This window comes from Melanotaenia boesemani, chromosome 14 (genome assembly GCF_017639745.1).
Source record: "Melanotaenia boesemani isolate fMelBoe1 chromosome 14, fMelBoe1.pri, whole genome shotgun sequence".
NCBI lineage: Eukaryota > Metazoa > Chordata > Actinopteri > Atheriniformes > Melanotaeniidae > Melanotaenia > Melanotaenia boesemani.
The window spans coordinates 23,767,127-23,911,305 of NC_055695.1; the positions used below are offsets into that span (position 1 = coordinate 23,767,127).

Below are 144,179 nucleotides of genomic sequence, written 5' to 3' on the forward strand. Positions count from 1 at the left end.
CCAGCTCAGCACTCAAAAGTAACATTTACTCAGGGGACTGAGAACATACTGTGGAACCCTACAGCTACACAGCCAGCTTGTCAAAGCTGTCTTTGTGCTACCGGTTGTCAGGCCTTGTAGACTGAGGACACCACCAGGATACAAGCGGCATTGCAAGGACACAGCTGGTGAAAACAATGCTTCTGTAAAACACTGCTCATTTTGAAAATCCACATTTTTTGGATATCATCTTTAAATGAATAAATAAATAAAAGTAAATCACTTCATTAGAAATACAAAAATATTTTAAAACATTTATAATACGAAAAGCAGTAAGAAGACTAACAAAGAAGGGGGAATTATTGTAGTCTGGAGTGTCCACCACTTTAATACAGAAATGTAAAGATTCAGCTCAACACATATTAGTTTACTTTTCATACAATGACTCAAAATAACCTGCTAAACAACAAATGTAAAACATATTACAGTTAAAACATCTATACAGGCAAATGTACAAAATATAAAACACATATATACACTTTTTTTAATATATTATTATATAAAGATTTGTGTTTTTTTACCTTTAAAACTGGAAGCCAAACAGCTTGAAGAGGGAGTGTTTCGCAAAAATTGAAAACTGCTGAATATCACACTGACATCATTCTTTAAGGCTAGGTAGTTTTTACATACAGTTGTTGGATCCCGTGTATTCAATTTTCCAATTGCTTAAACAAATTACCATGATTAAAAAAAGGAAAAAAAAAAAAACACACTTGCTGCTAAAAACATTAAGTGCTATTGATATTACTGGATTATATAGGATCTAGAAGCCACCTTGCTCTAGATAAAATGTAAAAAAAAAAAATAAGCATAGATACTGTATGGAGTGATATTCAACTTCATACGCAGTGGAGTGTTTAAAGATTGTGCACATTTTCGGTAAAATATTTACAAAAATGATGCCATTTCGCTGCTTCACGGTTGGCATATACAACCCTGGGTTCAATTTCTTTTGGATTAGTCACAACTGTGTGCTGGAGACATGTTGAACGGGCCAGCTGAGCACATGATTGAACGCATACATGTTTTTGTTTAGTTTTTTTTTGTTTGTTTTTTTTATTTCTTTTAAATGATGCGATGCATGTACGAATCCACAGAAGATGCAACGTGGGAAAATTGTTCTGTCAAAAAGTGAAATCCTTCAAATGGAAGATAAAAAAAAAGAAGAAAAAAAAACAGTAAAGATTATAGATTCCCACCCCCCTTCGAAATAAAAATACAAATAGAAAATGTCTGTGCTCAAGTCACTCTTTCCTCAAGCTGGTAATGCTTCCATGTCCTGTCTGTGGCCATGCACCACATAAAAAAAAAAAAAAAAAATCATTTATATTTATTATTTTTTTTTACAACAGCAGCAGCATGAGTAGTAGGAGTGAGAGCAGGGAGCTGTTGGCTGCTATTGCAGCCAGCGTCTGTGACGTTCCTCGGTTGTAAACACGAGGAGTCCTTGGAGAATTCTGCTTCAGTTTACTAGGTGGCAGTGCCTTTAAATCCTCCAGGGCGCCGTAGGCCGCCATAGAGAACTCGGGATCTCCTGTCGTCAGTAAGTCAAACACACAGGACTGAAAGTACACGTCTTCCACCTGCAGAGTCTCTCTACACTTGGCCGTGGCTCTCTCCACTGTGTAGATCTGGTGGGGAGGCCGCAGTGGACCCAACTCCGTGTTGGTGCCTTGAAGGCGGGGCTGCTGGCTCTGGCGGCTCAGCGTGTGCTCTTTGATGAGCTCGTTGCGCGGGCAGCCGTGCAAGCACAGCTGCAGACCGCCGCTGTCCTCAGAAAAGTCCAGTGTGTCTTCTGGCATGCGAATGGCAAAGGTCAGATAGCTGCCCACACGTCGGATGATGATGGAGGTGCCAATGTAACGGGCCTGTATCTTCACCTGCCGCCCCACTCCGGAGCCGCCTCGCTCTGCGACGGTCAGGCTGCCGCTCTCGCCACCGCTCCGAGTCCCATCTTGAAAGGCCTGGGGCAGATCTTCCGTGGTGGCCTGGTACACCTTCTGATCTGTACATCCATGATACGACTTGAAGATTACGGTGATCTGAAACAGGGAAAAAGTAAAACTAGTTTAGAAGAAAAGATTTAAAGTGTTAGATTTACCCTACATCTAGCATTTTGTCAAAAAGGTAAGAAAAAAAAAAACAAAAAAAAAAACAACTAAAAATAATACATATTATAGCCACCAGGTGGCAGTAAGTAACAAATATTAACAGGTTGGGTCAGTTATATTGGTGAATCACACTGGTGTTTTTACAAAATGTAGATGCTATTTTCTGTCAGATATCAAATAAATTTATTCACAACTAAATTAGTTTAATAAAATGATCCCAAAAATCATCTACGTTTGCAATCCAAAACAAAAAATCATTGCCAAACATAAACACAACATATGATAATCTCCACCACTCTGCTTATACTGCTGTCATTTAGTCATAAATTCTGATTTACACTTCAGCAGAGCTTTGACAAATATGAGTTACCCTCCTTTTTTATCCTCCATATTTTGACAAAGCAGTGCCTGTGGTTACGTTTATACTTAAAGGGGAATACTGTATTTGATGGATGATTTCCGGTCTGAAGTCTGGCAGTAGAAAACAACTCCAAAAGTGGGATGTGGGCATGTGGGTGTTTAGCACGGATACACCTTTGCTACAAATCTTCAGTGGGCTGCATAACCAGATCTTTAAACCAGGTTTAAAACAATCAGTGATGTTTCTTTATAAAGAGAACGCAGCTTTTCACTGTTAAATCAAAGAAGAAAATAAAGAAGCAGCTTGATAAAGTAAACAGTGACTAAATATGCAACTTTCACTACTAAACAGATGTACAAAAAGGTTTCAAAAACAAAAAAAATAAACACAAAAACAGCCTACTTAATTAACAGAATCAAAAACTCTTTGTTGCTGGCCAATTATTCCTTTATTTTTCCAAATTATTCCATATTTACACAAAACGCTGAGAGTTAATTATTTGACCAGAGGGGTGAAAAAACATTCCAGCTCATGGCGGTGGAGGAAAATGTTCGAGTGAGCGTTAATCACTACCATATGACCACCCATGTGTTAAAGGTAAAGCACTCAAGCATGTCTGTGATTCAACACCACTGAAGGACTCCCCTCCTCTTTTCTTTTCCTCTCACAGATCTGAAGGAGCTCCAAGACACGAGGAATGCTGGAGACTAGAGAGGCACCATGGAATGACGATTAACTTCACATGTTTGATACTTTAAGGCGGCGCTTGAGCTAGCGAGCTAGCATGGAAAAAGCAGACTGCTTGTGTAGGCCGTTAGTTTCAAACTTACTGTCATGTGAGGGGTAGTTTCTGATCTGGACATGTGTGTCTGTGCCCATTTATGTATTAAAAGGCAAATGATAAGAGAAAGGAAGGTGACGCTGCAAACAGCTCAGAGGTAGAGAGTTACACTCGTCCTTACCTTGCTTGTTGCTGTTGCGCTGGAGCCTAGGACAACAGGTACATTGGTCACCTGCACCGACAGGAAGCGATTATCAATCAGAGGCCACGCCCCTTCCACTTTGCAGGTCTGAAACTCATCTCTGAAAGTCCGTAGGTGCGGGTCTCCGAATAATCCACAATGGGCGTACTTTTTCTGTTGGCCACCCGAGCCCGATACCAGAACCCGGTTCTCGTAATCGCAGAGCTCCGACACCGCTGGTCGAGACGTGCTGGGAACCTTGGCGGAGGAGGTGGGCCCATCGCTGGAGCAGTTGTGCTGAGAGAATAACTCCTTAATGCGAAAGACGGCTGAGTGGTAGACCAGGTCACCCCTGCAGCTCCGTGCCTGTCGCCGGGTGCACAGAGCATAGGCCCTCAGGGCAATGCAGTAGTCCACGTCTAGAGCCACATCCTCCTGGAGACCACTCGCTGGTGAGGTAGAAGTCACATACTCTGCATTGCAGCGCTGGATTCGACACTGCTGGCAGTGAGCTGGAGAACAAAAAGGATCAAGATGATCATGAACATTTGAATTGCAGCATTATGTTGCGATCACTTTGAAAACATTTGCCAAAAGAAAAATGACATTTTTCTAACATATTACCACCACTTTAAAAAGCGATGGATATCTAACAACATCAGCATTAATATTAGCATTAATGTATAGCGCTGCATGAAGAGGCAAATAACTTTTCCACTATCAAGTTTAGCACAATCAGGAGAGCATTAAAACCCAAACGTGTTAGCTCACAAGACCCCGATCACACACTGTGCTCCAGAATGAGTCAAAACTAATTTTGCTCATGCAGCCCTCACAGAAACAGCTTCACTAACTAATGTTAGATTGCCTGAGGGTGTTGAATGTGGTTTGGCTGTTGGTGAGATCATTGAAATCCATAACGTTACAATACATGTCAATGTAAGGCCAACGTATTGGGGCTGCTAACTCAAAGAGGATCCCAAGAAGAATATCAGTCACAATTGTTCAGGATGCCAACTGGAAGCTGGAAGGCAGCAGGGCAAAGAAGCCCAGCATGTGATTTTCAGCCTGAATTCTGGGATTCAGGTCAAGTAATTTCCCACAAATGGGTTATTTATTACAAAAGCAAATACAAAGAAGTTTAACTACTACTTTGAGAAATAAAGTGTGGATATTCATCATATTTATTTACATTTTATAGCAACTTTTGGATTTGATGTTTCTGTCTGTGCTGCCTGGGATACGACCTCCTGCTGTAAGGTAGAAATATTTCCATTTAAGATCAGGATGAGCCAGAATCTCCAAACACATAAATCACTTTTACTGCAAGACTGGGACCAAGTGCTCTCTAAATATTGCAACAGAATAATCTTCTGTTTACTCCAAAGTGCCATCTTATCTCCTAACAGCTTGGACAAAAACAACAAGATAAACATGGGAGATTTCAAGTCAGTGCACGTGAATATTTTCACAGTATTTCTTCCCATTCACACAAGTCTGGTGCAGTGAGAGAGCAGCAGATGATTAATCCATCTCACAGTCAGTGCACTTAAACACAAGCTCGGATGAATCTGAGATGGAGTGTGAGAGGTCAAGTTAGATGCATCCATCCTCTGAATTCCAGCCTTGTCTGCCCAGATTGACACTTACTGACAATCACTGTCTGCACAACAATCAACAACCACACATCTCCCTAAAGGGTCTTTACGTTCCACCACTTTAACAGCTACTAACAGTTGTGAAGAGGACGCTGTGGACAAGCTAAATGACCACACATCTAAATCAGTATATTTTAGATTAGTACATGTCAGTTAGATTAAGAGACAAAGAAAAAGTATTTGGTTTTTATTTCAAGGGTGCAAGCTAACATGAACTAAATACTCGTGCTTGGTGGTGGACGTCATATGGGGTTTTCAAGTGTTAATTATTTACTGTTCAGGTATACTGATGGCTTATATATAAGGCCAATATTTTTATTCATCTGATATTATACAGGGATTTTACAGAGTAAAAGTAGAAACAAAACTACTAAACTCAAACTTTCAGTTTATTTCAAAACTTAGAGTTTTTTTAATAAGTCAATAGAAACAGGTAATAAAAACTTTCCTACTTTGTGAAATAATCATTTACAGATGATGTAAAGTACTCAGTTAATGACAATCAAGTTAAAATGGGTTCATTTGCCAATCAGTTAAGACTATCACTATTCAATTTCTCCAGCAAAGATCATACAATACTAAAAAGAAGCAGCACTTCAATTACTTTTTATTTATAATATAACAAAATATTAGCTACAGACAAGTATATTCTTAACAAGTTTGGTACAGAATCTTAAACATTTCCACCACTTCAATTCATTCTAAGCCTTAAACAGTCTCAGTTTTTACAGTTTGCAGTTATACGGATATTTTCATGTCATACTGTAATGACTGAATTCTTATTTAAAATACATATATGCAAGTAATAGATAGATATAATGTATGCAAGAAGGGAAACGTGCACCAGCCAACTGCATTATAATAAAATGTGGTTGGAAGATTTAAAATATAAGGAGATAAGAATAACAAGAAGAAACCCTACCCTGGTTCTATCTTTTCTTTTCTTTTATATATATATATATATATATATATATATATATATATATATATATATATATATATATATATATATATATATATAAACTTTTTAGGGGGTATTCTTAATAAACATATAGTCAAAAAATTGCAAACTAAATTGTTTCGGGATTTCTTGCAGATTCGTCACATCGTCAGCTAAATACAAAACTTGTAAAAATAAAAATAAAAAAAATGAATACATATGTTTATCGTCACATAAAATAAGACAACATGGAAAATAAAACATTAATACTAATAAAAGCTTGACAGTCTAATCTCAAAAGTATCTCGGAATTTAGTGCAGATCCCCGATCTCAGGCTGAGATTAAGGAGCAGTTAACACGTTCAGAGGCCAAAAACTTGGACCCCCATGCATGGTGGCTAACAAAGTTAATAATGAATAGATGCAATGCCTTGGTCCTCTTAGCTCCCGCATCAACTACAACAGCAGAAGCTGGGTGGAAAAGTTACAACTACCAAGTAGCCGATTAGCGGTGGATGGTTGGTTTAAATAAAAGAAAATACACGCAAAAACTCAGTGGTTTTGTCCTAAGGTTAACTGCGGGTGCTGAATGCCAGTTGCTAGTGAGCTATGCTAGCTGTGGAAGCTAAGCCGTTATGTGCACATAAGTTGGTAAATGATTAACTACACCCATGCGTGTATGTGGTCGAAACGTAATAATTGTTAGCGGTTAGTGGCACACTGTTTAGCGTTGATGTGTGGTGTGACAAAAGTGGTAATTTTAATCTAAGAGAGGTCCGTAAAGTGCGTTCACTCGCGCAGCTCGGCTAGCAGGGATACAGGCGTTGCAATGCAGGCTGGAGGCTGGGATACCGAAGCAACAGGACATTAGTTACTTTGTCCCAGGGGAGGACGGGAAACTTTTGAAAACAGCTACTTTCCCCTTCATGTTAACTCTAAAAACATTTCAGACTTCGGGGAAGATATGCTTAAAATCTACAGTTAACTTTCAAAGCACACAACAGTAGGTTGGAAAAAAGAGTTAACTTTTCTATCTCCAACTCCATTCCGGTGAATGCGAGACACAGCTACGCACTGCATGCAGGACGGGAGTGGGGGAGCACGGATTTAAAAAGCACCACTTACCTGGTCGAAACAGCAGAGAAAGTAAAACCATCGTGAATGTGACACAGTCCCAAAGCTGCCGCTTAGCCGTGATTTGAGGTCCGCTTCTCCCCATACCAATCCATTCAGTTAGAATGGAGTTCCTCGACTGCTTCTCATTGACGCTGCGGCTGCGGGAAATCAGACAAAAATTCGTCTTTCTTCCCAAGCGCTGTCATTCAAAAGGGGCCCCTGTCTTCAGGGCGGCTCTACGAGGGAGGGGTCTAAAGTATAGACGGGGCCCAGAGGTGATTGCTGGCCAATGAAAGACTAATTATTCGCTAACCACTTGATATTTACATGTAGTGGCAATTACTGGAGATGAGGACAGTGGAGAAGTGAACAAAAGTGGGGCGGGTTGTGAAATCATGATTGCCCTGAATATAACAAGGAATCACAGTGTGGTAGTTATAATAGTTATACAACTGCATGTTTTCTTTACAAATCCCACACATCTGACCTAATATCAGTGTTATTTATTCAGAAGTTGTACTTTTTCACATCCAGAATGAAGACTTTGTGTGCAGCAGGCTTAAATATCCTATTTGGCTCCCCCTCCCCCATAAAGAACAAATGTTTGTGTGTTTTCAGCATCAAGCAGGATTTTGCCACCTGTTGTTTTCTCACTTGGGTCTCAGTGCTTAAATAATAGGCTTTTGATTGACAATTGTGAGTGCAAATGACCAGGCATAGCTCTTTTAGTTTATGTAGAAATTTTTATTCTATTTTATTTTGTGGTAATTATCCTGTCACTAAGGAATGAGAGAGTAAGAGAGTAAAAAAAAAAAAAACTGTTAAACCACCAGTTATTGTTGCATGTTTTTTTTTAAGTTTTGTTTTCCCAGGAAAAATAATATATTGTTTGCTTATATTTCTTCCAAAACTAAAAAAAAAAAAAAAAAAAAATCTGCATTTTTTTCTCTCTGCAAATCTCAGTGCACTACTAAATTTTCCATTACATTTTCAGTTAGCAACTGGTATGTTACTCTTTTTCCCTTTGTGGCCAAGTTTCCATCTCTCTCACTCCTTCAACGACACTGTCTTTCATTTGCACAGCTGCTGCGAGGCTGGACCATCTGCAAGGAACATAGACTCACCAGATTTCAGCCTTCTGGCTGAGACATGCTCTGATGTTTTTCTACCACACAAGTGAAGAATTTGAATGCACCAAATGATTACTGAATTAAATACTCATATTAAGTGAATCAATAATCCAAGTTTGTGTTTTTTTTTTTTTTTTTTTAATTAAAAGTTAAAGCTTTGTTTTGCTGCAGCTGAACCTTTTGGGTTGTGGGGGCCCCTCTGCACCTTCCTCCTGATTTTATGAGAGTGAACCCAGACAGTTATGGGATCACTGGTTTTTCTGTACACATGTAGACTTCTCTAGCTGTACAATTGTGCAATTCAGGTGGCCTGTCAGTCCGGTGAAAGGTCTTCACGGGCCTTCGTTGGAGTTGGGCTGATATGTATACATACACAGTGCAAGTAAAAATTCTGAACAAACCTACCCATATATGTTTATACTTATAGTAGACAGGAGGGGGATGAAGACAGCTCAGCCCAAGTGGAACATTGGGATTGTTCTGAGCTGCCAGAAGGGCCTCTGTCACACTGGATCCACTGTGCCAAGTTTATCCCCCCAGAGGGATCTACCTTTCTCTGTTTGTTCAGCTAATTTTGGAGGCTTGCTTAGCTGATCTGTTCTACGGCTGTTGCTTTATGGTCGTATTTTAAACTCCCTACCCCAGCAGGTTGCACATCATATACCCCCATGATAGCTTGGACACAGATTTCTAGCACAAGGTGGGAGTGTAAGAGTAAAATGGTGTTTCTGTGGTTTATTTAGCAGCATTTTGAAATGAACTTCAGATTTTTATTCTCACCTGTTACAACGTGAGTCTTCAAATGCAAGATGTGGCATTTCCTGGAAAAGAAAACAGTGAATTGTTTTACTCGATAGTATAAAAGATGAAGTCTTTGCTTTAGTAATAATGATAATTACACACTGGTTGTGTGTTATGTAAAAACAAAAATGAAAGGCAACAAAATCAAAGCTTTGGTTTTACTCAATAAGCTGTTGTCTACCAAGTGATCTGAGGTTCCGCACTGTGCTGCTGATGGCCACTGAAGCAAACAGTTAATTGATCCAGGTGGATGGTAAGGATGAATTCAGCACATGAAAGAAACTCAGAGAGCGCCTGTCAGACTTGATGGGTGGAGAAAGAACTCTTTCTTCTTTTCTTTTCTTATGAGCCTATTGCATTGCATGCCCCAGCACATATGTACTCACTGTTAAGTCTAAAACAAGTTGGAAAGAAGCGAGTGGACATCAAGGGCGTACATGGGGTAAAAAACCAGAGAAAGTAACCTGCTCACAGTAGTACACTTGTTCTAGTAAAATAAAAGGAAATGTAATTTTAAAGGTGCAGCTTCTTTAAGAAAAATGAAAATGTAGCTGCAAGTTTTGGGAAAACAGAGATATTTCAAACAGAACAAAGCTACGTTGTTTTGAAAAAAAAGAGAATGTAGAGCAAAGTAAAAGAAACTGAGGGAGAAAGAATGGGAGAATAGGGGGAAGGGAGGAGGAAGAAGGGGAGAAAAGGAGGGAGGGAGGGATTGGGTTTCCTCTGACAGTGTGTCTGGGCAGCTCCACATGTTCCTCATTAAGGTCCTCACACTGTGGGACCAGCTCCACACCAGGATGCTTGTTTTTGTTATTAGGCCCAACTTGCTGTGGTCTCATGGAAGCCCAAAAACACAGCCAGCTCAGGACCATCTCCACAAGCCGCTGTCCTCAGACCAAATAAAAATGCCTCTCACATATCTACAGCTCAGCATTGTAAATCCACCATGCATTACATGAAACTGGAAAACTTCTAACCTCACATGCGTGCACATGTATTCACATTTTTGACCTTTAAAACACTTAATTGCACAACCCTGAACCATCTGTTGGCTTTGGCTATTAGCAGACACAGTAAACAATATTTCTCACACAAGTTTGCTTTTTTTTTGGAAATGAATGTTTACAAAATAATATAAAAGTACATGGGCAGGAAATTGAGAAAGCTTCATGCCTATGACTTTTGTTTCATTTCATGCCCATCCAGATTTGTCAACTGAGACATGTATCATGTTTTTTCTAGAGGCTGATAACATCAGAGATTGGAATCAGAAGCAGCACGCGCCCTCTGTAGCCTCTGTAAGCACCAAGCAGCTGCAACATAAGAGACACACTTATTGAATTTTACACAGGAACCAGAACAAATTGACTGCTTTTTTTTTTTTTTTTTTTAGTTAGTTTAGTTTGTTTGTTTGTTTGTTTGTTTGTTTTTTAGGGTCTCTATCTGTATATATAGTGCAGCTGAAACAGAGAATGAAACAGAGATGTACAAAGCGAGCGGGCCTGGTTGAGGCCGCTTGCTGTCAGAGGGGATCTGTTATCTCTGCAAAGATAAGAGGAAACTGTGGTGTGAGTGTATATGAGGCAGAGCTGATAGCATCTCCACTCAAGGATCCCACTTACGGCAACCTGATTGATAGCTGACAGCACACACTTGGGGGGGCTTTTGGAGTGTTTTTGTAGGAGCCCCTCAGTAGGTATCCATGCAAGCATCTGTTTACTGTGTTTCTTTGGATCCTTTGTTTCAGAGTAAACAGGAATTCTCACACATGCATGTCATCTGTGTAGAGAGAGTGCTGGCCGAGGACCTGCACTGCTCTAAAACAGGATCTCAAAAGAGGGAAAGATTTTCATGAATAATTTGAAATTTTATCTGATTGTATCTGCATAACTCTAACACACCTTCACCACACAGAACTAAATCTATCTCTTTTTTTTCTTCCTTCTTTTACTCACAACAAACGTTGACACAGCCCAAAGCCCCATGCTCATGAATAGACAGCCAACTGACAGGTAACCCTAGCTCTGGGATCACAGGGTCATCCCAGCCTGATGAGGGATGATGAGTAAAATAAATGGAGAGTAGCACACAGAGGGACTTCTGACGTCCTCAACCCAACGGGAGAGAGTTCAGGGCCATTTGACCTCTGATCCATGCACTGCCTGCATGTTTGTATGTGTGGTGTTTTTAGTGTTAAACCTCCCCCAACCATGAATTCTTATATATTTTTCTGCTAATTTTTCCCTGTCTAGATCTGTCCTCTTTTTAAACAAGAGTTAAAAAAAAACACTTGAAGTTGGCTTCAGTTAGATTCATGATTTTGTTTGAACATGCTTTGTCTCCCTCTTGTCTGCTCTCGTCACTCTCCAAAATCTAAATGCTGACATGCCTCCACACACATTAACTCAGCACTTATCTTAAATCTCTCAAAAATAGATGTAGGTAAGGCATTAAATATGCTTAATTCTATTCAGAAATTGTGTTTTATATAGTTAATATTCTTTATGTAAAAAGACCTAACAGTCTTTACAAAGATGCTAAATGTGAAATTTCACAAATCATCTTTCATGGAAGTTGAGTTTGCAGTTGAGTAAAGAAAGATCTGTGGATACTTTGTGCAAAAGAAGTCACGCCAATAAAATTCAGCTCAGGTTTGTTAAATGCCTTGTCAAATCTTTTGCCTGATGTAGGGGTATTCTTGTGAAGCTTACACCACATTTATGTCAAAGCCCTCACTTAACCCACAACAGTTGGTAGCCTATTGTTGCTGTGCAGCCCCTCCTCCAATGACAACTGTCCTGAACCAGGAATAGATTGAAAGACAATAACCAAGAAAGGTGCAAATTTAACCATTTTTATCCAAGAAGGTCTCCCTTTTCTTTAACTGTTTCAAGGCAGTGCAACAAAATGCTTCAGAGCTGTTACATTAATACACTAAGTGCAGCTTTGTAAGGTGAGGAAGAGTTTGTGGGAAATCGATATGGCCATTTTCATTGAGTTTCAGCAGATGTTTCCGACATTCACAATACACAAGTCGCTCATGGTAATGTTATTTGGGATCATGCATGTTGTAGACTCAACCCAAAATCAACTCTTAGGTTAAAAAAGTTGAATCAAAACTCCATTAGGCTGCAAAAGATGATTGTTTTACTCACTTTCAGTGGATTTATCAGGCAAGAACTGTGAAAGGCATTTCAAATGAAAAAAATTATTGCATATTCAAGTCTTAATTAGCAGCTTCAGGTGCAGATAGATCGGAGGATGCTATGAGTTGTGCAATAGAGGAGAGCAAAGAGGAAAAAGAACTTACCTTGGAGGAGTATGCTTGTAGTGAATTCTGTTATGTGAATTGGGGCACTTCTCTGACAGGAGTTTGAAATGGCACACAGCGCTACCCTCACTCCCCCTACAACTTCAGCTGGCCAACTAAGGACCCGGGCAGCCACAGGGACAGATAGCTATTGGAATCAAGGCACATGACAACAGCTGTCTGTTTCACTATTCGGCACTTTGATTAGAGCAGGATGGTACTGAGTGATGTGGCCTAATTCCTACATATCTGGGTAGGGCACTTCTGAGAAGAGAAAAAAAAAAGCAAAAGGATTGAATGGAAAAAAGATTGAAGCACAATCACGTGCTTGAGAACATACACTTGCAAACACACCCATATTGATATTACAGTTGGAATAGCTGTAGTCAAAGATTAGCATTAGCTTGAAACCCTATGTCAGACTTGGAAAGTTTCCTTAGACTCTGAAGACCATCAAACACACAAAGAAATAAACAAGTGCAGCCAAACACTGACCCTGCTGTAAGCTGAGTATGTTTGCAGCATGAATACAGCTGATTATCATCCCTAACAACCCCATACAACTCTCTTCATTTACACAAATTCTTTATGTGCTTTGGCTTTATTTTTGGTGTTCAAACACCTGAGACATTGCAGTTTATGCTTAGTAACAATCACCATAACAGAATGGAGCCACAGCTTAATCTACATCCAACTCTTTCATGTGGCATCACCACTAAAACATGATATGAGCAGAATTCACAAACAAAAGGGGTCTTGCCTTGTAATGTGTGTTTAGTTATCAGTTAGCTGCTGCAAACAGGCCAAGGAGACGTAAATGTGATTTGCCAGACTGACTCAACTTGCTCGCTTCAGGATAAAAGCATGAGTTCCCAGTGATTTATAGATGTGGAGCAGTCAGCCACAAGGCCTCAGGCTGAAGCAGACAGAGAGAGAGCGAGCAAAACAACAGTACTTAATTCAAGTCTGACAAATATTCTGCAGGAAATCCATACAGACGGCTCCATCAAATCTTGCAGACCCCCTGGTTCTTCCACAGTTGTAAATCGCGACTTGTAAACTCACAAATTCCACATTAACAAAGCTGAAAGAAGAGGAAAACATTATCTGCTTTACTTCGCTTCATGCGATCATGCTCAGTGCTGTTTCTGCTTTGCCCAGACAGCACAGAGAATGACTTCCATGGGAAATGCGCTTTGGAAACAGATGTGAATTTTCCAATAAAAGTGAATCTTAATCCTGCATGCATTTTTTAAAGTTGTGAAATTGCAAAATACCTCATTGTCTGCATATGACTCTTTCTGCACTGTTCTCTCCTCCCTCCCAGAGCCATCTCTGTCCAATCTTTTTTGGCTAGCAGCTGTTCACGCAGACAGCTGCAGTGGCCATTCATTGTAGTTGAGAGGCAATTAAAAAATCAAGCCAATGTTGTGTTTGACTTGATCCATTGCTATTTCTACATGTAATCCCCTCTCTCATGCTTCTCCTCTCTTTTCTGTGCACACACATGCCAACTCTTTTTCAGGCATACATACACAAAAGCTCATGAACAGCCCCACCAAGGATCTCACTGGCCAATCACGTCATGAAAACAACGTGATCAATCAAGATTTGCTTTTCAAGTTGTTGTTTTTTTTTTTTTTCTAAAGATGCAATCCCCAAATTGCAGTGACATGGCAACATTGGATTTGAGGCATTATTGAGGCCAGAGCCAAGAGGAGCCATGTAATCCCCAAGACTTACTGGTCCACAAATTTTTTCCATAACTTCTTCAGTGGAGGCATGCGGCCACACAAAGTCTGGCTGGCGTCATAGTGGCATTCAGTGGAGGGTTAAATTGAGCTGAGGCCATGCCTTGTGCCATGAGCATTGATTGCATTCTTATATGTCCATGCACACGCTAACACATTTATTCATACAAGAGTTTGCATGCCCAGTTGTGCTTCTCTCTCCCAAACATACACACATACACACTTTGCATATCTCCAGTTGTTGCCACATCTCACAGCACACAGCAGGTGTGAGGTGGAGCGGCATAGAACTGGCCTGTTTGGCGAGGCTGGGTAATATGCAGTCCTTAGAACAGCTTTTCTATTGTTTCAAAGGTGTGTGTTCTTTTGGAGTTGCTTTGGAAACTTTAATGGGATTAAGCTTTTGGCCACACACTTTGCTTCTAACACTGCATAAACACATAGTCATTTAGGGAATATGATTCAATTAGATTTGCCATATTTGGCAGATCTCAATTGATAAAATTAAACTTTTGTGGTATTTTTGCAAACAGAATAATTCCTCATTCCTTTAGCCAGAAACCATCATGGTACAAACTTGGCTTCAGTAAAAGACGTTGGTCAGCCACAGTTTCATGATGGCTTTGTAGCTCTAACTTGTTATAATGTGTAATAAGTCAAGCAGAGGCAGAAAGTAGTAGGATGAACTCGTAAATTTTGAGTTTGGTGTCATTCAAAAGGGCAACTTCTACACCAAAAAATTTGCACAGCAAACACAAATTCATTGACATAATTTGAATGATCAAATATTTAATGTGCTGCTACAGTAGCTTTCCATAAACCACTAAGCTGCTAAAAAAAATACAAACACGGTTATTTAGTTTATTTTGTATCTTTCATCACATGAAAATTCAAACTTAACCACAATCAAAGACAATAGATAGAAGTAATGGGATAAGCAAAAGAGTAAAAAATACAATTCAAATAAAAAAACAGAGCAAAGAAAGATGTTATAAATGATTATTTTTTATTAATAATTATATTAGCATTATTTATTATAAGTTACAAAGATCAATTTAATAACAAATATCAGTTAATTTTGAACTAGATAACAACATATCTAAAAAAACCATAAAAAACAACAAAAAAAAACATCTATAAAGGGTCACAAAAGAATCAGTTAGAGAAAATATATCATGTAATGAGATTAACTGCCAACAAAAGAGCATTTTAGAGACTCAGAGTCTCTCAAAAGTAAAGATGGTCAGAAGATTCAAGATCTGGAAATCATGATCTTTTAACTATGGGAAATAATACTCTTACACATAAAATTGCTAAATATATTTGAATATTCAATAAAGCTACAGTTCAAAATATTATATAAAAAGATTCAGAAAATCTCTGGCTCTAGAGACATGGCTGAGAATCAATTTTGGATGCTTGTTATCTTCAGGTCTTTGGGCAGCACTTCATTAAAAACAGACATGATTCTGTCAGTCATCACATTCTGTTCTCTTTTTTTTTAATAACTGTGGTAGTAGAACTAGAAGTAAAATGCAGAACTCAACTAAAATCTCAGCCTTTACCCAACATTCTCACAAGCTTCAAGTTCAGTTTGCAGCAGCTCATTACAGAAAGCAGGATTACAATAACTGAAGGCATCGTCATTACACTTAGATGTAATTCTGTGTACAGCTAGAGGACCTGTGTCTAATAACCTAATGAGGCCTCGTCTGAGGCCTAATTGAGTTAAAAATGCTGAGGAACTCAGAGATTTACCAATAGTCCAAAACGTAGTATGTTAGTTTCTTATGTAGCTGCTTCAAATAAACAACCCACTGTCTAATTTTTTAAACAAAATGTAGCTATAATACAAAGCAGTGCTTGTTTATCCTCTGCTGTCGCTGTGTCTCTGTGTATTATTCTTGGCAGATGCCACCACTCGGTCAGTGCAGAGCATAATTGACCCTTGCCAAACAGATGAGCCACATAATTTATTTGTAATGGTGCAAAGACAGACCCACCATTATGTACATTGAATGGAAATCTTTAACCAGCTTTAGACTGAATAGTTTTTTCTTTTTTTTTTTTTTTTTCAAGGGCACAAATCCTTTTCTGGGGAGATGGGAAGTATGGACCATATGATGCAGTGATTTCTGACTTCCTTTTGAGTCTTGTCTAACGATTGTTAGGAATAAAGGGGTCATCATCTGTCCAGCCCCATCCTCCACCCCGCCTTATGCCCTGAGTACTTCCTGTCTACCACATGTGTGCTGCAGCATCCAGACATCTATGAGACTTTACACTGTCTCCTGTCAGTGGAAGAGTGAGGAATCTCTCAGTCCTATAATTAATTGTCCTAATGTTATTCTGTCAAAGTGAATTTTTGGCTGCAACTAAACATGTAGTTTGTGATGCTTGAAGCTTCACCCAATTTTCTCATTCATCGTCCTTTGTTTTCTCCCCTTCTTCTTCCTTTTCCTCCTCAACCTCTCCACTCCTCTACTCTTCATTTCCACTTGCCTTTGTTCTCCTCTTCCTCCTTCTGCATCAGACAGAGCATTGCAGAGTAATAGCGAGCAGCTAGAAGCGCTTTTGTAATTGCTTGGGCTCATGTGCTGTGGAAAGCCAGGGTAGGGGCCAGCAGCATCAAAGCCTGAATGATCATTCCTCAACCTCCCTCGACTGACAGAGAGGAGGAAGGAGAGGGGGTGGGGGGGTTAAATACAGATGGACAAACAAACCAAGGGAAGTCAAAACTGAAGCAGATGTGGTGATAGCTGTAGAAAGACTAACACAGAGAGTGGCAGGATCAGAAAGAAAAATAGAGAAAAGGTTTCACTTCTTTTTGTCCTCCTTTGCTCCAACACCTGTTAATATTCAGCACCATGAAGCAGGGATTAAAGTAAAAGTAGAAAAAAAGTGATGCAGAGATGACATCATAGATTATTAAGGTGGGGGTAGGTCTAATATGTGCCTGGTTTGGCTTGGTCGGTAAGAAAAAGCAGGAAACTGAGGCAGGAGCAATTTGAGAAGCTGAGGCCTCAGTCTGCAGCTGTGCACTCACTTTTCCTCTTCAGCTACACAGCTGCAGGATGACAATACTGCAAGTATTTACCCATGACCTCTCCTCTACTTCTCAATCCAGTGAATGATTATTTGACACATATGTCAAAGGAATAAGAATTCTGAATATTCCTAAAGTTTGTATTGAGAGGAAAAAAATCATCCCATTGCTGTGCTTACACAAAGAAATCAAAGATCATAATAAGGTGTCATTTATTGTACGACAATTTTGTATGTATGTTTTGTTTGGCATCGTTTGTCAGGGTGGTTTGAGTCGGAGGAGCAGCGTACTTCTTATTCATATCATGTATTTCTCAGAGGAGATGTTCTAACCTGGAAAACATGCAGTCATCCTGGCAGATGTTATTCAGAGTACTGAGATCAGTACAGTAAAACAATGAGTTGAATATTTATATGTCTTAGAGGTTCTCTGAAGTAACACTACACCAATGAACTACTTATCATCATGCATATGAAGATGTGTGTGCTACAATGTGCATAGATAATTGATCCCTATTATTTATTTTTGTTTGTTTTTGCCAGATTGTGAACCGTTTTCCCCTCTAAAAGTGCTGCTTGCAGAATCACAGTGCTGCATTCATCTTGGCAGACGCCTCAATTACATCCCACTGACACCTTTAAAGTCTATGAGCTGCTCAGGAATGTTCTGGTGGGACAACAGCCAAGCATCCCGGTACAGCACCACCAGCTCCTTGTGCTCCACTGAGACAGAGAGAAGGTGGGGGTTGATGATCATCAGTAGGTTTGCAGGCCAAACCAGAAGAGAGGAGGAGGCGGGCCGGGTCCCCCCGGGTGGCGTGCTGGCCCTTGGCCTGTGGGGGTGGGGGGTGTCCCTGCGCTCCTGGGCCCGGGCCCTCTGCCCCGTCTGTCCCGGGCGGCCGGTGCCCGGGGGGGTCGGGGACTGCTGGCCTCGGCCTGCCGGGGCCGGTGCCCTGTGTCCGCGGGGCGGCTCCTGCTGGGGTCTCCTGCTGCTGCCTTCCTGGGCGGGAGAGTGGTCGTCTCTGTGGACCGGTCGGGATCTGTAGCCTACGGGGGGGCTGGTGGCCTGGGTCTCGGGACCGCTGGCCTGACTCTGGCCTCTGTTCAAGTGAGGTGGCATCTGCATGATCACTCTGCATGGTCACTCCTTCCTGAATGTCTCCACACAGTCTTTGCGTCGCCATGTGGCCGAGTTCTCCAGCATATCCACACAGGTTTCTCTGCGCGTGTTCTTGAATACAGCAGTTTCACTTATATCTATTATCATTTTTTTTTTTTTATTATTTCTGTTCTTATTATTATTATTATTACTACTACTATTATTATTATTACTATTATTGTGATTATTATTATTGTTACTATTATCAACTAGTTGTGTAATGACCTACTGGCTAGGATGATCTTAGCTATATATGTTGTAAGTAGTATGGATTACATGGTTTTCTGTATAATGTTTTAAGTCCCCACCCGCACTCCCCACACCCTTTCTGTCCCTCTCTCTCCCCTCCCTCTTCTCTCTACTTTCTTTTCTATCTCTCTCTCTCTGTCCCCTCCGGTCGAGTCCAGCATTAAGAGTCTGATTTAATAAAGTTTTTCATGTCATCAAGAGGGACTTTATACATGTAGTATAAATCCCTGCTTGATAGAGTAAAATTGCCCAGCACCAGACAGCAGCCAGACAATCATTCTGTTTGCAACAATGCTGGACAAGACAGGCTAAAAAAAAAAAAAAAAAAAAAAAAAAAAAAAAAAAAAAAAGAAGAGAGGAGGAGGTGGAGAAGAGTGGGGATAATATGTGGCACCACTCTGAGAGCTGAGCCCTCCGCCACGGCACTTTTGTTGCCAGATCACAACCAGATGTGCCAAGTGTGTCCAAACAGGAATGACTGTGTGAAGGCAATTTTCAGCAATTTGTCAGATTTTAGAGCAGGCCCCTCAGCCCATCCCCCACTCTTCCTTATGACTCCAGAAAACCAAATACAAACGTTAGAGGAGCACCGCAATCATTTCAGACAGGCTCCCACGAAGCCTCTTCGCACACTTTGCCTCTAGCACATTTGTGATGAGAGATATACAGTTTAATGCCTGAACATAGAGGGGCAAGACAGAGCCTGTAGTATTGACAAATAACCACCCACCTTACTTTCATGCATCAGCATTACTGAATCTACTGATCAAACATTAGAGTGCATTCATGTATTGCTTACTTGCAGAGCAAAAATCTCTGACAACATTCACATACTCTGAATCCATCATCACCCTCTCTGGATAACCAAAACAAAGAGGAGAAAAACAGAAAAAAGGCTGTTAATCTTCCTGTAGACACCCCATAAATAACAGATTCCCTTTCAAGGTTATGCAAGCAGTTTAGGCCATCTTTTCTCTTCGTTCACCCTTCGTCTTCCTGCCTACCCTGTAAGGGCCTCTCTTACAGGAAATTGAGGGCAGTGTCCTGTCTTTACAACAACCATGAAATGTGTCATCTCAAGAGACTAGGTTATGGAGTGATGGGGGGGACTCTATCCAAAGACTGATTTCACTTTTCATTCACTTTATCCATCTTAATCTGCACAAACATCACAAACCCCAGATTTCACCTGCAGCACAAAAACCCAGCCGTCAGCCCCTTGGGGTCCTGCTCTGTTGTTTTGCCCCTTTCACCATCATCAGATGCTCTTGCACGCCCCTGCGTGTGAACAGGACAATCTGCTGATGGAGTTAATGCACACACAATTATATTTTACCGCAAGAGGTACGACACAAAGATTGAATTCCAGACTAATTTGCAAATGATGAACATCACACAAGTGTGGGTTCAGTTTATAGCCAAGCCACATGACACTGGTAATATCTTACTTTTTTATGAAGGTAAGTTTGCTGTCTGTGAGTTTTTTTTGTTTTTTTGTTGTTTTTTTTTATAATAAATCCCACCCACCTGGTTCTCTCCATCTCCTTGAGTCACACTTTTGGAAGGCAACAAGTCTGTGCCCTGGGACCAATGAAAGGGACAATTGTGGGAGGGTTTGCATAACGATTCTGTCAGTCATGTGTCTTGTTACTCCCTACAAGAGCTCAAATTCACCACTAATGCCTGTTTTAATTTGTTGCCTCATTGCCCTGGAATCCAGCATAAATCAAGTTTGGTGTTGTGGCTTACTTAACCACTGGCAAAAAAAAAGGAATATCAAATTAAATCATTCAGCATCTCAGACAGAGCTACACTATCTATATACTGCGTGTTTTGTACTCCTCTTTTTAAATCTGAGCTAAAATCTTCTGTTTTGGTATTTCACCAATAAATTGCGAGAAAATTCAGCCAATTAAGAGTTTGTCTTTTGATCAAAAGTAAGCTTGCGACAGGAAAAGACATGTTGGAGCTGAAGACTGTTACAACACAGTAAGTTCCAGCCAATAAAACTTTAAAGTTGTGGGTTTTCCCTTCTCGGGGTGTGTGATACCATTACAGCTGAAAGATGGACAGCAGCTTTGGAGTTTCCTCCCAGGAATCTGTGTGGGCGTAAGAGTGGCTGCACATGAGTATACAGTGTGGCACACTTTTTCTTTTCTTTGTGAGAAAGAGGTGCTGTTTTTCTTTATTATTTTATGTTCAACTGTAGTTGTCCAAGGCAAACAGTTGATCCAGTTTTTATGAGTGCGTGCATGTCTTTGCATGTTTTTTTTCATTGTGTCATTAAAGTATTCTTTTTCTTTGACTTTGAGCAACAGGAAGACTTTCTGCTAGTGCGTGCAGACCAGATGCAAATATATAGAGTATCTACAAGATACTCTATATTACTAGTCTGAGTATTATCATGTAAGTCTTATATATGTCGGTGCTGCTGTCACGCATTTGTATAGGATTCTATCAACATGTTTGTCAATTATGTTGGCATTTGCAACACATAATTGCATAAGAGCAGTTTGCTGGCTGGTGTATAAGAGTATGTTCAGGCAATGTGCATCAGTCTTGACAATGTGTGTTTGTGTATACAAAGCTGTAGCAGCTGCCGGACACCACCTGTGGCTTAGCCTTTCCGTAGGCCTGTTGTGGCACCAAATAGTCCCTCTGGGCCCATGGGGACTCAGGCTTTGGATGTCAGAGATGGTGGGGCAAAGCCTGAGTCTTTTCAGAATGGGCAGATCTGTATGTGTTGTGTTGGCCTCATTCCTCAGTCACTTTTTTTTCCCCTTGTCATCTAATTTAAAAGAAATTCTTTACAGCGATCGGATCAGAGTAGTTTTTATTCTCTCCTTTCTTCATACCTCTCTCTGTTTTTGCCAGTTTAACAGGATTGTTCCTCATTCAGCAGGCTGGCTGACAGATGTCCATCAGCTCTGCTGTTTGCTCCCAACCCAACACAGCTCCAGGCCCCACGGTGAGAGAAGGAAACTGGCTATAACAGCTATTAAACGGGGCCCCATTAATGAACAAACAGTATTGTGGCTGTCTGGATGTTTATGGCGTGTTAAAAAAAAAAAAAAAACTCACATTTTCCACACATTTTTTACCATAATTATGAGGATTGTTATAATGATAATCCTTCTATCAGCAGTCAGAAAATGTTGATTGTCATAGTTTGTTCCAGATGACTTCTAATAACTCTCCCGACGTTGAATCATGTTTGGTTTTTCAAACAACACGCTGCTGAGCAGGAACTTTCTCAACACAAATATATTTAATAATGGCAATAGTGATTTTCTGTCCCCTAATCTGAGGAAAAAAAAAATCCAACTCCTTATCTTTCGTCTCTCCTAATCTCCTTAACCCAATTTTCAGCTGAGCAGCAGATAGTTACAGCCCATAACCTCTAGGTTTGATTACTAATAACATGTAATCTGGGAAGAGAAGAGAAGAGAAGAGAAGAGAAGAGAAGAGAAGAGAAGAGAAGAGAAGAGAAGAGAAAGTGAATTACCAACATTTGCAGAAGAATTCTTTTTCTCCCCTATCTGTGTTTTCCACCACAATAGCTTAGACTGTCTCCGTTTAGCAAAAGGCAAGAATTAAAGCTTAGATAAGATAAACAGCTTAGTTAAAAAAAATCCATCCATCCATTAGTGACATTTGTTATGTGCAATATTGAAAAAAGAACAATATAAAAATAGCTGATTGTCTTATTTTTTCTTATTTAATTGACATATAATATGTGCATAATTGATTAAATAAAGAAAGTAACAGAACATAAATACAAACAATAAAATCATATGTTAATGATTATTTTTTCATTCTTTTCTTTTCTGCTACATCAACATTTGTCATTTTTCCAAAGCTGAAGTGGCAGACAGGTTGGAGAGTGTATGTGTTAGTAATTTGGAAACTTAGTTGTGGGGGTTACTGGTGTCATATCCCACAATGCACTGCTGAATTCCTTTAACATGTGGTGAGTCAGGAAAGGGGTGGTTGACCTATGCCTTCCCACAAGCCCCTTGGGAACAGATTTGTGAGGTTGCTCCAGAAATGTAGGATCAGTGCACAAACTGCTGTGCTAGTTTGTGACTGGAATTGTAATCATCTTTTTTCTTCCTCTTCTTCTCAGTGCTCCTTGGTTATTCTTTCTCTTCTCCTTTCTATCTTTCATTAACCACCAAACTGTTTCTTATTTGTGCCTTTTATTTATTTATTTTGACGTGTCTCGTGTCTGTTTTAGTCCTCTTAGTATTCAGCACAATACTGGCTCCGCAGATGCAATCCATTATGTGAGGTGGAAGTGGGAGAAAGTACAGGAAGCTGAAGGTGAAATGTGTTGCTCTTTGCTCTGTTTCCTGTATGAACACATTTTCTATTCTCTGTGGCTTTCTAAAAGTATGACTTGGATTTTGTTCTCTTGTTCTTTTTTGAAGAAATTTAAAATAGAGGCTTAAACCTAAATATTGTGCTTTCAACAAGAAATTATTAATTTTTTTTCCAGGAATAAGGAATTGATTAAACATCCAGTGAATATAATAAACTTATATTATATTCCCAACAAAACATAAACAATGAATGAGATGTTTTCATGTAAATTATTAGTTCATTTTAAATTTGATGACAGCAGTGTATCTCAAAAAGGTTTGAACAGGGGCAACAAAAGGTAGAAAAAAAGTCATTGGCTCAAATAAAAATCAACTGCAGGAGCAATTAAGTTAATAAATAGTGGTGAATTTGGCACCTGGTCGGTAACAGGACTGGGTATCAAAGGAGTATTTAATACTGACCAGATGTCAAGATGAGCAGAGGTTCACCAACTTTGATAATCTGCCTATTAAATATATGGAACAATTTCAGAAAAATATGTTTCAACTTAAAACTGTAAAGACTGATGATTCCACCGTCTATCGTGTAAAATATGAAAAGATTTAGAGAATTAAGATGAATCTCTATACACGGGGCCAGAGTCAAAGGTTAAAACTGATTAACATCAGGAATGATTGTCTACAGGAAATCACTGCATGAACTCAGGAACAATTCCCAAAATCATTCATGCTGCTGCCATTAAATTAAAAATTTCTAATATTTTACAGTAAAAACGTTGTATTTTAATACAAAATAAAAACATTAAAATATATTTCGCTGACAAATTACAATTTAAATGTTACTAATTAAACTGGTAAAGTAATTGATCTATGCTTTATTTTGACCAATAGCAATTGCTTCTTACATGTTGGAATCAACATATTATGGCTTCCATGTGTAAACTGTTCTCAGATATCTAATGTGAAAGACATTCTATCTTCAAGAAGAACTTATAGATAATAGCCATATAAGGTTAATGATGATTTCTACTGAATGAAAAACAGAACAACAAAAAATAATCAGCTTGTGATACTTCCATGTGTCCAGCTTCACCATCCTTTATCATGGAGTGGACTGATAAAGTCTGGGATCAGGCAGTATCGGAAGAAATGTTGGATTAAAGATGAGTCAGCTGGTTCACCTCTCTGTCATGCATAGACAGTCTATTTGATGGACTGTTGTGACACTTTTCATTCATGGTCCCAAGAGAATGAATACTATTGACTTTAGACACTGTTATTTTCATCTGCACTGAATGACTCCCGACTATTTAGCTTTCAACCCACCAAAGTGATGACAGCTGTCAACATCAGCAAGCACTTTTAGTTTATATAGTGCTAATTAACAAATGGTATCCTAAACAGCAATGTGTGTGGTAGTACTGCTTTACAACAACATTCAACACAACTAGTCCAAGAGAATAAAATACACATATAGCTAACAACAGCAGCTGTACAGTTAGTAACACAACACTTAGAAAGAAGTGACATTTTTTGATTTTATGAGAATAAACCTCACACAAACAAAGCTTGTCAGCCATGATAATAAATTAAACTTACATCACAGCTCAGTCATTTGGCCACATGTCCAAAGAATAGAGGAGCAACCAACTGTTGTAAATCTGTGCATGTGCAATGTATCCTTGCCACCAAAGCAACATCAGCAGAGTTTCTAGATATCTCTAAAACTTTGCTGTTTATGGAACATCATTTTCTTAAAATTCATTGCTTTGTGTTGTTGTTTCTGATTGTTTCTGATTGTTTCTGCTGTCTGCTTGTATCACCAAAATCTGTTCAAATTCCTGGTGGAATTACAGAGTTGATATTCTCTTTATAAAGTATGAAAAGTCTTGACACATGTGAGCAATTCATGGGTCCATGTTGTATGAAATGGAGAAGTAAGATTTACCAGTTTAAGCAACAATTTATTTAAAGAATTTAGGTAGCACCTGTAGGGGTTCAGCCTGATTGTTGGGGTGGTCCGTGTCCCCACAGGCCACCCCTTTGACCCCAACTTAGCTGTGCTTAAGTAAAAATATACACACGCTGCCTCACTACTGTTTCTGCATTGAGATTTACCATTCCATGTACATAATCATTTCTCACTGCATTCAGGTTTTTCTTTGTTTTTCCCAGGTAAATTCTGCTTTTACGTTGCTGTGAAACCAAAATTCTAGCTAATCTAGAGTCAGATCTCACTGCCTCCTCATGGGTACACTGGTTCTGCAGGATTTAAATGTTCCCTCTTCAGGCATCAGAAGTCTCACTTCTCATTTACTCTGAATAGGAAAACATTGCACGTCTCTTTAACATCTGCTAGAAAAGCGAAACAACAGATTTTTTTCTAACAGTGAGAGTTAAGAAATTATTAATCATTTGAAACTGCAGTCATGTTGTTTGGGTATATGAGTTTTCCATAATTGAGAATTAACACATCGAATCTCTGTGACACATACCTTACTGGTTTACAGTGATTTAATGACCTTATATTCTATAAATGCCATTGCCACTGATCACATAATGTATAACTTTAAATGTAGAGATACTTCTTTTTATATCCCAAAACATGCTTGTATGTAATCATAACCCTGTCCCTGAACTTAAGGTATGTCCTCTGTCTTATATCATACACCATAACTTTCTTTTAGCCTTACATTTCCCTTTCTAAAAGTTTTGATTTTTTTGTACAAGTAATGACACACAGACTGCAAAAATCATGACCTGTCTAGTGGATTTTAAAACAAATACATGATATGTCCTGTTATGCTTTCCCAGCTGCAGTAATTTCAGTAAAAGTGATTGTTGCTCAGCACTGATAACACCTCCATGTAGTTGAATAAAAAGCTGAGACTAACTTGACTGGAGCTCCCACTGCAGCACACTTCCAGCTACACATTCAGTTATACTCCATCAGGTGCCTTAATAAAGAGTAGTGAATCCATAATTAGTAGAAGCCTTTATCAAATGGAACTGGTAACAGATTCAAAGGTTTCATGGATGTCACTGAGCCCTTGAGACATAAGGAGAGGGGTTTAGGTCAAGGTCACAAGAAGCATATGTCCCCACAGCTTTACTGTGGCAGTGAAAAGAACTGTATTTCTGGTGATGTGCAGTGCTTCATCATTTGCCTGATTGTGCTGGGGGAACATCTGGAGGGGCTGTAACTACTAGGGGGGGACACTTTTGGAAGAAGTAGACAACTGTGAAAGGGTGAATATTTGTTATTTTTGTATTTTAATATTTGTGTCTGGCTCTGGAGGGAATTCTTAAACACTTTGGGTGAGTTTATTGAAGGTAAATGAGGAAGCATTCAGGTGTGCACATGTCATCTTGGAATAAGATCATGCATTTGTTAGTTTCAGCCATCATCTTTTAATTTAGTCTGAGGCCTTTTAGATGGATTGCATTGAAATATATCCTGTCAGTGGGGGTTTTGGCTTCCTATTGAGCAAAATTGGTAAGCAATGACAACCAAAAATTGTTTGCATAAAATTCATTGTATGCAGCTAAAAGCATGCCAGGTAGAAATGTTACTTTGCATTGCCTGTGTGTCTATTTTAAGTACAGGAAAATAACAATTTGTCCTGCAATTGCTGAAATACGCCTCTCTGTGCCTCCCCCCATCCCACAGAGAGAGCTTCCTATTTGTGTGGTTAGATTTCCAGCTATGAGAAAAGTGTGTCCTACAGAGAGAATGAGAAAGTGGTTGAGTGAAGGGAAGTTGGGTCCATGGATGGCTTGTAAGCCATGTGTTACACATTAAAAGGCTAATTACAGCTCTAAAAGCCCGGTGTTTACCACTGACAAAAGCCTTGTTAGGTATATTTTACTGTCTCCCCTGAAATTATTCAGTCCTGACAAGCTCAATTGACATTATCATAATTACGAATGTGATTGCTGCTTAATCGCTCCAACCTTTGTTTCATCGTTTTAAGTGTCTGCAACGGAAGTCAATAATGCCCAACTGCTCCTCTCTGACCATTCATCAGAGAACAGGATGCAGGATACAGGATAGCTGTCTTCCTCTAATGGCATTCGTGAAAAGGAAAACTAACGGTCAGCTAGCACATGCACTTGTATTGATGCATTCATTATTTCTTATGGACAGAAAGGGAATCACAGGTAGTGAATGAGTGGCTGGTTGTTGCCTTTGCAGTTAAATCTGAAATAGCGCTGCAGTGTGTTTGCAGGAAGTGGATAAAGGCATGTTGTGAACTCTGCCCCGGCCGGGTGTGTTATTGCATAGGTATAGAGTAACTCAGCTGCCGCTGACCCCGTGGCCACCTCTCCCCTCCAATCACACATGGTTGCCAACAGCCATGACTCCAGTTGATCTTCACCTGTCAAAGCAAAGCTCTGACTAAAGACTTGCAGCTTGTGGAGGGGAAAGCAAAACCAGGAGAGGAGTAGAAGAATGTGCAATGTGAATAGCTAGGATGAGATTGAAAATAGATGTATGCATTCTTTTTAAAAGCTAAGAAATGGTTAGAAAAGAGGTGATTTTCCAATATTATTTCAATCTTAGAACACATTTTTAATCAGCTTACACAGCTTCAAGCCTATTTCAGACCTTGTTGATATGGCACTCATGGTTACAAGAAGAAGTGAAGTTTAACATTCATTCAATACCGGCAACAAAGAAGCTGAATGCATTGCTGGTATCTGAGAAAAAAGAATGGCACTTAAACACACCCCAAATGCCTTGTCCAACTGCTGGCTAACATATACCACATGAGTAAGAGGGCATTACTAACAGAAAATGGCAGTATTGTATTGAGGATACTCTAAAAAGTAGTAGCACTTGCTTAGCCTATTGGTTAAGAAAGAAGATCAGATGAGGCAAAAATGAGAAATAAGGTGAACCTGGACATTCAACAAGCTGAATCAGCTAAGAATGCGAAAGATCTACTGTCAGCAAACACTTCCAAAAGGAAAATATTAGATTTTTAGACATTTTACTGCCAATATTTGCTTTGACAAATACCTGCAATTCATATGACTGCTTGTGCCACACCAATTGAATCCTTTCATTGAGAGATGTTTGATTTGCATTAGCAGTAACTTAACAGAGCTCCGATGTTAGTACAGGCGAGTGAACACTAAACACTGATGCTGAAATCAGTGTGATGATGCTAAAAGCAGTTTCCCATGAGTCCCTCATGCTTGTGGCTATTTGGATTTCAGTGGAAATGGTGGCTGCAACCACCAGCAGTTCATTATACAATATGTATATAGAGGCAATTACAATGTAAATACATTCAAGAACTGTTAATAGAATAGATTCAGATAAAAAGGTGGGGGTTAGTAGAAAACCTAAGCATTACAATTTGAAAGTGGGATCTTGTGAATTAAAAAGAGGCCTCAACTCGCTCGCTCAGTGTCTTTAGCAGTTTGAAAAGAAGAGAAATGTGATAAGTCCTAATCAGTCAATCAGCAGGCAGCAGGACGTTGGCATTGTTTTTCATTTCTTCAGTTTGTTTTTTCCTGGGATTTTTCTTCTCTTGACAAGAGGTGCAGCGAGCATACCAGCAGCTGAAAGAGGAGCCACATTCCTTCAGCACAGATTCTCCCATCTCTCTTTTGTTCAGTTTGTTTGAGGGGCTTTCCTCACCTTGAACTCTTTTGTGTATAAGCAAATTTAACCAGATTTAGACAGAGTGAGGTTTAGTAACTAGCAATTCTCTGGTGCAAATGCAGCACTTGAGATGCGATCCATATTATCAGAGAGAGCCTTTTGCTGGATCAGTGAGTTCCTTGATTTGTTTCAGTTCATTTGTGGCATGTGGTCACATTCTGTTGTCCTAATGTCAGGCCAGTATTAGCATGTGGGCTATTTTATTGGCTTTTCACAATTACCCGTGTCATGTGGTTTCTGTTAGAGTGAAAGTACAATGAAAACTCTCAGTGTTTATGGGATGAACAATTCTCAGAAACCCTAATTGAAGTTGTCCTACGAAAAGAGAAACCTCCTAGTAAAGAGCTGCAAAATCCTTGGTTCTGCTTGACTAACAACTGCTCCCCCCCTGATCCAACCCTTGGAAAGTTGGGAGTCAAACATTCCAGGCTGCAGAGACTTCTTAGCAAACTTTTGAGAATTAAAAGACAAATTTAGCCCCAGGTTTCTTTCAATGGGAGTTCTATTTGTTTTACATTTGGGTTAGGAAAATAACAGTGTGTCTTTACCTCATTGTGGGTCAGGGTCGGGGAAATGTGGGGGTAGGGACTGGAGGTGGTGCATTCATCCACAGGTTATTGTTACACTAAAAGGCTGCATGGGGATGGTAACAGTGAAGCAGTAGGGTGAACAGACTCTCTTCTACCCTGTGGAGAGAAATCCTCAGAATTCCTCCTTTTCTATTAAGCTGCGGGGGTGAATGTGGAAACTGAGGCTACCTGTTGCATGGAACAGCTCAGGCATTATGCTTGCTGTTGGCCTGCCCCCCTCAGGGGAAGGAGAGTACAATCTGCTGCTGGAGAATTGGCCTTGGAGTCTAAAAGCACATCTGGTACATGTTGTGTGGACCTTTTTCTTGAAAGTGCAGATGGTCTTGAATTCTACTAAAGCTTCTTCTTGAAAAACATGGAGTAAAAAGAAAAACAAGAAGAAAAGATCTACGGAAACATTTCCTGAAAGCGTTTCTGGACATTTAGAACCTGCATGAAAGTGAGCACAGATACAGCTGCTTAAGTAAACCCTCCAGAAGTAGCACAATCACACTGAACAGTTGTTCTTAAAAGAGGTTATGTAATGAGACTCACAGAGGTGAGGTTTGTGCAAAAGCTGCAAACTGTGGCCTGGCTTGTGTTATTGTTGGCCATGTTCTTCAGAGCCAGTTTTCAGAAACAGATCTGAGTACAGCCTAGTCATTCCTTTCTCAGTCACATTCTTACTCTCGTGTCTATGTAAAACATTTCAAACAACCAATGTTTCAATGCAAAATGAAAATAAAAGATTTCCAATTGGGTTCAAGGATTTAAATAGATAAAAGTGAAACAGAGCATGGATGCAAACACAAAAAGTTTAGATTTCATCTCAATATCCTGCCACATCAGTAATGAGTGGCTATTGACTCACTAGATAAAATACTAGAATATTTTGCCAGCTAGTCATATCTTTCCAGTGAGTCAGTCATTTAGCCTGTTAACCATGCCATCAACCAACAAACAGACCACATAAGAAAGAGAAGACTAATACAAGATGTTTCCTCCACTTGCTCAATACTGTTGTCTCTACTATTCCTGTGAAGTAGAATGAACACTGTTTTCTCTTTGGCAACCAGCATCGCAGGTGATGTCAGATGCTGATCATAAAGGACTGGAGTGACACTGCTGCAGGGGCTCATGCTCATGCTTTCCTGTATTCTCTGGCGGTAGAGGTGCATTTGTGACAGGGGTCCAAAAGAATTCATGATTGCCTTTTTTCCCAACAATGTTTTGTCATTTCATATCTTCTAGTAGTTATTTGATAACACCAAAAGCAGTTTTTCTGTGGTCTTTATATATCTGCTTAGGGCTCAAATGAGTGTCTTAAGTTTTGTGAAAACCATGTAATCATGTCTGTTTCCAAAAAGGTTCACAGGGAAATTCAAACTCAATATGATGATTTAAAAATATTTAAATCTCTATTCAATTGCAAAAGAACATAAAATCATGAGAAAAGTTAAAACTGGTAAAGAAATCTTTTTGATTTCAAATTCACTTTGATGTGTATAATATGATGCGTAAGGTCAGATGCATGTTAGCCACTGTGTTGCATTACATCTCTTTTTTTTATTTAGAAAAGAAATGTTTTCTTTTGCAAATAGACCTGAAAGTTCCCAGACTAGAAAATTGGAAGAATAGGTGGGACTCAAAGACTACAAGCAAAGATTCAAACTGAGATTTGCTGCATCAAGTGCTCTCAGCCTCTGCACACCGGGTACTCGATGAACTGGTTGAACCACCAGTAACCTCTCCCTTCAACAACATTCAGTAACCATTTGGGAAATAAGGAGCAAGATTGTTGTGGTTTTAGAAGTGAAACTTTGTCCTGTTCTTGTTGGAGTTCTCATCTGCTAAACAGTGTTTTCAGTGGGTGACAGTTCTGGACTTTTGAGGGGAAGTTTAGCATCTGGACTATTTTAACACTGAAATATACAACTGTACTAAAAGAATAACACAGTTTAAAATGCATCAAATATTTAACGAAAAAGTGCAAAAAAAAAAAAAAAATAAAATCATGCTGTGCTCATCGACACACTCCCATGTCATCACTGCAGCTGGATCTTGAGTTGTGTGAGTCAGAACGATCCCTCTCCTCTTTAGCAAAGAGGGTGTAATAATTAGATTTTGAAAATGAATTTCAAACTTTGATTTATCAAACCACAGGATGGATTAAGTCGGTCCTGAGGGGTGAGGGATCTTTAAATCGTGTTTGTGAATGTTTTGTACTTGAATTGTAGAGCTTCAGCTTGCAAACTGTGTTACTGATAATGACTTTCAGGTGTGTTGCTGAGCCCATGCAGGGATTTCCACCACAGAGTCACACGTGTTCTTAATGCTGGACTGACAGAGGGATGGAAGATCACAGACAGGACGTTTTTCTGTCTTGTTCTTCCAAGAATCTTCAGTTTTATTAAATTTCTTAGTTATAGCATGTACAACATTTGTTCTTTTTTTTCCTAAATTCTGAAATACTCAACCTCTGTGTGATTTTCTTTTTATTTCCAATTATGTTTGTAGCCTGTTGCCAATTAGCATATTTAATTGTGAGGCATTATACAATGTCTTCATTTTCAAGTTTTTCTACACCTCTCTAAATTTAAAACGCTGAATTCCTCAATTACAAAATTATCATTTTTTTACTTTTTGGAAAGCATTTTTTAACATTTATTTTTTATGTAAATTGCTTTTGTACTATTCTCAGTAAAAGCAAATGTTTAAGATTAGTTATTAATTCTTCTTTTTTTTTTAAACAATGCTCTCACTGTTTTGGAAGTTGGTTTTGTATTCCTGGGAGGACTTGAAACTTCTGCTATAAAGATACACTGCCACATCTCTTTAAACTCTTTGCAGCTGTTTCATTAATCTCATTGACGCTATTTATAAATAGTACTGTTCCATTTCTGTTCATTGCACCTGGTTCTGATAGTCTCATGCCATTTATTAGCAGTTATGATACACACATACAAAAGAATATGGCAACATTCCCACAGTAAACATCCAAATAAAAACTGACAGAGAGAACACTTGATTATTGTAAACATGTCCAAATATGTTCTATGTCACTTAATTTAAAACAAAACTGAGCACACCTTGAATGTCTATTATCATCCCTTCTGCTTATTTCAGTAGATCAAAGCTGAACCAAGATATGTGCAGCTAATAGGTAACAATGTTGCTCCCTTGGTCTTTGCTGTATGTTGCACATCAAAAAGCTTAACGCGACCCAACAGGATTTTTAAAACAACATCTTCTTTGCATAATTATCAGACACCTTAATACAAAAATGTTGTGCAAGCTTAAACATTGCCAACACATGAAAACATAAATAAAACTTTTGTCTCCGTTCATTGTGTCTTACTCAACACTGAGCCCAAACTATTTACATAACTTGTAGATAAACATGGCTTTGCTGCACCACAGTGGACACACAGTGGACAAACTGTCTACAGACATCTGGCTTTTTTTTTTTTTTTTTTTTAAACTTGTCTTGTCCAGCATCGTTGCAAACAGAATGATTGTCTGGCTGCTGTCTGGTGCTGGGCAATTTTACTCTATCAAGCAGGGATTTATACTACATGTATAAAGTCCCTCTTGATGACATGAAAAACTTTATTAAATCAGACTCTTAATGCTGGACTCGACCGGAGGGGACAGAGAGAGAGAGAGATAGAAAAGAAAGTAGAGAGAAGAGGGAGGGGAGAGAGAGGGACAGAAAGGGTGTGGGGAGTGCGGGTGGGGACTTAAAACATTATACAGAAAACCATGTAATCCATACTACTTGCAACATATATAGCTAAGATCATCCTGGCCAGTAGGTCATTACACAACTAGTTGATAATAGTAACAATAATAATAATCACAATAATAGTAATAATAATAATAGTAGTAGTAATAATAATAAGAGTAAGAGTAATAATAATAATAAGAACAGAAATAAAAAAAAAAAAGAAAAAAAAATATGATAATAGATATAAGTGAAACTGCTGTATTCAAGAACACGCGCAGAGAAACCTGTGTGGATATGCTGGAGAACTCGGCCACATGGCGACGCAAAGACTGTGTGGAGACGTTCAGGAAGGAGTGACCATGCAGAGTGATCATGCAGATGCCACCTCACTTGAACAGAGGCCAGAGTCAGGCCAGCGGTCCCGAGACCCAGGCCACCAGCCCCCCCGTAGGCTACAGATCCCGACCGGTCCACAGAGACGACCACTCGCCCGCCCAGGAAGGCAGCAGCAGGAGACCCCAGCAGGAGCAGCCCCGCGGACACAGGGCACCGGCCCCGGCAGGCCGAGGCCAGCAGTCCCCGACCCCCCCGGGCACCGGCCGCCCGGGACAGACGGGGCAGAGGGCCCGGGCCCAGGAGCGCAGGGACACCCCCCACCCCCACAGGCCAAGGGCCAGCACGCCACCCGGGGGGACCCGGCCCGCCCAGACGGCCACCGCCAGAGGCCAGCCCCACACCCCAGCGCCCAGCCGCACACCCCGAGAACCAGTCCTGCCCCCCCCCAGACCAACACACACAAACACACACACTCTCCTTCCACTCCTCCATTCATCCTCCCACACATACACCATCCAACCCTTACATACTCTGTCCTCCCACACACACACACCATCCTTCCACCATCCATCCTTCCACACACACACCATCCTTCCACCATCCATCCTCCCACACACTCACCATCCTTCCACCATACACTCTCCCACACCTACCCCATCCTCCCACACACACATCATCCCTCCACCACTCATCCTCCCACACATACACCATCCTCCACCTTCACACCTCCCACACACACACACACACCATCCTTCCACTACCCATCCTCCCACACATACATCATTCTCCTACACATACACCGTCCTCCCTCTCCTACACCAAACATCCACCTTCACGTACCCCATCCTCCCACACACACACACACCACCCCTCCATCACCCACTCTCCCAAACATACACCACTCCCCCACACACACACCATCCTCCCTCCCATACACCATCCATCCTCCTGTACACACACCATTCTTCCACCATCCATCCTCCCACACACTCCCCCTCCCTGCACCATACATTCTCCCACACATACCCCATCCTCCCCCACATACATCATCCCTCCACCATTCATCCTCCCACACCCACACCACCCCCCCTCCCACACACCACACATCCACCTCCACACACCCCACCCTCCCACACACACACACCATCCCTCCACCACCCATCCCCCCACACACACACCACTCTCCCCCCCCCCCCCCCCCCCCCCCCCCCCCCACATACACACACACACACAAACAAACACCATCCCCCCACCACCATCCTCCCGCCACCCCACGCCGCGGGGGGACAGCCCCAGCCAGGAGGCGAGGAGACACGAGCCAGGCCCCCACCCCCCCCACCCCGCCCCAGTCCCCCACTCCCCACCCCCAAAACAGCACCTTCCCCCCAGGGCCAGCAGCCAAACCCCCCGGGACAGCCCGCCCACGCCCCGGGCCAACGCGACAGGCCACCCGGCCCGCCCCGCCCCCGGGCCATCCATGGAGACAGGGGCGCTTGAAGACCCCATCGCCCCTCCCTCCCCCACTAGTGAGGGAATATATTATGTGCTGTTTGCAATTAAAAAAAGAGGGTTAAAATTGGGGGGCAGTAACTGCATTGAGGAGGGGGTGGGGCCACCTGAGCAGTCCCACCCACCTGACCTCGCATGTTCCACCCCCCAAAACGTGTTTGTATGTTGCAAATGTTATTTGTGCTCAGTGACTAAGTGGAATTAAAAGCTGGGAGGCATGCTGCCGCTCGGCGAAGCAACGGGGCCACTATGATGACCCCCCCCTGCCCCGCCCAGCGCAACAAGCACACCCCCCACGGCCCTACCTGTGTATGTAGTGAAGAGTGGGGAGGGGAGGGGTCAGGAGATGTAGGTCCAGAGGGGGGTAAGCCTCCCCCCTGGAAGACGACCCGCCAGTGGCTTAGGGCGCCCCCGTCCCCCGCCGGCCCCGAAGGGCGTCACAGGCCCAGAGCAGGCACCCCAACCCAGGCACGCCACGAACCCCCCCAGGGGCCAGCCACCAGCCCAAGGGGCCACTTTCCTCTTTCTGAGTGGGAGGGGGGCGAGGCGAAGGAAGGGAACCCCAGGCCCCCGCCCCCAACACCCAGCCAGGGCGCCCCCCAGAGGACACGTCCTAACCCCCTGCAAACGCACACACTCCCTTTTTTTTTTTTTTTTTTTTTTTTTTTTTTTTTTTTCTCCCCAGCCACTCACACACACTCTCACACACCTCTATATACCAACACCTCAATACGTGCACATACCTCCACACACACACGTCACGCACATACCTATAAACACACACACCGGTGCCCACATACACACACACTCTCATACCCCTCCATACACATACACCACTACACACACACTCACATACATACCTGCATATACACACAAGCACCTCCATACATACTCACGCCTCCACCCACTCCTTCACTCCTCCACACACACCTCGACCTCCTCTACAGACATCTGGCTTATTGGTGAAGGCTATGATGATGTCCATAATAGTTGTCTAGATGAGAGGTTTGGAAATCAATTCCCCAGGAGAACCATTGGAGAGCAAAGATGGACTCCCTCCTGCTGCTCTGGTCCCAGACTGAAGCCCCTGTGTGGAATGCAATCTGCTTACCATCTGCAGGCCTCAATGGCTCTGTTTGATATTCAAACAAACACCTGTCAAAAGCCCATGTCTCATCTCGCACAGCTCTTGGAAATTGGCAAAACTCTTCCTTACACCAAAAGCAGAGAGGAAGAGGGGCAAATGTGGGTTTGTCTTATTTCAACCATCTGTGCATGTGTTAAATATAGATTTTTATGGCAGGCTCAAAGGACTAATTCAACTTTCCACTAAAATGTCAAAGAATAATAGGCCATTGAAGGTGATCCATTCAAAAAGGTGTTTGCACGATAGATTATTTCAAATTTGAGCAGTTTTTTATTCCTAGCGTTAGCTTGTGCTGCTGATTGACCTTTGAGTGTGAAGTTACAGTGTAATGATGCCAAAAACTTTAGAGGATGTTCTTAGATGGAGGAATAACCTTTATGGAAAATCTGTCCATGTCCTCCTTTTACTCCTTCTACACCCTGCTGTTTTCCACATCTCCTCTTTCTGCCTTTCTTCCTCACTCATATTGAGATGAAGGGTCTGCTATAGAATGATGGTGCTGCTTGGCAGCAATCCAGCCTCACATCTGCCTGACTGCTGTTCCTCTTTCCACCCCCACCCAATGGCCCCTAAAAGTATTGGTTCAGTTGTGAGCCCATTGCAGGGTCTGTCTCAAGGTCTGTAGATGTGTTTCTCAGAGCAGCAATGATGGACTCTTGCAGAGATCTCTAGTGTGAGTGACTAATGGCGCGGAGACATCTCTGAAGGCATTGAAGAATGGATTTATCCAGTGTCATTTATCACACTGCCTGTCAGTGCCAATATAAAAGCCTGATGGAAAGCACACGTTCACCTTTGAGTGGAACTGACTCAGTCGCTCCACAAAAGCTAGAGAGAAAATCTGCAGTGAATTACAAGATAAAGTATGACGGTAACATCTAAGAGAGAAAGATTTGTATCCCTTTTAATATTGAAAATAAATTAAGATCACAAGAACACATTGAAGCTGACAAAGCATACATTCCTGGGAAATTTTGAGAAGAGTCCAATGAGTTGAAGGTGAGTTTGAAGTCTTCTGGCTTTACATAGAGACAAAAGCTTTGTTAGCACTCACTTACAAGGCGAATTTGAAGCCATCTTTTGAATGGACAGAGAATGTAAATCAGATGCAAATCAGACACGTTTAGTTTGAATGGCTGGACGTAGATAAGCTTTGCTGCTTACTGTCATCACAGTAAACATAGGTTACACAGCTTAATTGATTAATTCAAAAGAAGGAAATAGTTGTAAATTACCACCTATCATAATTTTAAAAGCTATTTTCCTTGATCTAGTTGGATAACTTTTTGAAGTTAAAATTTAGAAGAGAAACTTAGGAGTTAGGTAAAGCCAGCAGCACTGCAATGAGATTCCAAACACACTTAAACTTCTGAGTCATTTTGATTGCACACTGACATTTGCTAAGCACATTCCTGGGCCCGTCATTGCTAAGCAGCTTCCCAGGGCTGAGAAACCACACTTCACAATTTTGTGTTTGACAGCTATGTTTTACTTAATGGTACCCCATCACTTGCCAGCAACTGGATATCAACACATTGGCTGTTTTTAAAAGAAAGAAAGAAAGAAAGAAAGAAAGAAAGAAAGAAAGAAAGAAAGAAAGAAAGAAAGAAAGAAAGAAAGGGACAGAGCAAAAGATAAGACAAGCATCAGCATTAGAATGGCTTTTAATGGTTGACGAGAGATCAGAGAAGAGACAGGATGCAAGATGGATGCTGAATTTCATTGTTCTGTGGTTGTCTTGGCTCAGTGTGATGGCTAGGAACTCTTTGTAGCTGCTCCCTCGAGCTGTTTGACAGTTGCTATATGTGTGATCTGCTGCAGATTGTGGAACACTTTCAACTGCAGGTTGACATCCAGGCAGTGGTGATGTATCAGTTGGTGGACTCTGGTGTGCTTTGTGTCCACACTCTTCTGCCAGTTCTTTAACCCGTGATGGGGCAAGGTTGAAGGTGTGCTTGGCACGCCTCGAGATTGAGACTCGGGAAAGAACACAGGCACAGGCCAGACAGGCTGAGCTGGAAATCAGAAAGCTGAAGATTGAAGCCAATAAGGCTGTGAAGCTGCAACAGCTTAAGCTAGATACTCAGGCTCAAGCTCCGCCCACCTCTGCTGGTGGCCCTGCAACTTCTCCCTCTTCTTCTGCCACTGCCTTTGATGTGAGTAAGTGCATTATCTTGATGCCTGCTTTTCATGAATCTGAGGTCAATTTATATTTTGCACCATTTAAAGATATTGCTGTTGCTCTTTGACCCAAGCAAAGCCTTGCAGCAAAGACCTTGGTTCTGGTAAAGACGATGGCCTGATCCATGTTTTGATCCATTCATTTTTGATGGCTTTGTTTCCCTGACTGGTGAATCTGCTGACCAGCAGCCGGTTTGCATCTTATGAGATACTGGGGGATCCCAGTCTGTTATTCTTGCCAGTGCTTTGCCCTTCTCAAAACACTTAGCTTGTGGTTTCAACCTGGTACATGGTATCGCAATGAGATATGTTCCCAGACCTGTACATCGTGTTTATCGTGTACATCGTCACTGGTTTCTTTCCTGCTGCTGTTTGTCCGGATCTGCCCATAAAGGCATCGCCGTGTTAATGGGAATGATGTTGCTGGTGGTTTAGTGGGTCCAAATTTAGAAATGTTGGATGTCCCAATAGCCAGTAAAACATCACACTCTTCCTCCCAGAGCCTCAAGCTGTATCCAGCTTGTGTGATCACGAGCACACAATCACTAAAAGAAACCCTGATATTTCTCTTTCCAATTCAATATTCATGGCACCATTCTCAGAAGAAGGTGACACAGCACTTAAGACTAGCACCAACACAACTCAGCTAAAATCAGAAGAAGTTGTGGAGCGTCAAGAGTCAGAGATGTCTGATTCTGATGACATCACACTCCCTGTAACCCGAGAACATTTGTCTGCAGCTCAGCAAGCTGATTTAACATTAAGAAAATGTTTCAAAGTGTGAAAAGTGTTGAACAGGCCAAGAGGGAACAGCAAACCTATATTGTTGAGGACAATATTCTGATACCTCAATGGTCTCCAACCAGTGCAGACAGCTCAGAGAGGAGCATAGTAAAACAGATTGTTGTGCCAGCCCAGTACAGACTAAAAGTTTTATTATTAGCGCATGAAAGTCAGTAGTCTGGACATTTAGGTATTACAAAAACTTATCAGCTTTTACTAAAACACTTCTTTTTTTGCCTGGCATGAAAGGTAATGTTTCCAAATTTTGCAGGAGCTGTCGTTTGTCAAATTGTTGGGAAACCAAATCAGAAAATACCCCCCTGCTCCACTGTGTTCAATTCCTGCAACTAAACAGCCCTTTGATCATGTCATAATTGATTGTGTTGGTCCTCTCCCTAAAACAAAAAGCCCATATGAATTCCTGCTCACAGTTATGTCCGCCACAACCTGCAAAAAGACAGCTTAGTGGGTCATAAAATTATTAACGCAGTTCTTCTCCACATTTGGATTAACAAAGGTCATACAGACAGATCAAGGTACCAATTTTCAGTTCGAACTGTTTCAGCAAGTGGTTTACACTTTAAATATTAAACATGTTGTGTCCAAAGCGTATCATCCAGTATCACAAGGTGCTGCTTTTTTGCCTGTCGTTGGTTCTTCTTTGTCAGCAAAATATGATGGCCCGTTTGAAGTCCAAGAATGCATGAGAGATTACAATTACGTGATCCAAACACCTAATCAAAGGTGTACATCATGGGTTAATTAGTTAGCCTGGCCATTTGTTTTGTCCATTCTGTTTTATTTATATCTTTGTTTTGAACAGCACCACCCACCCATCCCTGCTGTTTGTTTGTCATTTCACATTCCACCTAATATAGAACAATAAATTCCCTGTTATTCCACTTTACATCTGGGCATACATTTCTTTTATGTTTCTTCCTCTTTCCCTAGCGGAGCAGGGTTGTAACACTTCATTATGGGGCACTGAATGTAAAAACTTTGCCAAAATTCTGTTATGTGTTAAGGGTGACACCAGCATCCAACTGCAGACACAGAGATGAGTATATGTGGAAAGGGTTTATTGTTTATTTTTAGAGGAATAAAGTTGGAATATTTTATATTAAATATTACTTTATTATCAAAGTTTACAATTAAGAAATTAAAGGCCTTAAAGTAAAGTATGTTATCACATGCTGCTCACACTTATTTCTGTATTGTCATATTTGCCCACATCAGTCAGTTAGTCCAAATGGATAAATAAAATTGAGCATCACTTTTAAAGTACTGGCCGTAAGGAATTGTGGGTCTGGAAAATTCTAACAGTCCATATTATGATTGCTGTTCATTAACATTCTCTGTAATTTCACTGATGTAGCAAGGTGCCCAAAGAAAATACACTATTCAACCAGACTCTAAAACTCTTACCCTGAGAGAGAGAAAAAAGTAAAAGTGATGTGGACATCCACAAGTGAAAAATTGGGAGTGTTTGTCTCCAGGAAACTTTATTCTCTCCTGGAATATTTGGAATATGACATAAAATCTGGGAAGACGTCAGTTAGTCACCTTAGTTTAATTTCTGACCCGGACCAGAAACAGCCAACGAGTCTCATCATTCAAATCTTTACCAGGTCAAACATGATTCGTAAAGTTGTTTCCATTTCTTCTAATGGGCACTGAGGCTTCTTTGAATCAGATCAGTGATTCAAAGTGAGCAGTTAGTTTTAGTTAGTTTTTTTGTACATTAGAGGATTTTTTTTAAACTTTTACCATTTCCATTCATCTTTTCTTGCATTTCACATATCTTTTCAATGCACATCAAAAACAACAAACAGTCTTGGTTATTGGAAAACAAGAATCCAGCAGTTTTGAAGCCAGCTGGTTTTCACATGTCAATGACTGTGGCCTATCAGTGGGGCCAGTTTTCGTGTCCCTCCATTTTTACCTTGAAAGGAATTCATGGTGTTATGAGCATCTTAGAGAGGACTACACTTCACATTTTTATCTGTTAGTGTGAGATACACTTAAGTTTGTCATAAAATCAATGGTGTATAAAACAACATTGATAAATTGCAAACATTAGAAGAAAATAAAGGTTCTTTTAACTTAGCTGTGTCAGCGAACGCTGAAAGCCAGACAGTACTAGCTGTAATTTCTGGGGATCAGAATTAACAAATGTAAGAATTTGTGAAAGGGAACCTGACACATGCAGGACTTTTTGTGAGAGGAGATATTAAATAAACCAGAGAATACTGAAGCAGACAGAAGTACAGCCAAGTTCAAGAGAATAAACCGAGAGCTTTGGTTTAATGTAAAGTTGTTTTAAATACCGAGAGGGATGGAGGGTGAGAGGGAGAAAAAGGTAAAACGGAACAGGAACTGACAATTAGGAACGACTAATCACCAAGTGTGTAGCCAAGCGCATCCCCCCACGCTGGTGCCAGTGCTTGCACTGTGCTTGAACCTGTGCTGAATGCCAACGGCAGATAATTATAAACCCGCAGGGCAGGCCTCCTCTGTGCAGAGGGAGGAATGGAGCCTCAGCCAAGCCTGAACTTCTGACCTTCTTCACACACCAAGCGTCTGTTGTGGGCTTCGGGAGGTGCAAGATGGGTCACAGCAAGCCGTGAGGCAACTGGGAGAGAATGAGAGAGAGGGGAGCATGAGGCGGAGAGGTGGTTGAGGGCTAGGGGGTAGAAGGAAGGGGGTGGGAGACAGAAAGTTGGGAGGGTAAGGAGGGGAATGGAGGGATTTCAGGGAAGAGGTGCTCAGTGGAGGGTCACTTTTTTTGTTGGCATTCTTTAGTGACAACTTCCAACCAATCACAGATGAGCAGGAATCACTTGACAAATCAGAGTGAAACCCACCGTAAGTGAAATCCCTTTTGTTATGCTTGTTTGGTTATCTCTTCTCTTTTATCAGCATTCATTAGTCGAGGAAATGCCGTCTATTCAACACCTTTGCATACAAAGAAAAGCCTTTGTTGGAGCTGGATCATCTTTTAAACATTCCCTAACTAATCATTACATTGTCACACATTGCCAGTAGTTAATAGTCTAAATCCGGTTAGTTAATGGTTTTTGCTTTCCAGCTCATTAAACATACCGTTGATTTTGCAATTTAGCTGAAGAACATTTTAACTGCAGTGTTGCACAAGTTAATTGAGAAATATAGTTGTTTACAAGTTGCATATTACTAAATCAAAAAGTAATTACACTGTAAGTTTTGCTAGTTGATATCAATACTAAAAAAAAGAAAATGCTTGACTGATGACAGCATATCTAAGCGCCTTTTTTCTTTTTCCATTTGCACCACAGATGGAAACGTTGAGGTGACATAATAGCCTGGTTCATTAGTAGACAAAACCATCTTTTATTTCCTCTGTCACATAAAGGCTGTGATCCATAAAGCTGATGGTCGGCTGATTGGAACATCATGAGTGTCAGGGTTATGTCTACTGCCCTTGTTTGTCCCATATCTCGCTCATTACGTGCATTGTCAGATTCAACTTCAGACAATTCAACATTTTGAATCTTTGTCATGTCTGTCAGTGAGGTCAGCTCTAAAGAACTTAGTCAAACTTTTTGTTGAGTGTAGTTAGTGAGCAAATACAGATGCTTAGTGTGTTGCTAACTTTGTTAAAAACCAAAGGTGGTTCATTTTGGACCTGCAAATGAAGGATGAGGTGAAAATGTTTCAAAAAAGCAACATTTTCCAGAGTATTAAATATGATATTTAAACATATTTTTTTACTTCGGTTTTTATGTTCAGGCACTTGGTACTAGGGTACTCGCAATTTAATGATCGACTTTGTAGATGTATCATCGGACTTGTGGCCGCATGTCTTGGACACTCAAGTGAAGAGAGGGGCGGACTTGTCAACTGATCACAACTTGGTGGTGAGTTGGCTCAAATGGTCGGTGAGAATGCCAGTGAGGCCTGGTAGGCCAAAATGTGTTGTAAGAGTCTGCTGGGAATGTCTGGCGGAGTATCCTGTCAGAGAGAGCTTCAACTTCCACCTCCAGTACAGCTTCAACCATGTCTCGAGTGAGACGGGGGACATTGAGTCTGAGTGGACTATGTTCCGTGCCTCCATTGTTGAGGCAGCCAGCCAGAGCTGTGGCTGCAAGGTTGTTCTCATCCCAGCTCTTTCACACTTGCGAATTGCTGCGAATCGCTCCAGCGAGTGCTGAAGATCACGGTGTGATGAACACAACAGAACTACATCATCCTCGAAGAGCAGAGACCCAATCCTGAGGCCACCAAAGCAGATCCCCTCAATACCTCGGCTGCACCTTCTGTCCATAAAAGTTATGAACAGAATCAGAGACAAAAGGCAGCTTTGGGCTGAGTCCAACCTTCCCTGGACGGTGTAGAGCTGGTCCACTGTTCCACGACCAGGACAAAAACCACACTGCTCCTCCTTAATCTAAGATTCGACCGGACGGACCTGACTGTCCCCAATGTCCACTAGATGCTGCACAGGCATATCAGCCAAGACAGCCCCACAGCATCCAGAGCCTTAAGAAACTCCAGGCAGACCTAATCCACCCCCGGCTCCTGCCACTGAGGAGGTTTTTAACATGTTAGTGGGATTGAGGAGGTCTTCGAAGTATTCCCTCTACCAACTCATAACATTCCGAGTCCAGGTAAGCAGCCCCCATCCCCACTGTACACAGAGTTGATGGAGCACTGCTTCCCCCTCCTGAGCCGCTGGATGGTGGACCACAATCTTCTCGAAGCCATCCAGAAGTCATTCAAAATAGCCAAGAGATTATAAACTTTAAAAATCACACTAACACTGACATTGTCGGTCAAACATGGCTTTTAGCTTGAACCATGAAACCTACTACTTGTTTAACTAGCTTTACCTCCTACTTAATTACCATGACATTACTACTGTTAACGCAGCATGTTGCCACCTGCTGTAAGGGATTATTTAATGCCATAAATACTAATTGTAACTGTCTCATCGACATTAGTGCTTGCCTGCTGTCTCCAAAAAGAATAACATCTTCAAAATCAGTGTTAAAGTTATGAAAATGAAGAAATAACTCAGCTTTGTGTGTCAACACTTTGGGTAGCTAATTTAAAGTCATAAGCCACAGAAGGGGGAATATGTTGAAAAATTCCACAGGGAATTCAGAAATTTTCCAGTTGGCACAGAAGACATTGGCCCTTGTAGCTATAGATCCATGCCCTCTCTGTGGTAAGATAGCCATCAAGGTCATTGTTGAAGGTCAATCTTAGTAAACCTGCTGTGAAGATGGAGTGTGCAACCAGCAGCACAGAGATAAATATCAAGCCTTACAATGCTACAGTGATCAGCAACTGAGATGCATTAATAAAAACTCTTCTTCTATGAAACCAACACATCTTGTCAAAATTTAGAACTTTTTTTTGTTCCATTATGTTGTCAGACTCCTTCTGCATGATAAAAAGTAAACAATATATGGTGTATAATTTGTCAGTACAGGCATATATTTATGAAATAACTTGGAAAATACCAACAATCCTATCATGTCTCTTTATTTTACCCTATATTTTTCTGAAATTTTTGGTTTTGCTTTTATGAGTTCTCATTTAATTTTTCCCCTTATATAAATTTGTTTCTGGCTTTTAAAAAAGTTATTCTGCCCTGCGGTAGCTAGAAAAACCACATACTGTATGCTATTCCTTGAAAATCTTAGTCCAAGTATCAGAACTTCCTGATAAAGGTAAGAAAAAGTCAGAGCCACTGTCACTGCGACCTCGCAGCACTCAAAACAAACAGGGGGAAAAACATTACAACCAGAGACCCAATGTTAATGTTCCAATCTCCCCTGTGAAGTCTGAAATGTCAGCAGACCACCTCGACTCATCTGGCCTCCTGCTCTCATCATGAAGATCTCTCTCGCTGTGCACTTTGCCAATTTCCCATGATTGAATGTAATTGGGACCAGATAACCCCCTCTGTCTCTCCTCAGCAGTCTTTGATCACTTCTGACCTGGCTCCTGCTCAACTCTGACACACTGGCATCCATTTCTTGGGTGGTTTGTGATTGCTCACAGACAGACTGTGAGATATATTGAGTATTGATGTGTGAGCCTCCAAATCCAACTCGCAGCAGTGAATATTTCAACCTCATTCTCTGGCACTGTTGGAGATCTCAAGCTGTCTTACAGGAACAAAGTTGTTTATGCGTGCATGCCTTTTTTTTTTTTTTTTTTTTTTTAGTGATTGTCTTGAGGGAACAGAACAAGATGTGCACAAAGATTCCCAAATTTGATTCAGGAGATTTGTAAATCCTGTGCAAATTACTGTTGCCTCTTTTTTTTTCTCTCCCTGCCGTGCTCCTCTTTGAAACTCCTCATCTGAGGCAATCACTCCCAGATGGAGAATATTAGATCTAATCACTTCCATTTGCTGGCTCTTTTACTCTCACTGCGAGGTGACACGCTGTCTCCTTCTGACATCTCCTCACAATGGACAATTACTGACCACTCATCAATCACTTTCAACAAAGATCTTTGACACCCCAAATCTGCTGGAAATCATCTCATTTGATAGCTTTGAGAAACATACAAATTTCCTTCTGTGAGTGATGTGCCATTGTGTGCGAGTGGTCCTATCGATGCAGCATTTCAAATCTGTCAAGTGCACTAAGTGTAATTTAAAAAAAAACTAACTTATAATGTAAAGCACATACACACTGCAAGAGTTGCTTTGGATTTGCTATTTGATACAAATATTGTCAAGGGTATTGGCACAGCTTTGAAAATAATCACGTGCCCTGCAGCTTTTCTGCTGCTGAGAATCTGTCTTTCACTCTGCCATATGGAAAAAATAAAAATCAAAGATCAGGGAAACTGATGTGCAAAGTTGTCCATCTCTCTACCCTGCTATCTTGTACGTGTTTTTCTCCATCTCTCTACATCTGAAATCCTCCACTTATGTTCTAATTTCCAATTCATTCCTCTTAATCTCCCTGTTCTTCATACCCTCTGGTCCAACTGGCGGCCTCCCTCCTCTCCCGTCCACTCTTCACCTCCTACCATCCCCTCAGTCTTGCTCACTCATCCCTCTATCCTTCATTCTCTGAGACAGACAATAAAGCAAGCTTTTCCATGGCTGACCTGCGATTCACCCTGACCTCCTCATCATCCCAAACCACAGACAGTGAGGGCGAGGGTGGGTTACAGCCTGAGATCCAGGGTGATGCATAACACTCATGTATCCTGGCCCAGAATTTGAGTCCCACAGGGCTTATCCAATGGTCCGCTGTGTTCTGCTCAGCAATCATGGGGTCACACAAACTCAAGACATACACACACCAACATGGAGGGAAGACAAGAATGTTAAAATGAAGGAAAAATAAAACTCAGTTTTCCTGAGAGAGAACAGCAATTCAACTGAAGTTCAAGCGACTGCTCTGTATCCATTTCTGGGCAAATTTTGAGGTTCATCTTATTCTAAGCACGTGCTCCTCTCTGCTTTTCTCATGACCCTCATTTGACACAGCCACATCTCTGACCTTTGGACCTGTCATTTGGCAACCAGAAATTATAGTTCATGTGAATCAGATGTTACAGAGAGGAGACTCTCTACTCCTTTGCAGCTCAGCCCCAAACAGAGCACCTGTTTCCAAATAAATCTTCAGATAAAAATGATATGGTGTGGCTGTATCATATGTCTGGAAATGTGGAAATATGATTCCCTGCCAATGCATTCTTATTTTCCCCTCCCACATGAATTCTCCATTTATCGCCTCAAGTTATAAGTTCCCATTTTGCGCTCCCCTTATCTACACTAAATCCTAGAAATCTGGATTTAAAGCTGAGGCCAGAGTCACATGTTTCTCCAGCTGCATCCGTCTCAGAGAGGCTGTAGAACATTTTGACCTCTGTGTCCCGGAGTTGAGGTAGAGGCCCAGCCAGCCCTCACTGGTGGAACCATGAACCATGTCAGGTCATGTCAGCTACTCTTACTTAAAAAAAAAACAAAAAAAAAAAAACAGTCTTCCACATCAGTAGCACCACTATATGTTTATAATAAGGGGTGACATCCTAACAGGAGGGTCTTTACCATTATTCCTGACTATTTAACTTTCTTAATTGATAATTAGTTCAGTATAGACAAACACTTTTCTTTCTGGTGTAGAGATAGATGACAAGACTTGTGAGAGTAAACACTGAAAAATAGTCTCATATAGCTATGAAGAGCTTAAAACTGCAGAATGCAAGGTAAGTCTAAATGAAAAAGAACATAAAAATGCCTCATACACCTGCTGCTGGCATGTATCACATGCAATCAGATCAAATCAAAACAGCTCGATATACAAGTGTAAACATGCTCAGGGTGGATTGAGGGTATATTGGCTCCTTTCACACATCAGTTCTGCCATGTGAACGTAATAATGAGCCCCTTTCTAGACCACCTTTGCCCATTCACAAATGATCCAAACAAGCTGGCCTGATCCCATGCTGGTGTGCTTTATTACAAACTACACTGTGGAAGAGACAATGTGATGTTTACCCCAGCTGGCCACAAGTAACCACCTAATTTTACACATGATGACCATGCAACGTTAAAAAGTTTTGGGTGCATTATGTTGTAGTATTTATTGAGTCTTGATTGTTTACCTTTTTAAAGGTCGCAGCATGCTAGGCACATGCATTTTCATTGTGTCACACTCTCATGACGAAATAACGGCTTCACATGTTAAAGGCAGGTCCATTTAGTCTCTATTTACTACTTCTTATCGCAGCTCAGACATATATCAGAGGTTGGTCAGCTTTTACCCCCCATTCTGCTTCTGTCCTTTTACAAATCACACCAATATGCAGCAAAGGAGCATCAATCCTGAATGAAAAGGATAATGATTCATGCATGGCACCATGCACCACTCTGTGAATGGCACAGAGTACACAAAGCTATTGAAGAGAATATTTAATGTATTTGTGGGGACCTTATCCCAGAGTAAAGGAAGAGGCGAGTATAGACTTGGTCCTGTGAGGCCATAAATTTTGGAGGCAGACCCTGTTTAGGCAGGGAATTGAAAGCAAGTAGAAGCTCAGTTAAGGAGTCTAGTGGGCTGTTTCTCCCAGAGTTTAACCCTCTTGCCTTTTCTCTCAGGCTGCTCCTTTATTCACTGTGCTGATTTATTGGGGTTCACCAGGGAGAAAAACAAGCATAGTATAGCCATCAGCCTTGCCTTTGATAAATGACCCACGCTTCCATCTTCATCTCAAGTAGGACTAAAGTTCCAATGGGTAAGAAAGTAAAGTATATGTATAAACTGGGATTTAGTTTTAAAATTTTCTATAAAATAAGCTGATTATAAAGGAAGAAATGGTAAAACAGGGCTAATAGTAAATGATCATTTTATGCTTGTATGAACAAACAATAGCTCTCTCAGAATAATTAGAATAAAACACATTTTCAAACATATTTTTACTATTAATTTATCATTTTCTTTGATTTTATAGTTTCTCTTGTTCTGTCTAACTACTGTCCCCCCTCCTGCCCCCTGGTTGTCCCAATGCAACACAGCCCCTCTTCTCCCCAAATGAAATTCTTTGGAAAGTCATTTTATATCACCCTTTGACTGTTCATTGAACTGTAAAACCACCCCATTTGAAACAAAATAAAAGGATAGGATAGGGAGAGAAGGGGGGATGGGGCAAGGAGAAGAATTATAATTCTTTGCAGGCCTTTGGTATTAACCCAAACACCAGAGCTGTCAGCAGTTCAGAGAGGGAGGTGCGAGGGGCAAACATTCAGTGTTAATTGGCACTTTGTAAGCTCTGAGCCTTCCTTTTGTAAGGGAAGTGGAAGAGAGAGTGAGCGCGATAGAGGGGGGAAGGAGGGCTGGAGGGGGTGAGGGAGAAAGAGAGAGGAGCACACACAGAGGGAGGGAGAGAGAGAGAGAGAGAGAGAGAAAGAGAGAGAGAGAGACCTTATTCTAGTAGGTTTGTTGGGCCTTGTTGAGGGTGTTTACGGTTCACTTCTTATCCTTTGTTAATTGGGCGTTCTCTCCCCCAGTGAAAAAAAGAAGAATTCATGTATCCCCCAGCCTGCCACCCATGCTCCTGTGACTCTCCCCACCAGCCCGATCAGCAACAGAGGGATAAATGACAGGCACATAACGAAGGGCTTGTCCTGTGAACGTCATTAGTTTTAATCTAAATTTTACTGAAAAGGCATTGAAATTATTCTGTTCGTGGTGGCTGCTGCATTAGGGCAACATCAAGGAGGAAAATATGTGAAAGGTGTTAAATTTCATTTATTTTGCATTCTGACACTAATATTAATTTCATGTGTTGATTCTAACTGTTTAATTCAGATTTCTTTCATAACAGCACCCCTATTACAGAGCATGGACATTTTCTTTTTTATTTTGCAAAACTATATTTAGGAATATTACAATTCTTTTTCTTTCGGCATGTAAACACATTGCAATGATGAATTAAAGACTTTGAGAGAAATGTAAAATGTTTTCCTGATAGTTTAGATTTGTTTTACAATAGGAAATAAGCACAAATATGCATCTTATTACTTTGTTTCACATCATGATCAGAAATTTGGATTAAATATACTTTTTTTCCACTGTTTGCCTCAGTTTGCATTAAAATATTAACCACTAAATTCTTGCTTTTGAGAATCCAAAGAGAGTACGTGCTTATAAATGTGTGCATGAAGATCTTTGGCTTTCTTCCCCTCTGTGTTAATGATGACACAGAGAAGCAGCAATACAGAAATGTCAGACCATTCGGTACAGGATGTAAAAACAAACCATCTGTCATCTTTGGGAATCCTCATTCTCCACCGACATGTTTGGAATTATCTGAAATAATTAGAGAGGAGCAGGTTGGCAGACATACATAGATATGAAGCACCTGCCTTTGAAAGTGTGAGGAGCTGAAGAGAGGGAGGTTTGTTGGCATGAGAATGATGCACACTGCTTCACAGCACCTCTGGCCTCGTTCTGCCCCCCTCTCTCACTCTTCTACTGACTGATGTAAATAATAATAGAAGCAGCCCTGAAAGGACACAGGTGTCAACCATTGTACTGCTCTGAATGGACCTGGGGGAAGGAGGTCAGGGGTCACAGGGCCACCTCAGCCACCTCTCACACCCACACATTTTATTCACACTGACGCTCCCTTTCACAGGTTTTCATCTTGCTCCCCCTCCTCCTCTGTCCCTCTCGCTCCCTCTCCTTTTGTTATTATAGCGCAATGTTTTGTGAAAACTTTTCAGAGGTCATGCACAAGCTCAGTATTCAGAAAGATTAACATTCTTTTCTAAATTAATCAACCCACACAACTCCAGAGATCAATGGCTGCTTACTTAAACAACCAATACATGTGAAAAATCTGACATTAAAAACAATCTAAAAGATTATATTTAGTTATTTACTGTAATTATCAGCGCAAATTAAAAGTTATAGTTTGTAAAATGGGTATTTCGATTTATTTTAAAAAGAAGAAAAAAATAGTCTACAGTAATTTAGACATGGAAAGCATGGGCAGTAACCCAGGCTGGCACCAGACTGTATGAATGAAATGTGACATTTGTATAAAGGTTTTTCTGTGGCTCATTTGTTCATCATGATGTTAATGACTTCTTTTCACTGTACAGGTCAATTAATCTTGGCATTTCGATTCTAGTTTGTGAACATGGCTGGCTAGTGCACAGACAGCAGAAAACGTCAGAGCTGCGTTGTCATTATGAAGGAGTGTAATTGGAACATTGTGTTACGTTTCAAAAGTAGGACATTTAGAAGATAATGTCTGTGCATCGCCACGACTTCAAAGAAACAGTTTCCATACATGGTTCACAGGCCTAGATGAGAGAGGAGTTTGGGATTTAGTCTGTATTTGTGATGTGCATGACAACACCTTGTGAGCTTGTGTTTTAATTTAGCAGTGGAGGATTAATAACGGGAAAACTTCCTTGAACAGTCTGGCTGTAATGGGGTCTAAAATACAGGTTGATGGTTTAGATTTAGCAATGATTATTGTTAGCTCATAGAGGAAACAGTCCCAACATAAATCAGGTTCTACAGACGTTTCTAAAGCTGATGAGATAACATCATCAATAGTGTGCAGGATGACATGGATTTCTCTCCAATAGAAACTATTTCATTTGTGAAAAGAAGTCATCTATGACTAAAGCTGGGTTTATACTTGCTCATCGTCTGCATTTGGTGATGATGGTCGCACTTGAGCGTAGGTTTACGTTTTTGATTGGCAGTTTCTCCTCTGAATCTGAAGGTGGCAGTAGGGCTGGTATCATCTGGTAAACTCCACAGCATGAGTTTTTTCTGTGGTACACCTCAATTCCAGCAGGTGTTTCCTGTTTTCGAAAAAACATTGACATGGTTCAGTGTCTTCACCAGATCTTGGAAGCAAATAAAGTAATAAATCTTCTGGTAAAATAAAAATGCAGTTTACCGCACAAATTCAGCGAAAAGATCCAGAAATTCCAAAACACATAATCACAAACTGGCCAATCAGAATGGAGTACTTCTGCCTAACCATGCTGTCATGCGTAATGCAAGTCAGATCTGGAAGAGGTGGACGGCAAGCTATGACTAGCCTACAGCGGTGACACCCTAAGCTGGTCCAAAGTGCTCTTTTCTGATGAGCAAATTTAGCATCTCATTTGGAAACCAAGGCCCCAGAGTCTGGAGGAAGAATGGAGAGGCAACAATCCAAGACACTTAAAGTGCATTGTGAAATTTCCACAGTCTGTGTTGGTTTGGGAGCCATGTCATCTGCTGGTGTTGGTCAACTGAGCTTTATTAAGTCCAGAGTCAACGCAGCCGTCTACCAGGAGATTTTACAAGACCGAGCAATGCAGAAGAGTTGAAGGCAGTTATTGAAGCATCCTGGTCTTCCATTACACCCCAGCAGGGCTACAGGCTGATAACATCCATGCTACGCCACACATGCAGTAACTCATGCAAAAGGGGCTTAAATCAAGTACTGAGTTCATATGCATGACTATACTGTTCAGATGGTCAACATTACTGTGTTCAAAATCCCTTTTTTTTCATTGATTTCATGTAATCTAATTTTCTGAGATTTAGCCATAATCATCAAAATTATAATGATTAAATACTTTAAATGCATGTAATGAGTCAATAAAATATATTAGTTTCCCTTTTAAAGTTGAATTCCTGAAATAAATAAGTTTTGCACAATATTCTATTTTTTTTTTTTTCACCTGTAGTTGATCACAATTGTGTATGTAACCATAATGGATGTATTCACAGAACTGGATTACTATGGCACAGTTAAAGTGTCTAAATTAAGACTGTTGAGCACTTGACAAAGGTTATATGCTTGTAGCAGGAGGCTATACATTCCTGCCAAAGCTAGTTATCTGATCAATGACAAGCAAGCACAGTGGCTCATTCAATCCATACATCTAAGACACTCATTGGATTATCTATTGTCTTTATTGGCATTCAGAGGTGAATAACTACTGTCTATGTGCTGGCACTGAATTACATACTCCTTGGCCATTAACATTCATAAAATGTCAACCGTCGTGCTGAAGCTGACACTCAACTAAGCTGCATACTGCTCTAGTTACTAGTATGCAGAAACTAACTACATTAACTGCCAGAGATGCCAGTAACGCGTTACAAAGTAACGCGTTACAGTAATCTGACTACATATTTTAACAAAATATAATCTAACGCGTTAGGATGTCCTACAATGTAATCAAATTACCGTTACTCTTCATATTCGTCCTGCGTTACTTCGGCACTCCCCACTCCTTTCACATATGATTTGAAATCAAACGCCGTGGACGAAAGTGTATTTATCTAACTCAACACACCTTCTCATTAACGGTGGTACAGAAATTTTATGTACTCGTAAGCATGCAGCTACCTTTCTTCGCTGAAACTTGACCTTTTTTAAATCAACAAACACAAATCATTCACTGCACATGACTTTAGAAAAAAATATGATATAGAAACTTATTACCCTGGTGCATGATGGGAGGTCCGCCTCTCCACTTCCCTCATCAGAACCTATTCCAAACCGAATTGATTTTTTTTTTTTTTAATAAGTCCGTTACTATTTCATTATTTTCTCATGTGTAAACGTAAAACATAATGCAGATTTGTCTTATGCTTAACGAGAGATGTTGCTTTATTTTATTGTTATTCATTTGAATTAATGTATATGATGGTAGGGAAGAAGCACTGAATGATTTACAAAGTTAATAAGAGACTGACTATGTTCATAGAAGGTGAAAAACAATTAAAAGTTACAAGTTGCAAAACACTGTAAAGTCACCATTCGTAACTAATGCACTTTCAGTAAAGTATATGCGAAAAAAAATCGATTGTCATTTTTTTGTTTGGGGGGTTTTAACTAATAAAGTAACTAGTAATCTAACTTAGTTACTTCTAAACCTTAGTAATCAGTAAAGTAACTAGATTACTTTTTAAAGAAGTAATCAGTAATCAGTGGTCAGATTACTTTTTCAAGTAATCTGTGGCATCACTGTTAACTGCTTACTTGGCTCATTTTCTCTTCTATTTAATGGTAGATCACATTTCTCAGCCTCAGGATGCTGCAGGGCAAAGACGGGTGCAGGAACATGCATAATGAATGTCAGTGTGCCAACCAAATGAGTGAGAAGCACACAAAAAGAAACCCATTTTCTTTTTGGTTTCAAAGAGTAGTCATAACTTGTTTTTATATTGAAATCTAGGTTTACCATTCAATAAAGATACAGGAATTGACCATGGCTTGTTCTTTTGTGCTTTCAAGCTTATCTGTAGTGTAGTGTAGTGAACAAATGCATTATTAGTTAAACATCACCTGAAAATCAAATCATTTCTTTATGGATGTTTTGCTGTTTTTATGTAGAAGACATTCAGTATTGTTTAACTCTTTTTAAAACTTGTTTTTAGCAACTTGGCCTGTGTCATGTCCAAGGTCTTGGATTTCCTTGTATGGTCAAATTCTCAAGGCAGGGAGCCCCAGCTCTATCCACCATCACCATTTTAAAGATGGAAGCTCTTGCTCCACAAGGAACAAGTCCTGACTATTGCAGGATGGAACTTTACGGCTGTTTCACATGTGCTGTAAAGAAAAGATAAAATGAGAAGCTTGCGCAATCCATGAGAAACTGGCATCTCTGGGACAGCAGTGGTTGGTGGCTGCGTCCCAGGCCAAATGAGAGGAAACTAGCCACTAGCTGCTAAGACTAGGTCTTGCTAAGGGCTCAATATGCTCACTTTATGTACATAAATACATATATCAGTTTTGAATGTTGTCAGATGTTACTGCTCATTTACTCCCAAGCATGCGATTCATCTACTAGAACAGTGGTTCTCTGAGGTTTTGGAGCAATGTACCCCTTGTGTAGTACTTTTCCAGCCAAGTACCCCCTAGCAAGTGCGGAGCTTCCTGGTTGGAAACACAAGTAAACAGGACTTGGCAATTAGCGCACAATTTGTTAAAATTTGTACCTAATGAAACCCTTTCACGTTTCAGTCATTTTATAAGGACAAACATGTTATCAATGATTCATAAATAATTTCCTGGGAAAGGTGAGAAAACCACAATACATGTTCTCTCCTAAACACATAATTAAAACTGAATACTGAGAATAAACTTACAGAAAGATTTACTTTATATCACAGGATTTTTTGAAATTTTACTGAAAATATTTTTGTGATTTCTATTTTCTCAAGTACCCCTTGGAGTGTCACAAAGTACCCCTTGGGGTAAGTGTACCCCCATTTGAGAAACAGTGTACTAGAAGGCAGTACTAAATTCAGAGTTCACTTTCAAGTTCCAAATACAATAGCAAACATTGCAACTGTGGAGGAAGTCTTGATAATGCGAAGTGAGAGTATTAGGTGCTAGCATCCATCTGGACAGGACTAAGGACGCGAACCAACAGCAGCTTGGACCTGGGCTGAACCAGCATTTCCAGCTAGTCCCTCCCACTGGCCTCTTTCTTCAGTGGTGAGCAACAACTTTGGTAGGGTAAGGAAGCTACAGAAGCTAACAGTTCTTTGTGTTTACATATATTGTTGCTACAGGGCCTTGCGACAGACTGGCAACCTGACCAGGGTGTACCCTGCCTCTCGCCTGCTAATTGCTGGGATCGGTTCCAGCTTTCCCTGAACCTGAATCAGAATAAGCGGTACAGAAAATGATAACAGGGCAACCAAAAAATTATACATTTTTGCTTCTACAGCCACTTAGAAACATTGAATGAATCACACAAACAGCCAGATTTACCAACCCCTACACACTTCACACACTGTGTACAAACAAAATCCATTTAGCCTTGAGCAGCAAAGGTTCTAGACTTTCTAGACATAGAAAGCAGGATATTTTCTTTAGTTGACAGAGTTGGGGAACCTGTGGACATGTTCTTGTCCCTGGGGTGCCTAGCCTTGGTGTTGGGTTGGTGTGACCAGCGGTGGTTTTACCTGGGGCGGTCGGGCCCCGTCGGGTTCCTGGGCAGGGCTCAATCTGCTGGGGGGAATGGGTGGCCCTTGGGCATGTGGGGTGCCTGCCCTCTGTGCGCCCTGCGCCAAGGCGCCCCCTGGGCCTGCTCACCGTCACCCTGTGCTGCCCGGTGCCCCTGCCCCGTCGCGCCAGGGGGCTCCAGTCTTGGGGCCCCTCTGCACTGGTCTGAGTGGGCCACTGCTCTGTCTGCTTTGGCTGTCCTGGGCTTGGTGCTCTGTGGACCTGCTGGGCCTTTGGGGCCTCGTGCTCCCCCCGTCCCCCGCTGATGCTTCGGAGTGCAGTGTGATCACGGCCCCCTTGCAAGCACACATTTTTTCCTTGTTGCATGGCCACACATGCACGCTCATAAACGTGCCCGTCTCTCCATCTGCTTCTGACTAGATGTTGCTCATGTTTGGTTGGTACGTTTCTCTGCAGGTACGTTTGATGACTACTGTACTTTTTCATATCATCATTATCCTATTTTCTTTTTGTATCATGTAGTACTGTGGTAGTTTATATTGTTTTTTGTTTTTTTGTGGCGTATTTTAGGAAGCTTAGACAACTGTTATTTACACATTTTAATCCTGTCCTTTTCTCCCTTTTTTCCCTCTTCCTCTATCTTCCTGTCAGGTTCGGCACTGACATATAAAGACTAAAGAAAATAAGATTACAATAAAAATAATAAAATAATGGCACACAGACACCGTTCTATATGTTCGGATGCTGGACAGGACAGGGTTAAAAAAAAAAAAAAGATTATGATGGGTGCAAAGCAAACCTCAAGATGAAGTGGAAATTAAATGAGAGAAAACGATCCACTTTAAACAGAAAAACAAACATTGTAGATCAATTATAAAAGCATGTGTCCAGCTGACCTACCTACAGTAAACTTGGTTTAGCTCTATTAGTATGAATGTATAATTCTTTTAATAGTCCTATGAATAGTTTATACTTTTTAAATGATCTATAAAATTCCAATTGATATTATATGTTTTTTTTTTCTTGCCTTGGCATAGCTTTTTAAAAAAAGATAACTGTACTACTTTCCCTTTACAGATGGTAGGTTTATACCAATACAGATCCTGTACAACATTGTGTTACCACTTGGCCACACTGGAAGTCTCCTCTTCTCCTTTTAATGTACCTTATCACACAAGGCTCCTGATTCCCATTCTAACCAATTGGTCACCCATTCTCAGCCCAGTGGTAGGCCACGATTAATATCGCATACACAGTGAATCCAAGCAAGCCAGTGAACATGCAGAATACAGTATGAGTGAGTACATCAAGGCTGTTATTTTCTGTTGAGTGCAAAGTAAATGATGGATGAAGTTGGACAGGGATTCGTGGAATGGTGTCCTTTGTGCTCACGGAAGCAGGACAAAAAAGACTCAAACAGCATGGGACCAGTCCTTGATGGTTGAGGTGTACTGGACTATCAGTGGATAAGAGATTTTTCATGGTCTGAAATGTGACATGTGTGCTGCATCAGCAAACTGTGTGCACACACATTAAAACTGAAGACATAATGTAAAGCTTTTTCTATATATAAACTTTAGTAAGTAAGAGTCTGATAAGCCAATCAGTCTGCCACCTTTCAAGTTTTATGAGTAGTCAGCTAGCCTCAGCTTCAGTCCCGGCCTTAGCTGTTTGCAGTCATAATGAAATTGTTTGATCTTGACAAAGAGCCCAGGCCATAGCCTGGGGGGAATTTCAGTGATATGGAAAAAAATATGGCCATTGTGTAAGAAGAGTGTAGTTTTTATTTGTAACATCCACGGAGCTAAAAGAGAGAAGGCACTCATCGATGCATGAAGGTTTGGATGTTTATTATATTTTCTGTGTAAATATGTTGCAAACAGGTTTTTTTGGTTGCATGCTCCTCACCCTCTAAGATCTATGCATGATGAAGAAAGAGATGCTAGAGCGGGGTGAGAGGATTTATTACCTTGCATTAGAGCACTAATCTGTTGCAGGTGTTTCTGGCTGTGCTCCCAGGCCATGCCTGCTCTCCTCTCCAGGAGGTCCCAGTATTGTGTGTGCATGTGTGACAAAGGAAGAGAAAGATGTTTCTTTCCATGGTTTCTTCTGGGAGATTTTACCATCTTTGCAGTCTTCTTAAACAACAATGATTGTTGAGATAAAGACAAAAAGAACACATCCTCCAATTACTTTTTGGTATCAGTCATATCCATCACAAGCCAATAGAAAAAAGTCAACTCCTAGCTAAAGGCTCTTTCTAATGCTGAAAAATGTCATATGTATCTAGAAGAAACAGCTTGTTTCTCAGTCTTTCAAGTTATATATTTTTAAATTATTTTTGGTACAAGGACAGCTCACTTTTCATATATAGTAGAAAAAGACTCTAACAGCAGGGTGCAGCTTCTAGGGTGCACTACAAAAGAGGAAGACCACCGGGATGGATAGAGCCAACAGCTTCACAGGAAACCTGTGGTGACTTTGGGGTTGTGGACAAAGGCACAAAGAAACCCACTGAGAAAGTCCTGCTCTGTAGGAAGTCTACTGTGGCCAGCTTTGGGAAGACAAAACTAAATGAGATACAGAATGGAAATGGAGGAGAATCCAGGGGTGCAGAGCAAAGGGAAAAGGAACAGCAAGAATGAGCATTGATATGTAGATTTAAAAAAGAAAAAAAAGAATCTAATTACTCAGCTTGTGAAATTTAAAGAATTTAAGATAAACTGTATAAGATGAAACTTGGTAAAAGTCATCATTTTATCACTTATGGAATAAATGATGCTCTAGTAATGACAGTAAATGGAAGTGTAAAGGGCTGGATGCTGAGGCTAAGAAGCAGTGACGCTATCTCACAACTTAGACACTACTGCCCTCATGTGGATGTTCAAAGTGCACGTTCGTCCAGACTGAAGCCACTTCAATTCAAATCAATTTACATTAGTGTGTGGTGTGAAAGTAAATGGTGTATTGGCAAAGTCGCTCAAGTACTTCAGTCGTGTGCATAGAGGCTGGACCTTATCCTAGCAGTTTCTAATCGAGAAGCAAGATACACCAGGGTACACCCTGAACAGGTTGTCAGTCAAGAGAGAGAAATCTGTGGAAAAATCTTTCATGAAAGTCATAATTAGCTGTAGTTATATTCAAGAAATCTGTTTTAACACGATAATCAAGAGGAATGATACCGTTGAACCATCACACATAACATTTTCCTGCCTCATTACTTTGACTACTTTGTCGATGATCAATAAGGATCTATCACTAATTGTCATAGAAATTGACAAATTGGCATCTTATCACTTTGCTAAAAAAGTTGTGTTATTACCCATAACACAAGCATGTGTTGTTACCCTAAAAAAAGCCATTTAAATCTAAAAGAGCTGCAATCTAAAAAGACCAAAGACGGCTGGTGAACAGGAATTTTGGTGGACAGTAATACGATGAAGCTGCTTTCTCTTACAGTGATGTTTGGCGTGTTTTATTATGACTATTGTGTTTTCTTTCTTTTTCTAAAGGTAATTTTATTATAATGATTCACAGGAGAATGGGTTTATAAATATTATAACACACAAGCAGAAGAAAACTCCTCTAAGAGAAAAAGCAAAGAATACGGTGGCAACAGTGACAGTGTTTATTTATTTTATTTTATTATTATTATTATTTTTAAACTGGCTAAACAATATGTTAAACCCCACCCTGTTTGGTTTATTGCTTATATGGGATTGCTCTAAATACCAAGCTGAGGTTGCCCTGCTGTGGGAGGATCTGTTGCAATCCTCTTCTCTCTGGCTGTTTTGTTACTGTCACAGGAGTCAGCAAGCGTGTGGACAGCATTCAGAATGTTTGTGGCATCCAACTTGACCACTAGATATCAGTAATCATTAACGCTGTTCTTTTTTTAAAATTTGCTTTATCCTAATGTCTTACGAAATTCTAAGTACCAATTTAATTTCTAATGCTTTAAAATGTTTATTTGTGATTGTTACTGTTTTTAGCTGTGATTTTATGTCAATTTTAGCATCTTTATTTTTAATCAAACTTTTGATTGAATGCTCATCACCAACATTTATATTTTTTTATATTCATAATATAATATAATATAATATAATATAATATAATATAATATAATATAATATAATATAATATAATATAATATAATATAATATAATATAATTTATAGTACTTACTAATAATAATAATAAAAAACATACAGCTCTACTATACTTAAATATGAAATATTTAACAAGCAGAAGACAGTTTGAGTGGAGGGGAAGTGTGTCAGTTTATTGAAGTTTGACATCCAGTTAATGAGTATATTCTCACTGAAGAGTAGGGAAAATGTAACTTGAAAAAGAAGTCAACCTCTGTGTGCTGCCCCATCTATTGAATAAAAATGAAAAACTTTTGTCCTCTGACTTCTCGTTTTTTGCTACAGTATGGTCACTGCTGGATAGCAGTGACTGCACTGTGCAGACTTGGGCTAGTCTCTTTGAAGGAAAGCTAAAATGGAAGAAGCTATGAGTCTTCAGACATTATAACAGTAGACCCTGAAATAAAGAAGAAAATGGCTCAAAGTTAAATTTACTATTAGGCTTTAAATCTGAGAGGAATGCAAGTGTAAAACATCAGTTATAGACTGGTTTCTTAATGGTACAATGGTGTCTAGTGTGAACATGAACGCGTCATAATTTCTGTGGTAAACTTTAAACACGTCCACATGTTCCTCATGGATTGTAGTTGTATGAGTTCTGGATTGCATAGCTTGTAATAGAAGGACTCCAATCTTTGACGATATCAATCAAATATGTGAACCAAGGGTAGTAAAGATTCAGCTGTCTTGTTGCTCCTGTGATGATGATGTTCAGTGCTGCTTCTGTAGCAGGGTAGGCTGGTACATTAGTGACTCCCCTGGGAAACAGAAAAAACATACACTTAACTAAAAAAAATACTTCAAGTAACGTTAATGATGCCAAATATTTTATAATCATTTGCACATATGCATATACAGTATATATTTTTGACTAACTTGACTTTCTCCATTGCTGATTCAGTATCAATGAGCCCCAGAGTGCATATAGAGATGGACACATTGCTCTTCTTCATAGCCAGCTCATGCCACAGTGACCCAAAGAATCCATTCAAGGCAAATTTGGTTGAGCTGTATGGCACCGCAAAGGGACCGGACACCTTACCTGTAAGGCATAAACAGGTGGGTTAAAATAGAGAATCATTCTACTCTTGAAGCTCCACTGAATGAACAGAAAGCTTCAGGGAAGCTTTTAAATGATCAGACAGTGGAAAAAAATAACATTTCAAATGACACGTTATTCATTTCTTATCCCTCCAATTATTTTCCTTTTTTTCAGTTTTTCTTTATGAAAAAATGCTTTACAACAGGATCATCACAATGTTAAAAAGATTTTACTAAAAGTAAATTCATACTACAGTGTGTAACTGTTCTGTGAAATCACTTTTGCAAATATGAACCCAAGTAGATGAACAGTTCATTAAATGTGCATTAAAATAATGAGGCATATCTACCTAAAAGTGATGAAACAACCACCAGAGATCCTTTACTTTGCTCAAGCGAGGGCAAAGCTTTCCAAGCCATCTGAATATAACTGAAGAAATTGACCTTTGAAATACAAACACACACACACATGCGTAGAAAGATCAGGGCATTCCCCTTCATTTTATGTGCTGATGGACCATCAAAATGCTCCATTACCTTCATTAGCCACCTGGTGTGCTCTACATCCCCCTCCCACATGCTGAAGGGACTAGGACCAATGTGGTTTAGAACCAGGTAATCCAAGCCTCCGAGCTTCTCCACAGCAAACTCTACCACTTTTTCGGGGTCAGAATCGCTGGCCATGTCTGCTGCTACATAAAGAGCTTTCTGGGCTCCCAGAGTCAGGCACTTCTCTGCCACCTATAAACCAAGATCAGTCAGAAAAAACTTCAATACAGTGATATAGAAAATGAATCTGGCTGTTTATATGTTGTATTTGACCTGACATGCACACAACTCTACAAATAAAGAACATTACAAAGAATGTCTACAAGTTCACTGACCTGCTGCAACACTTTCTCCCTCCTTGCTGTAATGACAATCTTGGCTCCAAAACGGGCATAATGATATGCCATCTGCTCACCAATGCCTGTACTGGCCCCTGTCACCAGTACTCTGGCACCTTTGAGAGATTCTGAGACAAATTCATTCTGTTTAGAACAGGTACAACTATATTAATACACAAAACACATTAAAGAATAGCTTTTCATGTATTGAAAAGTGATCAATGTAATAACACATCTGTGTTACTTGTGATAAGCCTAATGTGTGTGCCGGCAGATAAATTACATCCCAGAGGAAATCAATCTGTGTTCATAATAGTGTTATAAAGATTTGCATGCAAATGTTCAGCAATGACTCTAATGACTGAAATGTTTCTCACTTATCTCACTTTGATTCTCATTTTATCTATGATTGTTAAAGACAAGAAGGTACACCATAAAAAGATTAAAAAAAAAAAAAAAAAAAAAGGCCAAAGTCCTGCATAGGTTGTTTCAAGTCAAAGGACATTTAGATTCATCTACGTGTTGTTCATTTGACCCTTGTTGTACAATCTGTGACCCCAAACTGTGGCAGTGACTTTTTAAAACAGTACTTGCTATGTGCAAGTGCTTTAATACTAAACTATTAATTCAAACCATATTATGTAACTACTAGTGGAATATTGTACAGTGTCTCCTCACAGTGTGGATAAATACTGCTTTCTCTCTCGTAAGGCCCTTCAGTCACATGTGGAACTCGGATCATTACCAATTACTCGCTCAGTTTGTGGCTCCACTCCCAGATTTCCCAAAGGGAACATTAAACGTTCATTATCATCATTTTACACAGATTATTTTGTTCAGTGCAGAGCAAAAGGCATGTGCTGTATCTCATCACAAAAATAGTTCAAAATGTATCTAAAATGGTTCTCAGGTGTTATGCGCTACCTATTGAGTCCAACAATTGTAACAAGGCTTTTATTTTATTTATTTTTAATGCATTCTTAAAGATGCAGTAACATTGGATAGTAGGGGACATTTGATCAAGCCTTACCAACTTTAATTTCCCCCCAAAAGGCATGAACATTTTCAAACTGCTCTGCACTCTGCAAGTTTTTTCATTTTATTAACTGGTTTCTGATCACTTTGTTTTATAACATTTAATATACTGACTTTATATCGTTATCTTAAGAGATGTTTTACAGTACAGACACATATTACCCCATAATTGTTTTCAAACATGTTCATGGAGTGTGCAGACCCTGAATTGGGACACACCTGTTAACACGTTAATGTAGTTAAGACAGCATGCACAACCTGTTAAACTTGTTTTTTCTCGTTAAAAAAAAGAAAGGAAAAAAAACCCAAGTATGTATCATACAATGTGCTGTATGGGTGTATCACTCTAGTGAGCCAAAACGCACATTTAATAAGTTTAATAAGTGTTTTAAATTACATAATTTACTGTGGGATCCTATAATCAGCAAACGTTTAGTAGTAAATAAATAAATAAACATTTACTTGCAGGTGTAGCCCTGCATAACACTGTGCTGTCATTAAGATGCAGCTGAATAACTGCTGCACTTCAACGACCGAACACAAACTTTTCGATGCTAAATTACTAATAACTACATCTGTAGCGTGCACACAACCTCGTTTAACTTACCTGGATCAAACCTGGGAGTTGTCCACTTGACAGCTATGTAAGCAACACATATAGTCGCTATGAAGAATTTTGTGAATAATCCCATATTAGTAACTTGCTTGGGCTGCTGTCTCTTTGCTGGGTTTACATAAGTTTACCCCAACGTTCATAATTCCAGTTTTAAGTAGGAGGTATTAAGTAACCTTTTTTTTCATCCCTCCCTCTTTCTCGACGTTTTCAACGACGTTTTTGCATACTGTTTTGGACTTTAATCAGATCAACTCTTTCTTCTTATACAGAAATATCTAAAGCTTTTTTTATAATTGATTTAGAAAACGTGTCTTTTACAAATAGCAGCAACGTTTTGCGCACTCTGGTGTTAAGTTTGTGTTTTAAATAGAAATACATTTTATGGAAGAAATTAATTAAGAAAGAACGAATCTGCTGCTCTGAAACAGCATTAGCAGTTAAAAGCCCAACTTTATTGACACAACAGTCATATACAAAATACAAGCACGGCTTGTCCTTCAGTGTAGCAAACGAGTTAGTGGCTCTCCGGTTCACGGTGTGGAGTGTTTGCAAAAAGTAACACGTAAAAGGAAGTTACACTACTGTGGATCATGGCGGCAAGGATTTTGCCCGTAGTGAAGTTAGTATTTCGATGTTATTCGTAATTTTCTTTAAAATATTGGCGCACGATTAGCCAGCTAGCTAACTTAGGCTAGCTGTCATTCTGCCCAGGAGATTCCCAACTGTAAGCCTCGAAAACATTGCTTACTCGAGTTGGCTCAATAATTCACCGTTAGCTTTGTTTTCACGTATATCAAACTCTATATTTAGTTAATCTGGATGTTGGAGTTTTTTTTTTTTTTTTTTACTGTATTTGTAAACGCGAGCGTTACCTTTATTAAATAGTGATTAATTAATTTACAGTCAAAGAAACCATCTTAAGTATCGATTTAAGGAATAGTTTAATGCATTGTAATTTTCATTTTGGCGTGTTTACTGAAACGGGAATGAGTATTTCGGGCTAACAGTATGGCTGCTGTTGTTCATTCACTTTCAGACTAGCCACCAAGGTGACCATTGCAGGAGGAGCTCTTTACGTTGCCTATGACTCCGGGCTGCTGGGAAGCAGTGAACAGGGCTCAGAGGCCTTGGCGAAGGCCAAAGCGGTAGTTCCACCTGCCATAGAGGAATGGATGAAGTACTTTGGTCTGGAGGTACAGATAAGATACACTGCTTGAGTGTATGGCTCTAATACACATTAATGCAACAATGTCAAACAGATATTTCTGACTTTATTTGAAATGGAGTAGATCAGTGATCAGGAAACTGTTCATGGTTGTTAAAATAATGCAACTAATAAGTTTATGGAGCTTAATTTGCTATTTTATTGCCCTGAACTTTCTCATCAAATATAAATATTTCAAAGTACAACAGTATCCTACTTCTTTAGAGATTGGATCATTTTAATAGTGAAAAGTAACAACACTGAACTCTCATGGAATACTTAAATAATATTTAGAAATCACTATATAAAGGACATTTATCTAAATGCAATGTCACAGTTGGCTGTCAGTTAGCTGTCGTACGTGAAAGACAAAATAGGCTCTTTTGTTAACTTTCTATTACTCTGAACTAAATACACAAATTTTATTTAGGACCTTCAGCAAAGCATAGGAGCCATTTCACTTTAGAGGCAGAATCAGCATCAGTCCAAGTACAAAGGTTTTTTTCTAGTTGATAGATAATGATAAATAATTTTCTAAAATTATGATTTTCAGTTTTAAAATAAACCACTTTTGTTTATACCAGGTCTAATTTGGTTCTTTTACTATCGGAGAATACTTTAATATTCCATCTTAAAAAAGTTCCAGTAAGATTCCACTGGTATACTTCTGGAGAAATTTGAGTCGCTTGAAAATTCAAAGAGGCATATAAAATATAAGCTAATATTTCCTCCTCTTTCTCTGTCCAAAGGCTCAGCTTCCTACCATGCCCAAGGTTGAATTTGCCCCAGTGAAAGCGTGGAACTCTGGTAAGAGCTTGATATTTGTTCTTTTTCTTTTAAAACCGCAAGAAAAATAGGATTTAGATTCAGTTGGGTCATGAGTTTCTCTTCTCAAGCATATCCATATTTGTGGTTGTGCATTGTTTGTTATGGTTTACTCAATTATATTAGAACCGTATCAGGACAGCAATCAGTTTATGAGTCAACATTATGATTTTAAAATATGTAGTTTTCTGTTAAGACTTTGAACTGACCTTTGTTTTATTGCAGGAGTGCGATGGACAATTTCAGGCCTTTCAGAAGCTCCAACAAACGCAACTGAATATACAAATCAGGGACTGCAGTATGTAAAGGACCTTGTCAAATGAACAGGAACACCCTTGGTGAACCAACATTATCTATTTGTTTGACTTTTGCACTTGAGAAATGACAATACTCCTTGACACGTCGTAGCTCCCCCTGAAAGGAAGAGTCACCATGATAGAAAACTGAGATTCGGCTGCAAGAAGGGTGCTCTGCTGCATGGGTACTGTGGTTCATTTGAGAACGACATTAGGTGGAAGTTGTACATAATGAAGAGAACATGAGATATTGAAGATTTCATTTGGTGTGTACTGACAAATTGTTACCACTGGCCAAAAGAAAATATTAAGACATCTTGATCAAACCCCAATGTTATGATGTGTTGTATATGTTCAGTTTCACCATCTGTGACTAATAATAATTTTAAAACATGTCCCGTCTTTAGTTTGATTTATTCAGTCTGATCACATTTACATGCCATTTTCCTTTTTTGTGTTTAAAGAACAAAACACCAAACAAATGTGCAAAAACTTTATTACTCATTACAGAACAATAATGACAAACTGCCATTTGATTCTGCTACAGCTTATGAACAGTGGGAGGCAACTGAAGCATGAAGAGCGCAGTCATTTATAAATCACACCTTCACAACACAAACAATCCAAAGCACTGCTAGCTTTGATGCTTGATGTTTCAAAACCTCTTGCGTTTTATTTAAATGCAGGAACAAGTGTTTCTACTGCACATTGTCACATATTCGCATCAACGTTAAAGTTTCAAAACCTTCAGGCACTATTTTGGCGATGCATGCAGTTTGATAGGAAAATAAAATTTACAGGATACATAATAAAGCAAAAGGCTGAGGCCAACACCGATGCAGACTATGATACTGTGACAAAGTACATGAGGTTTTAAAGACTAGAGCTAGAGATGGTTGCAACAGATGGGTTTGTTAGATTTATAATCATGAAATAGTCTGTTTAACTCTTGAGTATATGAATCTTATATTGATATTGTAAGATATCTTTATAAGTGGAATAATCACAACAAACATTACAAGGAATTATACACAAGTTTTAAAGCTTAAATATGGTTATCTGAATGTACTGCAGCAATTTTTTTCCATTTCTTTCCTTCATGCGTGTAAATTAAAGCATAGTTCTGCCACATTTGCTCTTAAAAAAAAGTATTTTGTAGAAACAATTAGACTGTACCATAACCTAAATATGTAAACTTTATACATTAAAGTGCTCCCCACAATATCAACAGTGAGATAATACAACCAATGATGGTGTGTGTTACATTTAAAGGACATTTCAACATTAAGAGCAAAACATCACTACTACAAACTGATGGTTGCAAAACTTTCCTCGAGCTGTCAGCGTTGCCCCTCTGGAATAAACACTAAATAGTGGCCTTCATAAGCGAAGATGAATGAAGAGTGTACGGTCAGGAGAAACAATACAAAAATAAAACATTGCAAAATGACAAGCCAGAAGGCACTTTATGATTTGTGTGAGTTCAAATTCAAATGCAAATTTAGCTTTTTACTTGCAAGCGCAAAGGTCCTGATGTTCCTCATACTGTTAAAATATGGATTTGGAGGAAAAGGTCGCAGGAATAGAAGCCAAGCAAGAATCCCATAATGTAGTATGTAGCTGATGTGCATACCACACCGACGGATGTTGAATACTAAACACGGTGCAAAGGTGCAGCACTACATTGGCATTTGAAAACAAAGGGGCCATATCAAAGTGACTTTGCTGCTTTCATTTATTCCTTTTAGAACATAAAACCACTTGTTCAAAACACTGCATTATTAAGCTTAAGAACTATTTTAATAATCCCAAATAAAGTTTCTAAAGGATATTCTGTGCAGCTTTGGGATTTAATTTAGAGAACCACTTAACGGACTCTTCAATGGCAACAATGCAAATGCAGTAAAAACTGCAGCTGATGCAAGTACAATCTTACACCACTCAAACTTAAGTCATACGAGTAGAGCAGCAACCATAAAATAAGGACACTCACACCTCAGAAAAAGCCACGTATTGCTGTGCTACAGTTTGTGCAAAAAAAAAACAAAACACACTGACATGAAAATGAAGCCTGTCAGCTATGTAACCCTGTCACAGCTTTGAATAACAAATGGAAAATAAGCAAATGAAAAGAGGGTGGATTTAAAAATGTCCACGATATTTAGGTTGTTTTGACCAGGTCATAGACATGGATATGAAAGTCATCATCATATTTGATATAATAGACCGAGGGCTTAGCTGGGACCTGGTAAATGACCAGACCTGTTCTCTTCACACCCTTGTCAGTAACGTACTCCACTTGTTTCCCCACCAGACTCTCCGTCTCTTCCCCTGGCTTTCTGTCTGCAGGCAGCAGGTGCTTGTTTTCTGAGAAGTAAATCATTACACACACACACACACACACGCCATAATTACTGATAAGATAACTTTACGTTACAATCAGATAAAGTCTCTAAAGGTTGCCACAGTATACTGCCTAATAGTGCATCATGTCACGTTGACCTGCCTTGTCGTCACTCATTACTTTGATATGGAGTTAAAGCAAAAAAAAAAAAGAAACATGGGTACTAAAAATGTCTGAAAAACAATCCAGAGAATGAGGGAATAAAACAAAACAAGTTAGAGTATTAAGACATTCTCACACCTTTCTGAGTGTGATGAGAATTGGCTCTAGACGTCTTTGACATGTAAAGAAAAAAGTAAATTGCGTAACTGCGTTTATTAGGTCCTACAACTTAAATTACTGGCATCAAATCAGTTGATGAGACTTGGCAGAAATAGCACAAGTTAAACAAGACTACTACTAAACCTAATTATTCTTGCCCAAAGATGTCGGATTCTTCCACATTTATCTCAATCTTCTAATAATAATGTTTTACTCTAGACCTCATCCTGAATATCGTTGGGCACAAACCTCCTATGTCCAAAATTTGTGATTTTTTTTTTCCTCCATAAATCAGTACTATTGGTCCCTCTTTATGTCTGTCTGTAGTTTTACAAATATTTAACCAAAGATATATGATGTAAAACACAATACCAAGGTTGATTACATAAAGTCCAATTATACAATAACGATACAGTTTTATTCATCCATCCATCCATCCATTTTCTTCCGCTTATCCAGAGTCGGGTCGCTGGGGCAGCTGCCTAAGCAGGGAAACCCAGACTTCCCTCTCCCCGGCCACATTTCACACAGTTTTATTCATTTCTTGAAAAATAAGTTTTGGACATAGGAGGTTTGCGCCTGGCAGCAGTGATATGAGTCTATGACTGTGATGAGCACATATGCTTCAACTCTATTTAATGTCTATGCTACTGAAAGTCAAATTCCATGATAACCATTTGCAATAAAGACAAACCTCTATAACATGCTGGTGAACTCACATGATATCCATGAAAAATAATTTATATACACATAGTGGGGTAGTTTGATCTCATTTCTAAAGGCTCATGATAAGATTTTTAAAGCCTTAATGAAGCTTTGAGAAGTATAAATCCATCTTTGTTTACCAGAAATAAGCAGTACCTGCTTCAGGCAAAATCCTGAGGTCTCCATCAGCGTAGTCGTCCCATAGCTGGTACATGTAAAGAACGGGGTCCTTTTCATAAGTGATATAATACCAGTTGGTCATGACTGGAGCTCTGGAGAGGACCATGCCTCTCCACTCATTCTTCTCTCCATCTTCCTTTTCAAACAGATGCTCCACAGCTTTGCCTACCAGCTCCTCTGTCCCAGGAGGTATCTTAAGTTTGTTATTCACTGTGGAGAAGTGTAAGCAAAAAGGAACATTTGCCCATTTTTCACACTTGCAGTCTGAAAAAAAAGCTTCAAAACTTAAACTGTGAATTAGTGAAAGTAGAAAAAAGCTATCTTTGACTCACCAACTTTTTCTGACAAGACTTGCAGGTTGGACACTCTCTCATCCTTGAACAGCTCAATGCCGTAGACGCAGTCAAAGCCGTCATACTTCACCATGAAGAGAGAGGGGTTGACGCCAAGTCTGTCAAGTACTGTTCCCTTCCATTTGCTCTGGTTCCCCCTCTCTCGCCAGTTATGCTGAATGCGCACTCCCAGAATGCAGTTGGGGTCCGGCGTTACTGTGTCACTCAGCTCCCCACTGCTCCGCTTTCTGGTAAAACAAATTTAATGGACAGGTCTGAATATCTGTGGTTTAAGTTTGACATAAAACACAGGAAAACAACAGAAGTTAACAGCTAACCCATGAATCAAAATTGTTCCACCTCTCAATAATTGCATTACCTCTTCACGGTAAGATAATTATAGTTTTACAACATGGAAACACAGTAATTACCTTTTTAGTTCACATTTCCAAAATATCTGAAATTTTGATTTGTGATTGTATTTTCATCTGGCCAATATTTGTCAAGCTGTTTTTCAATAATCTAGTAGTATTGTACCAAGGGGCCGCAACAACTGGATGTCATGCTTAGTGGTTAGTGTTATTCAATGTCATTTGCCCTGTCTGCACCATCAAAGAAACTTTTATGTCCTCTGGCAACAACTGCATTAAGTCTCACGAATATATCAGTTTCCTTTAAAGCAAGACTTTTAAGTGGCAAACCTTTCAGAAGGACGGCTGCTGCAGCTCTAATCTGTGATGCTGTGTCTTATTCCACATCTCCAGAAAATCCAAGTTTTCATTGTCATGACTATTTACATGGTAGGATTACCAGGCTGAACACACAACCCACTCTGGTGCAATTTATGTTAAATTTTCAGATTCAGTCAGTATGAAGCTCCACTTTTTCACTGATTCTTTCCCTAATGATATTATACATAGCAAAACCACACAGAAACAACATACTTTATATCTAGCACAGGGGTCTGCAACCTGCGGCTCCGGAGCTGCAAGTGGCTCTCTGGACGTTCCACAGTGGCTCTTAATACATGACTAAAATGCTAAAGAGCTAACTAATGTTTTTAAATAAACACATAATAACAAAAGTTTTTCAGCTATTTTTCAGTTTTCAGTTCATGGAATAATTGCACTGAATTTCCATAACATAATGACACTAAAAGTACCAATATATACATGTATTTTCTGTCAGTAGGTTGGAAATTATTGGCTTTTTAATTTTTTACAAATATCTACATCCCATAGAAGAAAATCTGCCTATCCTCTTTTTGCAAAAGTTTTATGTTTTTCTTTATTTTAAAACCTAAAAATAGCAATGAAAATGGGGTTCTTCAAAAATGATAAACTTTCCATAGGAGATATTTATCAAAAATGCTAAGTTGTCTTTTTTCAAAAGGTCTCGTAACATTTGCAGCTCCAAACGAGTTTTATTTAGCTGGGCTGAGGGTAAAATGGCTATCTGGATTGTAGAGGTTGCAGACCCCGGATCAAGCAGATCATCCATGCTCATGCCTTGCATTGTGACCAAACTAAAAGCCATAGATTAATGTCAAATAAACACAGAGTTGCTGAATAACTGAGGAAGAAAAAAACAATAATACGTCATCTTTAAAGCCCATCAGTGAATTTAAAGCTCTGCAGATACTGGCAACCATATACCAACATTAGGCCTTATTCACCAATATCTCCTTTCAGATGTTTCTAAGAGTGCTCCTGAGTATTGGTAGGATTTGTTGTATGATTTAAAAACAAATTTGTAAGAACAGTTGGTAAATGAGGCTCATTATTCTTAACATAAGAGCAAATTATCAACACCCAAACACTTGGTAACTTTAACTTAAAATCCACCCTTTAAATTAAAACTAAGGTGAGAGAATATGTTTAAAAAACCTGCTGAGCTGCTCTTATGCCACCAAATATGCTTTGTAGTCACAGTAAATAAAATGTGGGCTGTAAGCCAAGTTTCAAAGGAAGCTACACATTCTGTTGGTGAATCGTTTCTGGTTATAAACGCTTTTAGCGCTCTATCGATTTGTTCCAAACATCCTATATTAGACCTAACTCAGATTAGAAAGTCAGTCGTTGTATTAAAAATATGTAAACAATAAAATTCTATTAACTTTGATATGAGACTGAGATGATGTTATTATGGGATTATTTCAGAACTAGATGCACTTTATGAGTATTTAGTTAAAAGTTTAGCTTTGTGCAGTTGCAGCTACAACAAAAACAGATCCTCCTTATCTTTGAGGGGAGATTTTAGAGTTTACCTACAATATGAAAGAAAAAAACACCATAATTTACTTTAAAATATAATTTATACACATGCTGTATTTTAACAAATTGATGATACTATGATATATTTACCCTTAACCACCATTTAGTTAGCTTAATTTAGATTTGTTGGTAATTACAGTGTATTCAACTTGGCTTAAATGTTCACAGGTAATTAACTGAATATCAATGGTGGATTCACTTTATTAGCAACATGTTCCTGCTTCGTGTACTTTTTTTTTTCAATTTACTGTGTTTAGACAAACTTAAAAACAATGCAATTATTGAGAGGCAACCCAATTTTTAATAGTTTATTATTAAACAGTATTGCACATAGATGGTTTGATATCTCTTGCATACTGTAAAATTACAAGCAAGTTTAAAGGCCACTTTGCACAACTTTGATTTCTTAGGCCTTTTTAGGCATGCATTTCTTTGATTTAACTAAATGAAAACATTACGATTTCCGTAATATATTCAAGCAACTGAGGCTTGTAAAACAATATAAACTACTTTTCTCTCTCGTGATATAAGTTTACTGAAGCCATATATGCAGGACATCACATGACAACTAACAATCATTTCTACATACCTGCTCCTTTTCTTGGACATGCCTCCAGAAATTGAAAAGTAACTATTTAAGACAAAGACAAGGCCATGTTCAGTTATTATGTGGGTGGGAATTAGAGATGTGACGTTCATGAACGAATCGATTCTTTTGAACGACTCTTTTAAATGAACGATGGGAATCGATTCACAACTGTGAGCCGTTCATTTGTGAGCCATTCTTTTTATATACAATTTTTTACACTGCCTTCATCAAATGAAATCAAATCAAACATTATAAAGCACTTTTCATACCATAGGCAACACAAAATTCTTTACATGATTAAAAACATAAGAATAAAAACACTCAATGAAATCTTTCATACAGTCACACGCACACACGTATACACACACGCCAAGCCCAACCCCCCCACTCCCACCCCCTTTCAGGCTAAAAATGACTGAATGAATAAATAAGAAAGTAACTAAGAAGTCGTACAGTTGAGGAAACATGAATATAAAATAAATAACATTTGTGACATCATAGAAGTCTGATGTCCAACACGCTCCATTCATGTGAAGCATCTATGGGCAGAGAATATTGTTTGGAAACAAATACTGTGAGTTCCATCCAAAACATTTACTAGAATTTGCACTGACTGCTCAGGTTTATCCTTTTTTATCTATATTTTTCCTATAATTTTTTAATCTTGTATAGTAGATTTTATACAGGTAAATATTTTGATTGTTTGTTATTCTTATATATTGTGAAATTTTGTAAGATATTGTGAGAACGAGCCAGTCTTTTGAATGGCTCTTTGAAAGGAACGGCTCCTCAAGATCCGGCTCCCTTCAAAGAGCCAAAAATCCCATCTCTAGTGGGAATAACTGCCAAAGTGACAAACATGCACAGTGCTACAATAAGGGGGGGCCTCTTCTTCAGCAGCACGGGCTGCAGGCTGCTCAACAGACTGACAACTCCAGCAACCAATGGGCTAACACGCTAAAATAACTTCCTGAGTTTTTTTTTTTTTTTTTTTTTTGTAAAATTTACAGCTATGGAGGTCACATTTTGTTATACATAATACTTAAAGCAAGACCGTTCTGTGATAATTTGTAAGTCAGTAAAATACCACGCTGTGACAACTGTATGAGACTAAGTCCGTCGCTTTATGTAATAAAATACAGTATGAATCATTAGCTGGGTGGCATTTTAGTCCCAATGACTTACAAACTAGCAAATCAGATATGACGTGGTAAGTCTTGTAAACTACGCGACGACTTATGCAACAGCCCACCTGTCCTGGACTAAATGCTACAGACTGTAGGTTATTCATAGCACAGGTCTGTCTGACTGTTCTACCTCAATGCAGATGTTACTGTAGGTAAGCGGAGGCGTCCAGATAGCTACACCCTCCCAAAGAGTTGCTAACAGTAGCTAACAAACACCAGCAACAACGGGGTGTTTATAGCCTTATTTTTCGCTTGGGACACAATTTAATTACCTTTAAGCAGTTTTCATGTCAGTACTGTTGAGGTCGTTTGGCTGAGAAAATACTGCTACACGCCAACCCGCCGGTGTAAGTCTCGCGAAACCTGCGTAGAAATGGGAGATGGGTAGAATTATGAAGAATACTACAGTTCCCAGAATGCTTTGGGTGACAATGACGGCACAGAAGAGCGTTAGGAAACGCGGTGGTGGGTACAGATGTTGAGACAACAGTAAACTGGTTTCCCATTTATGCTACAACTAAAATTACCTGACCAAACTGAGAATAATGCCACTAATATGGCAAAATATGTTCAAAGATTTACTTGACGGCCTCAAGGGCATCAAAACACACATAAAACCAGATTGAAATACAAATAACCACAAAGAAATTAGAAAAAGGTAATGAGAAAGATACGAAACTTAACCAAAAAGCATCAAAATAGCTAAACCACAAAATATGACCCACAACCGTCACACAACAAATAAAATGAACAAAAAAAGCAACATTACCACAAGAAAAAAGGGACAAAATATGAGGTCAGTATAAAAACTAAACCATAATCTAAATGAACAAAATTAGATATAAGATGACCATGAAGACAAGCAAAATTATGTTAGTGATGATGAAATATATGCTGCACTTTGCTGATAACCAGCAGAGAGCAGCATGATATGCCATTTCTACTTGTTAGGTTGAAGCTCTGCATCAGCACTTGACCTATGCCGGCAGAGATACCTCCCAGAATTGTACTTAATAAACACATTTCTTACAATTTGTGCCCAGATCGTTCAGAACAGAAAAAAGGAAGAAAATGGGACATTAAATACCATTCAATACAATTGAGTATTTATTTGGATTAAGAGCAAGCATCTTAAAATAGGAGAAAACCCAAATAAATACAATAAAAAATAACCTTAATAAAGGGCAAAAGGACCATTAAGAAATACAACATAGTTGGAAATGTTTACCATATAAACAAAATTAGCATAGTTAGTGGACTAAATAGCTGTCAGAGACTAAACTGAACACAACAAACTAATGTAAAACAATGCAAAACATAAGAGAAATACATAGACAGAGACCAAAAACATCCACAGTTGGTACCTTCCATGCATTACAGCTGTTGAACTACACTATGAATAGGGACAGTATGTTGCAACCCTTAAAATTACTAACTCAAATCAGTACATGAACACGTTCACTGTGACTGAGCTGAAATACTTATGTTTAATAGAATAAATAATTATCATATTAATACTCTAGACCAACATTTGTTGTGCTACTGTTTGTTGATTAATGTTAAACTTTGAGATTGAGGTTGTGTGAAAGAACAGGACAGCATTTCATAATCTTCTTTAATGGGACACAATAAGTAGTCATTTACCTTAATGTTCAGCTGAACCTGATAAGAGTATTATTATGAATTTTTTCATGCTTACTACTCTGTCTGTAATTTACTTTGTATTCTTCCAGTGAAACAGTGGCAACATGTACTTTTATAAAAGCAGAGAAACTCAGTGGCATGAAAGCAGAGTTGCACCAAACACACCCACATTCTTTCCTCTCAGTAATGTTTCTAAACCAACTATGATGCAACCACAGAGGGAAGCAAGCTTGTTAACAGTTTGAAAAATTTAACTCAAAGAGAAATGCTTTAAGGAATAAATCAAAGTTGTGTAATAATCCAGCACAAACAGACACATCTATATGAACACAAATCACATTTCTTTTTCCTAATGTCATTACATAAATTCTTTCAGATAAACACAAAACACAGTTGGGGTAGGACTCATATGACAACATGCCCTTTCTGAAAATATCTTTAAAGCCACTGTAACCACCATTCTCTTGCATCATTTATGAAACCCTGTTTTTATAACCTTAACTCTTTTGTAGCTAACCTAATAAATAGCCCAACAGCATGTTGTCAGTGCACTGAAACAATAAAGATACTAAGGAAGGAGTTCCCTTATCCAGACATCATAAAGTTACCAAAAGGAGCATAAATAACCAGAATTGGAACATTAGCGACCAGAAACAAAACTGACCAGAAAATGATGTGAAATAATGCAAAATACAACACAAATACACAGTTGGAGACTAAAAACGTCCTCTACTGGTAGCTACCTCCCATATATTATGGCTGTTTGGTGTCTTTTTCAAAAACTATACTGAGATGAGTTAGGGTCCTGTTTTTATCTAATCAGTCTGGCTTTAACATTTGGATGCAAGTGTTTGGCCTCTTATAGTGGCTAAATTAACACGACAATGCTTAATGCAATTTTTCTCTTACACCAATAAGATTATATCAGTCTAATTAATTTAAGGATGCAAGCTTTAAACAAAAGCAGTAAGTGAAATTTTAAAACGGCCCAACACCCAAAATGCAGCCTTTAAATAGTCGTCCTGTAAATATGCCACATACTTGCTCATTCAAGCTGACTTCCAGTGCTTCCCCTTGAAATAGGATATTTCAAGATTATTATAGAAATGAATTTGTTCAGCCTGTAAAACTCATTAAATACCCATTCAAATACTGTCTTTCAAGTTATTCATTTATTTCACAAAGCCAAAAACAAATACATCCTATATTTTGTGCATTGTTTACCAACCTGATTGATTCCTTGTAAGAAATTGTTTCATGTATTTTTCTCCTCACACTTCACTTTTTTCAAGATTCTTAAAGACTAAACTTGCTTGATAACAGGATACAATAGTAAAACTCACTGATCTTTTTATTTTTCTCTAATACAGCTTCACCTTTCATCAGAATGAAAAGAAAATGATGTTGGAAAATAAGAAAATTATTTGAATTAACAAAGAATAGTCAATTTGGTCTAATTGTTGTTTAACACGGTTGTGATCCAGTCTCTGAAGGATGAAATGCGTGTGTAGACGTCAGGGGTCCTGGGGTCTCCACATCGCCGTCCAGAAAAGGAAACAACACCTGCTATAGCTCCATCACACACCAACGGACCACCTGAGTCACCCTTTAAGAGAAAACATGCAACACCAAACAGAAAGCAGGCTTTGTTTACAATTTTATATGTGCTGAATAATGCTTGATCAATGTCCAGTCTGTGTATTACCTACCGAGCAGAAGCCCTGAAAGCTTCCGGCCCCCACGCCACAAACCATTGTGGGGGCAATGGGAACCCTATTCCATCTCCTTTGACATTCTCTTCGTGTCAGGATGGTGACGTTGACTTCCTGGAGCCTGTTTGCTAAGGTGCTGTTATCCCCTATATCCCCCCAACCTGCTGTGATGCACCGACCCAGCCGACCAGTCTTCAGAGGGATCAGCTGCACTGCTTCGGTCAGCTGGGCCCTGCCACTAAGCTGAGAAAGAGTTAATGGTAGAAAAACAAAAAGCAAAGAAAATGTAAGAGTTAGAGGCTAGTTTAATTTATTATATAATAGTCCAAATAGATTTTCTGTTCTTTAACTCTGATGAAATGCAGTGGATGAGCCTTCCTCCCTTCCTCACCTTTAGGAGCATGATGTCATTTGTGAGATCATTAAAGTTTGGATGTGGAATGGATCTGGTAACAGGGAACTCCTGCTTCATCTGTTCATTGCCTCTCTGGGTATCAATCCCAAGCACAACTGTGATTGGTCTAAAAATTGCAGTGACATTGCATTTAATGTGAGATGAGATGTCAAGTAATTCATTTCTATTTCTTCATCAACCTCTCTCATACTGTCTGTTTCCAGAGGACAGGGATTTAGATCATTTGCTACCTTTTGGAAAAGTTTTTTTTTTTTTTTATTCTCAGTAATCTCCCAGAATGAAAACATAACAGCTGTTTGTTTTGTGAGAGCACATGCCTGCATGTAGTAGTAAGAAATACTTTCACATGTCAAATGTTTTAGCAATTAGAAAAAAACTGGATTGTTATAAAATTAAATAACCTGAAAGAAAAATAAGTGACTTTTTTTTTTTTACTATAGAGAGAATCTGAGATTTTAAAACACAATCATAAAATGATGTGAGAAAAATGTGATCTTATCGGCTTTAAACTGCTAAAACAAACAAAATCAAATACAGAAAAAGAGTAAAAGCTCACCTGGATAGAGCACAGTGTGCAGCTGTGACCACAAAGTCCTCTTATAAGTGCACCTCCACAGAAATGGTTACCTCCAACTTGCAGAGAGGCCATGAACGGGCGCGAATGAGAGGCCGCATCTCTGCCTCCAACAATACGAGAACCATCAGCTCCTGAAACACACAAAAAATAATCAACTTTAATATAGGTTCTGTGATAAACTTTTTTTTTTTTTTTCATTTTAGTGTTAATTATTTGGCTTCTTTTCCATTTTTAGCTCATGGTATAGCTTACCACTGAGGACAAAGAGCAGCAGAAGTACAAAGTGGACTGCCATGGTCTCTAGTGATATCCAGATTTCAGTCTCTTGGCTTTATATAGTTTAGAAAGAAAACTTCCTCCTTATTTTGGTTATATTTATTTCATCAGCATGCTGTTGGGCAGTTTGTTGAATAGATTACAAAAGACATGAGTGAAGACTTTTGAAACAGGATTGATGCAAGAGACTGTTACATTGGCTTTAAAGATGTTTTCGGAAAGGGTAGCTTGCCCAAACTGTGGTTTGTGATTAACAAAGTATTATATCTGCTTAACAAAGAATTTGTGTGCAGTGTTCCAAATTATCATGCATAAGTCATTCTTGTACATTTATCCAAAATAATCAGTGCAAATGACAGTATATGAGTTTTTAATTGTCAAAATGAGATTATAATCCAGATTTTATTGAACAAAGCTATCAGCATTTTAACCAATCAGACAAAATAAAGTGCTCCAAATTATTCTGTGTAACAGTTTCACAGCATTAAATAAGCTGTAATGAATTAAAAAAAATACACCTCTCATAGTTTCTGCCTGGATCTCTTTTCAGGAGACCAAAGTTGCTGTTTGGAGTTTATACTGCTCACAATAGGGCCACACAATTAAGTCCTGCAGGTTTTCAATGTTTCCCTGCTCCAACACACATGACTCAATTTAAATAGATCCAACAGCATTTGAAGCTGTGCACAATGACTCATTTATTTGTGTCAGGTGTGCTGAAGCGGAGAAACACTGAAAACCTGCAGGACTGAGGCCCTTGCAGGACCTAACTGAGTAGCCCTGGCTTACTGGTTATGTTACGACCCAGACTCAGGGGTACGAGGAAAGGCATAACAAAAGAGGCGTTGGCCAGGTCTTAAAGGAAAACAAGTACATTTATTGTGGTGAGCGAAACAGGAAGAACAAAAGTTAACTGGCGGCACTTAACAGATGCTGGGGTTAGCGAAGCTGCCCAAACAAATGAACAAAACAAAACCACTACTAACTCAAAACCAGCCAGTCAAAACCGAAAACAAATATAAACTGGCTTGCTATGCTAATAACCGGGATGAGGCAGCTCCAATGAACTAAAAGAAAACACGTGTTACGTGACTGTCTAGCCCAGCATATACTAGTTTTAACCTTTAACTAACTGAAACCTCTGCCGTAAACGAAAGGAGGTATAATAACTGAAAGCGAAGCCAAACGGGCTTGATATCTTACACAAAGCTACCGGTATAACACCAAACAAAAACTCTTAGGCCAGGAAATCAAACAACCAAAACCAAATAATCTTAAAGCCTGATCTATCCGAGCTATTCAAACTAGCCACCAAAACAAAGACACAGATTCTCTAAAGCACTGACATCAATTCTGAAGGCCGGGAGCAGACTGCCTGTGTCAACAGTTGCTCGTCGACTGACGTGGGACTTCAGGCTTTATTTCCTGGAAGGAACTTTCCGGAGCTGTGATAGGTCCAACCGCCTCCAATAGGAAGGGGGGGAAGCGGCGGTGTGTCCCTTCCAACCAATCCCATGCAGGAGCCAAGAGCGGAGGGTTTGCACTCGGGATTGGTGTCAGGTGTTGGCAATCAGCTGGCGTAACACTCCCCCCCTAAAGTTACAAAACCGTGGCTGGGGTTTTAAAAAAAAAAAAAAAAAAAAAAAAAAACAAGGATAAAACCAGGGGTTAGTGATGACAAAGTTACACAATCCTAGAAAGGGCATCAGCACATAAATTATCAGACCCCTTCTTGTGGCGGATGTCCAATTTGTAGTCCTGGATCAGCAGAGCCCACCGCATGAGACGTTGGTTCTTGTTGTACATGCGGCTAAGGAAAACGAGGGGGTTATGATCTGTATAAACCACGATTGGGGCTGCGGCTGCATCAAGGTACACTTCAAAGTGCTGAAGAGCCATTAATAACGCGAGGGTTTCCTGTTCAATAGTGGAATACTTCACCTGATGTTTATTAAACTTTCTGGAGAAATAACAAACGGGATGATCAATTTCCTCAGCATCCTCCTGTAACAGGACAGCACCTGCCCCCACAGCACTAGCATCCACCTCTAATTTGAAGGGTCTGGTTAAATCAGGCGCAGCCAAAACCGGAGCGTGGCACAACAGGGACTTTGCTGATTCAAAAGCCGTTTGGCACTCACTAGTCCAGGCAAAAGATTTCTTAGGGCTGATGAGGTCAGTAAGTGGCCGAACAACAGATGAAAAGTTTCTACAGAACATCCTGTAGTAACCAACCATCCCGAGAAAACGGCGGAGCTCACGCTGAGTAACTGGGGCAGGGTAGTTCTGGATGACGTTTACCTTTGAGTCGACCGGTCTGACTTCACCTCCACCAATTTGTCGACCCAAATACGTAACAGTGGCCTGTGCGAAGGCGCACTTGGCCAGATTAAGGGTGAGTGACGCCTTGGCCAAGCAAGCGAATACCTTTCTTAAAATTTGTACGTGTTCTAACCACGTATCTGAGAACACCACAAGGTCATCTAAATATACTGAACACTTTGGAAGATCAACGAGGATAGTGTTCATTAACCGTTGAAAGGTGGCAGGGGCGTTACACATCCCAAAAGCCATCACAGTATACTGGAGGAATGTGTCAGGGGTAACAAAAGCTGAAATGTCAGAGGCCCGTTCTGTTAATGGTACTTGCCAGTAACCTTTTAATAGATCCAGCTTGGTTACGTACCGGGCGGCACCTATGTTGTCGACGCAGTCTTCGATCCTGGGGAGAGGAAAAGAATCCATTACAGTGACGGAATTTACCTTTCGATAATCTGTGATGAATCTGGGAGACCCATCTGGTTTAGTTTCCACGAGGCACGGAGAACTCCACGGGCTGCAACTGGGCTTAGCTAATCCATGCTGCAACAAATACTCAGTTTCCTGTTTCATCAATTGTCTCTTAACAGGAGAGGCGCGATATGGATGCTGCTTTATCGCTTTACAGTCGCGCACATCTATATCATGTGTCAATACAGTGGTTTGCGAAAGGACATCTCCAAACAAACACGAATACTCATTAATTAGAGACAGTAAATCATCTTTCTGTTCGGAAGATAAGTGTTCAAGTGTTTCTGGTAACTCCTTCAGCATCTCGGAGTTTGAAAGCCGTGCCGCTAAGCAAGCTCTGTTAGCAGATCTGAGACCATCTTCGTCATCCTTACTATCTGAAGCGTCGAGCGCGGGTACCAGTGCAGCAGAAACGTGGGTTTCTGGTGCCGGGTCGCGAGAGTGATACAGCTTAATCATGTTAACATGACAAAGACGGGTTTTGCGGCGCCGGTTTGGGGTGCTAAGGACGTAATTGTGTTCTCCTTTTCGATCCAAGACATCAAATGGTCCTTCATACTTTGTGGACAGGGCAGCTCCCACCGTGGGTAATAGTATGAGGACTTGGACTCCAATCTGGAACTCTCTTTTTACTGCCGAACGGTCATAACGGGTTTTCATTTTGTTTTGGGTGACGGTCAGGAATTTTCGGGCTATGTCATTTGCGTGCTGTAATCTTGACTGAAAATGTTTAACATATTCTTTAACATTCCGATTTTTCGATTCAGCGGGCAACAGGAATCTTTCTTTCAGAGCGCGGAGAGGACCCCGCGGCGTATGTCCGAATACTAGCTCCGCCGGGCTGAATCCTAAAGATTCTTGTGTGGCTTCGCGGGCGGCAAACAGAACAAACGGCAAACCTTCGTCCCATGACGTCTTATTTTCTAAACAATACTTACGTAGCATCGACTTTAGGGTCTGATGCCACCTTTCTAGAGCGCCTTGACTCTGTGGATGATAAGCGCTCGACGTGACATGTTCGACATCTAACGACCGAAAAACATTCTGGAACAAACGGGACTGAAAATTCGTGCCCTGATCGGTCTGGATAACCTTTGGTAACCCGAATATAGAAAAGAATTGGGTCAACGCTTTGATCACTGCTTTAGCGGAGATTTTCCGGAGGGGGACAGCCTCAGGAAATCTAGTGCTTGCGCACATAATGGTCAGAATAAACTGATGTCCATTTTTCGTTCGGGGCAGGGGACCAACGCAGTCTATAATTACCTTATCAAACGGCTGATCGACCACCGGTATTGGAGATAGCGGTGCCGGGGGTATAACTTGGTTTGGTTTACCTGCAACTTGACATACGTGACAGCTACGACAGAAACGGGACACATCTTGGGTCATGCCGGGCCAAAAGAAATGCTTCAGCAACAGCTGGGATGTCTTCTTTATGCCTAGGTGTCCAGACCACTTACTTTCATGAGCCAATGAAATCACCTTCTGCCTGAACTGTTGCGGAATGACAATCTGTTTTACCCCACTCCACTCATCCGCCCCTGTATTAGACGGTGACCATTTGCGCATTAGAATTTCATTTTCTATGACATACGCGTGCTGTGGGTTCGTAATGGTACTGTCGCCGTTTATTTTGTCAAAACATTTCCTCAGCGTCGGATCAGCTTTTTGAGCCTCCGACAACTGGGCGCCAGTGACGGGCAACGAATCAGAACTAGGATCTGGGGATGAATCATCCTCTTTGCGCAGGTTAATAGTTTTTTCGCCAGTGCCACTACCGGGGAACTCGTCCTTAATCACGCGGGCAAACTCAGTGTCCGACAGATCAACTTCGTTATACTTGTGTGCTTGTGCACGGGTTAACGCACAAGCAGGATACAGGTTGGTCTCTGCTTCCGACGGGGTCGCGGGGACAGCTGTAGGAGTGTCTAAAATCTCCAAGTTTGGGACTACGCGTCCTCCAGCTACATCATTTCCCATTAACAATGCAATCCCTTTCATGGGTAATTCTGGGCATACAGCCACCGGGAAACTGCCATTCACTAGGTCGGATTTAATATGCACAAGATGAACTGGTCGGGGGACATATCCCATTTCTATTCCTCTGATTACCACATTGTACCCACATGAGGATGCTGGTGAAAAGGGTAGCGCATTAGCCAACATGAGGGTCTGGGAGCCTCCTGTATCCCTCAGGATGCGGATCGGGACTTCATCTCCGGTGTTCCCTGTTAAAGAGGCGGAACCGTTAAATATAAACGGTGTAAAACACGAATCAACATTTTGGGATTTATCTGCTTTCACGTCTCTGCGGTGGGTCTGTGTCCGGACGAATCCAACGCCTTTCGGTGGACTGGATCGGTTCTGGTTTTTCCTTTTCAACGACAAACACTCAGAAATAAGATGACCAGGTTTGTGACAATAATAACATTCCCGCCCCTCAAGTGCTTTCACATCAGGAGTTTTCCTCACAGAATAAGCGCATTTCTCAGTTGCGGTCTTATTCTCAAACTGTCGAGTGGGAAATTTATCCACAGGCGGTGACCTCTTGTGCGTCAGCACATACTCATCAGCTAGTAATGCTGCTGAGGAAAGTGTTGCAGCTTTCCGCTCATTCAGGTAAATAACTAGACCTTCGGGTAAACGATTTTTAAACTCCTCAAGAAGGACCAGTTCCCTTAATGACTCAAGATCTGTGGTTTTAGACGCAGCACACCATTTATCAAACAACAGTCTTTTTTCACGAGCAAACTCCACATGAGTTTGGTCAGCTGTCTTTCTCTGCTGCCTAAACTTCTGTCTGTAGGCTTCAGGGACAAGTTCATATGCCTGAAGAACAGCGGCCTTCACGGTGTCATAATTCAGGCTGTCCTTTAAGGAGAGGGCAGCAACCACATCTTGGGCCTTTCCAGTCAGTTTACATTGCAAAAGCAAGGGCCAAACCTCTCGCGGCCAATTCAAAGCGCCAGCAATTCGTTCAAATGCAGAAAAATAAGAATCAACCTCTGCTTCCCTGAAAGCAGGCACCAAGGAAATACACTTACTCACGTCAAACGAAGTCAAAGAGACTGACGACGCAGCTGATGCTGCAGGGGGGCTGGTGGGCGGTGCCTGGGCTTGAGCCTCCAGCTCAAGTCGTCGGAGCCTCACAATTTTATCGGCTTCTATTTCCAGCCGCCGTAACTCAAATTCCATTTGAGCCTGGCGGGCCTAGGCCTTCTCACGGGCCTCATACTCTAACTGAGCCAGCCGCAGCTTCAGTCGAGCCTTCCCACCGGCCTCAGGGCTGGTCGGGGTCGGAGAAGAGGGATCACCCCTGGGAGGCGTAACAGGTGTTTTTACCCGTTGCCTTGCTCCAGGACCCATCTCCGCGGTCGCAGCACTGGGAATCTGAGGGGGAGGGTCCACCTCCCCACTACTTGGGTCGCCCCTAGCCAGAGCGCCCACACCCACATCTGCGGTTTCACCAGGCACCAACGTTTCCTCACAGGCTTCCAACCGCTGCACCAGCAGGACCTTAATCTGCTCCTTGGTAGCCTGTTTCGGGACCAACAGAGAGAAATGATCCGCAATCTGCATCAAATCAGCTTTGCGGCAACCTTCGAGAGCGGCACCGGAAGGAGCCTCAAGAAACCGCTCCAAATTAAAGGACGCAGCCATGTCCTACTCCGATCAGAACAATAAACACTTCTTCGCCACAACAACGCCGATTACAACGGGAACCAATAAGGATCCCGGACGAGCCCCCACTTTGTTACGACCCAGACTCAGGGGTACGAGGAAAGGCGTAACAAAAGAGGCGTTGGCCTGGTCTTAAAGGAAAACAAGTACATTTATTGTGGTGAGCGAAACAGGAAGAACAAAAGTTAACTGGCGGCACTTAACAGATGCTGGGGTTAGCGAAGCTGCCCAAACAAATGAACAAAACAAAACCACTACTAACTCAAAACCAGCCAGTCAAAACCGAAAACAAATATAAACTGGCTTGCTATGCTAATAACCGGGATGAGGCAGCTCCAATGAACTAAAAGAAAACACGTGTTACGTGACTGTCTAGCCCAGCATATACTAGTTTTAACCTTTAACTAACTGAAACCTCTGCCGTAAACGAAAGGAGGTATAATAACTGAAAGCGAAGCCAAACGGGCTTGATATCTTACACAAAGCTACCGGTATAACACCAAACAAAAACTCTTAGGCCAGGAAATCAAACAACCAAAACCAAATAATCTTAAAGCCTGATCTATCCGAGCTATTCAAACTAGCCACCAAAACAAAGACACAGATTCTCTAAAGCACTGACATCAATTCTGAAGGCCGGGAGCAGACTGCCTGTGTCAACAGTTGCTCGTCGACTGACGTGGGACTTCAGGCTTTATTTCCTGGAAGGAACTTTCCGGAGCTGTGATAGGTCCAACCGCCTCCAATAGGAAGGGGGGGAAGCGGCGGTGTGTCCCTTCCAACCAATCCCATGCAGGAGCCAAGAGCGGAGGGTTTGCACTCGGGATTGGTGTCAGGTGTTGGCAATCAGCTGGCGTAACAGGTTATTAACAGGGTTGAGATCAGGGTATGATGACAGTAACATTATGAGTTTTTTCTCCCTTTATACACATAGCAGCGAACAGTTCAATGGCATGTTTTGCAGCATGGTGTGTTGTCTTTATTAAATTTAAATGATTACAATGATTATACAGCAGAAAGCATGGTTACTGTCAGGTGATGGTCACTTAAAAATGACACACATTTTTCAGACGTCATTTTAATATCCTCAGACACCCTCAATTTTAGGCCTCATAATTCTAACCAACAACATCACTCCACCACCTTACTAACATCTCAGCCTTGTTGGGACATGGGGACCATCCACCAACCAGATCTGCATCCACCTAGCACGGGATTAGCATGGGATTCATCAGTGAATAAAACGGTTTTAAAATCAGCCAACTGCAAACTTTTCTCTTAGTAAGCATTGGGTAAGGGTGGCCAAAATGCAGTTTTATGTACACTTGCAGCTTCGGGAGCATCCCTCATGGAGATGTTATTGGGATTCCAGAGACACCAGAAGCTCCAAATACTTGCTTTTAGCAGCTGCTCTCTTAGCTTTTACCTGATGCCTTTATCTTAGCAAACTTGTTTGCTCTCTGAATCCCAAACAGTCTCTCACTTAAGTTTGCATGAAATGTCCAATGTTTTCACTCCTTTTACAAGACATTGCACTATTTGTTTTTATTACTGATTTAAAGAACTTTGTTTAGGCTGTGGTTGTGTGAAAGTGCTTTATAAATAAAGTCGGTATGGTATAGTATTTCACACCTTTGTGATTTAAACACACAAGAAAAGCCACACAAGCAAAATCCTACAAAGAAATACGTAAACCCACATATTTAACTAACTTAAATCCTACTTGCAGAATCATTAGGAACACAGTGAAATGAACTGGAAGAAATGAAATTTGATATGGGACAGCACTGGCTCAGAGCAGGGCTTTAATAACAAGAAGGCTGGCAGTTCATATCCTGTTTCTTCCCCTGTCAATCTGCTGTTGTGTCCTTGGGCAGGACATTTCACCCACCTTGCCTCCAGTGTTGACCAGTGTCAGCATCACTGGTGTATGAATTTTTGTATGCTGCACATATAGCTTACCATCACCAAGTATGAATGAATAAATGATTTGCTGTAAAACACTTTGGGGGCCTTGAAAAGTGCTATTTATTATTATTATTATTATTATTATTATTATTATTATTATTATTATTATTATTATTATTATTATATGGGTTTATGCAGATTATATGTGTTGAATAATTACAAAGCATTTTTCTTGAAGCTAAATCTTTTAAACTGTACAGAGCCTGTTTCCTTTTTTTCTGTGCTGTTGCATCAGATTTGGGTTACATAGATTGCTGAGAAAAAAGAATGTGGGTTTGTTTGATGCAACTCTGCTTTCATGCCACTGAGTTTCTCAGCTGGCATGAAAGGGGGCACTAAAGTCCAATCTGCCAAATCTGCCAAAGTTACATAGCTACTTTAAAGACAGTGCTGAGCAGGAAAAACACAAAAAAACTACATTAATACAGTATCAGGCTCAACTGATCATCTTAAAAATAACTACTTCTTCTGTCTTGTTGAAGAAGAAACAACCTTTTTTTTCCCCAAGTTATTATTTTTGGTTTCTTAATAACGTTCTTCAGCAGGACACAACAAGTGTGCAGCGTCAGACGAGCCCACAGTTTCTGCTCAACTTTTAAACCCAACTTTGATGCAACATACCACAGGCAGATTTCCAGTAATTCACATCTAACAACTAAAAAAAAGAAATGCTTTAACTGTGTCAGTTCTGAGGAATTGCCACCTTGAAGAAAGCCCACTGTGTCTGCTGATCTAATTCCTTTTCTTTTCTTTTCTTTTCTTTTCTTTTCTTATGGTCATATACAGACAATTAAAACATTTACATCTCATTTTAGAATTCTGCTGATGTGATGTTAATATTTAATTATTTTATCTTAAACACTTAGCTACTGTCACTTTAAAATCTCTTAAGCTTCATAATACTTAAATTATTGGGTAACAGATATCATGCTTAACTGGACAACCTCTGATATTCATCTTTACATATTTGAAGCCAAATTTATCAGTGCTGGCCACACACACATCTGCAGAAACACAGATAACTGCAGGACACATTTTAGCAAAACATTACACTTGTTTCCTGCTGACCATGTGAAAGATTAGCAAGGGAGGATATCAAGGATTTTAGTTATACTGGTATTGATATAGATATGTAAATATTAGAAAAGGTTCAAAAGTTTAAAAAAAATTAAAATATTATATTAAAATAGTTTCTAACTTTTTATTTTTTCTGTTGTTTGCTCTGGAAGCTAGAGAGTTGCAATAGTAAAGCTTAACTTTTTTTTAGCAGCTATTAGTATTTTTGCTATACCATAACCAAGATGACTTCATTGAGAATAAATCAAATTATTTCGTAGCGATTTTAGGCTACATCTTTCTGTTACTCAGCTGTTCCCTTGCAAGTGAATTGTTGTTGGACGAGTACATAAATTTTGCTGTAGCGGCTGCAAACATACTGACATTTAAGCTGTATTCATTGTCATGTATTTTTTTAAAACAATAAAAACATTACCCAGTCCTTGATCACGACATACTAACTATTAACCAGTTTAATGTTTAATAGACTAATACACAGTTTGGTTTTGTGTATCTAGAGCACATTCACATACTAGGAAAGTGATGAACACAAGATGAGGAAAAAAGATGTTAAAAGCTGAAGCTAATTCTCAGTAAGTGTGAATGTCCTGCTGAAAGGAATTAGTTTTATGATCATATTATTTTGACCACATTAATTTTGAAGAGAGTAGGACAGACTAGTTTTGTCTGAAACATTTCTTCTACAGTAGATGGGCTAGTCCTCACTATTTTATCAAACAGCTCAGTGACTTCATCATGGAAAAGTGTAAAAATACAAGAACTATATATATATATATATATATATGTATACCACAACAACTGTTATCAAAGCTAAACAGAGAAACTAAACAGGAATCTATTAATGATACTGGACAAACTGGATAGAAGTGTGGGGTCTTTTCCTGGTGTTAATACTACTGTAATATTAGCCACATTCCTGTTTTGACGTACTTTACCATTTTTTTTGTAATTTCTGAAACCATTTTGTGGAATGTGGGTGCTAGTGTGGACCTAAGTAAAAATGAAGGGTTAAAGTAAATGGGGGAAATGTGTTCATTCAAAAAATAGGACATGTAGTGATAAAAAAAAATATGCCAAATTGTGCTAAAATCACTTTATACTGAAAAATGGACATATTTGCTTCAGAAAGGCGAGGGGTCAAACATGATGAAAGATGATACTAAAGATGCAAATACATGTTCTACCACGGATGTGGTCGGATATCAGTACATGATAATCACACCAACAGAGCAAAACAACTCTATAAAGGATTCAGCTTCACATCCCAACAAGCACATGTATGACCTGCTGCCATCATGTACGGCCTGCGTGCTTTTCTGCTCTTCTATGTTCTGACATGTGTTGGACAAACAGGTAAGAAATTCAAATCTGAATATTTTTCACTGAATCTTGAATGAGAAATTAACCTGACATTGACTTTTACTTGTCTTTCCAGTGCATGGGGGTAAAATTATCCATGGCCAAAAAGCCCCAAAGAACTCACTGCAGTACATGGTCTCTGTGCAAGACGACGAGGGCCATGTTTGTGGAGGATTTCTCATCACTCCGGACTTTGTGATGACTGCTGCACACTGTGGTGAAATGTGAGTTAGCAGTCTTCTTTTAAGGAATTTTCTGATTGGTTTAATTACAATCCTTGTTAAAAATGTACCATGATTGTGATGTGTGATGTGTGATGATCCATTTATCCTTCAGTAAACTTACACACGTTATCCTGGGAACCCACAATATCAAGAGGAACAATTATGTAAAAAGAGAGATTGAAATGACTTACATGCATCCTAAATACAACCCGAAAAAAATTAAGTGTGACATCATGCTCCTTAAGGTAAGTTTATCAAAGTTACATTGTCCAGAGATATTTTTTTCAATATTATTCATGTTAATAACCCAATGTTAATGTCATTAAACCTGTAACATGTGTGGTGCAACTTTATTGTGTTATGACTTCCTTTTAATACTCATGATGCCGTCTGATGAGTGAAAAAGACGTATGCCATTGCTAACTTTTTACTTTTTGTGTCTCCAGTTAGCTGTTGAAGCTGACTTAAATGAAAGAGTCCACACAATTCCAATTCCAAAGTTTAAAAAAAAAGCACTGGTAAATCAAACATGCTCTGTGGCTGGATGGGGAAAGATTAACCCCTGGAATTCAGGGGTCAGTGTGCTGAGAGTGGTGAACGTGTCGGTCATTGATCCAGAATTCTGTAAGAAGGAATGGGAAGTTCTTCCTCCCAATGTGATCTGTGCAGGTGGAAGTGGCACATACAAAGGAACCTGTAATGTAGGTTTTCCATTTTTATGCACATAAATGACTTAAATGTCAAATGCCAAAAATAAATAAAGTTATTAAATTCTTTTCCCTTGCAGGGTGACTCTGGTGGTCCTCTGGTGTGCAATGGGATGGCTGTCGGCATTGTTTCTTTTGGTAGCAGTTCCGACTGCATCTACCCAGATCTGCCGAATGTCTACACGGATATCTCAAGATACGTTGTCTGGATCAACAAGATTCTGAAGGATAATTATTAAATATAAACTTGTTACTCAAAGCTTTGCTCCAGCATCTCAGAGGTTAAATTTAGCCTCTTGATATAATTGCTTCAGTAGTGTTTGCTCTTAAACCTAAATGCAGAATAAAAACATCTTTCAAACACTTTTCTCTCTTTTCTTTATTAGACATTACAATAATTTAGCAGACACTTTTATCTAAAGCAACTTACAGTGGTTAGGCAGTAGCATTAAGGGTCTTACCAAAGAACCCAGCTGGATGGTGTTAATATACGTCCCCTGGGGGAACTGAACTCTGTTTGATCACATGGGAGATGAATGCCCTGCCCACTAAGCCATTAGACAACAGAAAGAGATACAGACACATCCATAAAAATATCTGTGACTAATTTGTGTTGGCAGATATATTGTATTATTTGTGAGAGAAATTAATGAATAAGAACACTTTAGTTAAGATTCTTAAAATTTTCAAGGTAAAGCAGTGAGAAGTTAATAAGTGAGTTTTTGCAATAATTTTGCAAGCAAAGCAGGACACGGTACAAAAGCTTTAAAAAAGCATTAATCTACATCTCCTTAAGGATGGTAAATATGATTGTTATAATATTTACAGATACACAAAGTAATAAAGATGATTTTTACTCTTATATATATACTCTTATACATACATATATATATATATATATATATATATATATACACACTACTGTTCAAAAGTTTGGGGTCACTTCCCTATTGAAACCCATGGCAAAGTGACCCCAAACCTTTGAACAGTTGTGTATATATATATATATATATATATATATATATATATATATATATATATATATATATATATATATATATATATATATATATATATATATATATATATATGTATATGTATATGTTGCACAACTCTCAGCACCAGCAGACTGAACAGTTCTGAGTAACAGATCAGTGCAAATTGACAGAAGTGTGGTCTTCTAAAAATATAACAGAACTGACACAACGCTGATGCAGCTCACTGATTGAATGCTGATTGGCTGAAAGTTAACTCGAGCTGGACACGCCCAACAAATAGGATGAAGTGCTAAAAATCTCATCTTCGTGAGTATCAAACATCACCTGTAATGATGCTTTCTAGCAAAGATTCTTCTTCTTCTAGTCAACTTTGTTTTGGTTAAAAAAAAAATAAAAAATTTAAAACCAACTTTATTGACAACACAAATATTGCAACATACTGGGATTTTAACCCACAACCAAAGTTTACAGAGAACAGTTTGAAAAAGAGAAAATATCCAGTGAATAACAGATGTCTGGAAAAAAATTTCTGGTTGATGTTAAAGCAGAATAGACACACTGGTTTGAGGCAATAGAAAGGCATTTACCTAAATAAGCACTGCTTCTAACCTTATCTTTGAGCCCTCGTCTTTATGAAACAAATATGTTAATTTATCATCTTGAGGTGATTTCTATCACATTTAGTCATACATATATATATATATGAAAATGCCAATTTTTTTAATTTCCTTTACCATTTTTTTAAATTTGTGACATTTTTAGCTTTTTTACTTCAGCAGGGTCCAAGGGTTTACATAACTCCTGCGTCAGTTATGCTTGTAATTTGTTTTGTTTTTACGGAGCCTAGCCATCCATCACTTGACACAGAAAACAGAGCAATACCACTGCAAATCATGGCGGCAGTGCTAAGCAAGAGGAGCAGGAAGAAAAATAAAGCAGAAGAATAATAAAGATGAGGACAACAAATGTAGAAATTGAACGAACTTTTGAAGTAACACTGTGAGTGTTAGGGCTTGTTGGGTCTGTTGGAAACAACTTTATAGCGGCGCATTACCGCCATCAACCGGTGTTAGAAACTGATGTTAGATTGCAGGAGTGACATCAGAACTCAGCACTGCCCACTAGTGAAGGAATTGACTTATAACAACCATGGCAACGTAAAAGACGCATGAAAGTTTGAAGATGGTGACGTATGACAATGTTTGAAACGGACGTCCCTGTTTATGTATGTAAGGGAGCATTAACGGGCCTTAAGGAAACACGTTTTTAGCTCAGTGACTGTTATTATCACCATTATCAATGACACAATCATAGTTGGAAAGTATTTTCTCTGTGACTTAAACTTTTGCATTGAATCACTAAAATAACTCCTGATATTATCCTTTCATTTCTTTGCTCCTGAAGTTCTGACTGAAAAAAAAAACTGGTGTTACCACCACTTTGGAACTAGCTCTATGTACAGAAGGGGTGACAATGTGGACAGCCAATCACATAGCAAGAAACACAAGGCCAGACCTAACCAGAACAGTTTGAATAGTTTATAAGGCAGGTCTTAAAGCAGCAAGTTGCAGACAGAGAGCAGGATCTCTAAACCGTTCTGTGTCCCTACCATACTCTATGCCCATGGCAGTGTCCACTTTGGACCTCCTTTCTTCATTATTATTTATGAATCACATAACTTTTAGCTAATTATCAAAGGAGACGTTAAGAATACTATTTTTAACAAATGTATTTAACTATTTAACTATTTGTGCTCTTTCGCCATTTAGAAAACTTACCTCTCTAAATATTTGGAAGTTGTGTCTGTGTATTAAATCTGTGTGCGGATATAATCATCAAATCTCGTTGTAACTTAAATGGCACATTATGCTCTGTAAGATATTGCAATATTTGACTTGAAGCCATTGGCTAATAAAGTGTAATAGACTGATACCTTTTGACAACAGACATAAGAAAATGGTTCAACAATAACATGAAGAAAGGAACACGTGTCAGGTGTTGAGTTGCAAGAACCAACCACTTCCAGCAGCTTGGATGATTCCAGCAATATGATGAGACCAAGCAAAATAGCAACCGCTGCCACAACCACGTGTGTCCCTTCCTGTCCTTGTCTTCTGCCGCTGGTTTAAACTCAGTCCGACTCATCCTTACTAATTGTAGTAAATCACTATTACATTTTTACTGACAATATTTTAGTATGTTAGGTTTCTGTCTGCTGCAGATGTTTCTGTGAAGTTTTAAAGAGTTAACATTGTCACAAACAGGATCAGTTTGGTTTAGTAGCCCTTTTCTAAAATGAATTTCTAGCGTACCTGTACAGGTTAGTTTCTGAGCGTTCCTCCACAGAAGTTTGAGTGGTAAGATCATAATAAAAACATCTGCACTGAGCATCTGTGTTCTGTGTGAAATGTGATTTATGGTGCTGAATGTATCTCAAAACATTACTGATCTCGGCCTCAGACAATCTGTCATTTAATTACAAAGTCTGTAATATCTTTGTTTTATGTAAAGCACTTTGAATTGTCCTGTACATGAAATGTGCTATACAAATAAACTGCCTTGCCTTGCCTTACAAAGTCTGATTATTAGTTGAGATCACTAGACTGACTTTGCTAATAATGAATGGAGTGTTAAATATTCAGTTTTTTTAATAGTAGAGGAAAATAATTTAATATTCTTCACATAATCTGCTTCAATATGGGTCAAATATTAAATGATTAATCTAGAATTTGGCTTCTTATAAATTCAAACTTCAGTTCACTCCTGGTGCCAGGACTGGTTTAATGCCATTCAGCTGAGTAATCTAAATATTTTTCTAAAAATTAATTTTACTGCTTCTTATCAGCTGGTCCCCGACAGCATTAGCTGGTCATGAAACCTTCTCTGCTGTGAAAGTGTGACTTCCAATGTTGTTTGTGATTGGTTGTTTTGCGACCAGCAAACCTGTTCTAACAGTTTTTTGTACTTTATTTTGCTAGTCCATTATATGAGGACTTCTGCTTCCCCACAGAACCATTTTAATAGCTATACCTTTTCATTCTGTGATTCTTTGTATTGTTTACTAGCTTCCTCTGGATCACTTTTACCAACAAAAACACAACCAAAGGCTAATATCAACTGGCATTTTCTGAACAGACACATCACAAGTGTAAGTTATGTCAGTGCAGCTGCTTTAGGTCTGATGGTGCAGCCACAAACAAAACAGTTGGTTGGTAACAGACACACAAATACTTTTCTCTCTTCTCTCCCTACTTGTTTCGTTTAAAGGTCTTTTTAATGCAGTTTCACCCATTCAAGACTTATTTGTATTTTCATGTTACATTTCCAGAGCCAGCTGTACCTTTACCCAGTTGGTGGCGAATCAGCTGGATGGCAATTGATGTGATCAATGCGTCAGCTACAAAATAGTGTGATGTTATAATGGTGTTAATAACACCTTCCTCGAATTATAACAAAGAAGAATCTGGCACAGAAACGAAGGACGAGAATGGCGGACATCCAGCTGTTTGTGTTTTTCGTTCTTGTTTTATAGCTTTAAACAACAAAAAATCCACTATGTATTTAAACATGACAATGTTGCCGCTTTGTCTTAGTGTAGAGTAACACAGGAAGTTATGATTCTTTAAACCAATCAACAGATCACCACATGTCAAGCTCCACCCTTTTGGGTTGGATTGGTAAGGCCTGCATGGCCAAAAGTTGCGATCCTTGTTTTTTTCTTTCCACTGAAACCCGCTTCCCTGTGCATGCTCAAGATGGGAGGTTGAATCGAAGTATAGTTTCAATTCATTGTGTTGGTTTCCTTAACTAGGTTATTATTTCTGATGAATTGGCTTGTATGAATACTGATTGGATGACAATGGATTTGCTTGAACTGAATGTATGTAAAGTACCCTGAGATGACGTTGTTTTGAATTGTCGCTGTACACAAAGCTGAATTGTATTGAAATAAATAATAATGAACACAGTTAGCCTTTCTTGTTTTAAACATCTACTTATATTTATGATGAAATAACTGCACAGGCAATGTCAATCTGTTGGCTAGACAGCTAAATTTATCTGCAGTGAAGGGAACAGCAGAATGACAGAAAATTGTTAAAAATTAATTTCCAATTATTTGAGTCAGCCTACTAAAGTTAACTTGGTTAAGGTATTTTACATAACAATCTACTAATAACTGCAGTTATTAGATAATTCTAAGAGCTGAAGTATAAGCCTAATTTTTAACTCTAAAAGATTGCTAACCTAACATTTTTAATAGGAAAAATAAGGATAAGAGATAGCAAATGAACAGTAGTAAACTAATATACAGCAAGTCTCAAAGTAAAGGCTGAATTATTGCAGCACTGGATTGCAGAGCAACAGAAAAGCAAAAACATTATTACATTATCTAATATCTGGTTATAACGGTTGAACCATTTAATATATTTACGGATTTGGATCAATACCGGTATCATTAAAATCCTCGAAGTCCACCACTACTGATATTGCACAGCAGGAAATTCGTGTAATATTTAAAAACATATGTCCTGCAGTTATCTGTGTTTGTGCAGATATTTGTGCTGCCATGCACACTGATAAACTTGGGTTCAGCTATGTATAGATGGATATCAGAGGTTGACATTTCCTCTCAAGTGTGAGAACTTATGTTATCCACTAGTTCAGTTTCTGTGAAGATTAGGAGACTTTAAAAGGGCACGGGTTAAATGGGCCAAAGTTGACTTCAAACAGTGGGACCTGCACATAGAGCCAGCTAGTTTAACATTATATAATTTAATATTAACAGCAAAACAAAGTGACCAAAATAAAGTAGTTAAGGTTAAGGTTTAGTTTGGGATTGTTTTCAGTTAACAACATCTAAGTTAAGTTTATCGCAGCTTAACTGGGTGTATGCAGACTCCTAACGTAGGACTGAAGTCTTTCTTTTGAGATTAGGAATTGTAGCTAATTTGATGCCTTGCTAATAATTATTAGTAAAAGTTTGGGGCAACAGGATGGAAACCTCAACAATGACTTAAAAAATGGGGTTATGGGCCTTGCTTGGGGTCCCATAAGACAGTGTTTCTCAGTCCAGGTCCTGTACTACAGGAGTTCACCTCTGTTGCCAGTCTGGGGACTTAGACCTGGGTCCTCCAACCCCAACTCCACCTCTCTACCCACAAGGCCACCATTCCCCCCAGTCAATACAATTATATTTGAGAGAATAAAGAAAGGATTTCAGAACTACATACATTTTTTTAGCTCTGTTTAAGAGATATATAAGGCTAACAAAGGAAAACTATGTCATCAACCATTTTCACCAGCAAATTTGAGAGGGAAGTTGTACTCATCAGAAGGTTCCTACTTTGGCTAAAGGGGTGCCCAAAGTCAGTCCTCGAGGGACGCTGTCCTGCAGATTTTCCAGAGTTTCCTGTTTCAACACACCTGACTCAAATTAAATAGATCCAACAGCCTATTAAGTTTTGCACAATGACTCATCAGTTTGAGTCAGGTGGTTTTGGAGCAGGGACACGTCAAAAACCTGCAGGACTGTGGCCCTTGAGGACCGTAGCTGGACACCCCTGGGCTAAAGTAATACACATGCATGTCACTGATGGATAGCAGTGGTGTCCAAGATGGGCTCTACAACAGTGTTGTCTGTCACTCATTCCAGGCCTTTAGCTCAGAGCATTGTTCTTCCTTTTTTTTGGATGGTGGGAGGAAGCCGGAGTACCCAGAGAGAACTCACGCATACATGAGAAAACATGCAAACTCCACACAGAAAGGCAGATGTTCAAGCCTTTCCTCAGCCAAGGCTTGAACCAGCTAACCACCACACCACCGCGCAGTCTGTTCCCCTCTCTCTTCTGGTTTCACCTTTATGAAGCTTCAGGATTGATGTGACAAGATGGAATAGCACAAATAAATGTTAAATATTCACAAGAATTGTTTAAAGAGAAAATTAGCACTGGTTGCATTAGCCAAAAAAATGAAAAGAAACTTTAATTAATTGTTCTCTAATTCCAACAACAAAAATAGGTGGTTAATTTTAATAAATTTGCATCAAATGGTTACTGTAAAGTTCAATGAGTGCAGCACCCAGCATCAACTTGATGAAAAATTAAATGCAGACAATGGAGGCTAAACTTGGGAACTGCTAACAAAACACTCTAAAACTTTGCAACACATGATTTACTTTCAACAGTTTATTAAAAACAGTCATTTCTGATCAGTGTACCTGCTTCTAACTTGTCTTGGGATTTCCTTATGGAATATATGGATATGTTGTGAGTATGTCTGCGCTTCAATAGTTGAACTGTTTTGTTGTTTTTAATTCTTTTGAATTTTATGTCATTTTGAATTGTTTTTCTTTTTTTTATTAGAATGTATTATTTGTATAAATTGCCTCTTGGCCAGTTTGTAGTTGGAAATGAGATTTCGACTTACCTGGCTAAACAACAGTAGAAAAAAAAAAAAGAAAAAAGAAGTCCCACAGTCATCATGTGCACAAGCTTTTAGAAGCTGCTGTATATAGTATGTTTATATAGAGTTTACAAATACAGTAAATCCTGTATCAACATTCACTTCTAGGTGCCTTTAAATATGAAAATATTACAGCTCAGGTAAATATTTCATTATATCCAACAAAGAGCACCACTGTTAACTGTGAATCTTCCAACGATGCTTGCTTTTTAACTATAAAAAGGGGCATATTTCTATTAGTGCAAAGTAAAAAAAAAGTTAAACTAACCTCCTTTCTGCCTTAATTATTTTATTTATCAATTTTTAAAAAGCCTGTGCAAATAATAAACTATTACATGTATACAATACTGGCCCACATATTAATGAATTAATGAACCAATTTTTGGTGGGAACATGACTCAGAGATGATTTGCAGGACTGGATTGAAGTGAATGAAATACAGAAAGGAGTGAAAAAAAATCACTGTAAATAATAAATAAACCTGCAAGTTATCGCTTCACATTTTTTAACATATCAGTCTAGCTTGATATTTCTAATGTGGATACTCTAATTGTTATGTTACACATGTTACATAACAGGAGGAGATTGTCGATGATCATTTGGCCTACTGATATCTTTCAATTGTCCAGATTCACATTTCTTGTTAATCCTACAGTCTGTCCACAAAGCAACCTGCCAGTGTAAACGGGAGACGGGCGGCATCACCAAAACAGCAGAGCGATATGTGCAGAAGTGTACAAAGATCATCGAATGAAAAATAGTGAAGAAAAACATGTAAAACAATCAGCCAATGATCTATTTTATCAACAGTTGTTTCTTTGGGTGATGCTGCTGTAGGACTTTTATCACTGCTGCATAAACACTCACACTTAAATGATAAAAGGAAAAATGTGTGTTTAACCAGGTTAGCCAGGTTTTATAAGAATTTCTTTATCAAGGTTGTTTAACATCAAGAGTCAGAACAAATATGTTAAAATATGAGAAAATTACAATAGTAAAAAAAAAAAACAAAACAAAACAAAATACCTATATTAACAACATGAGGCAAAACAAAAACAAACAAAATAGAAAAGAAGAACCACAAAACATAAACATATCATAAACAAAACAACAAAACAAACAAAAGAAATAAAAAACAAACAAACAAGTTGCAGAATAACCACTAAAAGATGCAGCATGACCACAAATTTTAACAGAAATGAGCATAGATGGCTACAGCTGGATCAAATACGTTCCAGAGACAAAACTGACCACAAACTAATCACCTACATTGAAAATACATCAGCACACTTCTTTGATTAAAAGATGCAAGAAGCACAAGTGAAGAAGAAGAAGAAGAAGAAGAAGAAGAAGAAGAAGAAGAAGAAAAAAAAAACAGTTTGCAAACTTTCTAAAATTTGCCAGGTACTTTTGGGCTCAGATTGCTGTTCAGCTGTTCAACAAACTTTAGTGTTTTGACAACTTATTTGTTTCTGTTTTATTTCTGTACATTTATTTTAAAAAAGGTTTGCTAAGCTGTAACTACTGACAGAACTGCACACACACAGCCCTTTTCTAAAATGAATTTCTAGCGTACCTGTACAGGTTAGTTTCTGAGCGTTCCTCCATAGAAGTTTGAGTGGTAAGATCATAATAAAAACATCTGCACTGAGCATCTGTGTTCTGTGTAAAATGTGATTCATGGTGCTGAATGTATCTCAAAACATTACTGATCTCGGCCTCAGACAATCTGTCATTTAATTACAAAGTCTGATTATTAGTTGAGATCACTAGACTGACTTTGCTAATAATGAATGGAGTGTTAAATATTCAGTTTTTTTTAATAGTAGAGGAAAATAATTTTATATTCTTCACATGGTCTGCTTCAATATGGGTCAAATATTAAATGATTAATCTAGAATTTGGCTTCTTATAAATTCAAACTTCAGTTCACTCCTGGTGCCAGGACTGGTTTAATGCCATTCAGCTGAGTAGTCTAAATATTTTTCTAAAAATTAATTTTACTGCCTCTCATCAGCTGGTCCCCGACAGCATTAGCTGGTCATGAAACCTTCTCTGCTGTGAAAGTGTGACTTCCAATGTTGTTTGTGATTGGTTGTTTTGCGACCAGCAAACCTGTTCTAACATTTTTTTTGTACTTTATTTTGCTAGTCCATTATATGAGGACTTCTGCTTCCCCACAGAACCATTTTAATAGCTATACCTTTTCATTCTGTGATTCTTTGTATTGTTTACTAGCTTCCTCTGGATCACTTTTACCAACAAAAACACAACCAAAGGCTAATATCAACTGGCATTTTCTGAACAGACACATCACAAGTGTAAGTTATGTCAGTGCAGCTGCTTTAGGTCTGATGGTGCAGCCACAAACAAAACAGTTGGTTGGTAACAGACACACAAATACTTTTCTCTCTTCTCTCCATACTTGTTTAATTTTAAAGGTCTTTTTAATGCAGTTTCACCCATTCAAGACTTATTTGTATTTTCATGTTACATTTCCAGAGCCAGCTGTACCTTTACCCAGTTGGTGGCGAATCAGCTGGATGGCAATTGATGTGATCAATGCGTCAGCTACAAAATAGTGTGATGTTATAATGGTGTTAATAACACCTTCCTCGAATTATAACAAAGAAGAATCTGGCACAGAAACGAAGGACGAGAATGGCGGACATCCAGCTGTTTGTGTTTTTCGTTCTTGTTTTATAGCTTTAAACAACAAAAAATCCACTATGTATTTAAACATGACAATGTTGCCGCTTTGTCTTAGTGTAGAGTAACACAGGAAGTTATGATTCTTTAAACCAATCAACAGATCACCACATGTCAAGCTCCACCCTTTTGGGTTGGATCGGTAAGGCCTGCATGGCCAAAAGTTGCGATCCTTGTTTTTTTCTTTCCACTGAAACCCGCTTCCCTGTGCATGCTGAAGATGGGAGGTTGAATCGAAGTATAGTTTCAATTCATTGTGTTGGTTTCCTTAACTAGGTTATTATTTCTGATGAATTGGCTTGTATGAATACTGATTGGATGACAATGGATTTGCTTGAACTGAATGTATGTAAAGTACCCTGAGATGACGTTGTTTTGAATTGTCGCTGTACACAAAGCTGAATTGTATTGAAATAAATAATAATGAACACAGTTAGCCTTTCTTGTTTTAAACATCTACTTATATTTATGATTAACACAAGCAATGTCAATCTGTTGGCTAGACAGCTGAATTTATCTGCAGTGAAGGGAACAGCAGAATATCAGAAAATTGTTAAAAATTAATTTCCAATTGTTTGAGTCAGCCTACTAAAGTTAACTTGGTTAAGGTATTTTACATAACAATCTACTAATAACTGCAGTTATTAGATAATTCTAAGAGCTGAAGTATAAGCCTAAATTTTTAACTCTAAAAGATTGCTAACCTAACATTTTTAATAGGAAAAATAAGGATAAGAGATAGCAAACGAACAGTAGTAAACTAATATACAGCAAGTCTGAAAGTAAAGGCTGAATTATTGCAGCACTGGATTGCAGAGCAACAGAAAAGCAAAAACATTATTACATTATCTAATAACTGGTTATAACGGTTGAACCATTTAATATATTTACAGATTTGGATCAATATCGGTATCACTAAAATCCTCGAAGTCCACCAATACTGATATTGCACAGCAGGAAATTCGTGTAATATTTAAAAACATATGTCCTGCAGTTATCTGTGTTTGTGCAGATATTTGTGCTGCCATGCACACTGATAAACTTGGGTTCAACTATGTATAGATGGATATCAGAGGTTGACATTTCCACTCAAGTGTGAGAACTTATGTTACCCACTAGTTCAGTTTCTGTGCAGATTAGGAGACTTTAAAAGGGCACGGGTTAAATGGGCCAAAGTTGACTTCAAACAGTGGGACCTGCACATAGAGCCAACTAGTTTAACATTATATAATTTAATATTAACAGCAAAACAAAGTGACCAAAATAAAGTAGTTAAGGTTAAAGTTTAGTTTGGGATTGTTTTCAGTTAACAACATCTAAGTTAAGTTTATCGCAGCTTAACTGGCTGTATGCAGACTCCTAACGTAGGACTGAAGTCTCTCTTTTGAGATTAGGAATTGTAGCTAATTTGATGCCTTGCTAATAATTATTAGTAAAAGTTTGGGGCAACAGGATGGAAACCTCAACAATGACTTAAAAAATGGGGTTATGGGCCTTGCTTGGGGTCCCATAAGACAGTGTTTCTCAGTCCAGGTCCTGTACTACAGGAGTTCACCTCTGTTGCCAGTCTGGGGACTTAGACCTGGGTCCTCCAACCCCAACTCCACCTCTCTACCCACAAGGCCACCATTCCCCCCAGTCAATACAATTATATTTGAGAGAATAAAGAAAGGATTTCAGAACTACATACATTTTTATTTGCTCTGTTTAAGAGATATGTAAGGCTAACAAAGGAAAACTATGTCATCAACCACCAGCAAATTTGAGAGGAAAGTTGTACTCATCAGAAGGTTCCTACTTTGGCTAAAGGGGTGCCCAAAGTCAGTCCTCGAGGGACGCTGTCCTGCAGATTTTCCAGAGTTTCCTGTTTCAACACACCTGACTCAAATTAAATAGATCCAACAGCCTATTAAGTTTTGCACAATGACTTATCAGTTTGAGTCAGGTGGTTTTGGAGCAGGGACACGTCAAAAACCTGCAGGACTGTGGCCCTTGAGGACCGTAGCTGGACACCCCTGGGCTAAAGTAATACACATGCATGTCACTGATGGACAGCAGTGGTGTCCAAGATGGGCTCTACAACAGTGTTGTCTGTCATTCATTCCAGGCCTTTAGCTCAGAGCATTGGGTAGACTATTGTTCTTCCTTGTTTAAAAAAAAAAAACAGTCTAATTTACAAGAGAGACCAGTTTACCTTTACATGCATGTCTTTGGATAGTGGGAGGAAGCCGGAGTACCCAGAGAGAACTCACGCATACATGAGAAAACATGCAAACTCCACACAGAAAGGCAGATGTTCAAGCCTTTCCCCAGCCAAGGCTTGAACCAGCTAACCACCACACCACCACGCAGTCTGTTCCCCTCTCTCTTCTGGTTTCACCTTTATGAAGCTTCAGGATTGATGTGACAAGATGGAATAGCACAAATAAATGTTAAATATTCACAAGAATTGTTTAAAGAGAAAATTAGCACTGGTTGCATTAGCCAAAAAAATGAAAAGAAACTTTAATGAATTGTTCTCTAATTCCAACAACAAAAATAGGTGGTTAATTTTAATAAATTTGCATCAAATGGTTACTGTAAAGTTCAATGAGTGCAGCACCCAGCATCAACTTGATGAAAAATTAAATGCAAACAATGGAGGCTAAACTTGGGAACTGCTTACAAAACACTCTAAAACTTTGCAACACATGATTTACTTTCAACAGTTTATTAAAATAAGTCATTTCTGATCAGTGTACCTGCTTCTAACTTGTCTTGGGATTTCCTTATGGAATATATGGATATGTTGTGAGTATGTCTGCGCTTCAATAGTTGAACTGTTTTGTTGTTTTTAATTCTTTTGAATTTTATGTCATTTTGAATTGTTTTTCTTTTTTTTATTAGAATGTATTATTTGTATAAATTGCCTCTTGGCCAGTTTGTAGTTGGAAATGAGATTTCGACTTACCTGGCTAAACAACAGTAGAAAAAAAAAAAAAAGAAAAAAGAAGTCCCACAGTCATCATGTGCACAAGCTTTTAGAAGCTGCTGTATATAGTATGTTTATACAGAGTTTACAAATACAGTAAATCCTGTATCAACATTCACTTCTAGGTGCCTTTAAATATGAAAATATTACAGCTCAGGTAAATATTTCATTATATCCAACAAAGAGCACCACTGTTAACTGTGAATCTTCCAAAGATGCTTGCTTTTTAACTATAAAAAGGGGCATATTTCTATTAGTGCAAAGTAAAAAAAAAGTTAAACTAACCTCCTTTCTGCCTTAATTATTTAATTTATCAATTTTTAAAAAGCCTGTGCAAATAATAAACTATTACATGTATACAATGCCTGGCCCACATATTAATGAATTAATGAACCAATTTTTGGTGGGAACATGACTCAGAGATGATTTGCAGGACTGGATTGAAGTGAATGAAATACAGAAAGGAGTGAAAAAAATCACTGTAAATAATAAATAAACCTGCAAGTTATCGCTTCACATTTTTTTAATATATCAGTCTAGCTTGATATTTCTAATGTGGATACTCTAATTGTTATGTTACACATGTTACATAACAGGAGGAGATTGTCGATGATCATTTGGCCTACTGATATCTTTCAATTGTCCAGATTCACATTTCTTGTTAATCCTACAGTCTGTCAACAAAGCAACCTGCCAGTGTAAACGGGAGACGGGCGGCATCACCAAAACAGCAGAGCGATATGTGCAGAAGTGTACAAAGATCATCGAATGAAAAATAGTGAAGAAAAACATGTAAAACAATCAGCCAATGATCTATTTTATCAACAGTTGTTTCTTTGGGTGATGCTGCTGTAGGACTTTTATCACTGCTGCATAAACACTCACACTTAAATGATAAAAGGAAAAATGTGTGTTTAGCCAGGTTAGCCAGGTTTTATAAGAATTTCTTTATCAAGGTTGTTTAACATCAAGATTCAGAACAAATATGTTAAAATATGAGAAAATTACAATAGTAAAAAAAAAAACAAAACAAAACAAAATACCTATATTAACAACATGAGGCAAAACAAAAACAAACAAAATAGAAAAGAAGAACCACAAAACATAAACATATCATAAACAAAACAACAAAACAAACAAAAGAAATAAAAAACAAACAAACAAGTTGCAGGATAACCACTAAAAGATGCAGCATGACCACAAATTTTAACAGAAATGAGCATAGGTGGCTGCAACTGGATCAAATACGTTCCAGAGACAAAACTGGCCACAAACTAATCTCCTACATTGAAAATACATCAGCACACTTCTTTGATTAAAAGATGCAAGAAGCACAAGTGAAGAAGAAGAAGAAGAAGAAGAAGAAGAAGAAGAAGAAGAAGAAGAAGAAGAAGAAGAAGAAGAAGAAAAAACAGTTAGCAAACTTTCTAAAATTTTGGTACTTTTGGTACTTTTGGGCTCAGATTGCTGTTCAGCTGTTCAACAAACTTTAGTGTTTTGACAACTTATTTGTTTCTGTTTTATTTCTGTACATTTATTTTAAAAAAGGTTTGCAAAGCTGTAACTACTGACAGAACTGCACACACACACCACATTACATATATATATATATATATATATGTATACATGTATATATATATATATATATATATATATATATATATATATATATATATATATATCATATATATGTGTGTGTGTGTGTGTGTGTGTGTGTGTCTATACCTTTTAGTATCATGTATGGTCCCTTCATTGATCTTGATTTTCTAGCTACAGATGCTATATTTTAAAAAATGTAGCAAAAGTAAAAAATTGTAGTGCCCTGCAATGATGCCCTAACGTTGAACTTCAAACCTTTTTTAATCGGTGCCAGATAAAAGGTTAAACACTGAAAAGTTAAAGTAGGTGGGAAACTGTTAAAAAAAGGACAAGCATGAAATTTACGTGGAAAAGCATGATAAAAATCACATCACACTGATAACTGAAAGATGAGGGGTTAAAGATGATGAAATATTAGGCAAACACATGTTGTAGGATGTGGCCAGATTTCAGTACATGATAATCACACCAACAGAGCAAAACAACTCTATAAAGGATTCAGCTTCACATCCCAACAAGCACATGTATGACCTGCTGCCATCATGTACGGCCTGCGTGCTTTTCTGCTCTTCTATGTTCTGACATGTGTTGGACAAACCGGTAAGAAATTCAAATCTGAATATTTTTCACTGAATCCTGAATGAGAAAGTAACCTGACATTGACTTTTACTTGTCTTTCCAGTGCATGGGGGTAAAATTATCCATGGCAAAAAAGCCCCAACAGACTCACTGCAGTACATGGTCTCTGTGCAAACCAATGACGGCCATGTCTGTGGAGGATTTCTCATCACTCCGGACTTTGTGATGACTGCTGCACACTGTGGTGAAATGTGAGTTAGCAGTCTTCTTTTAAGAAATTTTTTGATTGATGTGAGTAACCCAAAAAACTTTTAAAAATGTACCGTATATGTCCAACCTATCTGTACTTCAGTGAACTTACACACGTCATTCTGGGAACCCACAATATCAAGAGGAACAATTATGTTAAACGAGAGATTGAAATGACTTACAAGCATCCTAATTATGACCCGGAAAACATTAAGTGTGACATCATGCTCCTTAAGGTAAGTATACATAATAAAAAAAAAATATGTGATATTTTTGGCTTATTTCATTAGATCTGTAACATGTGGTGAAACATCATTTTAAATATTGACGTCCCTCGATACTCATGCTGCAGTCTGTTGAGTGAAAAAGAAGTCATTGATAACTTTTCATTTTTTGTGTCTCCAGTTAGCCGTTCAAGTCGACGTAAATGAGAGAATCCACACAATTGCAATCCCACCCCCTAACGCAAATTTAAAAGTAGATCAAACATGCTCAGTGGCTGGATGGGGGAAGATTGACAGCTGGAGTTCAAGCGTCAGTGTGCTGAGAGTGGTGAACGTGTCGGTCATTGAGCCGGAATTCTGTAAGAGGGAATGGGAGGACCTTCCTCCCAATGTGATCTGTGCAGGTGGAAGTGGAACATACAAAGGATTCTGTCAGGTATGTTTTTTGGTTTTATGAATAAAGGTGACTTAAACACAAAATGCAAAATATTAATAAACATTTAAAAAAATCTCTCCCTCACAGGGTGACTCTGGTGGTCCTCTGGTGTGCAACGACATAGCTGTTGGCATTGTTTCTTTCAACGGCGACCTCGCCTGCGTCTACCCACACTTGCCCAATGTCTACACGGACATCTCAACATATGTTCCCTGGATCAACGAGATTCTGAAAGAGAATTACTAAATATAAACTTGCTACATACCATGTTCATTGCATCTCAGACGCAAAATTTAGCCTCTTACTTCGTTTGCTTCATTAACAGTTGCTCTTAAACAACAGTGCAGAATAAAAGTATGTTTCAAATACTGTTCTCTCTTTTCTTTATCAGACAACAGAAACATACAGATACGTTCACAAAAAACACAATTACTGGTTTACAAGTGTAACTAGTCTGAGTAACCAGTCAGATATTCTATATTATTCTAAGAGAAATAATTAATTAAGAACACTGCATTTAAGAATCTTCAGTCCTTAAAGGTAAATAATAAGAAAGTAATGAATTAGTTCTTGATTTCTTTTTTTTTTTTTTGCAAGCACAGTATGAGAAAATACAAAAAAATAGAAAAAAAGCTTTGAACAAGCATAGATGTACAACTCACTACAATTGCTTTTTTATAGTGTAAAACAGTCAGGAGCATCCACATGTAGATGAAATCATTTTCAGTGAGATTCTTTTTTTTTTTTTTTCAAATAATATGAAATGGCTTTATACCATTATTTTCTCCATAAATTGTTGGAGAAAATGAAACTTAATGAAAGGTGGTGAACATAGGCTTGGTCTGCATACATTTATTTTTATATGAGTAATGAGCTTCCCAAGCATCACTAACACATTAAAGTACATATTGGGCTAGCTATCATCCATAACTACACTAAAGAAGCCTTTTTGTTCAAATGGAAGCCAAAAAATAAGTATTTAACAGTTTTGAGCTGACATTTATGGAGTTATTTTGATCAAAGCTTAAATGAAGTCTCAGGATATATATATATATATATATATATATATATATATATATATATATATATATATATATATATATATATATATATATATATATATATATATAAATAAATAAAAGTTATCTTTTGTAATTTATACTACATATGCATGTTTCTATCACTATTTAAATTTATTTTATTCTAGCCTATAATTAAAGCTGGTGCCGTTACACAGACACCACGCGAGCATAAAAGTGTTACTGGGGAGAAAGCTGGCTGGCTGGTAAGACAACGGTCCACCCCCGTGAGTGGTGAAGGATATGGGTTTTCTGAGGAGCAGGCAGTCAGTCAACAAGCCAAGATGAAGAAAAACAGTTTATTTACAATAAAAAAAAGTCCAACTAAAACCAATAAAAATCTTGAACCCTCAGCGCCAACCAGAGAGTATGCAGTTCTCTCTGATGTGTCTTTAGACCAGTGGAAATTGGAGTATCCTGCTGGCGATACCGCTACTAGCCAGTCCTCATTCATCCCCACCAAGAGTCTCTGTTGTCCTGGCTAAAATCCAATGCAAACATTAAAAGGCAAGGCCATCAACTAACCAATCTAAAACAAATAAAATCCAGCTAAAAATAGGGCAGCTCATAAAAGTAGGCCAACAGATGATGGCCGGATGACATAGGTGAAAGGGAGAGCTGACTTAGCTGTATGGAGAGGCCAAGCGTACTTCATCTCTCCACGTATCCAGTCAGGCGTCCTCTCTCGTGTCTTTCCTGGCGCGGTTGCCTCTTTACCACTGCTTTGTTCCGTGCTCACTGGTTGGGTCCCATCAATACGCTCTCTCCGGTCCCACAGCCAGATGTCCATCGTGCTTTGGCCTGTCGTCTGCCACCCAGGGCCCTAGGCCCGTCGTCTACCGCCCCGCTGCAGCTCTCCTCCTGCAGCTCTCTCCGTACCTGTGTCCGCCACCAAAAGATAAAGGGCCGGACCCACAAGCCAGTCTCTCTCCTCATGTTTTCCCACACATGTGATGCTCATCTGCCATCACCACATGGTGGAAAGGGCAAGGTGCATACCTGCGGACGCACACATACACACACGCACACACACCTGTGACATGAGGATGCACATAACAGTTCAACAAACCATCCCCACTCTGGACAGATTCAGGACTTGCTGTGAAGACTTTTGCTGTCCTTTCTGACTATAACTGATATTTACTTACTCAGGGAAAGTATTTCTGCTCTCAAATGTGTGATGTTTCATTTCTCTTTGTTCTCTGCAGATCTACCTGATGATCCTGTTTAGTTCCACACTTAACAAACATAAATGTAGCCGAGTATTACTGCAGCTGCTCATAACACAAATATATATATATGCTCGAGTTTCGATCACACCTGTAATTACATCAGAATATGTACACCATGAACATTAGCTGTGTCCTCACATTTACTCCCCTGTCAGACTGAGTGTTCTTCCTCTAAGAGAGAATTACATAGGCTGTCTCCATCATTACAGGCTGCTACTGCCACCCACTGGCTGAAAGTAGAGCAACTACACAAACCCAAACTAAATTCACTTGAGTCCACTCCAGTACACACACAAGTCTGAAAAACAGTAAGAATAATGACATGAGTTGATGAGTTTGAGAACTTCCAGAACTGTGAAAGACAACTCTGAGAGAATATATGACTTACAGCTGCGGAGGGTAATAAAGAAATGTAAGATGAACCACATGTTTTTATACTGAAAAATTATTTATTTATTTATTTATTTGTTTATTTTAGATTTTTAAACTTTAAAACAAGTCAATTTGACCCACAACTTATAACAAGAGTGAATCTAACTGGGTTTTTCCATGTTTACTCAGCCAGGGATTCACAGTGAATATGAATTCCAAATTTAAGATACAGAGTCTTTGATTTTAATATTTTCTTATATTTAATTTTTGAGAGAAATTGTTGATATGATCAAGTTGCATATGAATGTTTCAGGTGTTCAACGTAGGCACAGAGAGGAGATAAAAAAGGCTTATTTAACACTTGTAAAAGCCAAAGATGAAAAGTTTATGATGATATTATAAAGTGTAATCCTTTTCACTTTTAGTGACTCTCCTCAACTAAATATTTTTTTTTTCATAATTTTATAACAGAGCAACCCTTGAAATGGCACATTTTAAGTTGGAAAATTAATATTAAAATTAATGTATTTAACCTTTACAACTCAAAATACCAATTCAAAAATTTTTAACCAAAAACCCAAAACTGACATACTGTTTATTTTTACATTGTTTATGCACCAGATTTTTTTCCTTATATGAATATGATAATTGTATTTATCTTTTTATTTGTGACTTTATTAAAATATCCCTAAAGACGTTTTTGAAGCCTAAACCTACTTAAAACATAGTAAAATTTATTTAAATACCACTTCCCTTTTTATCATAAAAAATATGAAAAAAAAGTTATAAATTATTAGAAAATTATTTTAATTGGTCTAATTGTTATTTAACACCACTGTAATGGTAAGGAGTGACATGGGCCCGCCCTCCCGTGGGCTCACCACCTGCAGGATGGGCCATAAGGGTCAGGTGCAGTGTGAGCTGGACAGCGTCCGAAAGCGGGGACCCTGGCGGTCTGATCCTTGGCTGCAGAAGCTAGCTCTAGGGACACAGAACGTCACCTCCCTGGCGGGGAACGAACCAGAGCTGGCTTGCAAGGTTGAGCGGTTCTGGTTAGATATAGTTGGACTCACCTCGATGCATGGCTTGGGCTCTGGAACCACTGTCCTCGAGAACGACTGGACCCTCTTTCACTCTGGAGTTGCTCCCAGTGAGAGGTGCTGAGCAGGTGTGAGCATACTCATTGCCCCCAGACTTGACAACTATACGTTGGGGTTAACCCCGGTGGACGAGAGGGTAGCCTCCCTCCACCTCCAGGTGGGGGGACGAGTCCGGATTGTTGTTTGTGCTTATCCACCAAACAGCAGTTCAGAGTACCCACCCTTTTTGGAGTCCTTGGACGGGGTGTTGGAGAGCACTCCTTCTGGGGACCCCCTCGTTCTGCTGGGGGACTTCACTGCTCACGTGGGTAATGACAGTGAGACCTAGAGGGTGTGATTGGGAGGAATGGCCCCCCTGATCTGAATTTGAGTGGTGTTTTGTTATTGGACGTCTGGGCTCATCATGGATTGTCTATAGCGAACACCATGTTCAGGCATAAGAGTGTCCACATGTGCACTTGGCACCAGGACACTCTAGGCCGCACTTCGATGATTGACTTTGTAGTTGTATCATCAGATTTGCAGCCACATGTCTCGGACACTTGGGTGACGAGGGGGTGGAGCTGTCAACTGATAACCACCTGGTGGTGAGTTGGCTCAGATGGTAGGGGAGGATGTCGGTCAATTTCATACACACAGATCACATTCAGGCACAAAATCATTTCTAAGCATAACTGTTTACACTAAAATACATTTTTAATCTTGTTTTTTGTTGTTGTTGTTGTTGTTTTTGTTTGTTTGTTTTGTTTTTTTTCTAACTTGTCTGTCCAGCATTGTAGCAAACAGAACGATGGTTTGACTGCTGTGTTGTACTGAACAAATTTGCATGAACAAAAAATGACCCGTGGTCTTGAGGTAAATTAAAATTTAGTGTCCCATTTAATTTTTATGAAATTAAACAATAGGTTGAAAGGAAAGTAACAGTGATTTTTTGTCACTGAATACTTTCAACGGAATATAAGATTCATTTTGTGAGAAAAAAAACTGCACTCATTAGCTTTGAATTAACCAGCACAGTGTGCAGCTGTGACAACAAAATCCTCTCTTATAGGTGCACCTCCACAGAAATGGTTACCTCCAATTAGCATAGAGGTACAGGCGCAAATAAGAGGGCGCATCTCTGCCTCCAACAATATGAGAACTATCAGCTCCTGAAACATACAAAACATCAACTGTAATACAGGATGTGTAGTTATTGAACTTTTTTATGCTTATTGTTTGACTCCTTATCCATTTTCAGGTTAAAGAAGCTATAGCTCACCATGGAGGGCGAAGAGCAGCAGAATTTTAACAGTGGACAGCCATGGTCAGCCATAGTGACTATATTTTTTGGACAAGAAAACTCAATTTGGTTATCTTTATTACTTCAGTGCACTGGCAACATGATGTTCGACAGTTTATTAAGTTTATTACAAAATACACGAGTTAAAACTTTCAAAACTTGATGGATGCAAGAGACTGTTGGTTACACTGGCTTCAAATGTATTTTTAGAAAGAGGCTTGACATTAATTGTTGTTGATGAAAAGGGGGCCCTGCAGAAAAAGTTTGGGAACCACTGGTGTACTTGCATTTACAAAGAATTTATATAATGATGTTTGAGAAAAGAAATGAATTGACTTCATGTAAAAGTGCTTGTGCTGGATTATTACAAAGCTTTCCAACTGTTACAAAAGTGGCTTCCCTTTTTTCTATTTGGTTGCATCACAGTTGGGTTAGAAAAATACTGAGAAGCAAGAATGTGGGCTTATGTGGTGTAACTCTGCTTTCATATGTAACGGAAGCTATGTCTACATGAAGTAACATATTTAGAATTTTAACAGTTTTCTGTAAAGAAACATTTAAAGAAATGTGAGTGTGTCTCCATAAAACCACAGACAATGATGTAGTAAATATGCCAGCCTATTAAGTGGAGCTGTGATGAAGATAGCTCAGACTAAAAGGGAAATGGTTTTGTTAATTTTGGATCTTTGACAGTTTTGCTGTAAAAGCCATATCTGCAGGACAAACACAACACTGTAATCTTCCAATGGTGTAGCTGTTGGTGAAGTTTGTATATGCTGGTTATAGGAGAGGTGGGGCTAGGGCGTCATCAGTTCAGGAGAGATGCTGAAGGATTGTAAACACAGAAACGAAATGGTGGTGTTTCAGATTAATTTACTTTGGGACCCGCACACTCAATATAAACTTCATTTAGATGTCGTTGGTCGGAAATAAACCCAAACCAGACTCTAACCACAGCCATGACTATGCGTGACTTCCAGCGAACCATGTTTAACAGCTGAACAAGCACCTGTTTAAGGAACTCCCACCTTGACAAATGTACAGTCTTCTGCAGGCTTCAGCCTTTTCATGGTTGTGTATAGAGGAAAATTCTGCTGTAATTATATTTTAGAATTCTGTTCAATACCTCTGATTTGTTATTGAAAAGAAATGCTTTTACTGGTTAGCCCTTTGTGCAGTTTCCATTGTCTTAAGTAAGTTTAAACACTTTTAGTTCCTGCTCTATACACATCAGTGTAGACATATCTGCAGCAACACAGTTAACTGTAGGATGTATGTTTCCCAAATATACTAATTTCCTGCTGACATGACACATAATCAGCATAATCCTATATGTTCTAACTCAAATGTAAGTCGCTTTGGATAAAAGCGTCTGCTAAATGACCATAGAATAGAATAGAATAGAATAGAATAGAATAGAATAGAATAGAATAGAATAGAATATATGAATATCAAGGATTTTATTGATACTGGTATGTATTTATTTTTTCTGAGTACCAAACTATATTTGTTGTATACAGTAGTAAAATACTACAAATAATGTACAAATCAGTAGAGAAACAAATAACAAGACCTGGAACCCGTTCATACATTATAGTGAAGTTAAGCTGAATGCCAAAAACACCGCTGTCCAGCTAATTCAATTCTTACAATGTAGGTTAAAGACTGTTGACATTGATAACTGTGTTCTTATTTTATGAAAGCAAAGCTGAAATCACAACCACTACCTGTGAGGCCTGTTGTGCAAAGATTTAACATCTCTGTACCACACAAATTTGACAGATGTTTGTTAATCACTGAGGAAGGATGAGAGTCGGGGCATCAGATCAAGTGTCCCCTTGGTGAAGTGAACCATAAAATGACTATTTGTAATGGCAGAAGGCAGGTACATATATTTATTACAGATAATGTCTATATGCTGGCGTTAACTCGACTATTATATAGAACGCATACAAAAATACAGCTGAAAGTCATGGATGAAGACATTTTCATATACAAGTGGGAAAAGGGACTGCACTTGTAAAGACTGAGGAGCATATTTCCAACTGTACTTCTTTTGTTGTACTGTTTGGTAGTGAATTTGCTTAACTCTTTAACCTGTTACAGCACTCAACTTATTAGCTGGTGCCTAAAAAGAGAGGTGTGGCCTCCTCTACCCCGTTTAACAAATTTAACAACCATCAGGATTCAACTTCTATAAATTTGCTTGCATTTTTGGAGGTTTTTAGCTCAAGATTTAGCTGCTTCAGACATTTCACCCTGACTGAAAATAAAATCAAAGTTCGTGTCACATCTTAAAAGGTAAAATTAAGCCAACTTAGTGACCTACATATAAAGAACAGGGCCCTGTGGGCACAGAACACTCGTCTCCTAATTTTTATTAGTTGACCTCCCTGCTCTCCTTATGTGCAACTAAATACACACTCCTTTCTCTTCAATTGTAAATTAGCAAAGACATTCACACATACTGAGATATCTCAAATAAAACATCAGAAAACAATTGTTTATCACTGGAAATACAAGTGAAAAGTGCCTGATGCATGTTTATATCAATATTCTGGTTGTGTTGGTTATTCTTTCACAAACCTGTAGCAGCTCACCTTTAGAGCCCATCTAACACCACTTTAAACACTAGTCCACCTGTACAGAAATACAGATTAAACAGCTGAACCCAAAACAGCACTGAGAAAGAACTTTAGGGACAACTCACTGCCTAGGTCATCATTAAATAGAGAGTGGGGATGCTGCGTACTCTGCCTCAAAGGACTCTCCTTACACAGAAAACTTCAACCAAGTCCATCTAACAAAGGACCACATTGTTATAATTTTGTTCCCTAAACAAGTATATCTGTCTCAACTAAGAGCAATCTGCCTCACAGACAACCACAATCTTTCTGAATTATTAACTGTATGCAGAGCTGAGCATTCTAAATTTCACATGTATTAACTGATTAGTCTAAATTCCACGTGCACAGACAAGGGCATTCTTAATTCCACATGCGCAGAACTGAGCATTCTAAATACTTCGTGTACAGAGATGAGCGTTCTAAATTCCATGTGCAAAGAGCTGAGCATTTTTAATTCTCGCGCACAGAGCTGAGCATTTAAGATCCTTGTGCACAGACCTGAGCAGTCTAAATTCCATGTGCACAGAGATGATTGTTCTAAATGTCACGTGCATAGACACAATGATTCTAAATTACACGTGCACACAGAGGAGCATTCTAAATTCCATGTGCACAAAGCGGAGCATTCTCAGTTCCTCCTGATTAGACATGAACATTCTAAATTACGTGCACAGAGAGGATCGTTCTAAATGTCACATACACAGACACGATCATTCTAAATTCCACATGCTCGAAAATGAGCTATTTAAATGACACGTGCACAAAATTTAGCATTCTTAAATCCACAGGCGCAAACATAAACATTCTAAATTCCACTTACACCGAGCTGAGCATTCTAAATTCCTTATGTGCAGACATAAGCGTTTTAAATTCCACGTGTACAGTAATGAGAATTTTAAATTCCATGTGCACTGAGATGAGAATTCAAAATTCCACATACACTGAAAAGAGAATTTTAAATTCCACGTGCGCAGAGCTGAGTGTTCTAAATTCCACATGTGCAGAGATGAGCTTTGTAAATTCCATGTGCACGGAGCTTACCATTTTAAGTTTCACATGCACAGAGCTGAACATTCTAAATTCCTTGTGTACAGTGCTGAGCATTCTAAATTCAACATAGGCAAAGCTGAGTATTCTAAATTCCACATAGGCAAAGCTGAGCATTCTAAATTCCACATAGGCAAAGCGGAGTATTCTAAATTCCACATAGGCAAAGCTGAGCATTCTAAATTCCACATAGGCAAAGCTGAGTATTCTAAATTCCAGGTGCATAGAGTTATGCATTCTAAATTCCATGTGCACACAGAGGAGCATTCTAAATTCCACATGTGTGCAAAGAAGAGCGCATTAAATTCAAAGTGCACAGAGCTGAGTGTTCTAAATTTCACATGCGCAAAGCTGAACAATCTAAATTCCTTGTGTACAGTGCTGAGCGTTCTAAATTCCACATAGGCAGAGCTGAGCATTCTAAATTCCAGGTGCATAGAGTTAGGCATTCTAAATTCCATGTGCGCATAGTTAAGCATTCTAAATTCCATGTGCACACAGAGGAGCATTCTAAATTCCACATGTGCACAAAGATGAGCGCATTGAATTCCACGTGCACAGAGCTGAGTGTTCTAAATTTCACATGCACAGAGATGAGCTTTGTAAATTCCTTGTGTACAGTGCTGAGCGTTCTAAATTCCACATAGGCAGAGCTGAGTATTCTAAATTCCAGGTGCATAGAGTTAGGTATTCTAAATTCCACATGCGCATAGTTGAGCATTCTGAATACCATGTGCACACAGAGGAGCATTCTAAATTCCACTTGTGCAGACACAGCATTCTAAATTCCACATGTACAGAGCTGAGTGTTCTAAATTCCACGTGAACAGATATGAGCATTCTAAATTTCTTGTGCGTGGAGCTTAGCATTCTAAATTCCACATGAGCAGAGCCGAACATTCTAAAGTCCTCATGTACAGTGCTGAGCGTTCTAAATTCCACATGGACAGTTCTGAGCATTCTAAATTGTACTTGCATAGAGGTGAGCATTCTAAATTCCACGTACGCAGAGATGAGTGTTCTAAATTCCATCTGAACAAACATGGGCATTCTAATTACCTTGTGGTCAGACATGGCCATCCTAAATTCCATGTGCACGGACATGAACATTCTAAATTCCCCATGTGCAGAGCTGAACATTCTAAATTCCTCAAATACAGTGCTGAGCATTCTAAATTCCACATGTACAGAGCTGAGTGTTCTAAATTCCACGTGAACAGATATGAGCATTCTAAATTCCTTGTGCACAGAGCTTAGCATTCTAAATTGTATATGCATATAGGTGAGCATTTTAAATTCCACGTACGCAGAGATGAGTGTTCTAAATTCCATCTGAACAAACATGGGCATTCTAATTACCTTGTGCTCAGACATGGCCATCCTAAATTCCATGTGCACAGACATGAACATTCTAAATTCCCCATGTGCAGAGCTGAACATTCTAAATGCCTTGTGTACAGTGCTGAGCGTTCTAAATTCCACATAGGCAGAGCTGAGTATTCTAAATTCCAGGTGCATAGAGTTAGGCATTCTAAATTCCACGTGCGCATAGTTAAGCATTCTAAATTCCATGTGCACACAGAGGAGCATTCTAAATTCCACATGTGCACAAAAATGAGCGCATTGAATTCCACGTGCACGGAGCTGAGTGTTCTAAATTCCACATGCACAGAGATGAGCTTTGTAAATTCCATGTGCACGGAGCTTACCATTTTAAATTTCACATGCGCAGAGCTGAACATTCAAAATTCCTTGTGTACAGTGCTGAGCGTTCTAAATTCCACATAGGCAAAGCTGAGTATTCTAAATTCCAGGTGCATAGAGTTAGGTATTCTAAATTCCACATGCGCATAGTTGAGCATTCTAAATTCCATGTGCACACAGAGGAGCATTCTAAATTCCTTGTGCACGGAGCTTAGCATTCTAAATTCCACATGAGCAGAGCTGAACATTCTAAAGTCCTCATGTACAGTTCTGAGCATTCTAAATTGTACTTGCATAGAGGTGAGCATTCTAAATTCCACGTACGCAGAGATGAGTGTTCTAAATTCCATCTGAACAAACATGGGCATCCTAAATTCCATGTGCACAGACATGAACATTCTAAATTCCCCATGTGCAGAGCTGAACATTCTAAATTCCTCAAATACAGTGCTGAGCATTCTAAATTCTACATGCACAGAGCTGAGTATTCTAAATTCCTCGTGCGCAGACATGACCACTCTAAATTCCTTGGGGCAGTGCTAAGCATCCTAAATTCCAGGAGCACAAAGATGAGCATTCTAAATTTCACAAGCACACAGCTGAGCGTTCTAAATTCCACTTGCACAGCAGACATGAGCATTCCAAATGCCACGTATACAGTGCTGAGCATTCTAAATCCATTTGCGCAGAGCTGAGGGTTCTAAATTCCATGTGTGCATAGCTAACCATTCTAAATTCCATGTGCACAAAGATCAGTGTTTTAAATGTCACGTGCAGAGAAGCAATTATTCTGAATGACACGTGCACATAGGAGCATCTAAATGTGCTCAATGTGCTCTGAGTGCATGTGGAATTTAGAATGAGAATAAGGCATGTTTCCAATAATTTGTTAATAGATATAATTGAAAATTAATGTAGTTCTAAAAGTAAAATGGAGTCCAACCCAGTACTAACAAGGTGTGCCTAATAAAGTGGCTAGTGAGTGAGTGTTCCACATGAGTTTAAAACAAAGCAACAGATATTAGAATGCACTGATTCACTTGATGGCTTATACTGAAAATATACATCAGTCATAGTAAGCATGTTAATATTCTGAAATTAGCTTGAAGCAACACTGTTTTCTTTTTGTTTTTGATTTTTTTCTTGATTTGTATTCTGCTATGTGGCTGTCAGCACTAGAACATATCTCTGTGTAATTGTGCTTTTCATGCATGACCCCTGTTTTAGCTTTCCAGTGCCACAAGGGGTCAGTCAAAATATGGAATTGCTTGAACTTTGGGTGCATCTTGGCTTTGTTTCAACTGTTAGTTTTTCCTTAGACATAGAAAATTCATTAGTTTTTGTAAAGGAAGCAGCTATAAAACAGGTGATACTTCTGTGCTGGAGGGGTTGACATTTCTGGTGCTTCGTTTTGTTTGCTGGGCCTTTCTAGCTTGAGTAAACTTTCAGCCAGTCATCATTTAGTCAGTGTGTTGCATCAGCATCGTGTGCTTTGCGTTGTTAGATTTTTAGTGCACTACACATCTGTTTATTTGCATTAAAAAATACCCTGAATGCCTCAGCCTACAGGTGCTGAGAGCTACACAAACAGATAAGGCCTATAAACTAAAGTCAAAATTATTCTTAAGTGTGTGTCATCTTTAGTCTTATGTGTAACTATAAATAGAGTAACACAGTCATGTTGACTATCCTTCACATTCTTCCTTCCTTCGTCATGGCTTTTACTTTCTGTATGCTCGTGAAAATATCAAACGGCTAATGCAACTGCTGCCGCATTGTAGATCTTACACAGGAAACCAGGTGAACCACAGAAAGCATAGTTTTTGGTGATTAACTGATGTTCACATAGGAACAAATCTTCAAGAATTTTTCCAGGAAAGATTAATGAAATTCTATGTTCTACACACACAGCTGTGCTATGAGTTTATCAGAAGCCGACAACTAAGTTAATTATGCTATATCCTGAAGCTGTTTACACTGTAATGAGGAGTTGTACTTCCATCCCTTTGTGAATCGAGTGAGAAAGTGTGTTCAAGCTTTTTACTGGTACTGAATGCTTTTTCAAAATGTTTTTACTGTTTGTACTGGGTCTTACTATACTTGCAAAAACACTGGAAAAGCTCCTTCATGAATTTTTATTTAACTTTTCACCCTGAAGAATGAACGATTGAACTTACTCAGATTTCTTACTCATTTGTTTTTCTCACACTAATAAAGTATGTCTGCCAACACAAACCAGTTCTTACAGTTTGTGAACATGTCTGTATGTGTTACTATTGTCTGATAAAGAAAAGACAAAAAAATCTTTGAAAGGTTTTTTTTATTTCTACATTTATGTTGAAGATTAAACACTAACACATAATAGGTGAAATTTCACCTCTTAGATACAATGGATGTGTGCTGGAGCAAAGCTTTGAGTAACAAGTTTACATATGATAATAATTCTCCTTCACAATCTCATTTATCCAAGGAACATATTCTGAGATATCAGTGTAGACATTGGGCACATCTGGGTAGTTGCAGTTGGAATTCTTGTTGAAAGAAACAATGCCAACAGCTATGTCGTTGCACACCAAAGGACCACCAGAGTCACCCTGTAAGGGAAAGATATTTCATAGGTTTATTTACATTTAGAATTTGATGTTTTGGTCATTTATATTCATAAACCTGGTGAACATACCTGGCAGAATCCTTTGTCTGTACCACTTCCTCCTGCACAGATCACATTGGGAGGAAGAGCGGTCCATTCCTCTTTACAGCTTTCTGGATCTATGATCAACACGTTCACCACTCTCAGCTCATTGACAACTGAACCCGCGGTTTGAGTCATACCCCATCCAGCCACAGAGCATGTTTGATTTTCTTTTACATTCATTTTAGAGGCTGGAATTTTAATTGTGTGGATTCTCTCATTTATGTCAACTTCAACTGATAACTGGAGACACAAAGAGCAAAAGTTGGCAACATCATACTTTTTTTTCACTTATCACACTGAAAAATGAGTAAAGAAAGAAATTATTTGAAAAAAAAAAGTTACACCACATGTTACAGGTTTAATAAAATAACATTTAAATTAATATTAATGATGTAAATTACTTGTGCCAAAAATGTCACTTGACAACGTAACTTAGATAAACTTACCTTTAGAAGCATGATGTCAAAACCAAAACCAGGTGATGTGTAACCAGGGTGTATGTAACTCTTTTCAATTCCTCTTTTTAAATAATTGTCCTCCATGATTTTGTTGGTTCCAAGAATAACGTGTGTAAGTATACTACAGTAGAGATAAATCAGATATTTTATAGTACATTTTTAAACAAGGATCAATCAGACATTGCTTTCCAAGAAGTCTGGTAACTCACTTTTCCCCACAGTGTGCAGCTGTGACCACAAAACCCTGAGTGATGAGAAATCCTCCACACATATGGCCATGATGGTTCTGCACAGAGACCATGTACGGCATTGAGTTCTTTGGAGCTTTTTCTCCATGTATAATGTCACTCCCGTTTACTGCAAATAAGTAAAAAAAAAAAAAAAAAGAAAAATCTAAATGAGGTTAATTTGTCATTCAGTATTCTGTTAAGACATTCAGATTAGGATTTCTTACCAGTTTGTCCAACACATGTTAGAACATGGAGGAGCAGAAAAGTACGCAGACTGTTCATGATGGCCGCAGGTCACAGACGTTCTTGTTAGGATGTCAGGCTGACACATTTATACACTTGTTTGGCTCTGTTGTCTTGATTATCTGATCATAATGTCTAACCATATCCTTTCTACGTGTTAGTTTGCAACTTGTATCATCTTTCATGATCTTTGAGCCCACCTCTTTCAAAAACAAAGTGTTGATTTGTCAGTGTGATGTGATTTTTATCAGTCTGTCACATCATGTATTTCCTGCTTGACCTACTTCATAACTTTTCTCCATTTACTTTAAGTTTTTAACTTTAGGGTGCCTTTTGGACCTTCTTTCGTCATAATTCATTAATTGCAGGATTTTAGTATTTTTTTTTTTCAAATGCAAAATGAAAAAAAAATTGGTGTAGAAATAAAATTGTGATCATATTTGATATAATTTAGCGTCTTCTGTTTATTTGTTAATGTCTCTTTTCTTATGAATGAAACATTCTCAGCTTCTTTCAGCCTTTACATTTATGTAACTCTGTGTAGGTTTGGACCTGCCTTTCCTCCTTAGGTAATATTTTATTGTTCAGCTATCTATCTGTGATAGGAAGTTCAGCTCATTTCAAAGATTTGTCTCAGTTCCCAGCAGAAGTCGACTCTTTCAGCTCCCTGATGGCTCGTAATTTAGTATGACTCATTGACTCAGCCTTATTCAGCAATCATGAATGGGTTGTGTGTTGGAAAGAACTTTTTATTATTTAGTGTTTTCATAAAGTTCCCGGCTGCTATTGCACATAATTAGCAGCAAATAAATATAATATAAATATTTTATAATATTTAGCTAAAACATGTCCTGCTGTTATCTGTGTTTCTGTAGATGTTTACCGCTGATTAATTTGGGTGCAAGCGTGCAGTTTGTCACGCAATCGTTCAGTTTTTGTGCAACTTGGGAGACCTTACAGAGACAGGAGCTAAAAAGGTTTGCCTTATAGAATGCACATATGGTCAGCCAGTTTAACATAAAATAATTACCTTTTCACTAAATATGAAAGCCATTCAACAATATTTGAAGCATCTTACCAGTTAGATGTAAATTACAGGAAATCATCTAATCTGCATGACATCTGTTGGTTGTTGTGATTATCATTTTGTTTGTGTTGATTTTCAGTCAGCAAGATTTATTTGAAGTTAATCACAGTTGCTCTGAGTGTATGAAGACACCTCACCCTGTAGGACTGGAGTCTTGGGATTGGAAAGAAATGTTTGCTGTATTGTGGACTTTGAGCATGAGAGGAGTTTTCTTGTCGGAGTAAAAATCAGTCCTCATGTTACATTTTAACTGTACTGAACTTGACATAACTTGAAATGACTGGATTTTGTATTACATTTCTCCCCCTGAGGGTTGCTGTTTAAATCCTAATACATGACTTTTATATATTTTTTAATAAATGTTTTATCATCTGTTTATAAATGTAATATTGGGATGCTATTAAATTTCACACTTAGTTGTAAAACACTTTGTAGAACATAGACATGGTTAAAAGAAGTTATATAAGTGTGAACTCTTGGACCCCTGTAACTTGCCAGCATCATGTCACTTTGTTGATTGTATAGTCCACAAACAAAGTCACATATCATGTTGTTATTGTGCATTTTTAGCTTTGATGTGTTATAAAAAAAACATGACAAATGTCTGAGAGGTTTATGTAAAAGTATTTGGCAAAGTATGATCCTTTAAAGGTGCATGGCATGCACTGACACACAAATGATGTGTAGTAAAACCAGCAAAATGACTCACAACCTGGCAAGTTATCATTCAGCTTTCTCATAAGACCAGGTTGTGCTTGGTCGATAATTTCTCGGTAATCCTTGCACCCAATATTTCATTTATTTCTCTGTATTTTGACAGTCATACATTTCCAGATATGACATTTCCATTTCTTTTTTCTGCCATAATATGCCTTTATGTATACTTTAAAAACATTTTTCCATGAGAGCAGATTTACTCATCTTTCAGTATATTGGCTTATTGTTAATTATGATTAATTATTATTTAAACTTTTTACAAGCACAACCATATGTACTGTACATCAACAAATAAAACTGATTCACATTCAAGCTAACATGAGGGTATGATTAGATAAGCATTAGCTTCACCCACCTCCTTTTTGAACATTTCTTTTATTTCAATGGTAGTTTTTTAATTTTGTTTTTTTGTTTAGTTTTATTTGTATGTTAAAAATAAATAACTCTAACAAACATACAGAAACTAATTACACATTTTGCATGTTAAAGTCAAAACAGTAGGCTACTGGTTTGGTCTGTATTATAATTCCATTATATTTATCTTATATTCTAATAGCTATACAAATGACCATCTCTTAGATTAGTAGCTATTTAGCTTTGCTTGAGTTCTTTAGGGCTGTTTCAGTTCAACCACAGCGTAATAAAAAAGAAAAAGGTTTTCTCAATTACATTTCAAAAAGTAAATCTTTTTTTTATTTTTCTAAATTTAAATAAAATACAATATTTGAGTTTTAGTGGAAATGAAGCAAAAGGCAAAATGTTTTTTGCTTTTCATGTTGAGAGATACAAGACCAGTGGCTGTGCCATCATGGACTTGAGGACCACCAGACTCGCCTGTATGGAGAAAGATGTTTGATCAGTTTAAACATTGTTTAAGATCAGAAGCCAGCTATTAAGAAACAGGACAGAATAAATATATAGTATACCCACCTGCACACAACATTTTTTGGAAGAGCCACTCTAATTACTTTCCATTTATTTGTACTTTCCTTCAAGACAACAATACACACTTTAGCTTCTTCCAACACATCAACAAGTTTAACCCCACCCCTTTTGGTGAAGCCTCGTCCTGCAACATTGCATTTATCTTTCACTTTCATCTCAGGCCTTGGAAACTGAATATTTTGCACTAGGGTTGGGCCCATACCGATGCTAGCGTCGGAAATACTCACTGATCCTGCCAAAAGTAAGGGTATCAATATCAGTGAGTATTTCCGTCTAAACACCAGCCGATACCATGGAAACAAAATCATAATTCTTTGTTTCCTGCCCAAAACACAAATAACAGAAACAGACACAAGAATATATGCAATCTTGTGTGACCATTGTTTTGAGTTGGAAAGCAGATGAGCAGCTGCATGTTTTGCTAACATTTAGCATTAGCGGTATGTCAGGAATTGCTAGCAAAGCAGCGACATGCTTCATATGCAGGGCTGAAGTTTCCAGAGGCGGCACAAATGATGCCAAATATAACACATTCAAATCAATAATAACAATAATCGAATCCAAAACCAAATAATTTTAGAATTATTAAAGATAGATTCTGCATTTTTAAAATGCAGTGATGTGATGCAGCATGTGACCTCTTTGTCATATGTAAACAAAAGAGAGTGTCCAAATTGGACACGTTCACATAAAAAGCATGAGAAAAATGTTTTTAAACATGCAGAGAAATACTGTATGTTATTTATAGTGAGAAGTCAGGTTTTTTTTTCTTTGTTTCTTTTTTGGAGTGTGAGGTGTGTTTTTAATGTTTTTAAATAGGACTTCTGTAAACTATCTTGGGTCTAAGCTTGGTCTGTATGGTCATAGAATCCCTCCACGACAAATATGGCTGCTTGTAAAACACAATGTTTCCTTTTCAAATGCAAAAGATGACATTTATGGCAGACGAACAGATCGAGTAGAGAGATGTGATGTTCTTGGAAACATATCTACATGATTCATCTCAAAACCAAAGTCTCTTCATAATCTAAACTTGGCAAAGTCTTGATGAACCACAGAAGTCACAGTTTGCAGCTGCAGATTTAAGTACTTTGCTTTTCACTTTTACAGTCAGTAGTCTGAATCAGCATCATGACAGTCTTTTTTGTGCTTTAAATGGCCAGAATTAAACATTCATGAATGAATGAAATATTTTTCTTATGGGCTTATCGCTTGAATTGTACAGTAGATAACAGCTCTAAAAAATATTCCCCAAACGTGTTGGATTTGTATTTTCCTTAATGTCACCTTGAACATGCAGAACAAATGCAAAGTAAGCTGCCTCAAGCAACAATTAGCAAGCAGCAGTCAATAAAAAGAAGTATTACTTTAGACCTGTAGCCTGTAGAGATCTGAGGTTAATTAAAGAATTTTACGTCTATTAATGTGTCCTGAAAATGACTTGGCTATAATTTGTCTCAGTTTTTTCCCTTCACATAGTCAAGAGAACAGCTGCAGCTACATTCAGCTGTTTCCTGAAAATGACGAAGACATTTTCTTTTTTAAGAGAAAAAAAAACGTGTGAATATCCTGGTTTATTATCTGTCCGATCCAGTACTTTCTAAATTCCCAGTTTGCTTCTGCTTTTAGTGGCTAACTGAATAGTTTTAACTATTGACTCTGATGTAGTTAGAGTTAGTGAAGGAACTTTGCTTGTCTTGAAATTGATACTCTATTAAAACCTGCTATGGTAGCTATTCAGCATGTTGAGTAGTTGCCCTGAAAGATCGGCAGTTGGATTCCCACCATGTCCACGTTTCAAAGTGGAGACTGAATTCAATACTGTTGTTGCTTCGTAGGTGTGTGTTTAAGACAATGCTACATACTGTACATAGAGCAGTGGTTCCCAAACATTTTTAACAACCCCCAAGATAACATACATTGGTGTTTGTAAAAACACCCCCTCCCCCCCTCACACACACACACACAGAATGACTGAGTGGTTAATTGTGTGATCAAATGGGTCATCTGTAAATAAATTTATTGGGATACTCATTAAGGAATTACTTAGGTGTGTTATTTATTTATATTCTTACTCTGGTAATCATATTAAATATCTCTTATATTTAAGCTCAGCTTAAGCAACAATGAGACTTCATATGGGGTGAGTGAGAACAACGTGAAGGGCTTAGGTTCTTCTCCTGTGTGTTCTTTGATAGATCAAAAAATGACAGACTACTTCTCTCAGTTAACTAATTTATTAATTACAATTGATATGAGAAATGTCCAAATACAGAATTTTGGATTCGTATTTTCTGTCCCCTGGACTAATACAATACGGAGTCTGTTGCTGTTACAGTCAGAACTCTAACTGATCCTTGAATCCTTTATATATGGGTCTGGCTATACACAGTTTTTGCTGACTAATGCTGCAGTTGCAGAAGTAGGGTCAGCTGCAGTCACAGGTCGACCACATGCAGATGTCTACAGCCTTCCTTGTGACCCCCATCCGCTTGTGTCCTAAAAAAAAACTGTAAGAAGAAGACAATACATAGACAAGGAGGAGATTTCCTTTGGACTCCGGTTAACTTAGACATTTCCTTTAAGTGTAACATTTCACATGTTTTACTAGTCCTCTAAACGCAAGGCTGGGAAACCAAAAGAATCATCCTAAATATAAAGTCAGTGCATTGGTGCGTTATGTCCACCTCTATATGGCAAAGCACCCATAAGCCAATTGTCAGCTTCTCTGGACACCTGATGTGAGGCTTAAAACATATCAGAAAATATGGGCCCTAAATCTGCTTCTCTCACCAAGATAAAACTAAATTAGTATTTTTCATATGGCATGAGTAATAATTTTGTTTACACATGAATGCATTAATGCTTTAATTTTGACAAATCCCAAAATTATTTGACGAATGTGGGCATTTTTTTTTTTTTTAAACAATGATCTGGCGACCAACACAGAGACAGAGCATTCTAAATTCCACTTACATAAACATGAGCATTCTACCTTGTGCTCAGGAATGTGAGCATTCCAAATTCCTGGTGTGCAGAGCCGAGCATTCTAAATTCCATATGCACTGAGATGAGCATTCTAAATTCCATATGCACTGAGATGAGCATTCTAAATGTAACGCAGGTGCTTCTGACCAACCAGTAGGAGGTGGACAAAAATGCACAGTCAGAACCAAGTTTAAAAAAAGTTTTACAAAAAAGGTTCAGGAAACAAAAAAAAAAAAAAAAAAAGAGGAATAAGGTCCTTAAGCGCAGGTGTGCTGCTGGCCCTGTTAGGAGTGGAAAGAGAGTCAGGGGAGGAAAATGGGTCAGTTACTCCCCATCATCAGTCTGTGGCAACGCACTACAGTTGGCCAAGCGATGCTTGTGTCTGGGCTGTATTTGGGGTCAGACAGGCCCAAGTAGGCCCATACAGTTCCTCCTTCTAGGCGGATCCCCCTCTGGGCACACCTGGACGCAGAGTTCCTCCAGCCAGAAAGAAGGAGTTAATAACCATGAAATGTCTCAATATAACCAAATAAAATAAATGCAAGAATAAAATAAGTACAAGTACAACGTGTGTTATGCCAATGTACAGTTACCTGGACACAGAGTTCACCAAGCCACAAAAAGTCAGAGCATTGTGTGTCTGCAGCTGGAGTCCTGTGTAACAGTATGTTACTCATTTCTCTAAGTGGTTGAAAGACAGCAGGTAAATTATGTCAAGTGTAGTTCGAGCTTCTGTGTGCGGACACTTATATTCAGGTTGGCTTCGGCTAACTAGTTTTTATAAAACGACAGGTTTCTGTTGTCTTGCAACTTGGTATACTGGGGCCTTTTTCCAGAAAGCAGGCTTAGTCAAAACTGAGTTATTTCACGAGAGTTACAGCAAACTGAGTTTTTCGTTTCACAGAATGAGTTCAGCTGGACTCCGTGTCAGTTATCATGGTAACAGAGTCTGTGAGACTAACCTGCTCGCTGGCAGGTTTAGACCAAGCGGCAACCTCCGCCTGTAAAATGTGAAGCCGATGCGGAAGTGCAAAAAATTGCAGTCATCTGCTAGGCTCAAAAAAAAGAGTCCCCATAGACTCCGACGTTAAGACCAACTTCACAGCAGAAATAAACATGTTTAAAGCCTGATACAAAAACATTTTAGGATTAATAGGTCAAATTTACCTTCATGACAACTGTGAGGGGGGGTGGATTTTTTTTTATAACTCATCCATTTGGATGTTATTTAATCTTGAAATTCGGCATAATTAGGGGTGTGTCCTTTTGATTGACAGGTACCCAATATCCATGGCAAGAAGGGATAGTGCAGCACAACCGCAGTTTTTAGCCATTTGCTGGTTAGCTACCGTTAGCTCCTGGTTAGCTCGGTAAGCTCTTAGCTACAGGCAGCTCAGAGTTTGATGGCTGTCAATCATCCACCCCCACCTTCACAGTCTCTCTCTCAGCTACACCTCTTTACCCAAAAATGACAACCCGAGTGACACTGCCAAGATGTTGACAGTGGGAACCACCCAATCAGCTTCAATTCAGCTCTTCAGAAACCTACAGGTGACATCATGGAAGTTCAGCTTGTCTTTTATATACAGTCAATGGTTTAGATCCAGTAGTTTCTCCTCTTCAGCTGCACATTCAAATTTAACTAAATCACTGATTTGACACAGAACCGGTGTCTCTCTTTTTTTTCTTTTAAATGATTAATTGACATCAAATCATTCGCCGAAGTCTGATCGAACCTGATTTAACTATTTAATCCTGATGATTTTCTGTTGGAGCACTTTCGATTCACCCTGCAGTTTGTTATTTATCTGAATAATATTCTCATTTAACTTTCCAAAATTTGTCTAACAATAAAACAAAATCTTTGTATCGTACTCCGGTTTATTTCTGCGAGTGGCAGTTTTCTGTACATTAATGATGATGTGCAGCACGTTTTAGTGGCAGCCGTTTGTTGATGCTTGTGTAGATGCAGTGGATGGAAGAGTCGCCATAAACTCTGTATGCAATAATTACTTGTAATTTATCAGTGTCATATAAATACAAATACAGTCATTTAATGTTTTCTATTTCCTGTAAGTGGGTATGCAGTTTAGGATTTTACCATTTTCAAATTGATATTTTACAATATTTTTTTATAAATCTCTTTTCCTGCTAAATGCAACACAAAGAGCAATTTTTGTACTATAGCACATTTAATCGTCAATTTGTGCCACAACTGACCTTTAACTGATGTTCTAGTAATTATATTTCTATTTGGGTTTGATGAATTTTTATAAGGGCATTTCAAGTTAAAAGTATATTTTAAAGTATCCAACAAGTACACTCATCTAGGCTATACAGGTGCTGGTCTTAAAACTGGAATATCATGAAATAGTTGATTTATTTCAGTAATTACATTCAAAAAGTGAAACTTGTTTAATGTAGACATTCATTCCTCACAGACTGACATATTTCAAGTGTCTATTTCTTTTACTTTTGATGATTATAACTGACAACTAATGAAAACCCCAAATTGAGTATCCCAGAAAATTGGAATATTAAAGACACCTGGTGCCACACTCTAATCAGCTAATTAACTCAAAACACCTGCAAAGGCCTTTAAATTGTCTCTCAGTCTAGTTCTGTTCTGACTGCTGACCTGACAGTTGTTCAAAAGATGACACCTTGCATAAAGAGAGCAAGACACAAAAGGTCATTACTAACGAGGCTGAGCTCTGTGTCCAAGCTCATTAATAAAGAGGCAAAGGGAAGGAAAAGATTGGTGAAACTAAAAAACTGAATGTAATCCATTAATATCTCCTATTGAATCCGGAGGCATTCCTATACATCACAGCAGTGTCCGAGGTATTCCTGGCCACCTCCTCCCAGTGGAACATGCTCGGAAAACCTCACCAGGGAGGTGGAAGCCACCTAACCAGAAGTTGCCACTCACCTGTTAATAAAGTACAACATACAGGCTTCAGATTTTTGATCAGCAAGACATATTATGGGTTTTCTGGAATATTACATGAAATTCTTCCTGCTCCAGGCCTGTCTGGAAGGTTTTTCTTTCTCCTTTTCCTATTGACTGCTCTTATTCTCAATCATAGACATTACGCAAAACCACTCATTTACTCAAAGTTTGACTAGAACATCTTAAAGCATATTTTTCATTTCAACACATACCATCTAGAATTAGTATTATCACTTGTGTGGCTTTTTACCTTTGGAATAAGGAGGTGGCGGAGGCTATGTTTTTACCAGCATTTATCTTTGTTTATCTATCTATGTGTCTGTCTGTTAGCAACTTTACGCAAAATATACAGGAGGGATTTTAGTGATTTTGTTCTAAAAATGGATCTTTATGGTCTAACGTGATCTAACTTATATTCCATTCAATTTTGGGAGTGATCCGGAACCCCTTCTGGATTCAGGGATTTTTGGAAGTATTCTTTATCATTGGGAAAAAGGGCCATTTTCAGTATATATGTATATAACTCCACAAATAATATCCTAAAAAATACAGAAGTTCCCATCGGGTTTAACAAGATATCAAGGATAGATCTGGATCATGTATCTAGGAATCTAATGAATGTAGGGCTAGAACATATAATGGAAATGAATATATATGGGTGGAAGTGAGCTGCTTGCTCGAGGTCTGCGCTGTTCTCTCTGAGTGCTTCTCTAGTTGTTTAAGTGGTCCACACGTTGTTAGAAACTTCATTGTGCATGCGTGATAAGTAGGACACAGTTGGGAATGGGGAAATGAATAACACGAAAACATAAATTAGATTTATTATTTTGATATGTTTTCCTTTTTTATTTGTTTTGATTTGTAAATACACATCTTTCCATCTTGGATGGTATAATTAAATGGACGGATGATACACAGAAGTAGGAAGTTGCCTGTTATAAATTATAGATAGAAATCTCAGAACATAATTAACCAAATTCTACCAGCATCACTTTTACTATAATAAATAATGTAATAAAAATAAATTAACTTACTGTGTTTTCAACAAAGTCTGGTGACTTTTCTGGGGTCTCAGGTATCTAATGTAATACATGAAATCCTTACCCATTAGAAATTTATATTCTGTCCTTATCACATTTTTTGACAAATTATGGGAAATTTTCAAGTAAATATGATGAAAATATTAATTGCATGTTAAATTTAAATTAAGTAAACAGCAAAAATGTTTTTCTACTTACCAATTCCATTACCTCGCCCATTTCTGTCATGTCAAAGTCAGTCTATGTCAAAAAAAAATGTCACACAACCATTTTCGGCACCTCCTAATCATATCTTACATACGTTACAAACCAGTTATAAATATGACTAAATCTCTTTCCAGATTTCTTTACTATTTTCTCTTTTTTATCTTTTGTGGGTATATATTTAATTATTCATTTATGTTTTTATTTATTCTGCATTGTATTGGTCTATATTTTGGCTAATTTATTTTGTTGTATTCTTGATTTATTTTTTTGGTGGCACTCCGATCGTTTAATATACAGTATATAGAAACAAAAGCATCTTCGTGTTTACTCACGTGTTGTTTGCTTGGCTGCTTCTAGCCATTGTTGGGCTGTTAATAGTACATATAACTCTACTTAGTAAAATGGATGGAAAATGGATTACAATTCCAAGTAAAACACTGGAAATCTCAGTCGACTGTTGTTATATTCTCATTCAAACAGTAAGGCATAAAAAAAAAGTAAGTGCAAGGATTTGAGTTTGCAAGTGTCAAACAGCAAAATCTGAAAAGCTACTGAAAAAAATTGAAAATATGTCTTACCTAGTGCTACAAACTGTAATGTGTTACTCCAACTGGTGTAATGGAACAGCTGTGTAACACATTTGTTGCAGTTGGTTAACATTTTCTGCCTAAACAATTTTTTTAAAAGCACAAAAGAAAAACAATGACTACACACATTGTATACAATATTTAATTTGAAAAACCGTTTAAATTAATGAAATCTATACCTCCTCTTGGACTTGATTTTGAGTAAGATCATTTTGGAGGGGTACGATGTATGCTACAGCCTTGTTTAGAGAACTCGATGTCTTTGAATAGTGGGGAGTGTATTCTCCTGGCCGTATTTCGACATTGATGAGCTCCCTAACCCTGCCGCAGCACATAAAATTAAAACCCCCTGAAAAGCTTTTTAATTGGTGGAAAAGCTTTCTCCATGGTCTTAATGAAATCTCTTGCTGTGCACATTTCTGAAATGAATGTTAATTTTTTTTAAGCCCAAGCCACATTTCTGAAGCTGAGTGCTTTGTTCAGCAGAAGGAATCTGATGGGTCTCTTGCAGTGCACAAAATAGGAATTTACGTTCCCATTTTTTTTTCCAGGGAATTTTTCCCCCTGCTTTTGCTGTATGGTTGGAATAGCCTTTGCCATCTCCAACTGACATTGCTTCGAAAGAGAGTTTCCATTGGCCAGTTAAAGAAAGATTGTCCCAAACCTGGTCTTCCACTACCTAAACCTCCAACCATCATCCTCTGCATTCTGTAGTCCTCCTCCTGTTCCTGGTTCAGCTCGTCCACTGCTCAATCCATATACTCCTCCCCCTCTTCCTGCTCCACCAATCCATCCATGTACCCCTCTTCCTGCTCCACCTCCTCCATCACCACATTCATGTACTCCTCCTCCACTGCTACATCCATTTACTCCTCCTGCTCCTCCTCCATCTTCTCGTCTTCCTGCTCCACCACTTCCTCCTGTTCGACTTCCCTGTCCAGGACCTGGACCACAACCTACTTCTCCATTGGTTAGAATTTGGCTGAGTTCCATCCAAATAGCACTAGCTCTGTAATTACAAATTGGAAAGATTAGGGCAGATGTTGTATTGACGACACATTACACCTGTACATTAAAAAACTTTTGTTTTGCAACAGTATTTGTTCCACGTCTTGAAAGAAATTCTAATACACGATTATCAAAATCATGGTGATAAATCAGGTTACTATACGGATGCGTTACGGTTTTAGTTAAATTATCTTATTTAAATCTGGATTTTACAAAAACTCTATTCCCTCAATACCACCAAAATCAATGCCTCATCCACCGACTGATAAAAGCAGAAAATGAAGAATGGTTTAATCACTACAGAAAGAAAAATGTGTAGGAGACACATCTGGCTTGATGCTGCTGTGAGAAAAAGCTGTCTTGGGTATCTAAATTACAGATAGAAGAATTGATAAAAAATAATAGTCTACAATAAAGTTAAATAAAAAACGATAAATGGAAAAGTTCATAAAAACGGTGTACTTGAATAATAATAAAAATAGAGAGCAACATAAATAGGTATATTTAAAATAATTAGAAAAGTGTCACGTGCAGCGGGCGGAGGTGAGGACCCAAATGCAGGCAGTCAGGCAGGAGGCAGAATTGGTGCAGGTGACAGGTTTATTTCCCAAAACTTGAGACAAGGAACCACACACGACAGGGATAACTCCAGTGGACAAAAACCACACATGACCAAATAAGGATCTGACAATGAGTGACTGAAAACCAGGAGTACTTATACAGAGAGGGAGTAACAAGACACAGGTGAAGTGGATGACTAATCAGGCCAGGTGATCTAATGAGGCAGAACAGAAATCACAGAAACACGAGAGGGAAAAACCAAACATGACAAAAGTGAAAGCTAAAGCATGAACATAACTATAAACCAAGAACAACACCGAACTAAACATGACAAAAACCAAAATCCTAAACATGATCAAAACACCCACCAAAACCCAGAAACCATGACAGAAAAGTATCTGATTAAATAAGTTCAAATAAATGTATAAAATAGACGATTAAATGAAAAAATGAAAATGGCCATAATTCTGATCAAGGTGGCTTTCCAACCATCCTGGATCCTCATCAGTCTGCAAACAGGAGCAACAGGTCAGCTGATGATGCCATATCAGTACACTGCACTGCAAGATGTCCAAGCTAGTTACAACACAACATCTGCCTGTGGATAAAGGTCTTTTTCAACAAATAGGCCACAGTCAGTCTGTCAGGATGGGCCCTTGTCATTGCTCCACCCTGATCCTGACCACAGGAGCCCTAGAGGAGCGTTTTTCATCACAAAATGGCGTGTTTTACGCCGTTTTATTTCAAACGCGCCAGTAGAGTGGGGAATTATAGCCCTTTTGGCTTGCCATAATTCTTGACAGAAATTGTGTCCCCTGACGCGGGTGCTCGCACACTGCAGTTGTATTTAAAACTTCTTTGATTTCCACATGTAAAAAATAGAAGGTGGTGGCTCCTCCATGAGCCACCACCTTATCGTGGTGGAGGAGTTTGTGTGTCCTGACGATCCTAGCAGCTATGTTGTCGGGGGCGTATGCCCCTGGTAGGGTCACCCATGGCAAACAGGTGTCTAGGGGAGGGACCAGACTAAGTGTGGTTCACAAAACCCTTATGATGATGAAAAAACAAGGACCAAGGTTTCCCTTGCCAGGACGTGGGTCACCGGGGCCCCCCTCTGGAGCCAGGCCTGGAGGTGGGGCACGGAGGCGAGCGCCTGGTGGCCGGGCCTTTGCCCATGGGGCCCGGTCGGGCTCAGCCCGAAAGGGAGACATGGGCCTCTCCTCCCGTGGGCTCACCACCTACGGGAGGGGCCATAGGGGTCGGGTGCATTGTGAGCTGGGCGGCTGCCAGAGGCGGGGACCCTGGCGGTCTGATCCTCGGCTGCAAAAGCTAGCTCTAGGGACGTGGAATGTCACCTCTCTGGCGGGTAAGGAGCCTGAGCTGGTGCGCGAGGTTGAGCGGTTCCGGCTAGATATAGTTGGACTCACCTCGACGCATAGCTTGGGCTCTGGAACAACTGCCCTCGAGAGGGGCTGGACCCTCTTCCATTCTGGAGTTGCTCCCGGTGAGAGGCGCCGAGCAGGTGTAGGCCTGCTCATTGCCCCCCAACTTGGCGCCTGTACGTTGGGGTTTACCCCGGTGGACGAAAGGGTAGCCTCCCTCCGCCTTCGGGTGGGGGGACGGGTCCTGACTGTTGTTTGTGCCTATGCACCAAATAGCAGTTCAGAGTACCCACCCTTTTTGGAGTCCTTGGGGGGGGTGTTGGAGAGCACTCCTTCTGGGGACTCCCTCGTTCTGCTGGGGGACTTCAATGCTCACGTGGGCAATGACAGCGAGAGCTGGAGGGGCGTGATTGGGAGGAACGGCCCCCCTGATCTGAATCCGAGTGGTGTTTTGTTGTTGGACTTCTGTGCTCGTCATGGATTGTCCATAACGAACACCTTGTTCAGACATAAGAGTGTCCACATGTGCACTTGGCACCAGGACACTCTAGGCCGCAGTTCGATGATCGACTTTGTAGTCGTGTCGTCGGACTTGCGGCCGCATGTCCTGGACACTCGGGTGAAGAGAGGGGCGGAGCTGTCAACTGATCACCACCTGGTGGTGAGTTGGCTCAGATGGTGGGGGAGGATGCCGGTCAGGCCTGGCAGGCCCAAGCGTGTTGTGAGGGTCTGCTGGGAACGTCTGGCAGAGTCCCCTGTCAGAAGGAGTTTCAACTCCCATCTCCGGCAGAGCTTCAACCAAGTCCCGGGTGAGGCGGGGGACATTGAGTCTGAATGGGCTGTGTTCCGTGCCTCTATTGTCGAGGCGGCCAGCCGCAGCTGTGGCTGTAAGGTCGTCGGTGCCTGTCGTGGCGGTAACCCCCGAACTCGTTGGTGGACACCGACAGTAAGGGATGCCGTCAAGCTGAAGAAGGAGTCCTATCGGGCCTTTTTGGCCTGTGGGACTCCAGAGGCAGCTGATGGGTATCGGCGGGCTAAGCGGAGCGCGGCTTCGGCGGTCGCTAAGGCAAAAGCTCGGGCGTGGGAGGAGTTTGGAGAGGCCATGGAGAATGACTTCCGGACGGCTTCGAGGAGATTCTGGTCCACCATCCGGCGGCTCAGGAGGGGAAAGCAGTGCTCCGTCAACACTGTGTACAGTGGGGATGGGGGGCTGCTGACCTCGACTCGAGACGTTGTGAGGCGGTGGAGGGAATACTTCGAAGACCTCCTCAATCCCACCAACACGTCTTCTGATGAGGAAGCAGAGTCTGGGGTAGCTGGTGCTGGCTCGCCTATCTCTGGGGCTGAGGTCGCTGAGGTGGTTAAAAATCTCCTTGGTGGCAAGGCCCCGGGGGTGGATGAGGTCCGCCCAGAGTTCCTTAAGGCTCTGGATTCCGTAGGGCTGTCTTGGTTGACACGCCTCTGCGGCATCGCGTGGACATCGGGGGCAGTCCCCCTGGACTGGCAGACTGGGGTGGTGGTACCCCTCTTCAAAAAGGGGGACCGGAGGGTGTGCTCCAACTACAGGGGGATCACACTCCTCAGCCTCCCCGGTAAGGTCTATTCAGGGGTGCTGCAGAGGAGGGTCCGTCGGATAGTCGAACCTTGAATTGAGGAGGAGCAGTGTGGTTTTCGTCCCGGTCGTGGAACAGTGGACCAGCTCTATACCCTCTTTGGGGTCCTCGAGGGGGCATGGGAGTTTGCCCAACCAATCTACATGTGTTTTGTGGATTTGGAGAAGGCATTTGACCGTGTTCCCCGGGGACTCCTGTGGGGGGTACTCCGGGAGTATGGAGTGCCGGACTCGCTTGTAAGAGCTGTCCGGTCCCTGTACGACCGGTGTCAGAGCTTGGTCCGCATTGCCGGCAGTAAATCAGAATCGTTTCCAGTGCGGGTTGGACTCCGCCAAGGCTGTCCTTTGTCACCGATTCTGTTCATAACTTTTATGGATAGAATTTCTAGGCGCAGCCGAGGTGTCGAGGGGATCCGGTTCGGTGGCCTCAGGATTGGGTCTCTGCTCTTTGCAGATGACGTGGTTCTGTTGGCTTCATCGGGACGTGATCTTCAGCTCGCACTGGAGCGATTCGGAGCCGAGTGTGAAGCGGCTGGGATGAGAATCAGCACCTCCAAATCCGAGACCATGGTCCTCAGCCGGAAAAGGGTGGAGTGCTCTCTCCGGGTCTGCGATGGGGTCCTGCCCCAAGTGGAGGAGTTTACATATCTCGGGGTCTTGTTCACGAGTGAGGGAAGGATGGAGCGAGAGATCGACAGGCGGATCGGTGCGGCGTCCGCAGTGATGCGGGCTCTGCATCGGTCTGTCGTGGTGAAGAGAGAGCTGAGCCGAAAGGCAAAGCTCTCGATTTACCGGTCGATCTACGTTCCTACCCTCACCTATGGTCATGAGCTGTGGGTAATGACCGAAAGAACGAGATCTCGAATACAAGCGGCCGAAATGAGTTTCCTCCGCAGGGTGGCCGGGCTCTCCCTTAGAGATAGGGTGAGAAGCTCGGTGATCCGGGAGGGGCTCAGAGTAGAGCCGCTTCTCCTCCACATCGAGAGGAGCCAGATGAGGTGGCTCGGGCATCTGGTTAGGATGCCTCCTGGACGCCTCCCTGGTGAGGTGTTCCGGGCACGTCCCACCGGAAGGAGGCCCCGGGGCAGACCCAGGACACGCTGGACAGACTACATCTCTCGGCTGGCCTGGGAACGCCTCGGGATCCCTTCGGATGAGCTGGTGAATGTGGCCGGGGAGAGGGAAGTCTGGGTTTCCCTGCTTAGGCAGCTGCCCCCGCGACCCGACTCCGGATAAGCGGAAGAGAATGGATGGATGGATGGATGGATAATCTTTCAAATAAGGCAATATTTATAAATACTAATAGTTTAAAGCTTTTGAAATCATTAAAAAACTTTTGTCCAACAATTTGTAAGCCCTAAAATGTCAGGGTGGTACAACCGTAAAAACATGACTTTTATTGTGAAATAATGTGGTAGTAGCAGCAAACAGGATATTGCATCAGCCAGAGGACCCCAAGTACCCTTTATTACTGAGTGATAAGGTATGTATATCTTTATTAAATATGGATAAAAATATCTTTTTTTCAACTCATAGGCAGACTGGTACACTTTCAGTGTCAGGTGGTACAACCAATGTAAAATTATGAAATTGTTATTTATTCACAAATTTCTTTAATTAAGTTTTAAAATATAAGTATGCCCATGCTAGCAAACACTTTAGCTAATGTAACAGTCAAAGTAGAAGCCTGTTTAATTTGAAATTGGTGGCAAAAGTCAGGTGGCGCAACCAGCAAGTCAGGTGGCACAACCGATAGGAATGTCACATTATGACAGAGATGTTGTTATTTAAAGTGTTGAATCTTTATATTACATTTATAAAATGTTCATAAGCTTTAAGTTCAAGCTGTTATGCACTATGAAATTATTGTCATGATTTTTTTAAAAACAATTTTAGATGCCTTTGTCAAGTAAAGAAAAATCAGCACGACACAGGGAGCGCATTAAAAATGATCCAGCTGCAAGGGAAGCCTATCTCGCAAAAAGGAAAGAGAGGTAAAAAAAAAAAAAAAAAAAAGATGGTGAACTGTAATACAAACCTGACAAATCTTTTATTTTGCCATTGATTCTTTCATGCAGTAGTCACATTTACAATTTTGAAATGGAAGTATGACTAGTACGTATTTGTTCTTATATTTCATAGTTATCAGAGAAGAAAGAAAGAAGGAAAAGTTGTGAAACCCCTCATCAGTCAGCTAGCCAGAAAATAAAAGGAAAAATTGAGGCAACAGTGGAGACAAGACCAAAGAAAGCACAGGGAAAGGGAAAAGGCTGTGGCAGACATTTTAAATTTCACACCTGAGTCAATTAATGATGAAGAAGAGGTGCAACCCAACCTTCCTCTTCCCAACAATGTTGGGGAGAACATTGTCAATATTGACCAGCAACCCAGAGCATCAACACCAGAGAGAGTAGCAACTAGTAGTGAGAAATGGCGAAGAGAGAAAGCAAAGATGCGCAGAGAAATGCACAAACTGAGGAGAAAAATGGTAGCTGCAAAAAGAGAATCTGAAAAGTTACGAAAGCGCCTCGAAAGATTACAGGTAAAGAAGGGAAAAAAGCAAAAGGAAAACTCTTCAGCTGAAGGAAAGGGATCAAAGAGTGCGAAGAAAATGTCCAAACGGAGAAAAGAGAGAGTTGTTGATTTCCTCTGCAGAGATGAGAACAGTCGCTTACTGCCGGGGAAAAAAGATACAGTCACAAAAAACAAAAAGAAAGAACAGAGGCGTGTGTTAGTTAAACCTTTGACTGAACTCCATATGCAGTATAATGCTGAAATGCAAACGTCTGAAAAGTTGTCTTACAGACAGTTTGTCCGTTACTGTCCTTTCTTTGTCACACAGCCTAAAATGTCCGACAGGAATACATGTGCATGCTTGGACCATGAGAACATCAAACTCATGACTGAAAAGCTGCATCAGAAAGGCCTTCTGAAAACTGCGAGCATTTCTCAGCTGTTGAGTGAAATTGTGTGCAGTCCAGACAACAAGTCCTGCATGTATCGTGATTGTGCAAAGTGCTGCTACAATGAAGTAGTGGTTGCACCATCCCAAGGAGAAGAGAAAATTACCTGGCACCAATGGATAAGAAAATCTGTGTCTGAGGGGCAGAAGACCTACATGAATTTTGTCAAAGAGGCACAAACTGGAACATGTGCTGAACTATTGGACATTTTCAATCAGAAGCTTGACAGCCTCGCCAAACACCACTACAACTGGTTACACCAAGCCAAAGAGTGCAGAGCTCTAAAAGAGAGCGTCAGAGAGGATGAAATTGTCCTTCATGTGGACTTTTCAGAGAACTTCTCTTGCAAACTTAACAGTGAGGTGCAAGCTTTTCATTTTGGAGGGAGTCGCAAGCAGGCCACTGTACACACGTGTGTGGCCTATACCGCAGCAAGCACACAGTCCTATGCAACCATCTCTGCATCCCTTCGGCATGATGAAAGGGCTGTTTGGGCTCACTTGGAGCCTGTGCTAAAGGATATCATGCAAAATTGCAATCCATCTCCCACAACTTTACATGTGATAAGCGACGGTCCAGTCACTCAGTACCGCAATAAAAAAAACTTTTACTTGCTCAGCACCATTCCCTTCCTCTCAGGCTTCAAACAGGTGACCTGGAATTTCTCTGAGAAATCTCATGGAAAAGGCGCTCCTGATGGAGTTGGTGGGGCAGTCAAGCGCACTGCTGATTCTGCTGTCCAAAGGGGTGCAGATCTACAGACCCCAGAAGATGTTGCAATAAAGTTGCAATTATTCAGCCTATTTCTTGTCTTTACTAATTTAGTCAGGTGGCGCAACTGACAATTGTCAGGTGGTGCGACCAGGTAAAATGTCCTTTTAAACCAAAACTACTAGGTTAAAGTGATCAAATGGTTAACAGCTGTGATGGAAATAGGTATTGTATTTATTGCACTCATTTGCATGCTTATAAATTACTTTCCTCTCTTTTACTGTAAAGTTGGATGCTGAAAAAATGGCATTTTTGAACTTTAGAATGCTGCAATCTTAAAATATTGTTCATGTAGAATGTAACAAAAAAATAATAATGTGTTTCTCACTGTAGACTCTTAAAGGAATACTTGCCAAAAATTGGACTTGGAATGAATAATAAGAAAATGTATATATTTTTGTAAATAAATGGTTGCGCCACCTGACATTTTTGATGGACAGAAAATACAAATACAGTCAAAAAATGGTTTTAAACATTTTAAAAAGTAATTTTAAAAACATGACTAAATATAACAAATTGTTCCGGACTTAAAAATATGCATGGCATCCATTTTGGAAAAACTTTTTAAAAATATCTTTTTGGACACCTTTTTTGTCAATGACCCGCATACAGTCTATTATACCATGGTCTGGATGAATACTCGATTCTGACTGGCTGGAGGGTGTCCATTAAAAAGTGATAACGGACATTATTGCTTATACCTTATTGCTGTAAATTATTGCGCTGACTAAACGGTAGTTGGTAACCCTGGCAACAGAAACTCAGATGCCGGGCTGAAGACGCGCGAGATCAGAGCAGCCTGCAGGTTTATTGAACATGTAGGAAACTATCTGTGGACTTTGACTGTCTGAAACAAAATGTCACATTATCCTCCGGACCCACACAAGCTGTAAGAGCTGCACCCGCCCTCTGAAATGGCACTTTGTGTCACGTAACGTAACGCTAAGCAATCATCTCCCTTCCCTCCACTGATCTGGTCTAATACAACAGCTGCAGCCGACCGAGCTGCAGGTTCTGTGTTAGAGCCGGTTAAGAGTCGCCACTAGAGACACGCCAGATCACATCTGTGTCGCTGTGAAAGCAGCCTGCAGGCTTATTGAACAATGTAGGAAACTATCTGTGGATTTTGACTGAAACAAAATGTTGCATTATCCTCTGGACACACACAAGCTGTAAGAGCTGAACCTGCCCTCTGAAATGTTTGTGTCACGCAACATTCAGCGGCCGACTGAGCTGCAGGTTCTGTGTTAGAGCCGGCTATCTTTGCAACGCGTCACAACGAAGCGTCAGCCCCTTCTTGTGAAAACTTACAATTTTACCGGTAAAAAACAACATTAACGCATTAATAATTTATTTAATTTTTTTTTTCTTTCTTAATGAACTGTGGTATAAGCGGGATAATGGCCACCTCGGATGGCATTATCCCTTACTTATGTAAGCTCAGTCTGTGTTACAATACAAGGTGTTTTACACACCTGATCATATTTTAGTACTTTAGAAAATAGGAAGAAATTGACACTTTCTTCACTAAAGTTGGAGGCAGCCTTTTCAATCTGCCAAAATCTGTGTCCCCTAAAGCTTATATGATACCCTAACATTAGTTGCTTTTAATTTGTAGATGACTCAGATAATTTTTACTTATGACAACAAATATGAGAAAGTTTGGTCTTTATTAACACAGTTATACATATAACTTTTGTAAATGAAGACCAAACTTCCACATGTAATATAAATGTAATATATTGTGTTTTGTGTGCTAAAATGAGTTTAAATTGAAAATAAAGTTAATTAGATTTTTCTTTTTAAATCAGAAATTTTCAATTTGAGTGGCTCATTTTAGCTGAGGGCTGGACCACTTTACCTGAACACTGTCATGGTGGCTGCGCTGCTGGGCTTCCAGTCCAATTATTAGGCTCATTGGCTCCACCTGCAGTTCCCTGATTGCTCCCTTGTCTCACCTGTGCTCTGCTCTACTTATACCCTCTCCAGTCTTTGCTTTCCTGCCAGATGGTCAACTGCTCTTGCCTTGTTGATATCCAGCCTTGCTTCGTGTTCCCGATTTCCTGTCTTCGACCCTGTTTTGCCACGGATTTCTCTTGCCTGACCCTCTTTAGATTATCTTGCCCAAAGTCTACCTGGATATCGAACCCTGTTTTGGACCAACCATGGATTCTGACCTGCCCCTGCCCTAAGTAGTCTCTTTCCTGCCACTCTGTGTATGACCTCTGCCTGCCATATTGACCACGCTGTTTGGATTTTGGATTTATGCCCTTATATTTGGAGTTTTTGCAGATTCCTGAACGCCACAGTCTTCTTGGATCCTCCCTCCTCGTCCTGTCAGACTGATCCAGTTTCCCTGCACTACCACCTATACAATAAATCACTTTTGCCTTATCCTACTCCTGTTGTGGTCGATTATCGGGTCCTCTGGGAAAACCATTACAGAACACTGCTCATCTCCAAAATGTGTAATAGCTGATGCTTCGAATGCTTTAGGACCTGAACAATTATACTTCCATTTATAAATTCAGCACATTGAAAACTATCTATATTAACAAAGAAAAAAAATAATTCATTGTCACCAATGCTTCTTCATTGTTTTCTAAGCAATTTACCAAAAAGTGGCCCAATTTATGTCACCCCACTATTGAATTCCTACATTCATTGATAATGAATCCACAGTTTCTTGGCACTGATTTGAAGGCAGCAATCTAGGTTGCAGAATCTAGGTTGCAGAAGAATACTGAAATAAACGGGAAGATTAGAGACAATATCCATAAAATCAAATCAGTACAGACAAATGGGAAACAAATATATACTGTACAAATCAGAAATTCCCTCTGTCAAATCATTTGGGGTGAAAGGCTCAAGTATTTATTTTGTTGGCTCTGGTGATTGGTTCAGTTATGTCTTGGTAGATAATTAGTGTAAGAATACAGACAGTCAGGCTTTTAGACAATATAAGAACAACCCTTTAGGTTTGAAACAAATGGCAAGGTATTGACAGTCACTGTCCCTAAGTAGGTTTCGGGTTAACTACATACTGTACACAGACAGAGGCCGTCCAGTAAACACAAATTCTTAAACAGTAAACAAGCAGTAGGTTGCTGATCTTTTACAGATGGGATGCTTCCATCTGCTGGTTATTTTATTTAGCTGCTCAGCTAGAAAAGTATTCTCACCAGCTGGAGCTGGTAGCTGCAGCGCTCGTGAAGGAGCTGCAGGCTTTCATAGAAAAGAAATGGCAAATAGCCCATCAATAATACTTGAAGAAGGAAACTTTCTCTTCTATCTAGGATCCTATGTCAAAGTGAAAGTAAAAATTTATTAATTACTCTTTGATCTTTTAAAAATTATTTATTTTTCATTTGTGTTTTTTTTTTTTTTTCTTTTTTTTTTAAATCACTAATTATCACAAAAACTACGGGTGAAATTGCTAACAATTGATGACATTACAGTCTCACAACCGCCAATAATAATAACAATAATAAAACCTACTGTTGACATTGACACTGAAGGTGTTACAGTTTGCACGTAGGGGTTACCAACTGTAGGGTAGGGTTGCCAACTGTTCTGTCAGTTTAGCGTACACAGCAGAGTAGCATTATGTTAATGCGCATGGGGGTTAAAGTTAAGGTTAGGGTTAGGTGCAGTCATCAGTTTGCACTATGCGTACGCTGAGCTGACAATGTATGCTAAACTGACAGAACAGAGGCACGTATGAACACAGAAGTTTAGAGCACCAGTGTCCCAGTTCTTCATCCCCCAACCATCTCCTGATCCGGTATGGGACATCACGTCATGAGTGATCCATGTCCGGAATTTAGGAGGATGAGTTTTTAAAATCGAATAAATGATCATTTAAATAATATACAGTAGTATCAGCCATTATAAATATTACATATATATATATATATATATATATATAGTGTGTGTGTGTGTGTGTATGTGTCCATTTAAAGAAAAATTACATTAAGTTCTCAATGTATTTAGTTTACAGTTTAAAAATTAATTGTTGCACACTCCACACAAACAGATCTGCTGTAGTTACTGGTGCTATTGTCGCATGGTAGATTACAGTTTCTCTTTAACTAAGTTAAGTGATTGTCCAACAACTAAGTTGTGTGCATGTGGTATTTTGTTATATATTTTTCTCTTGTATGTTCAATAAGGATGCATGTTATTACAGCTTTATGGAGCCTAATTAACAGCACTTTATTTGCAATAATGTTGCACATTAATCAGTCTTTATTGGTAATAAAGCATTTCAGGCTTTAAGTATAACTAATTGCTATTTTGATCACCCTTTTACTAAAATCACTGGCACAAAATAAAACAAACCACTGCTGGGGGTTCCCAACCTCACGGGAGTCGGGCCATGGTTGGCATGGCCCTCAGGAGCTGTGGTTATTTTCACTTCTGAAAGTTGTCAACCCTAATCCCTTCCCATGGGGAGGGAGAGAGAAGAAGAGGCCAGGAATAGTCTACTGTGAAAAGGTTTCGATGAGCACCAGACTCAATCATAACCAAACAGTACACCGCAGAGGTTAAACTGCCCGGTATGCAGCTGTTATAGAAAAAATGAACAAGCGTCTGAATGAGTAAAAGTAATTAGAAGATTTATTACAGGAGATGTATAAAGTACAAACAACTTCACTTGCAAGCTGAATGTCGTGCAGACTCGCGTGAAGTCGCGAGAGACTCTGACTTTGCATCAGTTTTTATTCAATCTGGTTCCAGCTGAAAATCTGATAGTAGGAGAAAGGAGATTGAGAGGTGCCATTCTCACCCAATCAGGCTGTCGTTCTCTAAACAGCTGTTTTCTATCAGCTGCCTATCAGTCTCATCTTTCTCCCACGTCATAAATCTGAAAGAATGGTCAGTCTGTCCTCACATACAATGAATAATAATGTCAATGTTCTATATCAGAAGGAAAAGAAAACATACGTCATGAGATGTAACTGAGAATAACAAATGAATAAATGCATTTTACAAGTAAAAGAATGATTACACTTGTAGTTATTGTATGAGTAATATGATTGATTGCCATATGGATTAAAATTACTTCCACACAGCTGCGACAACCAGTGGACCGCGATGCTGCAGAGAAACAAGCGGGTGTAAACATCCAGGGACCACCCCAGCAGAGAAGGAAAGCGATTATGGCACTTGATATGAGGAGGTAACGTTGACACTCAGGCACGCCAGCCACACAAACTGTCCACATACAGCACATACTGAAGGGACAAACACCTGCCCAGATATAAAGGCGCTCTACCCCGCCCAGCAATCAGTGCCATATATGCGCCACA

The 144,179-nt window shown here is 39.4% G+C and overlaps 9 protein-coding genes across 10 annotated transcripts in view; 3 read left to right on the forward strand and 6 right to left on the reverse strand.

Moving 5' to 3' along the window:
* Window positions 1–266: 266 nt before the first annotated feature.
* On the reverse strand, window positions 267–57,527 carry rgmd (RGM domain family, member D). 2 transcript variants are annotated; one of them, XM_042007016.1, is made up of 6 exons: window positions 57,305–57,527; window positions 41,282–41,512; window positions 9,098–9,138; window positions 7,197–7,345; window positions 3,474–3,985; window positions 267–2,081 (listed from the first exon to the last, which is right to left on the reverse strand). In XM_042007016.1, the coding sequence occupies exons 2-6, from the start codon at window positions 41,300–41,302 to the stop codon at window positions 1,383–1,385; spliced, it is 1,422 nt and encodes a 473-aa protein (XP_041862950.1). In that variant the 5' UTR covers window positions 41,303–41,512; window positions 57,305–57,527; the 3' UTR covers window positions 267–1,382. The 2 variants fall into 2 exon arrangements, with proteins under 2 accessions (XP_041862950.1, XP_041862951.1); XM_042007017.1 differs by lacking the exon at window positions 41,282–41,512.
* Window positions 57,528–60,005: 2,478 nt separating this feature from the next.
* On the reverse strand, window positions 60,006–63,215 carry hsd11b1la (hydroxysteroid (11-beta) dehydrogenase 1-like a). Its single transcript, XM_042005884.1, has 6 exons — window positions 63,053–63,215; window positions 61,408–61,538; window positions 61,061–61,264; window positions 60,874–60,967; window positions 60,359–60,524; window positions 60,006–60,240 (listed from the first exon to the last, which is right to left on the reverse strand). Exons 1-6 carry the CDS (start codon window positions 63,135–63,137, stop codon window positions 60,057–60,059), a joined length of 864 nt encoding a protein of 287 aa, XP_041861818.1. The 5' UTR covers window positions 63,138–63,215; the 3' UTR covers window positions 60,006–60,056.
* A 274-nt stretch (window positions 63,216–63,489) lies between these two features.
* micos13 (mitochondrial contact site and cristae organizing system subunit 13) lies at window positions 63,490–65,781 on the forward strand. Its single transcript, XM_042005886.1, has 4 exons — window positions 63,490–63,680; window positions 64,098–64,254; window positions 65,015–65,072; window positions 65,316–65,781. The coding sequence occupies exons 1-4, from the start codon at window positions 63,652–63,654 to the stop codon at window positions 65,411–65,413; spliced, it is 342 nt and encodes a 113-aa protein (XP_041861820.1). The 5' UTR covers window positions 63,490–63,651; the 3' UTR covers window positions 65,414–65,781.
* An 84-nt stretch (window positions 65,782–65,865) lies between these two features.
* Window positions 65,866–73,720, reverse strand: LOC121652828 (spindlin-1-like). The gene is made up of 5 exons (XM_042005885.1): window positions 73,590–73,720; window positions 72,131–72,172; window positions 69,269–69,516; window positions 68,913–69,146; window positions 65,866–67,753 (listed from the first exon to the last, which is right to left on the reverse strand). Exons 2-5 carry the CDS (start codon window positions 72,148–72,150, stop codon window positions 67,548–67,550), a joined length of 708 nt encoding a protein of 235 aa, XP_041861819.1. The 5' UTR covers window positions 72,151–72,172; window positions 73,590–73,720; the 3' UTR covers window positions 65,866–67,547.
* A 2,137-nt stretch (window positions 73,721–75,857) lies between these two features.
* Window positions 75,858–77,975, reverse strand: LOC121653226 (mast cell protease 1A-like). Its single transcript, XM_042006557.1, is given in 6 exon segments — window positions 75,858–76,567; window positions 76,671–76,916; window positions 77,065–77,194; window positions 77,645–77,686; window positions 77,688–77,796; window positions 77,918–77,975. Coding segments are annotated over 6 exon segments (723 nt in total). The 5' UTR covers window positions 77,961–77,975; the 3' UTR covers window positions 75,858–76,414.
* A 10,678-nt stretch (window positions 77,976–88,653) lies between these two features.
* On the forward strand, window positions 88,654–90,113 carry LOC121653201 (mast cell protease 1A-like). Its single transcript, XM_042006512.1, has 5 exons — window positions 88,654–88,813; window positions 88,896–89,043; window positions 89,156–89,288; window positions 89,490–89,744; window positions 89,831–90,113. Exons 1-5 carry the CDS (start codon window positions 88,756–88,758, stop codon window positions 89,987–89,989), a joined length of 753 nt encoding a protein of 250 aa, XP_041862446.1. The 5' UTR covers window positions 88,654–88,755; the 3' UTR covers window positions 89,990–90,113.
* A 14,815-nt stretch (window positions 90,114–104,928) lies between these two features.
* LOC121653184 (duodenase-1-like) lies at window positions 104,929–106,343 on the forward strand. The gene is made up of 5 exons (XM_042006485.1): window positions 104,929–105,089; window positions 105,172–105,319; window positions 105,421–105,553; window positions 105,723–105,977; window positions 106,065–106,343. The coding sequence occupies exons 1-5, from the start codon at window positions 105,032–105,034 to the stop codon at window positions 106,221–106,223; spliced, it is 753 nt and encodes a 250-aa protein (XP_041862419.1). The 5' UTR covers window positions 104,929–105,031; the 3' UTR covers window positions 106,224–106,343.
* Window positions 106,344–118,747: 12,404 nt separating this feature from the next.
* On the reverse strand, window positions 118,748–120,186 carry LOC121653265 (duodenase-1-like). Its single transcript, XM_042006620.1, has 5 exons — window positions 120,028–120,186; window positions 119,783–119,930; window positions 119,562–119,694; window positions 119,101–119,355; window positions 118,748–119,014 (listed from the first exon to the last, which is right to left on the reverse strand). Exons 1-5 carry the CDS (start codon window positions 120,083–120,085, stop codon window positions 118,847–118,849), a joined length of 762 nt encoding a protein of 253 aa, XP_041862554.1. The 5' UTR covers window positions 120,086–120,186; the 3' UTR covers window positions 118,748–118,846.
* An 18,545-nt stretch (window positions 120,187–138,731) lies between these two features.
* LOC121653076 (duodenase-1-like) overlaps window positions 138,732–144,179 on the reverse strand; it is a 7,284-nt gene continuing 1,836 nt past the window's right edge. Inside the window, exon 5 of the mRNA XM_042006285.1 lies at window positions 138,732–138,851. Coding sequence (XP_041862219.1) covers window positions 138,732–138,851 — 120 coding nt within the window. The remainder of the gene's footprint in view (window positions 138,852–144,179) is intronic.

Excerpts from the sequence above, each read along its gene's own strand:
- LOC121652828 (XM_042005885.1), bottom strand. The coding sequence starts at position 72,150 with ATGTCCAAGAAAAGGAGCAG. Across the intron at positions 69,517-72,130 it reads ATGTCCAAGAAAAGGAGCAG|AAAGCGGAGCAGTGGGGAGC; the intron begins GTATGTAGAAAT and ends TTGTTTTACCAG. Across the intron at positions 67,754-68,912 it reads CAGGATTTTGCCTGAAGCAG|AAAACAAGCACCTGCTGCCT; the intron begins GTACTGCTTATT and ends TTTACTTCTCAG.
- micos13 (XM_042005886.1), top strand. The coding sequence starts at position 63,652 with ATGGCGGCAAGGATTTTGCCCGTAGTGAA. Across the intron at positions 63,681-64,097 it reads AGGATTTTGCCCGTAGTGAA|ACTAGCCACCAAGGTGACCA; the intron begins GTTAGTATTTCG and ends ATTCACTTTCAG. Across the intron at positions 64,255-65,014 it reads TGAAGTACTTTGGTCTGGAG|GCTCAGCTTCCTACCATGCC; the intron begins GTACAGATAAGA and ends CTCTGTCCAAAG.
- LOC121653201 (XM_042006512.1), top strand. The coding sequence starts at position 88,756 with ATGTACGGCCTGCGTGCTTTTCTGCTCTTCTATGTTCTGACATGTGTT. Across the intron at positions 88,814-88,895 it reads GACATGTGTTGGACAAACAG|TGCATGGGGGTAAAATTATC; the intron begins GTAAGAAATTCA and ends TTGTCTTTCCAG. Across the intron at positions 89,745-89,830 it reads CATACAAAGGAACCTGTAAT|GGTGACTCTGGTGGTCCTCT; the intron begins GTAGGTTTTCCA and ends TTTCCCTTGCAG.
- LOC121653265 (XM_042006620.1), bottom strand. The coding sequence starts at position 120,085 with ATGAACAGTCTGCGTACTTTTCTGCTCCTCCATGTTCTAACATGTGTT. Across the intron at positions 119,695-119,782 it reads GCTGCACACTGTGGGGAAAA|TATACTTACACACGTTATTC; the intron begins GTGAGTTACCAG and ends TCTCTACTGTAG. Across the intron at positions 119,356-119,561 it reads TTGACATCATGCTTCTAAAG|TTATCAGTTGAAGTTGACAT; the intron begins GTAAGTTTATCT and ends TTGTGTCTCCAG.
- LOC121653184 (XM_042006485.1), top strand. The coding sequence starts at position 105,032 with ATGTACGGCCTGCGTGCTTTTCTGCTCTTCTATGTTCTGACATGTGTT. Across the intron at positions 105,090-105,171 it reads GACATGTGTTGGACAAACCG|TGCATGGGGGTAAAATTATC; the intron begins GTAAGAAATTCA and ends TTGTCTTTCCAG. Across the intron at positions 105,554-105,722 it reads GTGACATCATGCTCCTTAAG|TTAGCCGTTCAAGTCGACGT; the intron begins GTAAGTATACAT and ends TTGTGTCTCCAG.
- hsd11b1la (XM_042005884.1), bottom strand. The coding sequence starts at position 63,137 with ATGGGATTATTCACAAAATTCTTCATAGCGACTATATGTGTTGCTTAC. Across the intron at positions 61,539-63,052 it reads AACTCCCAGGTTTGATCCAG|AATCTCTCAAAGGTGCCAGA; the intron begins GTAAGTTAAACG and ends AATTTGTCTCAG. Across the intron at positions 60,968-61,060 it reads ACACCAGGTGGCTAATGAAG|GTCAATTTCTTCAGTTATAT; the intron begins GTAATGGAGCAT and ends TGTATTTCAAAG.
- rgmd (XM_042007016.1), bottom strand. The coding sequence starts at position 41,302 with ATGCGCTTGGCTACACACTTG. Across the intron at positions 7,346-9,097 it reads GAAGACTCACGTTGTAACAG|CCGCAGCGTCAATGAGAAGC; the intron begins GTGAGAATAAAA and ends GATTTCCCGCAG. Across the intron at positions 2,082-3,473 it reads GCGCAACAGCAACAAGCAAG|ATCACCGTAATCTTCAAGTC; the intron begins GTAAGGACGAGT and ends TCCCTGTTTCAG.